The 131,757-nt window shown below is 47.1% G+C and overlaps 1 protein-coding gene across 10 annotated transcripts; it reads left to right on the top strand.

The window, feature by feature from the left end:
* The first annotated feature begins 48,649 nt into the window (after window positions 1-48,649).
* IL1RAP (interleukin 1 receptor accessory protein) lies at window positions 48,650-116,655 on the top strand. Of its 10 annotated transcripts, XR_007358418.2 has the most exons (12): window positions 48,650-48,775; window positions 68,310-68,377; window positions 79,611-79,896; window positions 80,655-80,847; window positions 84,096-84,261; window positions 85,317-85,388; window positions 87,633-87,762; window positions 90,779-90,927; window positions 94,610-94,759; window positions 95,435-95,578; window positions 97,462-97,841; window positions 102,450-102,467. XR_007358418.2 is itself a non-coding variant. In XM_048863902.2 (11 exons), the coding sequence occupies exons 2-11, from the start codon at window positions 68,311-68,313 to the stop codon at window positions 115,831-115,833; spliced, it is 1,386 nt and encodes a 461-aa protein (XP_048719859.1). In that variant the 5' UTR covers window positions 48,650-48,775; window position 68,310; the 3' UTR covers window positions 115,834-116,655. The 10 variants fall into 10 exon arrangements, 9 of the variants coding, with proteins under 9 accessions (XP_048719859.1, XP_048719853.2, XP_048719858.1 ...); XM_048863902.2 differs by lacking the exons at window positions 97,462-97,841; window positions 102,450-102,467 and adding an exon at window positions 115,805-116,655; XM_048863896.2 differs by lacking the exons at window positions 97,462-97,841; window positions 102,450-102,467 and adding an exon at window positions 109,769-111,863.
* The last annotated feature ends 15,102 nt before the right edge of the window (window positions 116,656-131,757 follow it).

The following is a 131,757-nucleotide window of genomic DNA, read 5'->3' as shown; positions in this document are numbered from 1 at the left end:
CTGCTGCAAATACAGGACTAAATCCTGCAGGCCTAAGTCGCAGGAAGAGTCCTTACACAAGTAATGTTGTTGACTTCAATGAGAGAGAGAGAGAGAGTAAGGATGGCTGGCTTACATCAACTTGGGGAAATCATGCTTGCTTGACTCAGGCAGATAGTTCCATCAGCTTCAGTGCATCAGCAGAATAGAGTGAGCAGGGTATGGCACAGAGGGCTTATTTTTGGATACATATTCCTCTTTTGTTTGTATGCTTTGGGCTTTGGAGGTTTTATCCTTGTACCATTATTGTATCGCACATGATCTCAGAAAGAGCATGCATTTATTGGCTGTACTTCAGCTGTGAGAGCTACAAGGAAAGCATTTCCTCTAGGGCTGGATCCAAAGCTCACTGAAGTAAACTGGAAGATGTCCATTGACTTTGAAGAGCTTTGGATTGTGCCATTGATTTTTAATTTCTAACAGTGAAAGAAGCACTGAGAACTATTTCTTGAGCCTCCGGGGTTGTCATCCCCTTTCTCAGGGCAGATTCTGGCATAATTCCAAGTAGGAATAGGTGATCCAATTCAGACAAAAGTATAAACCAACCCAAATCTGTGCCCATCCCTCAAGATGAAACCGAGCCTTGAGAGTCAAAAGTTTGGTTGATTGTTCTTCGTTGTCATGTGACTGGCATCATCCTGATCTGGTTTGAACATGGCAGTGCCAAATTAAATAGCAGGAAAAACGATATTTCCACACTGCCTCCAGGCAGAGCTGAAGTGGGAAACACCACACAGAGATCATGAGAACTGTTTTGTGTGAAATTTCAAACCCTCTTTTCCAGATCATAGAGGTTTGGTGAATTCAGGCAACGTAAGAACTGTATAATTATTATTATTACAATAAACCTCCACCCAGTCAGTGGTGCATTGAGCCGAGTGCTGTACATACAGATAGCTAGAGACAGCACCTGCTTACAACCTAGACAGAGGAGATAGTCAAAGTATGCCCATTTTACTGATAGGGAACTGAGGCAGAGAGAGAGAGAGAGACCAAGTAACTAACAAGTCACAGGGAGTCTGTAGCAAAGCTCAGAATCAAGCCCCCACCAGGTGACTCTCAGGCCAATGCCTTAACCATAAACCCATCCTTTCTCCATACCAGGACAGGACAGGGTGCAGTCTAGTCAGTGTCTGTAGCTTGTCTCTGACAGTGGCCAATGCTAGCTGCTTCAGAGGAAGATGTAAGACCCACTTCAGTGTACCTAATACATATGTAATGTTAAGATGGTTGAGTCTTCTTCAGCCTGTTCCTACCCACTCCAGGTGGCTGCTATCTTCAGATGACGCAGCCCAGTGGCACATTCTTCCTTCTGGTGTAGCAGGATCTATTAGCCATTCTGATGGGGCTGCTGATCTGACCACTGCAGAATGTAAATTCACACCAAAGAACCACAATTTATGCCCAGGGGAAAGTCATAGGACAGTAAATGCTTGGAGTTTGCAAGTCCCGTTAGACCCATGTTCTCAGATGTCCTTCTTTGACCTTCACAAATGCAGTCTTGCCCTGCTGATATCCATTCAGAATGCTGCTGCAAAGACCATTTTACTTGTCTGTTTCTTTGTCCATGTCATCCCTCTCTTTGGATCCCTCCACTTTCTCCCCCTTCTCTGTCACATCAATCATGAGCTGCTTGTCTTCACTTTTGAGGCCGTTCCTGGCCTAGCCCCACCCTACCCATCATCTCTCATTCAGTATCGAGAGGTCAGCTCTCACCTCCAGCCAGCCCATGATCCCAGCCTCCATTACTTTCTGGTTCAATTTTCAAAAAATCAACTTCATGCTTTCTCCCATGCTACCCGTCATGCTTGGGAGGAGCCCCGCATAAACATCCACAAAGCTCCCTCCTTGTTCTCTTTCAAAACCCTCCCTAAAACTCGCTTTTGCCATGATGCCCACAAAAAACTTGACAATAGTTAGACCACTGGTATAGTGAGACCAGAGCTGATCATGCTGAGCAATATTGGTTCATTGTTTCCTTGTGCGCCTCCATCTGCCTGTAGCCATCTGTCGTCTCTTGCCTTATACTCAGACTAGGGCTCCTTGGTGCTATGGTAGAATAATAAAAATAAAATTGAGCACAGTATATTGTGCATGTAAAGCTGTGTGTATGAATGGCACCAATTTTTCAATTAATGTGCAGCACGTAAATTCAAAGAATCCTAGAATCGTAGGACTGGAAGGGACATCGAGAGGTCATCTAGTCCAGTCCCCTGCACTCAAGGAAGGACTAAGCATTATCTAGGCCATCCCTGACAGGTGTTTGTCTAACCTGCTCTTAAAAATCCCCAATGATGGAGATTCCGCAACCTCACGAGGAAATTTATTCCAGTGTTTAACCACCTTGACAGTTAGGAAGTTTTTCCTAATGTCCAACCTAAACCTCCCTTGTTGCAATTTAAGCCCGTTGCTTCTTGTCGTATCCTCAGAGGTGAAGAAAAACAATTTTTCTCCCTCCTCCTTGTAACAACCTTTTTTGTACTTGAAAACTGGTATCATGTCCCCTCTCAGTCGTCTCTTCTCCAGACTAAACAAACCCAATTTTTTCAATTTTCCCTCATAGGTCATGTTTTCTAGACCTTTAATCATTGTTGCTGCTCTTCTCTGGACTTTCTCCAATTTGTACACATCTTTCCTGAAATGTGGCCCACAGAACTGGACACAATACTCCAGTTGAGGCCTAATCAGCACAGAGCAGAGTGGAAGAATTACTTCTCGTGTCTTGCTTACAACACTCCTGCTAATACATCCCAGAATGATGTTTGCTTTTTTTGCAACAGTGTTACACTGTTGACTCATATTTAGCTTGTGGTCCACTATGACCCCCAGATCCCTTTCTGCAATAATGTAACAATAATGTGAGCAAAAGGTATCTGGAAACCAAAGATCCATGTGGCTTTGCTATGGATAGGTAAATTTGCTTAGATACCAAGGATAGATGCATAGAATTGTTATTGCTAAAGCATAGCTGGAAAACTCTTTGCACTTTAGCTTTGTTTGTAACAAAACAGCCAACTCTGGTTTGTTTGACATTCATTACTAGATTGTCACTGAGGCTTACAGCCCATGGCTGAAATGCACCATTAATTTTGGGCCTTGCAGATTTAACACAAAGGGTGTTGCTGGGAATGAGTTTTGCGATAATTTAAAGTTAAACATTATGCAGTGATGCCATCATGTGTGGTAACCATTGACAAAGCTATGGTTATAGTCAGGTATACCTCTCTGGGTTGGTTTTTTTTCAGCTGAAGAGGTGTGCAGTTTCAATAACATTGGGCACACAAAATCAATCCCGTTTTGTTAATTATTATTAAAGCTTCATATGGGCCTGATTCAGATTCAGCTTTCTCAAAGTTTAGGCTATTTGGATCTGCTTTGAGCCCGTCTCTACTTAAGGGCAAGCTTCTGCCCTGGCACTCTCAGGCAGGGATGTAGAGGAGGCAGGTTGTGGATGGAGTCCTGGGAAGGAATTCTAGCTTATTGAGCCAGTGTTACTTCTGGGGGCTCGCGGGGTGGGGATGCGGAGTGGTAGCTCTGCCATCTTCATAGCAATGTGCTCTGAACAGGAGTATCTCTCATACATTGGAGGGGACATTCGTACCATGCCATAGAAAAGGCTGAATAAGCCAGTGCTATTTGCTCAACTTCTTTCTGTTCAGCTTTGTTAACTGACTTAATCGTCATACCCATTCCTGAGCTTTTCTTTAAAAAAATAAATCTAAAATTCTAAATTCTGCATAAAAATGTGTTCTCAGCATTGGTAGGTAAACCTTGTTACCTGTACAATTTCAACCTTCAAAGAAATGGTCCATCACTGAACTGATTTCAGAATTCTTCCTCTTGCAATTATTTCCCTGAAATTCCCTCCCTGCACTTCAGTAAGATATCATTATCAAGAACTCCAGTGCAGAACACAGAATTGCTTCAGTTAAGAGCTGCTCAATGAATCATCCCTGCCGTGTCTCCATGGGCACAGTGAGATCCCTTATTGAAAAGTAAAAGAACTTTTTTCAGGGTTGATCTCCACCAGTGCCCACCTTCCTACAGTCATAGGAAACTGACCATATGGATACATCCATCTAATCCCAAGGGATGATCCCCGCTCACTTCTCTAGATGAAGTTCCCTACCAGGACTTCCTAGTATAGTGGTTCTCAAACTATGGCTCATGTAGTCAGTCTGTGGATCCCTTCCTGGTGCTTCTGCAACAAGGGGCACATCTCAATCCCTAAGCCACCATGGACCGAGAGGTGGGAAGTTGAGGTGGGCCCATGAAAATCTCTCTCTTTTGCTTAAGGAGAGGTCCAGACACTGAAAAGCTAGAGAACTGCTGTTCTACATAAAATTGGTTCCTGACCTCAATTTATTGATCAGTTGAAACCTGTGAATCTAAGCAAGGGTCCCTGTACCAGTAGTAAGGGATCTAGGGCCTGAAACAAAAAATCAGGGCAAGCCTTGTTCCAGAGAGATCACTGGAACATGTGCAGTATGATTTCCAGCATAAAGGCCCCATCCTTCAAATGCTCCTGGTAGAGGTCTTCCTACCATGACCAACCCCACTGCAGTCAGTATTTTGCAGCCTTGAGAGCCTAAAACCCTTGGGTGTCTCGTGTTTTCTCGTCCTAGGGTTTCTCATGGAATCTCTCTCCTCTTTCCCTCCAAAAGTGCAACATGTGCCCAATAAACCTTCACTCCAAGGGCTTCTACTGATGACCAGGGCTCTGGAGGCTGCCTTCGATGGGCTGTGGCCTATTGTTAGAGAGGGCCCTTTTCTGATTGACAACAGTTCACTTCCATCAAAACGACAACCCACTATTTCCTAGGCACCGAAAGTCATTGGTAGGTGACAAGGGCACCACCTACAGAGCAGCAAGAAATACTGCAACACCCAGCAGTCTGCAGCCATCCATTATCCCTTTTCTTAAAGGGCCTGGTCTTCACAATGGGAGGAAGATCTGAAAACTTGGAATTCACTGACAGAGATTCTTGGGAGTGGGGGAGGGAGTTTTTACATAGAATCATAGAATCAGAATCATAGAATATAAGGGTTGGAAGGGACCCCAGAAGGTCATCTAGTCCAACCCCCTGCTCGAAGCAGGACCAAATCCCAGTCAAATCATCCCAGCCAGGGCTTTATCAAGCCTGACCTTAAAAACCTCTAAGGAAGGAGATTCTACCACCTCCCTAGGTAACGCATTCCAGTGTTTCACCACCCTCTTAGTGAAAAAGTTTTTCCTAATATCCAATCTAAACCTCCCCCACTGCAACTTGAGACCATTACTCCTCATTCTGTCATCTGCTACCATTGAGAACAGTCTAGAGCCATCCTCTTTGGAACCCCCTTTCAGGTAGTTGAAAGCAGCTATCAAATCCCCCCTCATTCTTCTCTTCTGCAGGCTAAACAATCCCAGCTCCCTCAGCCTCTCCTCATAACTCATGTGTTCCAGACCCCTAATCATTTTTGTTGCCCTTCGCTGGACTCTCTCCAATTTATCCACATCCTTCTTGAAGTGTGGGGCCCAAAACTGGACACAGTACTCCAGATGAGGCCTCACCAATGTCGAATAGAGGGGAACGATCACGTCCCTCGATCTGCTCGCTATGCCCCTACTTATACATCCCAAAATGCCATTGGCCTTCTTGGCAACAAGGGCACACTGCTGACTCATATCCAGCTTCTCGTCCACTGTCACCCCTAGGTCCTTTTCCGCAGAACTGCTGCCTAGCCATTCGGTCCCTAGTCTGCAGCGGTGCATTGGGTTCTTCCGTCCTAAGTGCAGGACCCTGCACTTATCCTTATTGAACCTCATCAGATTTCTTTTGGCCCAATCCTCCAATTTGTCTAGGTCCTTCTGTATCCTATCCCTCCCCTCCAGCGTATCTACCACTCCTCCCAGTTTAGTATCATCCATCTCTCCTGCCCGGGGCAGACCCTCATGAGGGATGTTTGCCTGACATATAGGACCAGGAAGGGAGGTCTGTGAGATGCGTGAATGGACAGACACATTTAAGGAAGACATTTATTCCTTCAGTTATTTAGCTAGTGTTAGGGAAAAGTCTGCCTTTTCCTTTATTTAATACTATTTTATCTCTAAACAGCGTTCCGGTATTATTCCCTACAGACAGACATGTATTTTCCCTTCTGCCTTAGATTTTGTTATTAGTACATATAATTAAATTAGTTTTCCACAATACCTTCATGAACTTGTTATATGTGACTAAGAGAGAAGTCAGAAAGGAATTGGTAGTCCATTTTTGACTTGCCCTAAAACTTATGAAACATAAGTTGAATAGGGATGGGGGTTCTACTCGCCTCTGAACAACTTCAAGTATCCAAGAGGCTGACTAGAGAAAGGGACTGTCTCTTACGAGGCGTATATACAGAATTTAGCCCTACAGGGTCCTATTACAATAACCCTCAGAGTAAAATCCTAATGACAAATGGATTCTTTTTTGCAGAAGTCCATGGAAGCCTTCTTTCATCTCATACCGTTTATCTCCTCACCAGTGGTGCCTGATGGTTAAGATGGATTCCCCCATTTAAAAAAAAAACGATGTTGCATGACAGCTCATGATCGTTGATTAGAACAGGAGTAAGTGCAATGCAGACTTCAGAACAGGAGAGAAAAGCAAAGGAGCATGCCAGAGAACAACAAGATGGTGGAGCTGTTAAGCTAATGTGAGTTTGCTTGGATAAAGAATCCGGGTCAATCCTGTTGACTCCTTGTGTACAACAGTCAAAATACAACCTATGTCTGTGTCTTGTTTATCCCAGATCTTCTTCTTGAGGGGCTATAGATAACTGTGGGACTCGCACTGTGATCCAGTCCTAGACTTCAGCTCCAAATCAGCCTTCAGCACATCTCTGCATCTAGGCCTGTGCCTCAGACATAGGCAAGTAGCCCTTATCTCTCTCGCGGTTATTGGATGGCAGCTACTTGCCAAGGGGTGTGCCTACTGCTGCAGTTCAGGCCAGGGCTACGCTATGGCCTCCTGCCAGCATAGCTAGGGCAGTCAGTGTGATGAGCTGTGGTTTGTGACCAACATGCTATCGCTGTGTTCACCGAAGGGTGCTTTGACAGTAGAGTACATTGGTGTTCTGGTGAAGTGCTCCTGATGTAGACCTGGCCTCACGTTAAGACAGACCAGAGTCCAGCTAGTTCTCTGAACTTTGGGCATAGCCAGTATCTTCAGGCACCGCCATTTATTGGTCGAGCAAAGCGAGGTCATACATTCAGCTGGATGGCATTTCGCACTCTGGGTGTAATGAATAACTTCTCAGCACCGCATCTGCTCAATCCCGACATTTCTAGGCATAAAAGGTTGTTACAAGGAGGAGGGAGAAAAATTGTTGTCCTTAAATCTGAGGATAGGACAAGAAGCAATGGGCTTAAATTGCAGCAAGGGCAGTTTAAGTTGAACATTAGGAAAAACTTCCTAACTGTCAGGGTAGTTAAGCACTGGAATAAATTGTCCAGGGAGGTTTTTAAGAGCAGGTTAGACAAACAGCTGTCAGGGATGGTCTAGATAATACTTAGTCCTGCCATGAGTGCAGGGGACTGGATTAGATGACCTCTCAAGGTCCCTTCCAGTCCTACACGTCTCTGATTCTATAACCCCCTGATTTTGGTGAAAATTGGAAAAACCAAACGAGGCAAATGGGGGACACACAGAGCCCCAGGTATCTGGATAGCAGACCCAGCAGCTTCAACCACCTCTGTAATTGTCTCGATCAAATAACTGGTTGATGGCAGCCATTAACCTCTTCCAGGGAAACAACAGCCCCACGTGGAAGCTCTGCCCCATCTCCCAAAGCAATTTAAAATTGTGACCCCTTGAAACACTTCTCTCCCAGCTAGAAAGAACAGAACAGAGCAGTGGGGGGAAGTGCAGAATGGGGGCACACGCAGAGCCTCTATGGGGGGGTGGGGAAGAGGGGGACCCTGACAGGGACATTTTCAGAGCAGCGTCCCAATCAGTTTTGCTCCCATCCACATCTCCCTGGAGTTTTCCTCTCCCTCCCTGATTTCACTGTTACTTCTCTTCCAGCCTGAGTGCCACAGTTCCATTCTCAGTGGCTGGGGTAGCCAAGCCGAGAGCCTGCTCCCCAGACACCAGCTCAGATGGCCCCTAAACCATTTGCAGTTACAAAATTGGATAACACAGCTCTGAGCCTACATGAGCAACGAAGTGTGCATGCAGCCTGCTAGCACTACATTTGTTACAGTCCATTCACTTTGCGAAGGATCCTCATCAGTGACTGCCAGTAGGTGACCAGGAAGTCAAAGATACCAGTGCATCACCCACTTAGAGGAGGGTAAACAATTCTTCCATATAGTGAAGAAAGGACTACAGAGGTTCTCATGCAACATCACCATTATGAAGGTTTTGGCAGGTCACATGAGGCCCTATGTTACACTTGGACAATTCCATTGTTCTCCGATTTTGCCCTCCATGTCCCCTGAACAGCCCCATTTGTTTGCTCATGCACTCCACGCCAATGGCAGTAAAACTGGCAGAAAGCAGGGGTGACTCATTCAAGCCTTATGTCTGGTTCAGAGGAAAACCCAAGGAATTCTGTACATCAGGCAACATTAGCCATGTGTAAGGTGGATTTCTCCCTTGTACACTTTTTTTTATACCGCACAAGTGCTTAGAACTAACACGATAGCTGTTTTCAACAAATAGCCAGCTATGGAAAGCTGGAATCTGTAATGGTACACTAACAGGATGTGTAACATTTTAGTATCTCCAAAAGTCTCCCATGGGAGTTTGTAATGAAGTGTCCAAAATACCAGTTTGCAGAGAAGCATCTGGCAAACAGATGCTTCAGTGACTGAGGCCCTAAACATAGATCGATTTGCGTGAGATCCTTCTTACTGAAGAGTTCATAGGGGAATACAGCTTTTAGGAAAGCATCTTTCCAGCAACAGTCTATTGCACGTGTTTGTGAGTTTGGTATAGACTCTGCACTCCACTTTTGCAGGAGAGAGAGACTCTTTGGCTTTACAGTTTTGCACGTGAGCTGGGTTGTGACAGGTTAAGGCTAAAGGAGGGGAAACAACAGGTTTTTTTTTTTGGTCAAGCATCAGGAGGACAGCTCCATCAATGGCTAGTCACTGAGACATGGAACAGAAAGCCTGCAGCTTATTTCTGGCTGGGGTATTGGATGGAGATTCAGGAGATCTGAGTTCAGTTCTCAGCTATGCCACTGACTTCCTATCTGATGTTGGACAAATCAGTTGGTCTCTCTGTGTTGCACCTCCCCAGTGGTAAAGTGGGACTAAGAACCCTTCCTTTCCTTTAAATCATACATTCTCAAGGCAGGGACTGTCTCTCAGTACGCATCTCCACAGGATTTAGACAAATACTGGACCTCTTGGCATTACCGTAATGCAAAGAATTAGACCTAAAGCTCATGGGAATAAAGGCAGATTGAATGAAGGTGAACACTGAGGAGTGGGCCAGAAATACAATCCATTAATCAACTGAGAAAATGTGTCCCTTTGCGGTTTTTAAAATGAAATAGCAGCTAACAGGTGCTAAAGGTCTGAAGCCTAAAACCACCTATTTATGCTCAAACAGGGTCTTTTATTTTTAATCGTTTTATGTTGCACTGGGATTTTTATCTGTTCCCTGATTGCCGTTCTTCTACTGTGTTGCAAAGAGCTGAGATTTCCAGTTAAAAAATGTAATCACTTTTGTATTTTAATCCTATGTAATTCCCATAGCTGCTGGATGGAAAAAAGACAAGAGGAGACTAAATCACTTGCATCCCCCTCCTCTGGTTTTGAGTTACTGATAACGTATTGGACACCACATGGGAGTTTTGGATGGAGGCTCCCTGGCAAACAGCCTGAAATGCATTTTCAAGTCAATTTCTTGGGCGGAATCGTTTCGCAGTGAAGGCTGCAATAGCCCATGTCTGAGGGTCCATTGTCAGCTGACACAGGCACCAGGTATCCAAAGTCCCACAACCGCACTTCAATGGAGCTACCAGTCTTTTGGCGCCCCCCGGAGGAATCAAAACCTAAATCCTGCTGCACCTCCCCTGCGACCTGAAATTAGGAGGAAGCCCTGCTAAGTTAGGCCTAGGCTTTTCAGAGGTTAATTTCCCAGCCAGGATGCAGAGGCAGCTGCATCAGGCAGCTTTTTAGGAGCAGTTGAGACCAACACCTTAAAAGAAAGGGAGCTTTGCTTCTAGAGGCCTGGCTTCTGCTCAAAAAACTGCCCATCGGTGACACAACTTACAGCTTGCTCAGTGCTGAATATGGTGTAACTGGCAGGGCAGCCCAGCACAAGCTGGGATTCGAGCCTCCAAGTTTATGGCTTCTGAAAACACAAATAAACATTTTTTTTTACATGAAAGATTTCCTTGGGTTACAGGTGACAAATCTGGCACAGAGGGGCCCTGGCTCCTCTCCTGCTGCTTTGCAGGCAGGGAAGGAGGGGTGTTGCCTACAGATTTAGGCTGCGGGGAGGGCTGTCACTGCTTCATGCTCTCCCCTGGCTCCCTAACCCACAGAAAGGATCCCGGCGGTGGGAGGTGGGTGGGCGGGGATGGTTAGAAATGGGGTGGGGAGGAATGGCAGACCAGGTTCTGCTGGATTCCACCCCCAACGCCCCCTCAAAGCCTGTGGGGCAAGCCAACCCCAGTCACTGCAGAGCAAGTCTGCAGGAACCACTATCTGATTGACAGAGCCTGGCTCCTTGGTACAGGAGTGGGAAATACTAGCCGCGAAGAAGGGAAGAAGAGCTCCCAGAAGGTGTTTTCCTCTGTCTGTTCTCTGGGGTTTTGGCAGCACGTATGTGTTCATGTGTGAATAGAAAGACAGTGTGGGATTCAAGTGAGGGGGGAGACACAAAGAATACAGGTGAGACTCTGTGGGTGGGAGGTTGGGGCTTTTTGTTGTTGATATATCCAAAAAATCCTCCTTAAGCCTCTCTGTTTTACTTCCTGCATGTTCTAGGGAATAGGGTCGTCTCAGTGCACTAATAGCTTTGCTAATTCTTACAACTGCTGTCAAGAAATCCTTCATCATGCTCAGTCTCATCCTTCTTTTCTTAGTTTTATCCCCTTGGCCTGAGCTATACCCCCATGGAGAACACTAAGCAATGCCTCTCCCTCCTTCAGACTTAGCCCATTCAAATATACCTCCACAATCCTCGTGCACCTCCTTTCCTAGTGAGCATGCTCCAGTTAGCTGCCTTTATAACACTTTCTTTTATTCTTATTTATTATTTGCAGTAGCACCTAAAAGCTAGGCCCTATACAAACTTATAACAGAGACAGTCCCCACCCCTGTCTTAGTGTAAGATTGCAGAGAACAAATGGATGCAAGAGAGGAATGGAGGAAGCACAAAGAAACAATGGGCCAGTTCTGGTCAGGGTGCTATGAGGGGGTCTGTTGGCTATGAGGGGGTCTGTCACACCTGCTGGCTTTTCACCTGGCCCAGCTTCTAAATGAGCATCAGAGGGTGGAGCCTATGAATGGAGGATTGCTCCCTCCAGCTGACCGTGAGAGAACCAGACACAGATCCTCTCCCCAGGTAAGCCAGGCAGTCCTGCTTCCACCTGAGCCTGCAGTCCTTGCTGTTGCAGGACCTGTTAGCATCCGGGGACTCTGCTGAAATTTCCCCCAGGAAGGGAAAGAGTTTGACTGTTCGGGACAGGACAATATCCCCCGCAATGGGCTCTGTAAGTCCCAGTGTTTTCCTCCCCCAGCTGCCTTGTTGGGACCCCCAAGAGAAAAAGGAAATTAACTTTTCCTGCTTTACCCCTGGTTACCATCAACACAAGCTGTGGAGTTCTTTAAACCTGCAACTCCTCCAGCATCTCCTGCAGCAGGGGCCTTTCCAGGCCCCTTAGAACTAGCTGGGAGGGGTTCCTGACTTCTGCTTGGGGGTTCCAAGGGCTCCGACCAGTGGTGAGCTGGAGCCGGTTCGCATGAACCGGTTGTTAAATTTTGAAGCCAGATTAGAACCAGTTGTTAAACGGGTTCGGCAAACTCTGGCCTGCGGCCCACATGAGGCCCGAGGGACCGTCCTGTCCGTCCCGCCTGAGCTGTCGGCTGGGGAGGCTCCCCTGAAAATTTCTACTCACCCGGTGGCCCTGCTGTCCTTCGGCAGCGGGTCCTTCAGTCACTCTGGGTCTTTGGCTGCACACTTCAGTGTCACCGAAGACCCGGAGCAACTGAAGGAACCGGTTCTTCAGCTTCTGGCTGCTCATCACTGGCCCCGACCCCAGCTCTCCAATGACATAAAGCGAGGGCGGAGTCATCGCTGTGAAGACAGGTTTCCATTCCTGGGAAGCGCAGGGGAAGGAGTTCCCTGCTGCCGCACTGGGACATTCCTCCTCCTTGGAAGTCTCAGGTGGACTCTTCTGTTCCTTGCCCCCTCTAGTGCAGCAGATCAATCAGCCAGTGGCCTCAGAGCAGCCTCTGCAATCGCAGAGACTTCGAGACGGACCACTGCTGTGCCTGTGTCTCTTCACACAACACCGGCAATATGAAGAAATCAGATGGGCACCGGGCGGTCCAGGTAACTGTGTCGATGGGACATACACAGCGTATATGTCTAACCCACACACCTCCTGGGTGTGGTGCTCTGTCCCATCAAGTGGCACCAAGACCACTTAGAGTGAGCTTAATGAGTCTGCTCTACAGCCCTATGGCTTTTAGCTCATGCATTTAGCTCCAGAGGTCCCAGGTTCAATTCTGCCCACCGACGACCGGGGTCTGTTGGTGTTACAGATGCATTGCTGCTCTGGTTGGGTACTGGTGGCTTCTAAAATACAGAACACAGTGAGCACCAGTAGAAGGCCCACAAACTATTTAAAAAGAGAGTACCTTTTCCTATACACTACAACCCTGGGGAGAGGCCTGGCATAGATAGAGAGCTAGGGGAAGAGAATGAAAAAAACATATTTTGAAGTCTACTGGAGGGGCATGAAGGGTAAACAGAATCAATGTGAGGGAGCGCACGTAACTCACTAGCCAGGATGTGTTCAACAACTGCTCTGGGCCAGACCCACAAGGAGTTCAAGTCTGTTACCGCCCACATCTGGCTCGCAGACGCGGTAGGAAAAGCTGCTTCCAGAGAAGAACAATTCATTTTTTTAGCCCATTGGAATTTATGAGTAAAGGAACAAATATGGACACCGTGTAAAATCAAGCACGTGGGTTTATTACGTACAGCATGGATGGAGTGTCACCTCGCTTATTAGGCTCAGAGACACTGCCAAACAATTGATTACCATGGATTATATGGATTTTCCATGGGCGGAGGGAAACGATGGGGGTTGGCAGTCCCAAACCCCTGGACAGGTCTAGCAGCAAGACAAGATAAGCACAGTAGACAATGGTCAAAAGGTTACATAATGTCTCCACCCATGGTTTCAGGTTAACACATGACACTTAATTAGTACACAGGTGTTTTCCATTAAACAATATATAAAGTGTGTTAGTATAAAATATATATGTTGAATTCTGATTTGGGATCCATAGATAATGAAGTAGCTCCCTAGATTGTCCAACAGGTACACACCTAGGAGTTAAAGCAAAAGGACAAATGAAAAGTATATAGCAATAAAGGTTGTCTTTTAATTATTCATTTGTGTTTCTAAGGCAGGTACTGGCAATGGCTAGGAGGAGAGGTGCACATCTGTGAGAGGGAGGATATCATATCTCATACTGATATGTCTGAACCTCTTCCATAAACTTAAGGCTGGTGTGTAGGAAGGCACCTCTTCTACAGAAGAAACAGGGCCCCTTTCATTCCCATGGTCTGTTCTCAACTTTGAGATGAAGCCCCCAATTATAATTTCCACCTGGCTTCTTGCTGACCAAGCTTATCTTAGCAAAAAGCAAGGTTGTCCTTTGTTTGTTCTGCTTCTTAGCTAATATTGTTCACTATTTGCTAGGCCTCTGTCTTCTTGACCAAACTCTGGATTTGGGGCCTATAAAAAGAGCTGACACGGTCTATATATCAGGTTGTAACATAAACAGCATATGGATTTTAGCCGTTCAGTGAGCGATGGCTCATCATCACCCCGCCATGTACTCAACTGTGAGGCACACAGGCACCCCCTTGTTCCTGAGACCAGAATGTAACGCTTTCGATCCCACACACGAGTAATTCATTCACCTCCCAAGTCCTAACTCACCTCATTCCTGTGAGACTCTTTTGCTATCTTGTAACACCTTCCCCTGAGGCGCCCAAAGGGTGTTACAGGCACCACTCCTCCCCTCCCCCCCCCCCCCCCCCCCCCGGCCACTGAGTTGGGTAAGTATTAGTGTGGTCATTGTACGAAGTGGGAAACTGAAACACAGAGGTTAAGTGACGTGTCTGAGGTGACTCTGCGTATGTCTACACTGAAGTGAAAAACCCGCAGTAGCGAGTCTCAGAGCCCGGGTCAACTGACTCTGGCTTCTGATACAGGGCTAAATTCAGCAGTGTAAACATCTGCGCTTGGGCTGGAGCCTGGGCTCTGGCACCAGTCAAGGGTGGAGGATCCCAGAGCCCGGGCTCCAGCCCAAACCTGAATGTCCACACTGCTATTTGTAGCCCCGTAGTGTTTGCCAGAAGCTGGGAGTGAGCGACAGGGGACGGATCACTTGATGATTCCCTGTTCTGTTCATTCCCTCTGGGGCACCTGGCACTGGCCACTGTCGGAGGACAGGACACTGGGCTAGGTGCACCTTTGGTCTGACCGAGTCTGGCCATTCTTATGAGTCCAAACCAGTTGACCCCGGTTCTGAAACTCGCTGCTGTGTGTGGTGGCAGAGATGGTATTAAAACCCTGGAGTCCTGAGGCCCAGTCTCTACCCTAACCACTAGCACATGCTGCCTTGTGAAGGAAAACTTCATAGACGAGAATCCCTGGTGCCTGGAAATGACAGAGTCATTCAAAACTGTAACTGCTGGAAAGCTTAGCTCATACACCCACCCACACACACACCACTTGGTATTTCTAAAGGCTCCCATCTGAGTTCTAATTTGTTCCTTATTCAAGTAATCCTTGGTGTCAAACATAGCTACCAGGGGCCCGATCTTGCAATGTTGAGTTCCCATTGAAGACAAAGAGAACAAAGGGCATTTGGTATTTTTCAGAGTCAGGGCCCAATTATTTTGTTCTGGCCTGGACACATACCAGGGCAGGAGGTCAGATCCTGATCTGGCAGCCACTGAAGTCAAAGGGACTTCTGTCACTGGCAACACCAGGTGCAGGCTTGGGCCCCAATCCCCTACTGGAACAGATTGTGAGCATCTTCAAATTTACTATTCTGTCTCAAATGGTAATTAGTTATTTACATAAAACTTGGGAGCATTTTAATTAGTTGTGCTAATTTAGAATTCCCAGAAATTAAGTCATAAAAGTCTATTACATGCTACACTTATTCAAATGAAGGTTGAAATGGCACATGGCAATAGTCACAAATCTTCAGCTAACGCGTGGGGAAATCTGGAGAGCAAACCTAAGCTTTGAATAATGCAGTTAAGTCACGGGCACTTCTGCTACCTCTATGCGAGGTTCAGATGTCTGACCTATGGGATGATGAACCTTTCAGACCCTAGGTCGTCACTTCCTGGCCACCCTGGGTTGCAGTGACCCAAGGTTGGTGCCATCTGACACCTCTCTGGGGCCCCGTGTGAAGTGAGTTAGTGGACACAGGTCATTTCCTAGAAGATGGCTGTCCGTGCTACAAGACCACCCTGGGACCATTAGGATAGCAGGCAAGGGTGAGCCCCAGAGCCTCAAAGGTATTGAGGCTCTTAACTTCCCTTCTTGAGGATCTGGGCCCAAATGATCATGGAGACTGACCTACCCAGAGGCTGGTCCTTTGAGGTCTTGCCTGGGGCACTCTTGCATTGGACTTTGTAGCCGAGCTTGCATAGGTGCAGCCTAAGCTGTGCCCGTTCTTTGGGTAGACAGCGAAAGACAACGCTTCAGTCTCCCAACTTTCCCCTGTCACCGGCACGGCATTTAATTAAAGCGAAGCTGCAGGTGTGTGGCTAGACTGATAACTCAGTAAATCCATCTGTATACGATAGGTAGCTTGTTACAGAGTCTAAATTACACCATCCCTATTAACCCCCAAATAGAGAAAAAGCTGTTCAGGAAGGACAGGCAGGGCAGAAAAGGTGGGGGAGTAGCACTGTATGTAAGGGAGCAGTATGACTGCTCAGAGCTCCGGTACGAAACTGCAGAAAAACCTGAGTGTCTCTGGATTAAGTTTAGAAGTGTGTGCAACAAGAGTGATGTAGTGGTGGGAGTCTGCTATAGACCACCGGACCAGGGGGATGAGGTAGATGAGGCTTTCTTCCGGCAGCTCACGGAAGCTACTGGATCGCATGCCCTGATTCTCATGGGTGACTTTAATTTTCCTGATATCTGCTGGGAGAGCAATACAGCGGTGCATAGACAATCCAGGAAGTTTTTGGAAAGCGTAGGGGACAATTTCCTGGCGCAAGTGCTAGAGGAGCCAACTAGGGGGGGCGCTTTTCTTGACCTGCTGCTCACAAACCGGGTAGAATTAGTGGGGGAAGCAAAAGTGGATGGGAATCTGGGAGGCAGTGACCATGAGTTGGTTGAGTTCAGGATCCTGACACGGGGAAGAAAGGTAAGCAGCACGATACGGACCCTGGACTTCAGGAAAGCAGACTTCGACTCCCTCAGGGAACGGATGGCCAGGATCCCCTGGGGGACTAACTTGAAGGGGAAAGGAGTCCAGGAGAGCTGGCTGTATTTCAAGGAATCCCTGTTGAGGTTACAGGGACAAACCATCCCAATGAGTCGAAAGAATAGTAAATATGGCAGGCGACCAGCTTGGCTTAATGGTGAAATCCTAGCGGATCTTAAACATAAAAAAGAAGCTTACAAGAAGTGGAAGGTTGGACATATGACCGGGGAAGAGTATAAAAATATTGCTCGGGCATGTAGGAATGATATCAGGAGGGCCAAATCGAACCTGGAGCTGCAGCTAGCAAGAGATGTTAAGAGTAACAAGAAGGGTTTCTTCAGGTATGTTGGCAACAAGAAGAAAGCCAAGGAAAGTGTGGGCCCCTTACTGAATGAGGGAGGCAACCTAGTGACAGAGGATGTGGAAAAAGCTAATGTACTCAATGCTTTTTTTGCCTCTGTTTTCACGAACAAGGTCAGCTCCCAGACTGCTACGCTGGGCATCACAAAATGGGGAAGAGATGGACAGCCCTCTGTGGAGATAGAGGTGGTTAGGGACTATTTAGAAAAGCTGGACGTGCACAAGTCCATGGGGCCGGACGAGTTGCATCCGAGAGTGCTGAAGGAACTGGCGGCTGTGATTGCAGAGCCATTGGCCATTATCTTTGAAAACTCATGGCGAACCGGGGAAGTCCCGGATGACTGGAAAAAGGCTAATGTAGTGCCAATCTTTAAAAAAGGGAAGAAGGAGGATCCTGGGAACTACAGGCCAGTCAGCCTCACTTCAGTCCCTGGAAAAATCATGGAGCAGGTCCTCAAAGAATCAATCCTGAAGCACTTGCATGAGAGGAAAGTGATCAGGAACAGCCAGCATGGATTCACCAAGGGAAGGTCATGCCTGACTAATCTAATCGCCTTCTATGATGAGATTACTGGTTCTGTGGATGAAGGGAAAGCAGTGGATGTATTGTTTCTTGACTTTAGCAAAGCTTTTGACACTGTCTCCCACAGTATTCTTGTCAGCAAGTTAAGGAAGTATGGGCTGGATGAATGCACTACAAGGTGGGTAGAAAGCTGGCTAGATTGTCGGGCTCAACGGGTAGTTATCAATGGCTCCATGTCTAGTTGGCAGCCGGTATCAAGTGGAGTGCCCCAAGGGTTGGTCCTGGGGCCGGTTTTGTTCAATATCTTCATAAATGATCTGGAGGATGGTGTGGATTGCACTCTCAGCAAATTTGCGGATGATACTAAACTGGGAGGAGTGGTAGATACGCTGGAGGGCAGGGATAGGATACAGAGGGACCTAGACAAATTGGAGGATTGGGCCAAAAGAAATCTGATGAGGTTCAATAAGGAAAGTGCAGGGTCCTGCACTTAGGACGGAAGAACCCAATGCACAGCTACAGACTAGGGACCAAATGGCTAGGCAGCAGTTCTGTGGAAAAGGACCTAGGGGTGACAGTGGACGAGAAGCTGGATATGAGTCAGCAGTGTGCCCTTGTTGCCAAGAAGGCCAATGGCATTTTGGGATGTATAAGTAGGGGCATAGCGAGCAGATCAAGGGACGTGATCGTTCCCCTCTATTCGACATTGGTGAGGCCTCATCTGGAGTACTGTGTCCAGTTTTGGGCCCCACACTTCAAGAAGGATGTGGATAAATTGGAGAGAGTCCAGCGAAGGGCAACAAAAATGATTAGGGGTCTGGAACACATGAGTTATGAGGAGAGGCTGAGGGAGCTGGGATTGTTTAGCCTGCAGAAGAGAAGAATGAGGGGGGATTTGATAGCTGCTTTCAACTACCTGAAAGGGGGTTCCAAAGAGGATGGCTCTAGACTGTTCTCAATGGTATCAGATGACAGAACGAGGAGTAATGGTCTCAAGCTGCAGTGGGGGAGGTTTAGATTGGATATTAGGAAAAACTTTTTCACTAAGAGGGTGGTGAAACACTGGAATGCGTTACCTAGGGAGGTGGTAGAATCTCCTTCCTTAGAGGTTTTTAAGGTCAGGCTTGACAAAGCCCTGGCTGGGATGATTTAACTGGGAATTGGTCCTGCTTCGAGCAGCGGGTTGGACTAGATGACCTTCTGGGGTCCCTTCCAACCCTTATATTCTATATATTCTAAGCCCAGAAAGCTAGATAATAGAGCAGACATTGCCATAAGAGTTCATCTGCTGGGGAAAATTGCTTTCTGTATAAAATGCAGCATGTGTGCCTCGTGGGGGTAAAAGCCTTGGTTCCACAAATCTGGAAATACCCAAGGCCTGCGTTTGCTTGGAAATGGATTTCTTTGGGAAAGAGGAAGAGAGTATGATACAGCATCATATCAAGCCCTGATAGTGATCTACAGGCATGAGAAGAGCAAGAAGAAAGGGGACCCTAGGATATATATGGTATACTACCAACATAATTCATTGGTGCTGAAATTAACAGGGAGAGAAACCCTACTTAGTCCAGGATGAAAAATCTGTTATATTCAAGGATACAAGGGAGACTCAGGAATATTTCTGCATAATTATCTTAAAATATATAGAACCATCTGATAATAGAAATTATGGGCTAAAAAGTGATTCATCCCATTAAAATCAATGGAAGCATTTGGCTCAGTATATTAATTTGATGCTAAAAGTGTGGCCCTTTTTTCAGACCGGTGGACTAAACCTCCTGAGAGGTAGTCTTTTAAAAGCACAACTAGGGTTTGAGCTGCATAATTCCCAATGGGGTGACATGCAGCTGTTCCCCCCCCCCCAGCTGATTGGGAAATGTTCTTCTCCAGTGATAAGAGCAAGTAGGACCCCAAGAGATTGCAACTAGGAACAAAGGAATGAAAGAGAAATTTAGGATAAATATCAGGAGCAGTTTCCAAACCATGAGGTTTATTAACCTGCGGAATAATCTCCCAGCCTGCTGCTGGCCTCATTGAGAAATGGAATAGACCACACACTAGAAAACATGCTGTAGGTCTCAATCCCACACTAGCTGGGAAAGTGGATGGACTAGCTTAGCTAATAGGTCTCTTCCAGCTCTAACTTCTTTAGCTTCTGGAGATAAGATTTAAGGTCCTGATCCAAAGCCTGTTGAAGTCAATGGGAGCTTTTCCATCAGGCTTTGGATCAGGCCCTATGGCTGTTGTTTCATATCCCTCTCTTTAGCTGGGATGGAAACCATAGAGCGTGTGTCTTTGGAATCCATTACTTGTGTCAAAATGAAGTGCAAAATTCCCCTGTGCAAGCACCTGTTTGATAACAATAGTAGAAAGGTAGGAAATGAAGCCTAAAGCCACTTCCAGCCCTCTGACAGGGTTCATGGGAGTCAAATCCAGTAACCCAGCCATTTAAAGCTCATTGAAAGAAATGCTTTTACATGCAATACACAAATGACCTGTGGAACTCATTGCCACATGATATCATTGAGGCCAAGAAAGGAGCAGGATTCAAAAAAAGGATTGGACATCTGTATGGAGAGTGAGAACATCCTGTACTATATTTAAAACAAACAAGAATTTTGGAAAGGGTATAAACCTGTCTGCTTCAGAGCATTAACTAGACTCTCACTAATGGGGTTAGGAACCTTCTGCAGGTTTTTTTGCCCCTTCCTCTGAAACAACTGCTGTTGGCCACTCTTGGAGACGGGTTACTGGATTACACTCCCATTCTTGGTTATTGCTGTTTATTAAGTAGTCTCCTCATTGACACAGTTGCCTGTCACAACAAATTGAATCAGTGCACGTGTCCAAAGGACTCCGCCTGCAGCATGAAGCAGGCAGAGTGGCACGCAGTGGGTGAGCTGAAGGCTGCACAAGGAGTGGTTTTTTACTGTCAAGCTCACTGTACAGTAGCTAGGAGTCACGGCAGAGCTGTGACAGGGGAAAGGATGTGCCAAAAGGGCTGAGTATTCCAGTGCAGAGCAATGCAGTGTGCAGCCCTGCTAAACACCCCGCATCAGCCACCGTGTGCACTTCTGAGTTACCGTGACTGGTGGGACTCCAACATTTCCAGGATTGCTTATAGCACCCGACATTTCAGACACTTCACTCCGTAATAATAATGTCCTGCACTATCCTACAGCATACCCTCTTGTTTGAGGATTTCCAAGTGCTTTACAAACGTGAGTATCGTATGAAGTAATTATCCTCATTTAACAGCTATCTGGGGCCTGGGGAGAATGACGCACAGAGCAGCTAAGCACTTGGTCCAAGGTGAAAGTAGTAGGGTGGAGATTTATGATTGCCCTTCCCATGGGTCCATGAAGAGGAGCGAACTCTTTGCATTACCTGCCTGATCCCTCATGTCTGCTATACTGGCCACAAGGTAACTTCCTTCTGCATAGCACATTCTTTCCTAATATAGGTCCTAGAGTGTCCACCCTTCCCTAGTCTTAGGTGCTGTACTGCATGGGATGGTTTGGGGGATGGCTTCCAGGAGGCTGGGGACAGGCTGTCTAGCTGCTGTGTTGTTGGGGGAAGGCTTACTCAGATGATGGCAAACAGCAGTGGCTTGGTTCCAAATTGTTATCAGTTTGGTGGCCACAAAATTGGATTGAATTAAGCAGTAGGAGGAAAGGCAAGAGTGGAATCAGAATAATGTGATTTTTTAAAAAAGCCTGATATCTCACAAACCACCAGGGCTGGACCACCAGAGAGCTATGGTTCCTAGCCTCTATTCCTGGTGAGTTCAGAGACATTGTACCTTGGTCCTATGCACCAAGCAATAATCTCTGAGCCAATTACTAGGCTGGTGGTGATGCTTTTAGCTTGCCAAGCGTCACAAGCGTGTCGGGCCAGACTGCTCCTGCAACAGAGCTCTAGCAAATGTGTAAATGTATCATCAACATCTGAGTGGATCTAACATTATAATTCATCAGAAAACAACTTTGTGACTCTGTTTTTTTCAGATGCTGAAAGACGTGTGCCAAGCAGCTAACAATGCAGAGCATATACTGTAAATTCTTCTTAAAAGGGCATCACAAATTAATCTCCCTGCTGGAGTTCTTAATTTTTTAGAGCATCATTTATCAATTTAATTCAACATTAATTTAACTGCTAAACAGCCATGACAGGAAACCTGCATCAAATATGTCTGAACATTAATACCTAAGCATCTAATTGGGAAACATTTGAAATACCAAGCTGAGGTCTCTTTTCCCCCAGATATGTTGCAATCAGAGATGCAGAAATGTTTCCGGCAACACATAATAACAATGCTTTTCAGCGGAGACTTGTAATTGGTGAAGAGAAACACAAAATAACAAAAGGTTTGCTGAAACTGACTGACAAATGAATCTCATTAGGTATGAAATTGAACAGCTCTGTGCTATTGGTGTAGCTGTCTCAAGGATAATATAATTGTCTGCACTTGTACCTCGCCTTTCATATGAGGATCTGAGTGTTTTTCAAAGAGTAATTTATTAAGGCTCTGCCATGCTAGGGAAGGAAGGAAGGAAGGAAGGTGTTTAACTAATGGTGTGCCAAACGATTCACAAAATGTCATGAAAATTTGCAAACTAAATATTACTTATTTCACTTGCTGATCCAGAAATTTTGCTTTGTGCTCATCTTTGGTAAAATGGGTGGAGTCTTTGCAGAATAATCCCCCGCCCCCCGGACAAATTTGTGCATGTTTTTATCTGAAAATATATTTTCCTCTGAATTAAATCCTGACCTATTTTCAAGCAAAAGATCCTGACATTTCTCAGTTTTCTCTCTACCTTGGACACTTAAACAAATTTGCAGCAGGATGCTAAAATCTAAGGTTCTGATTCACCATGGTGTTATTCCAGCTTTACACCTCAAGGGCATAACACTGCATTGAGGAAGTGGTGAATCAAGCATCCAAATGTCAAAGGTTTTGAATTTCATTGTGAAGGTTTCACAGTGTCCTATTGTTAGCCCCATTGTACAGATGTGTAAGTTGAGACACAGAGAAATGATGTGACTTGCCAAAGATCGCATAATAAATCAGTGAGGTAGCAGGGACTAGAACCCAGGAGATAAGTCCTGATCTCTTTTCCCATGCTGTAACCACTATACATGCTCTGCCATCATATTGGAAACCTATTGGCCTTGAAAGGAACAAGATGGAATGGGTATTAATGTTGGTGGGGAGCATTTCGACAAAATGTAAAAGTGTTTTGAAGATGCACCAAGTATCTAAATAGCCAATGATGCAAACTATTATGAAACTTCCTCTCTCTGCCCTCATTCATCCTCCCAAGTCTTGAAAGATCATAGCTGGAGACAGTCCCTGGCATGTCGTTCCCCCAAGGCAAACTTTGCACCCAGCCAGTAGTTCTGCCAATTTGCATGTCACCGCCCTACTCTGCAGCTAAGATCTTGCAATGCAAAAAGGTGTCCGCCCTGTATTCCACTTCTGTCCCAAAATTCCTCACTGCATCCTGAGCCATAAAGGCACAGAACCCCGAGGCAGCTCCAGTACCTAGCAATAGATTGTCAGCACACCCAGATGCAACAGGGCCGAGTCCACCAAACATGCCAAAAGCTGGAAAACAATTAATCTCCAGACCTAGCAAGGGACTAAAGTGGTGTTAGCAACTGATGAAAAGCTGGGCCTCTAGATCTGGGACAATGAGACACAGCCCTGGTCTACGCTAGGAGTTTAGGTAGAATTTAGCAGCGTTAAATAGATGTGAACCTGCACCCGTCCACATGATGAAACCCTTTTTTCGACTTAAAGGGCTCTTAAAATCGATTTCCTTACTCCACCCCTGACAAGTGGATTAGTGCTTAAATCGGCCTTGCTGGGTCGAATTTGGGGTATTGTGGACACAATTAGACGGTATTAGCCTCCGGGAGCTATCCCAGAGTGCTCCATTGTGACAGCTCTGGACAGCACTCTCAACTCAGATGCACTGGCCAGGTAGACAGGAAAAGGCCCGCGAACTTTTGAATTTCAATTTCCTGTTTGGCCAGCATGGCAAGCTGCAGGTGACCATGCAGAGCTCATCAGCAGAGGTGACCATGATGGAGTCCCAGAATTGCAAAAGAGCTCCAGCATGGACTGAACGGGAGGTACGGGATCTGATCGCTGTATGGGGAGAGGAATCCATGCTATCAGAACTCCGTTCCAGTTTTCGAAATGCCAAAACCTTTGTCAAAATCTCCCAGGGCATGAAGGACAGAGGCCATAACAGGGACCCGAAGCAGTGCTGCGTGAAACTTAAGGAGCTGAGACAAGCCTACCAGAAAACCAGAGAGCCAACGGCCACTCCAGGTCAGAGCCCCAAACATGCCGCTTCTATGATGAGCTGCATGCCATTTTAGGGGGTTCAGCCACCACTACCCCAGGCATGTTGTTCAATGGAGATGGAGGCAACACGGAAGCAGGTTTTGGGGACAAGGAAGATGATGATGATGAGGTTGTAGATAGCTCACAGCAACCAAGCAGAGAAACTGGTTTTCCCAACAGCCAGGAACTGTTTCTCACCCTTTACCTGGAGCCAGTACCCCCCTAACCCACCCAATGCTGCCTCCTGGACCCGGCAGGTGGAGAAGGGACCTCGGGTGAGTGTACCTTTTAAAATACTATACATGGTTTAAAAGCAAGCATGTGTAATGATTAATTTGCCCTGGCATTCGCGGCTCTCCTGGATGTACTCCCAAAGCCTTTGCAAAAGGTTTCTGGGGAAGGCAGCCTTATTGCGTACTCCATGGTAGGACACTTTACCACTCCAGGCCAGTAGCACGTACTCGGGAATCATTGTACAACAAAGCATTGCAGTGTATGTTTGCTGGCGTTCAAACAACATCCGTTCTTTATCTCTCTGTGTTATCCTCAGGAGAGTGATATCATTCATGGTCACCTGGTTGAATTAGGGTGCTTTTCTTCAGGGGACACTCAGAGGTGCTCGTTCCTGCTGGGCTGTTTGTCTGTGGCTGAACAGAAATGTTCCCCGCTGTTAGCTACGGGGACGGGGGAGGGTTGAGGGGGTAGCCACGCGGTGGGTGGAGGCAAAATGCGACCTTGTAACGAAAGCACATGTGCTATGTATGTAATGTTAACAGCAAGGTTTACCATGAAAGAGTGTACCCATTGTTCTATAAAATGTGTCTTTTTAAATACCACTGTCCCTTTTTTTTTCTCCACCAGCTGCATGTGTTTCAATGATCACAGGATCTTCTCCTTCCCAGAGGCTAGTGAAGATTAGAAAGAGAAAAAAACGCACTCGTGATGAAATGTTCTCTGAGCTCATGCTGTCCGCCCACACTGACAGAGCACAGACAAATGCGTGGAGGCAGACAATGTCAGAGTGCAGGAAAGCACAAAATGACCGGGAGGAGAGGTGGCGGGCTGAAGAGAGTAAGTGGCAGGCTGAAGAGAGTAAGTGGCGGGCTGAAGACAGGGCTGAAGCTCTAATGTGGCGGCAGCGTGATGAGAGGAGGCAGGATTCAATGCTGAGGCTGCTGGAGGATCAAACCAATATGCTCCAGTGTATGGTTGAGCTGCAGCAAAGGCAGCCGGAGCACAGACTGCCGCTACAGCCCCTGTGTAACCAACAACCCTCCTCCCCAAGTTCCATAGCCTCCACATCCAGACGCCCAAGAACACAGTGCGGGGGGCCTCCGGCCACCCAGCCACTCCACCACAGAGGATTGCCCAAAAAACAGAAGGCTGGCATTCAATAAGTTTTAAAGTTGTAAACTTTTAAAGTGCTGTGTGGCCTTGTCCTTCCCTCCTCCACCACCATCCCCGGTGTTTCTCTCCTCCACCACCCCTCCTGGGCTACCTTGGTAGTCATCCCCCTATTTATGTGATGAATGAATGTGAAGCATGAATGTGAAGCAACAATGACTTTATTGCTTCTGCAAGCGGTGATCGAAGGGAGGAGGGGAGGGTGGTTAGCTTACAGGGAAGTAGAGTGAACCAAGGTGCGGGGGGGTTCATCAAGGAGAAACAAAGAGAACTTTCACACCGTAGCCTGTCCAGTCATGAAACTGGTTTTCAAAGCTTCTCTGATGCACACCGCGCCCTCCTGTGCTCTTCTAACCGCCCTGGTGTCTGGCTGTGTGAAACCAGCAGCCAGGCGATTTGCCTCAACCTCCCACCCTGCCATAAACATCTCCCCCTTACTCTCACAGATATTGTGGAGCGCACAGCAAGCAGTAATAACAGTGGGAATATTGGTTTCCCTGAGGTCTAACCGAGTCAGTAAACTGCGCCAGCGCGCCTTTAAACGTCCAAATGCACATTCTACCACCATTCTGCACTTGCTCAGCCTGTAGTTGAACAGCTCCTGACCACTGTCCAGGCTGCCTGTGTACGGCTTCATGAGCCATGGCATTAAGGGGTAGGCTGGGTCCCCAAGGATAACTATAGGCATTTCAACATCCCCAATGGTTATTTTCTGGTCTGGGAAGAAAGTCCCTTCCTGCAGCTTTTGAAACAGACCAGAGTTCCTGAAGATGCGAGCATCATGTACCTTTCCTGGTCATCCCACGTTGATGTTGGTGAAACGTCCCTTGTGATCCACCAGAGCTTGCAGCACTATTGAAAAGTACGCCTTGAGGTTTATGTACTCGGCGGCTTGGTGCTCCGGTGCCAAGATAGGGATATGGGTTCGTTTATGGCCCCACCACAGTTAGGGAATCCCATTGCAGCAAAGCCATCCACTATGACCTGCACATTTCCCAGGGTCACTACCCTTGATATCAGCAGATCTTTGATTGCGTGGGCTACTTGCATCTCAGCAGCCCCCACAGTAGATTTGCCCACTCCAAATTGATTCCCAGCTGACCGGTAGCTGTCTGGCGTTGCAAGCTTCCACAGGGCTATCACCACTCGCTTCTCAACTGTGAGGGCTGCTCTCATCTTGGTATTCATGCGCTTCAGGGCAGGGGAAAGCAAGTCACAAAGTTCCATGAAAGTGCCCTTACGCATGCGAAAGTTTTGCAGCCACTGGGAATCATCCCAGACCTGCAACACTATGTGGTCCCACCAGTCTGTGCTTGTTTCCCAGGCCCAGAATCGGCGTTCCACCGCACGAACCTGCCCCATTAGCACCATGATGCCCACATTGGCAGGGCCCATGCTTTCAGAGAAGTCTGTGTCCATGTCCTCATCACTCTCGTCACCGTGCTGACGTCGCCTACTCGCCTGGTATTGCTCTGCCAGGTTCTGGTGCTCCATATACTGCTGGATAATGCGTGTGGTGTTTAATGTGCTCCTAATTGCCAAAGTGAGCTAGCGGGCTCCATGCTTGTCGTGGTATGGGGTCCGCACAAAAAAAAGGCTCAGAATGATTGTCTGCCATTGCTCTGATGGAGGGAGGGGCGACTGACGACACGGCTTACAGGGTTGGCTTACAGAGAATTAAAATCAACAAAGGGGGTGGCTTTACATCAAGGAGTATTTCAGGCAGGACTTCACGGAGGGACGGAGGAGCAAATGAGTACAAAGCAAATCTGGTCTATTTCTTGTTTTGATCCACTCCATCTATCTTTTACATCTTTGGCTGGCAGCAGATGGTGCAGAAGGACTGCAAGACATCCACATCTCTTGGCTGCTCGGCAGACGATGGTACAGTAGGACTGCTAGCCATCCTCATCTCCTGTCTGCCTGGCAAAAGATGGTACAAGAGGACTGCTAGCCATCCATATTGCCTGCCTGCCCACCAAAAGATGGTAGAATAGGACTGGCTGCAGGACTAAAGAGGGTGACCTGGTCGAGTCACTTCTAATGTAATCCCTGCACCCATGTCTGCCCAGGCGCTCCTGACCGACGTGGCCAGAAGCGCCTCGGACATGACGATGACGGCTACCAGTCCTATTGTACCGTCTGCTGCTACAAGGCAATGGGTTGCTGCTGCTGTGTAGCAATGCCGTACTGCGTCTGCCAGCACACAGAAGACATACGGTGACCGTGAGCTGAGCGGGCTCCATGCTTGCCGTGGTATGGCGTCTGCATAGGTAACTCATGAAAAAAGGCGCAAAACGATTGTCTGCCGTTGCTTTCACAGAGGGAGGGGAGGGAAGAAGGGCCTGATGACATGTACCCAGAACCACCCACGACAATGTTTTTTGCCCCATCAGGCACTGGGATCTCAACCCAGAATTCCAGTGGGCAGCGGAGACTGAGGGAACTGTGGGATAGCTACCCACAGTGCAGCACTCCGGAAGTCGACGCTAGCCTCGGTACTGTGGAAGCGCTCCGCCGAGTTAATGCACTTAATGCACTTGGAGCATTTTGTGTGGGGACACACACAAATCGACTATTTAAAAACGATTTCTAAAAAAAAGACTTCTATAAATTCGACCTAATTTTGTAGTGTAGACATACCCTCAGTCTCTAATTCTTAAAATGACTTCTTCAATCAGCCTCTACGGGCAGTTTTCTTGGCTTTTTTTGCAGGCATTCACCTAACTTTAGTTCTGGGCTCGAATGCTGCAAATGTAATCCATCATCGCTCCCCCTGGTTCTGGGAACATGAGACAATTCAAAGCACTTGCCTTAGCTCAGTATTATTAGGCAACTGTGATTTAGCAGCTGTGGTTGTACTCCGCATTCACTGCTTATTAAAAAGCAATAAAAGATTACACCCTTACTGCCCAGTAGCAGCCTGCCAGATAAAGCCCTGCATAATGTATAAAAACAGTGTGATTTGAAAAAAGCACAATCTCTCTACATTTCACTTGATTAATCTGAGAGGTTAATGGAAGGAGGATAGCAGGTCTTTTGTGAACTCTTGCTTTGCATGTTACACCTTCTCAACCAGTCTGGATGCAAGGCTAAGGCACGGCTTGTTTCATAGCAGAAATTGGTAAATGTACAATAGTTTATCTGCGCAGAAAATTTTCCCTGCCCCACATGCAGAGAGGCTATTAAAATAAAAAACTCAATAATAATGGGTCATTTCAACTATCCCCATATTGACTGGGTACATGTCACCCCAGGACATGATGCAGAGAAAGTTTCTTGACACCTTAACTGACTGCTTCTTGGAGCAGCTAGTCCTGGAACCCACAAGAGGAGAGGCAATTCTTGATTTAGTCCTAAGTGGAGCACAGGATCTGGTCCAAGAGGTGAATATAGCTGGACCGCTTAGTAATGGTGACCATAATATAACTAAATGTAACATCCCTGTGGCGAGGAAAACCCCACAGCAGTCCACCATGGTAGCATTTAATTTCAGAAAGGGAACTACACTAAAATGAGGAGGTTAATTAAACAGAAATTAAAAGGTACAGCGCAAAAGTGAGATCCCTGCAAGGTGCATGGAAACTTTTTAAAGACACCATAATAGAAGCTCAACTTAAATGTATACTCCAAATTAAAAAACATAGTAAGGGAACCAAAAAAGTGCCACCGTGGCTAAACAACAAAGTAAAAGAAGCAGTGAGAGACAAAAAGGCATCCTTAAAAAAGTGGAAGTTAAATCCTAGTCAGGAAAATAGAAAGGAGCATAAACTCTGGAAAATGAAGTGTAAAAATATAATTCGGAAGTCCAAAAAAGAATTTGAAGAATAGGGTGTGAGGGAGATTCCCAAACCTGAGCCATTCTTTTTAGGTGATAAATCTGAGGAACTGTCCCAGATTGAGGTGTCGTTAGAGGAGGTTTTGGAACAAACTGACAAACTAAACAGTAATAAGTCACCAGGTCCAGATGAGATTCACCCAAGAGTTCTGAAGGAACTCAAATGTGAAATTGAAGAACTACTAACTGTAGTCTGTAACCTATAATTTAAATCAGCTTCTGTACCAAATGACTGGAGGATAGCTAATGTAACACCAGTTTTTAAAAAGGGCTCCAGGAGTGATCCTGGAAGTTACAGGCCAGTAAGCCTAACTTCAGTACTAGGCAAATTGGTTGAAACTAAAGCAAAGAACAAACTTGTCAGACACATAGATGAACATAATTTGTTGGGGAAGCATCAACATGGGTTTTGTAAAGGGAAATCATGCCTCACCAATCTCCTAGAATTCTTTTAGGGGCTCAGCAAGAATGTGGACAAGGGGGATCCAGTGGATATAGTGTACTTAGATTTTCAGAAAGCCTTTGACAAGGTCCCTCATCAAAGGCTCTTAAGCAAAGCAAGCAGTCATGGGATAAGAGGGAAGAAGGTCCTCTCATGGATTAGTAACTGGTTAAAAGATAGGAAACAAAGGGTAGGAATAAATGGTCAGTTTCAGAATAGAGAGAGGTAAATAGTGGTGTCTCCCAGGAATCTGTACTGGGGCCAGTCCTATTCAATATATGCATAAATGATCTGGAAAAAGGGGTAAACCGTGAGGCAGCAAAATTTGCAGATGAAACAAAATTGCTCAAGGTAGTTAAGTCCCAGGCAGACTGTGAAGAGCTACAGAAGAATCTCTCAAAACTGGGTGACTGGGCAACAAAATGGCAGATGAAATTCAATGTGGATAAATGCAAAGTAATGCACACTGGAAAACATAATCCCAACCATACATATAAAATGATGGGGTCTAAATTGGTTGTTACCACACAAGAAAGAGATCTTGGAGTCATTGTGGATAGTTATCTGAAAACATCCACTTAATGTGCAGCTTTCAGAGTAGCAGCCGTGTTAGTCTGTATCCACAAAAAGAAAAGGAGGACTTGTGGCACCTTAGAGACTAACAAATTAATTTGAACATAAGTTTTCATGAGCTACAGCTCACTTCATCGGATGCAACGACAGTCAAAAAGCAAACAGAATGTTGGGAATCATTAAGAAAGGGATAGATGATAAGACAGAAAATATCATGTTGCCTCTAGATAAATCCATGGTACGCCCACACCTTGAATACTGCGTGCAGATATGGTCGCCCCATCTCAAAAAAGGTATATTGGAATTGGAAAAGGGTCAGAAAAAGGGCAACAAAAATTATTAGAGGTATGGAACGGCTGCCATGTGAGGAGAGATTAATAAAACTGAGATTTTTCAGCTTGGAAAAGAGAAGTCTAAGGAGGGAATATGATAGAGGTCTATAAAATCATGACTGGTATGGAGAAAGTAAATACGGAAGTGTTATTTACTCCTTCTGATAACACAAGAACTAGGGGTCACCAAATGAAGTTAATAGGCAGCAGGTTTAAAACAAACAAAAGGGAAGTATTTTTTCACACAACTCACAGTCAACCTGTGGAACTCTTTGCCAGAGGATGTGGTGAAGGCCAAGACTATAACAGGATTCAAGAAAGAACTAGATACGTTCATGGAGGTTCGGTCCATCAATGGCTATTAGCCAGGATGGGCAGGGATGGTGTCCCCAGACTCTGTTTGCCAGAAGCTGGGAATGGGCGACAGGGGACGGATCACTTGATGATTCCCTGTTCTGTTCATTCTCTCTGGGGCACCCGGCATTGGCCACTGTCGGAAGACAGGATACTGAGGTAGATGGACCTTTGGTCTGACCCAGCCTGGATGATCCTATATTCTTTCTGTTTCGGGAAGAGATGGCTGGTGCATCCACTTCATAGTACATATGCCTGTGGAGTCCGATTTGTTGATAAGGCATGACCAGGAGTTTTCTTTCCAATAACCTACCGTGCATTATTTTTCATTCTCCAAAAAAAACCAAGCACACTCAGGGCTCTGGGGTGTGAGAGTTTCTCAACCTGGTGGCCAGAGGGGTCCTGACAAGACGCAGGGTTTGGGGTCATGGTATGGAAAAGGTTAAGAGCCAGTGGTGTAGTTCAACAGACATTCTTGTTGCTAAGTATTGTAACTAGAATTAGCCCTTGGTGATATTTCAAATACTGGTGCAGTTATACCCATTATCCCTCTCACACGTGGACTAATGCAAAATAGCCTGTCCTTGCTCTGAAAACATTCAGGAGCTCTGGCGAATTTGATCTAGGGTGTAATTTCACTACTTCCATCTAATCAGCAGAGAGGCAAGACAGTGCCACATATGCTTTCTGAAGCCCAGCATCCTGCAGACCACATCCCAAAAGTCACTGGATTCCCACAGACGTCAGAGGGAGTCCTGTGTGGGGAAGATTTGCAAACCCTGGTCTATTGTTGTTTGGCAGTGGTGGATTTACAATGAGGAATAAACCTTCGAGGTAGGAAGGACCCGTCATTTAGTCTGTGCCGTCCCTCAGCAGTGCTGGGTTGTTACATTTTCAGTGCTGTCCTCATTCTGCTTGAACAGTTCCCCAGATGTGGGATTTCTACCCCTTTCCTACACAGCCTGGTGTAGAATCATAGACTCATAGACTTTAAGGTCAGGAGGGACCATTATGATCATCTAGTCTGACCTCCTGCACAATGCAAGCCACAGAATCTCACCCACCCACTCCTGTAACAAACCCCTGACCTAAGTCTGAGCTATTGAAGGCCTCAAATCGTGGTTTAAAGACTTCAAGGTGCAGAGAATCCTCCAGCAAGTGACCCGTGCCCCACGCTGCAGAGGAAGATGAAAAACCTCCAGGGCTTCTGCCAATCTGCCCTGGAGAAAAATTCCTTCCCGACTCCAAATATGGGAATCAGCTAAACCCTGTGCATGTGAGCAAGACTCATCTGCCAGACACCCAGGAAAGAATTCTCTGTAGTAACTCAGATCCTACCCCCTCTAACATCTCATCACAGGCCATTGGGCCTATTTACTGCTAATAATCAAAGATCAATTAATTGCCAAAATTAGGCTATCCCATCATATCATCCCCTCCATAAACTTATCAAGCTTAGTCTTGAAGCCAGATATGTCTTTTGCCCCCAGTGCTCCCCTTGGAAGGCTGTTCCAGAACTTCACTCCTCTGATGGTTAGAAACCGTGTGTAAGGACAGCACACTCTGCAAGCGTCTCCTGATCATTCAGCCTACGTTTCCCATTTACTAACTTCATCCCATTCACTGTTAGTTTCACCCCAGCTGTGCCAAACTCAGTCATTCCTCTCCTGTTTACACCTTTCTTGTCCTGCCCCCACCTAAACACACACACAGGGTGTGTCTATACTGCACTCACCGCGGGTGACTGCAGCTCAGCTAGACATACCTGAGCGAGCTTTAAGCTAGCTAGCTCGGGTGCCAGAGCAGGGAAGCCAGGGCAGTGCACGCTTCCCTTGAGACCCTACAAGCCCACCGGGAACCCTGGGTAATTGTTTGGCTGGTTAGCCCACACAGAAGCGCTTGTTATCATGGCTTCACTGCTCCTGAACCTGAGCTGGAGAGATTAAAGCCCCTGATTGCAACCTAGACACACCCCCAGACGCAGACACACATGGGGAGCTCCCTTTGTCCAAGTTCTGCAGAGTAAATTTAGAACCAGATTGTGCCAAGCCTTGAGCAGGTGCACAGTCTTGGGGCAGTTTTCTGCCCTGTGTTACACAGGAGATCAGTCTGTGATCCCTTTTGGCTTAGGAATCTCTGACTCTAGGAGAGCAGTGGGATGCTGAACCTCTGGGCATTGTCACTAGAGCAGACAACCTCCTCCCCAGCACAGGCGCCCTCTTAAAGCCGCCACCCAGCCCCTAATCCTCCTTCATAAATCAATCTCTCCATTGCACACCCTTCCTCCTTAGTCGGTGGGATTGGGCCTGACCGTGAGTGGTGCTCTGGTTAAGCTGCTGCATTTGAAAAGAAGGGGAAATGAGGCTAAGCCGATGGTGGTGGGCCCAGGGCGACGGGATAATGGAAGCTCTCCCTCCTGTTTGCACGAGGGGGCCCTGTTCAGATTTCCAATGTTTAAATAAAAGACCTTGGGCTGGTTTGCCCGGCACCCATGTCCTCAGTTCCTTGGCTGAGTGGAATCCGATAAGTCTGGCTCAGAGGAGTCTTCCAGGTCACCCAACTCTGACAAGGGGGATCGAAGCTATGTGTCTGCCCTCATGTAAGACGCACCAACAGGGATTTTCGGATTTTCTTCACGATCAGGATAAATTAATTTATCTACAAGTATTTTTAAAAGGTTGAATTTCGACCTGTCACCTTCACGAGCAACTTTAAAAAATCGTGCTGTCAGTGACATCTGTGTTCATCTCATTACGAGAGGAACTGGCCAGAATATCTGTTGCAAATAATTTTGCTGATGAATTTAGCCCCTTTTCTAATAGGAAATACTTAGCCCTCCGATCCCCATTTTCTTTGAAAATCCTCACCATTTAGAAGTAGCCACTGAATATTTTGGATGAATCATTTGCAGACTACAGGTTGTTCACTTCAACTGGTGTGCTGTGTTTCGTATCAAAACACATGCTATTATTTCTGCTCCTAAATGGGACAACCGAAACCTCTGAATGAATAATAAATAATAATGAATAATAAGCACCACACAGCTATATATCTCTCTATCAACATTTCTAAAGTGACAAGCACTGTAGACCATAAGCACAGCACATAGGTTACAGAAAACAGCAAGATCTGCCCAGAGTTGTAATTTGGGCTACACTCCAGATGCAAAAATATTTTCATAAATACGTGGGGCTTTACTGAACATTTTTAATTCAGGTAAGTACTTAAATATGTATAAGACCATCCCTATTAAGGAAAGCACTTAAGCATGTGCTTAACTTTAAGTCCTATTGGACTTATGTGCTTTTCAGAATTAAGTGCCCCTCACAGTCTCAGCCCCACAAATTGCAGTCCACCCAGCATGGTACTTTTGATTCATGAAAATATTCTTGAATTAGGCTTTTTGCCTATTCGACCAGCTCTAATCATAAGCTGCACACGTTGTCTGCTGTCTTCATCATTCAGCTGGCCAGGAAAGAAAAGATAATTACAGAACATTTGTTTGGTAATTGTCTAGTTCTATTTTGGAGTTTGTTTCTCCTGCTAGTGAATGTGAATCCACTATGCCATTTACTAGGCTAGGAGTCAGGTTGGGGAACATTTTTAATCAGAGACAATTTTGGTTTGTATGAGAAATAACCCCATTGTGCCATTAATGAAGATGTGCTAGTGGAAAAATCCCACGGCTGAAAATAATGGACTAGGTAGTTTAACAGAGTAAAAAGCTCCAGAAAGAGGCTCTCTTCTTCAGTAGCACAGAGTGTTCTTGTCGTTTATGAGGTGGATATTTGCAGACTTCCCCCACTCCCAGACACAGACGTCTAACTGTTTAAGAACATAAGAATGGCCAGACTGGGTCAGACCAAAGGTCCATCCAGCCCAGCATCCTGTCTACCGACAGTGGCCAATGCCAGGTGCCCCAGAGGGATTGAACCTAACAGGTAATGATCAAGTGATCTCTCTCCTGCCATCCGTCTTCACTTTCTGATGAACAGAGGCTAAGGACACCATTCCTTGCCCATCCTGGCTAATAGCCATTAATGGACTTAACCGCCATGAATTTATCCAGTTCTCTTTTAAACCCTGTTATGGTCCTAGCCTTCACAACCTCCTCAGGCAAGGATTTCCACAGGTTGACTGTGCGCTGAGTGAAGAGAGCTTCCTTTTATTTGTTTTAAACCTGCTACCCATTAATTTCATTTGGTGGCCCCTAATTCTTACATTATGGGAACAAGTAAATAACTTTTCCTTATTCGCTTTCTCCACACCATTCATGATTTTATAGATCTCTATCATATCCTGCCTTAGTCTCCTCTTTTCCAAGCTGAAAAGTCCTAGCCTCTTTAATCTCTCCTCATATGGGACCCGTTCCAAGCCCCTAATCATTTTAGTTGCCCCTTTCTGAACCTTTTCTAATGCCAGTATATCTTTTTTGAGATGAGGGGACCACATCTGTACACAGTATTCAAGATGTGGGTGTACCATGGATTTATATAAGGGCAATAAGATATTCTCTGTCTTATTCTCTATCCCTTTTGAAATGATTCCTAACATCCCATTTGCTAAGACTTAAAGGTTACTAGATGACATTAATTTTATCTCACCCTGATTTACTGTCACTTGCTCAATGCAGAGCAGAACTTGTATATAGACATTTCTGTTGCTAAGTTTAATATTTTTAAACTCACTTAAATGCAAGCAAAATATTTCTGCAGTTCCATCATAGATGTAGCAACCTGCATGGAACCTGGAGGGAGAAAAACAGGTTGCAGGACAGAAGAGTTTGGAAGAGAGCCCAGAAAGGCAATCTGGATGTTCGTGGCTAGAATGCTAGCTGCGGTTGCAGCATCTCTGTAAACAGATGTCAGAATAAAGAGTCAGTTTAGTTTTAGAAACATGGAGTCCTTTCATGCTATTGCCCAGAACACGGGACACAAAACAACAGGGACTAGCACAACCCACTCATCCGCAGGGTCGGGAGCTGATCTGTGGTATTCAGGTATCTGCTGCTCTGTGGACAAAAGTTGTTCTATGAGAATGGAGACTTTGCTGTACTTGGGCTCAGCACAGAGCGAACATGCCAGGTTCATACGGCTACTTGAGCACAATCTTGCAATGTACAGTATATGGTGTTCTCCATCGCAAAATAATGTATTAATTGCTGGTACAAACTACATGTGGTGAAATCTATCTTATGTGGCCATCTGCTGGACCAGCAAAAGTTGGTCACTTGCGGGAAGCGGTCTTCCAAGAAAAGGGGAATAGGCAATGTTTTTTTGGGGTGGTCTCTTAAGACAGGAGGTTGCCTAGGCAGCGTGGGCTTCTGTAAAAAGTTCACTGCACATAAGCACATTAATTTGCTCACCACTGAAATGCAACCACCTCTGAGTGAAACACTGTAACCCGTTCAACAGCACACAGCAATACAGAACTAGAGGTTAGTGCAGGAAGGTAAGGGAAGGTATCCGTCAAAGCCAGTGCTAAAGAAATGACATATAGCCTACAGCTACATATAGCTCAAGGGAGCTGATTGGTCTTCAGCTTGTACCACCAACAGTTCTTATGGACCATGCATCCCACTCTGAAAGCTGAAATGAAAACAGTGTCAGCCCAAGTGTCCACATCACAAAACCCACCATCGCCCCTGGCACTAGCTGGCAGCCTTGCATGCACCCTCAACGTGGAGAGAGACCATGGAGAATGAACACCTACTTATGCCTCTGGGGATGGTTCCTCAAGGTCATGGTTAAAGCCACGTTAGCAGGGTGGTGTTGGGGAATCTTACCCTGATGCCCTCTGTGTTGCATCTGGTCTGTGGATAAGCAGAGGACTTTGACTTTCAGGGCTGTTAATTCAGGATCTTTCAACAGCACCAGATGCAGAGAAATAAAATTAAGTTAACTGAAAAAACTATAAAAGTCCCCATGACCTTTGTTTTCTGAAACAGACTAAAGTATGAGTTTATTGTTTGTCTCATTTTGGCCAATTACTCTTATCAGAAGCTTCTCTGCTACATTGTGAAACCCCCGAGGTCAGCTAACTTACAACCTGTCAGGCACATCTTTAAATCGCTGGGTAACAACTTGGAAACCTCATTGTCAGATGCTGTCACCTCTTTATTCTAGTTGATGGCTCGTTGCCAGAAGCCAAGCAAGGGCACAGGCTAGAGCGAGCCTTGCCCTTGTAAGTTTCAAGGTGCTATTTTTCTGCCCCAGTCGTTTTCTCTCTGCAAATCCCTTTCTTTTGTGCTTTTCTATCCATCACATTTTTCTTGGATTTCCCCCTCTTCAGAGGTCTTTAACACGTACTTAATTACATAGAAAAAGATGCATCCGGACATAGGTACTGGAACTAGGGATGCTGGGGGTGCTGCCCCACACTCAGGCTTGAAATGGTGTCCATCCGATACAGGGTTTACAGTTTGGTTTAATGGCTCTCAGCACCCCCACTATAAAAATTGTTCCAGGTCCCCTGCATCTGGAGATCCATTTCCAAGTACAGGAGAGTTTCCTATAGAGTTTTCTGTGCAGTGGGGCTGCCAGCAATTCCACCCAATTTTCCTTCACTTAATATTGGTCTAGTACATCAAGTTATGCCCCCTTGGGCCACCATCCCGAGCAAACGTTCCTCAAAGGCCCTCCCTTGCAGTACTTGGAGAAAGTGATTGTTTAATCTAACCATGTGTGGAGAGTTCTTTGATTGTTCTTCATATAAATTCAGTACCTCTTCCAGTGACTTGTACTGCTGTTTGCTGCATCCCAGTTCAATTAGTCCAAGTTTTTGCAATTTTCTCCCAAAGTTTCAAAGGCTTTTGTCCCTGAGAGGCTGCTGATGTTCGTGCAGCTTTGCAAATGTTTGTTTCCTCCTTTTTCCTTAACAGGCAAAGCAAATAGTCTTTGGGTTTTTTTGCTCTTCATTATCAGGATGGTAATGATGGGTCAACAAATTTGGGGCTTGATCCAACCACCATTAAAGTCACTGGGAAGCCTGGCTGTTTAGGTTAGGGAATACTGGGGCTAACTTTGCAAGGGTGACTTGTTAGCCCAAAGTCTTCCCTAATGTAAATCCGCTGAGGTCAGTGGTGTTATGGCAGAATGAAACTGGCCTTTGTCTGATGGGCCCTTTTTTGTGGTGATGGACGGCCATTCCTGAGAGAAAAGCTGGTCTTGGGGTTAAAGCCCTAGACTAGGCCTCAAGAGAGCTGGCTTCAGTTTCTGACTCTGCCACAGGCTCCCTGTGTGACCTTGAGAAAATAAAATAAATCTCTTTTTGCTTCAGTTCTCCTTCTGTAGAATGCCAATACTTCCCCTCATCTTCTGCGTGTCTCCTGTGTCTAGGCTGTAAGCTGTGCAGGGCTGGGACTGTCTCTTACTGTGGGCCTGTACACCAAATAAAGAACAATACTCTGTCTGGAAATACACTGCTCTCTGAAATGTATGACAACTGTGCCCGTGGTCAGCCTTTGTGGAGAGAGGAGTTCTGCCCAACCAACCATTTCATGCTAGTGTGAACTACAATGGCGTTACGCCGGTTTACACTAGCAGAAGATCTGGCCCATTGACTTCAGGGGAGCTACTGATTTACACCAGTGATGGATCTAGTTGCTTATTGAAAATGTGCTGACATATAACCACGGGGTTCTAGATTTTCAGTTGTAATAAAACTGGGATATTAATATCAGAGCCCTGCTTACCAAGGTTGCCTTACACAAACAGTGGGTAAGGTTTTCTGCAGCCTGTGAGTTTGTTTCTTTAGCCATGTAACCTTTTAAGGGTTTTCCGAAAGCAATCCTTAACTCACTTACACACAAACTGTGAGTCTAAAGGTTAACAATTCCTTATTACTGCTGAAAGGAAATCAAAGACTTAAAAGTCCATTGTCAAAAGGATTTTTCTTTCATTTTTTTAAGGAAAACAATGAACTGCTGTTGATTACAGTAACCCCCTGGGAGCTGCAAGGAGAAATTTGTTCCTCTATTAAATGTGTAGCTATTTCCTCTGTTGCATGACCACACTCATTTATTGTTTGTTATTGTTACTGTATTGTTATTGTGCAGGATGGTTGCTTCTAAGATCTGGGCCCCCAGAAGTTTTGTTTTTTAGAAAAAAAGAGTATGGAAACACTTATTCTAATTAAAAAAATACACAAAGAAATACATGAGTTTTATAATCAAATAAGAGAAAAAAAGTAGTATGTTATGTCTTGTGTCTACTAGCCATTTTGGTGTCCTTTAAGTGGTGTCATCCTATTTAGGCGGTGCAGAATGTCAGCATTGCTAAGTGCTTTTCCTCCCTATAATGGGCAGCTAAAAACTGTCATCTAGTCACAGTACACCGGAGCAAGATGATTTGTGGAGGCCTTCAAGCAACAATCCCAGGTTGCCACCCTGTGGAATAGAATCTCACAGTAGGAGACCTACCAACATCACTGAGGAGGCTTTTAGATGTTCTAACTTTGGGCAGGTCTACACTCTGGGGCTACATCGGCGCAGCTGACCGGAGTGATGCCAATTTTTATAAAAGGCTCCAGAGGCAATCTCAGCAATTACAGGCTGACAAGCCTAATTTCAGTCCTAGGCAAATTGGTTGAAACTATAGTAAAGAACAGAATTATCAGACACATAGATGAACATGATTTGTTGGGGAAGAGTTCAAATGGTTTTTGTAAAGGGAAATCATGCCTCACCAATCTACTAGAATTCTTTGAGAGGGGTCAACTAACATGTGGACAAGGTGGACCCAGTGGATATAGTGTACTTAGATTTTCAGATAGTCTTTGACAAGGTCCCTCACCAAAGGCTCTTAAGCAAAGTAAGCTGTCATACGATAAAACTGAGGAAGACTGGTCCTCTCATGGATCAGTAACTGGTTAAAAGTGAGGAAACAAACGGTAGAAATAAATGGTCAGTTTTCAGAATGGAGAGCAGTAAATAGTGGTGTCCCCCAGGGATCTGTACTGGGACCAGTGCTGTTCAACATATTTATAAATAATCTGGAAAAAGGGGTAAACAGTGAGGTGGCAAAATTTGCAGATGATACAAAACTACTCCAGATAGTTAAGTCCAAAGCAGACTGCAAAGAGTTACAAAGGGATCTCACAAAACTGGGTGACTGGGCAACAAAATGGCCGATGAAATTAAATGCGGATAAATGCAAAGTAATGCACATTGGAAAACATAATCCCAATTTGATGGGGTCTAAATTAGCTGTTACCATTCAGCAAAGAGATCTTGGAGTCACTGTGGATAGTTCTCTGAAAACATCCACTCAGTGTGCAGTGGCAGTCAAAAAAAGCTAAGAGAATGTTGGGAATCATTAGGAAAGGGATGGATAAGATGGAAAATATCATGTTGCCTCTATATAAATCCATGGTACGCCCATATCTTAAATATTGCGTACAGATCTGGTCGCCCCATCTCAAAAAAGATATATTGGAATTGGAAAAGGTTCAGAAAATGGCATAAAAATGATTAGGGGTATGGAACAGCTTCTGTATGAGGACAAAAAGAAAAGGAGTACTTGTGGCACCTTAGAGACTAACCAATTTATTTGAGCATGAGCTTTCGTGAGCTACAGCTCACTTCATCGGATGCATACCGTGGAAACTGCAGCTGACTTTATATACACACAGAGAATATGAAACAATACCTCCTCCCACCCCACTGTCCAGCTGGTAATAGCTTATCTAAAGTGATCATCAAGTTGGGCCATTTCCAGCACAAACCCAGGTTTTCTCATCCTCTGCCCCCCCACACACAGACTCACTCTCCTGCTGGTAATAGCCCATCCAAAGTGACCACTCTCTTCACAATGTGTATGATAATCAAGGTGGGCCATTTCCTGCACAAATCCAGGTTCTCTCACCCCCTCACCCCCCTCCAAAAACCACACACACAAACTCAATCTCCTGCTGGTAATAGCTTATCCAAAGTGACCACTCTCCCTACAATGTGCATGATAATCAAGGTGGGCCATTTCCAGCATAAATCCAGGTTTTCTCACCCCCCCACCCCCATACACACACAAACTCACTCTCCTGCTAGTAATAGCTCATACAAAGTGACCACTCTCCCTACAATGTGCATGGTAATCAAGGTGGGTCATTTCCAGCACAGATCTAGGCTCTCTCACACCCCTCCCCCCGGGGGGAACACACACACACACACACACACGTAAACTCACTCTCCTGCTGGCAATAGCTCATCCAAACTGACCACTCTCCAAGTTTAAATCCAAGTTTAACCAGAACTTCGGGGGGGGGGGCAGGAAAAAGCAAGGGGAAATAGGCTACCTTGCATAATGACTTAGCCACTCCCAGTCTCTATTTAAGCCTAAATTAATAGTACCCAATTTGCAAATGAATTCCAATTCAGCAGTTTCTCGCTGGAGTCTGGATTTGAAGTTTTTTTGTTTTAAGATAGTGACCTTCATGTCGGTGATTGCGTGACCAGAGAGATTGAAGTGTTCTCCAACTGGTTTATGAATGTTATAATTCTTGACATCTGATTTGTGTCCATTTATTCTTTTACGTAGAGACTGTCCAGTTTGACCAATGTACATGGCAGAGGGGCATTGCTGGCACATGATGGCATCTATCACATTGGTGGATGTGCAGGTGAACGAGCCTCTGATAGTGTGGTTGATGTTATTAGGCCCTGTGATGGTGTCCCCTGAATAGATATGTGGGCACAGTTGGCAACGGGCTTTGTTGCAAGGATAGGTTCCTGGGCTAGTGGTTCTGTTGTGTGGTATGTGGTTGCTGGTGAGTATTTGCTTCAGGTTGCGGGGCTGTCTATAGGCAAGGACTGGCCTGTCTCCCAAGATTTGTGAGAGTGTTGGGTCACCCTTCAGGATAGGTTGTAGATCCTTAATAATGCGTTGGAGGGGTTTTAGTTGGGGGCTGAAGGTGACGGCTAATGGCGACCTACTGACTGCTATTCCTACCTACATGCCTCCAGCTTTCACCCTGACCACACCACACGATCCATCGTCTACAGCCAAGCTCTGCGATACAACCGCATTTGCTCCAACCCCTCAGACAGAGACAAACACCTACAAGATCTCTATCAAGCTTTCTTACAACTACAATACGCACCTGCGGAAGTGAAGAAACAGATTGATAGAGCCAGAAGAGTTCCCAGAAATCACCTACTACAGGATAGGCCTAACAAAGAAAATAACAGAACGCCACTAGCCGTCACCTTCAGCCCCCAACTAAAACTGAACAAAAGGAAGTATTTCTTCCCTCAACGGACAGTCAACCTGTGGAGCTCTTTGCCAGAGGATGTTGTGAGGGCCAAGACTGTAGCAGGGTTTGGGAAAGAACTGGGTAAGTTCCTGGAGGATAGGTCCATCAATGGCTATTAGCCAGGATGGGCAGGGATGGAAAACCATGTTGTGAAGTGTCCCTAGCCTTTGTTTGCCAGAAGCTGGGAATGGGCGATGTTAGGATATAGATATTCAGGCCTGTCTGTAAAGGCCTATACTCTAAGAATTTAGGTGTATTCTTATCACTTAGCTAGTTCTAGAGGTATAAAAGAAAGAATCAAAATCACTGTCTGCTGGTGTAAGGGCCTTCTCTTACTGTGACAGTCTGAGGGAGGGATAGCTCAGTGGTTTGAGGGAGTTGTGTGGGAGGGATAGCTCAGTGGTTTGAGCATTGGCCTGCTAAACCCAGGGTTGTGAGTTCAATCCTTGAGGGGGCCGTTTAGGGATCTGGGGCAACTATGGGGAATTGGTCCTACTTTGAGCAGGGGGTTGGACTAGATGACCTCCTGAGGTCCCTTCCAACCCTGATATTCTATGAATATACAAATCAGATCTTACCCACAAATCACCCTGTTGCCAATTGGGGGGAAGGATAGCTCAGTGGTTTGAGCTTTGGCCTGCTAAACCCAGGGTTGTGAGTTCAATCCTTGAGGGGGCCATTTAGGGATATGAGGCAAAAATTAGGGATTGGTCCTGCTTTGAGTCAGGGGGTTGGACTAGATGACCTCCTGAGGTCCCTTCCAACGCTGATATTCTATGATTCTATGAGGCCCTGTGCTTAGGTTAAGGCCTCTGGCTAAGCAGCAGAGGCAGTCATAAGCTGGGAAGCGACCGGTCACCTCCTCATATTCCAAACTAGTCCCATTGAAATAAGGTGCTATTGGGCTGTTAGGATACACTCCTGTCCTGATAATGCCTGTCGCCTCCAGAGAAAGGCAAGTGCCTAGAAGATGTAAAAGGAAACGTAGTTTAATAGCATCCTGTCTGGCAAGAACTCACTTATCAATAGTTGGGATGTGAAATCCTGACTTCTGTATTGTTTTGCCATTATAGTTCCCACTTTGCCATTGTTTCTCTTTATAATCTCTGTCTGGTTCTGTGACTGTTTCTGTCTGCTGTATAATTAATTTTGCTGGGTGTAAACTAATTAAGGTGATGGGATATAATTGGTTACATAATCATGTTACAATATGTTAGGATTGGTTAGTTAAATTTCAGGAAAATGATTGATTAAGGTATAGCTAAGCAGAACTCAAGTTTTACTATATAGTCTGCAGTCAATCAGGAAGTGGGTGGGTGGGAAATGGGAATCATATTTTGCTAAAGGGGGAAATGGGAACAGGGAATGGGGGTGGGGAAATTGGAATCATGTTTGGCTAAGGGCAGGAATGGGAACAGGGACACAGGTGTAAGGCTCTGTGGTGTCAGAGCTGGGAAGGGGGACACTAAGGAAGGAAACTGGAATCATGCTTGTTGGAAGTTCACCCCAATAAACATCGAATTGTTTGCACCTTTGGACTTCAGGTATTGTTGCTCTCTGTTCATGCGAGAAGGACCAGGGAAGTAAGTGGGTGAAGGAATAAGCCCCCTAACAGGCGACAGAGAAAGGTTCACTTGATGATGACCTGTTCTGTTCATTCCCTCTGGAGCACCTGGCATTGGCTTCTTTCGAAAGACAGGACACTGGGCTAGATGGACCTTGGGTCTGACCCAATATGGTCGTTCTTATGTTCTTAGGATGGGTTTAATTGAAAACTCCAGATTAGACAACATTTATAACATCTGGTACATTTTAATTTCTGGTCTGACTGGCAACAGAGTGGGGATCAGTTTTCTATGCGTTATTTTGGCAGAAAAGTGGAATTAAAATGGCTTATATTGATGGATTTCATTCAAAATGTGAGTATGGGTGGTCAAAATTATTGGTGGGCTGCGAAGATTTGATCCTTTAGATCTCAAATTTAAATGTGATCCAGATTTGTATGAATGGATTTGTATAATATGTGGGCAGTTAGGTGATATAATAGAGCAGTCTGGAGGGTGGAGTCCAATTCCTTCTTGGAAGGTATCCACATAATCAAACCTACCATTCACAATTGGACAGGGAGTGGAGAACCTGTGACTACTTAGACCATGGAGATTTACAGCAACTCTCCTCTTGCTCCTTGAGGACCAATAGAGATGGACCCAAATGGAACCACAAATCTGATCCTTCTCACTCTCAGTTTTCTAGGGTCTCACGTTATGTCTTGGGTTGGTGCCTGAGTTAAACCCAGAAGTGGCCTGATTTCAGATTTGGTTTGGATGTGGCCCATGATGGCAGAAATTGTCCAAAATCAGCTGACTTTGGGGCAAGGGAAAATCTAACAATTCTATGGCACATTGTAACATGAATCTGAGCCCAGAGTCTTCCTATAATCTGAGCCCCAGCATCAGACTGACCCTAACCAGAACATGCCCTCATCCGCCTGCCCCTAGTTACAACACCTTGTGCAATAAAATGGTCTGCCTGGAAAGAACATGTATCTACAAGAACCTTACAAGGGCTCCTCTCTGTAATATGGCATAAATCTAAAATGCTCAGCCGCTGTGCAAACCCGTGTCTGCCTATTTAACTTCTCCATATTAAGCTGGTGGAAGGACCTAGTACTCATGTGTGTAGAAAGATATCTCACCCTTGCCAAGTCTATTCTAATGTCTTGTACTTTAGCTGGAAGTCAGGTTACTGCTCTTCCCAGGGACAGAGTTGCTGTGAAATGTATCCAACACCTTAATTTATAATTCCACAGACTACAATTTCATGTACTCTAGCATTTGCTTCCTGGATCAGGAGGGAGGAATAGTGGTTTAGGTGAGTACGAGGACAGTAACAAGCAAGAACATGTCTTCTGAGGATTATAAAACAGCCTTGGACTCACTGTGTCAGAATCATTGGAAACAAAATGGGGAAACCATGTGCAGGAATCTTAAAGGAGAGCCACAGGAACAGGACAGGAGCCACAAAACCAAGGTCTGGCTCCTTAAAGATTCATGGAACTTCTCCCAGCAGTTGTAGTACTAACCCCAGTGTTTTGGATTAATCCCAGTGCCTTTTTTTCTGTCTATTTTAATTCCCTCTGTGGTTTCATTTGGATACAATACTCTTCACACCATCATTCCTCACTGTTGTACAGTGTTCTTGCTGGTTGCTGCTAAACAGCTGCTGTACTTCAGCCTGAGTGAATAATACAACAACAATAATAATAATTAATAGTAATTAACATCTTTTATACGGTTCCTTTCTTCCCAATCATTTCAAACTATGTATTCAATTAACTGCTCTTCATACTGAAGTGCAGTCACCTTTGGGGTGTAACCCCCACAGGTGTTTAACAGTGCAACACTATCCAACAGCATAGGGCAGGCAGCGAAGAAAACTGGCAATATTAATTAATCCTCACAACATCCGTGAGTCTAGGTGAGCAATATTATTCCCATGTCATTAGTTGCAAGCATTTTTAATCTACAGACAGCAGCTGTATGGAATGTTTGCTGTGAAACCACAACGGACAGGCCTGGTTTGGGATTTCAGTACTGGCTTTATTATTGGCTCATACTCCCTGAAAGGTTTGCTCATGTTCATGAACCTTTCAAGTGAGCCTGATGCTGAATTGCATCAAGATCAGGGGGAAATTCTTCATTTTGCTGCCAAGGCCTAAGTAATTTTGATGAAGTTATAGCTTTAAGATTTTGGAGTTGTTTGAACCTCAGGTGCTGAGTGAAACTGTGTGTGTGTGTGTGTGTGTGTGTGAGAGAGAGAGAGAGAGAGAGAGAGAGAGAGAGAGAGAGAGAGATCAAACATTAGTATTACTGCAGTACCAAAGCTCTTCCCTAAGATTAATTACTAGGCTCTGTACAAACCAAAGTAAAAGACAGTCCCTGCCTAGAGAACCTTGCAATCTAAGCAGACAATGGGAAGATGAGTGGGATACAACATAAAAGCAAAGTGTTCAGGGTGATAATTGGACCTTGGCTTTTTAGTTCCATTTTCCCCCCAGGACCTCAGGACAGATGACATAGAGATGGTGGAGAAGAGAGAGGGATAACCGCAAAATATGTACGTTATTTATATACATTCTTTATATGTGCATGGATCAGATCCCAAAGAAACTGTTCTCATGAATGCCTGTCAAGTGGAACCTTGGAGTTTTTCCTGGCTCGGATTTTAGACACACTTTCTACTGTAGTGTCACTTCACTGCAACAAAAACAAGGAGGAACCCGGTGGCACCTTAAAGACTAAAAGATTTATTTGGGTATAAGCTTTTGTGGGTAAAAAACCCACTTTACCCACGAAAGCTTATACCCAATAAATCTGTTAGTCTTTAAGGTGCCACAGGCCTCCTCATTGGTTTTGTTGATCCTGACTAACACGGCTACCCTCAGATACTTGACTCACTGCAACAGTTAAAGTTAGGGAAGTAAATTCAGACAGTAGAGGGCACCCTGATCCTGATGTCATGTGCAACCCATCATCTTCTCCACAGGGCCCTACAAACCAGAGGGTCCTTTCAATTCAGGAGTAAGAAGGCGGCCTTTCCTTTACGTCTGTCTGTGGCATGTTCCTTTTGAAGAACTGCTTCCTCCCACGGCTGAGAGACCTGCAATGGAGATCTCTGAATCACAGAGTCTCAACAAAGAGGCCATCTACCCCAGCAGGGTCATTGGGACTACTCTGCAGCGTGCATGTCATACTTTGCTGCAAGCGGGTCCCATTTGCTCATAGAAGCCTCTCGCAGAGCATGGTGGGTGAATTCATCCCAGAAGCTGACTCCCACTTCTCCTTTTCTCCTAGGGGGATGCATCCACCTTACCGTAAGGAATGTGAACACACCACCTGAAAGCATGACACCCTTCGACCCCCATTTGGGCGATACTGTAAGATTTCCCTAACTTGTGGTTACTAGTGTTCCCCTTGTGTTTAGTTACATGGGCCCAACAGTTTGCAATGGGAGTCTGCAAAAATCTAGTAATTATAATAAAAGGGTGCATGGCTTCTGAGCGTGCCCGTGAATGATGTGTAAAAGGCCAGGTGTGCTCACACTGCTCAGGCATTTGCATACTTGCCATTTATTAATCCATGGGCTGCTGTGAGTGAAGCTGAAGATGAGATGGAGTGGTTCGGGACAGCTCTGTTTTTATGGGATGGGTGGCACACTGGTGGATGAAGCAGTGACCTCCACTGCCCACATGTTCATGCCCACATGTTCATCTGCTGGGGCTGTTGCTGCAGAAGATAAAATGCACTCTAGAGGAATTATGTCAGGGAAGTTCTCTGGCTGGTGTTCTACAGGAGGTCAGACTAGATGATCACAATGGTCCCTCCTGGCCTTGGAATCCATGAAATGGCAAAAGCAAGTAACTAACTTGCCAGGGTCTTTATTATAATCCTGACCTGTTCTCCAAGCATTAGCTCTGGGAGAAGAGTCACCATGATCCTGGGTTCCCTTCCCCCTCCCTCTCTGTTGCTGCCGCGAGAGACTCCGTCCCCCTAGTATGGCTCTAAAGCCTCCTAGCAGCGTGCCTGTCCTTTGTCCCTTTGAGGTGCTCTTGTGCGTCCAGCAGGCACGTCTGCCCCTCAACCCACCCGGCCCAAGGGCACCAGCTTGAGATGCCTGGCAGATCTGTGAAGCCTTCCCTATTTGCATTCATTTTAAGGCAGCTTAAAAGAATTGTGGGGATGGATTTTTTTGCAGGGTGTTTTCAAGAAGATACTTAAAATCTCCCTCTTACACATAGTTCCAGCCTGACTTCTCCGGCTCTGTCACTCCAGATGGTTGAAGGGGTGTGTATGAGACAGGCAGCGGGCTAGGGATGAAGGGACAGAGAACACAGAAGCCCCTTCCCCACCTCCCCGCCATCCCTGATGCCTCAACAGTAGTCTTCCCATCCTCCAGCTGTGTGAATGCAAGACCACCGGGAAGGGCAGAATCCCCTCCCTGCTGCGGAACAGCTGGAGCATCTGGAAGAGAAAAAGTCTCGCTCTTTTTTTTTCTTTTGAACACCGGGAAAGAAAGAACCCCCCCCCCCCCCCCACTCCCGCCCCAGGCTGGCCCATTCGTAAGGACAGAATCTCCCTTCTTCTGCTGCCCATCTGCCACATCTGGAAGGGCAGAACTTGCCCCTTTGGCGCTGCACGTCTGGAAGGGCATGATCCCCCCCCTTACCACTCTGCCCTTTGCACATCTGGCAGGGCAGCATTTCCCTGCTCGGGCTGGTCCGTCTGGGAGGGAGCCATTTCCCCGCACCCCTGCCCCCCTTTCCCGGCACATCTGGCTCATCTGGAGCGCTCGTGGGGCAATCCAGACTCCCAGCTGCCAGGAAAGCTCCTCCCCCCTCCCCTCCCCAAGCTTCCGCCTCTCCTGCCGCCGGGAAGGAAATCCTCCTTCATTTGCATAATGAGACGTCACTGGGGGAGGCCGGGCCAATCAGCCCCGCGGTGGGCGGGGCGCGGGGCGCTGGGAAGGCGCCGTAAGGACAAGTGAAGAAGCGGCGGCGGCGGCGGCGCTCCGGGTTCGCTGGGTGCGGGACCCGCCGGCTGCGCGGTCCCTGGCGCCCCGGGGAAGGTGAGTGAATCGGGCCGGGGGGGGCCCTGCAGGGCCAGAGGTGGGGGGTCCTGCCGCGCCAGAGGTGGGGGGTCCTGCCGCGCCAGATGTGCAAGCGCAGCAGCAGCAGGTCCGGGACTCCGGATCGACTCCCCTTTGCCCAGCGGGGCGTCGCGGCGGGTGGGGGGCTTGTCTCCCCTCCGGATCCTCTCCGGGGCTGGTGTCGGGGATCCCCGGCCCCGCTGCCGCGGAGGGTCCCTCCCGCCCGTGGCACCCCGGCTGGGTTCCTTCTCGCCCGGTGCTGGGTCTGCCGGTTCCCGGCGTGTAAACGGTCCCTGAGCGCGGCTGCCCTGCGCAGTGGGGCTGCCCGGACGCTTGCGGTCGCTGCGCTGCGCTGCAGGACGGCAGGCCTGTGGCACGCGCGATTTCGCCAACTTTCAGCCCTCTGCAGCAAACACGAAATGTGTGTGTGGGGTGTTTGTTGTTATTAAATCTTAACTGTTTTTTATTTAGAAAAATAATAATCCTGCACAGTCTCCTTTACTTTGTGTTCTAGCTCTGCCACAGAGGTAGCCCTAGGCAAATCACTTAACCCCCCCCACCTCGTGCCTCAGTTTCCCCGTCCATAGAGCGGGGAAATTAATTCGACCTGGTGAAAAAAGGGGCACAGTAAATCACAAACACGAGCAAATTCGCACACACCAAAAGTCCCTTTATCTGAACACTTTCAACCAACTCTAGTAAGTGAGCAGGAGGGAGCAGAAAGGTTAAAAGGCTTAATTCATTTACGTTTGTAATGTGTTTTGAGATCCTTCGAGGAAAGGCATTGTAAGTAATCACTGTTGTTATGAAATGGAGAACCTAAATAATGAGCTTTGTAAAGTAATGTACTTTACTATTTTTGTTTCAATAAATTTAAATACATCAGTTTTCCAGATCCCCAATATCACTTAGAATAGTAGAAATTAGGTGGAAAGGAAAGATGCACTAAACCCAGCAAGATATATTTGATAGAGGACGCACCCAGTATTAAAATGATGGTAGCTAAAAGGGCCACAAAATGCACACCGCAGCTGCTTCAGCAGCTCCACCAGTATTCTCTGCATTATCTGAAATGCAAACTGATTTGCTTTAATTCTCTCCTTTGGATGAGGGTGTGCGCAGGGAAATTGGACATGTTGATTCCTGGCCACGCGTCCAGTGGCACGGGGTGTAACTCTAATTTTCATCTCCATTTCAAGCAGAAGAGCCTTCAACAACTGCACTCTTCTGCTGTACAAGCGGGTGAGGATGGGTCATATTGAAGACACAACACGAAAATAGAATGAAAAGGACATATCCTAGCGTGCAGCGGTCCCTCCTGTTTGGCAATACAGAGAACAATCTGAAACTGATTAGTCGCTGGCAGCAGCCGGACCCTTTTCACCATGTGTGCTTGTGGAGGTCAGCTGCCTGCAAATGCAAAACATTCTGTCGCAGTATTTAGCAAGAAAATGATGAAGTCTGGCTTGTTTTGTTGGAGCAGGGAGAAAGGCAGAGCATGGGGGCCACATCTTGTAAGCCCTGCAGTTCTGTGATCTATGTGGGTTTCATTTTTATCTGTTTTCCACATGGGTTGATTAATAAACACCACCAGGGACTGTCTCTCACAATGTATTTGTACAGTGTGTAGAAGAATGGGTCCCTGATTTTGAGGCCTGTAGGTGCTATTGTAATAGAAAACACACACACACACTTTTGTGGTCTTCCTGCTGGCCACTCTTTCGTGGTTCAGCCAGTGATGATGCACTGGCAAAATGTTTGAAACGTCCTTTACTATTTTAACTAATTGGCTTTATTTTCATTTATTTTGTCATTGCACCAACTGCTTCTTTTATTTCTGAGATCCCAGCATGCACCTGACCAGATGTAATTAAAGCAGTTAGTTTTCCTGACGGTCTGTTTTTAACTCTGCTGCCTTCTTTGTGGTGCCCAGCTGGTCCCTGAGCAGACCTCACTGAATTTAGATTTACTGAGCTGCACTCCTCAGGGTTGACCTTGCGAGGTGCTGAGGGCTTCCTACTAGGAGCCATGCCGTCAATGCCTGCTGAAGTCCATAGTTAGGCCCCAGCACAGTCTTCTGTTCCCATTCATCTCTTACCATCCCCATGAATTTTATTTCAGTCCTTGACAAGCAGAGGACGCTGCCAGCTGTCAAACACTCTCTCCTTTTAACAGGATTCTGGGGTGGCACAGGCAGAATGCTTACTACATTGCAGAATGCTTACTACAGCTGATGACGTGTGAGAAGGAAAGAACCCAGATTGTCTTGTAGAGCCTGAGCTGAGTTTTCAGGGCTGGTAGTTAGAAAAGTAACCTATGTGTGAATGTGTATAAAATATGCCAGCCAACTGCTCCAGCCATGCTGTGCTGTTTTTTCATTGACTCTTACAGTCAAGGTGAATTGAAGTGTTTTAGAAAATAAAAATGTATACACCTAAAAAGACAAATGGCTCCATGTTAACAGTGAGCTGAGACACTTGCAGCATTGAAGATCTGAGTTCAAGACCTCCTTGGGGTGTCTTTCTCCCAGCACAGCTGGTGGTTTTCACCGACACCGAAAGCAGAGCGGAGAACTGCATCCTTGGACAGTCCTGCTTATTTAGCTGAGTTGGTAGCACCCTGTGGCTCACAGCCGGTGTTCCTTCCAGCAGTGCTGTCTCAGCAAGGTAGATCAGATGCAGTGGCAGAAGGAAAGCATCGAGAGTTGTCATGTTTACCATGCGTAAACTGACTTCTCTGTTCTCCAGGCCACCTTGGAATCTGGAAATCACTTGGAGGCAGAGCTCATGTGAATTCTTTTCGAAGTGTGGAGCTGCGTGGCCCGTAACCCCACCCCACTTGGCTACAAGCTGCTATCAGATGAATATATCATCCTGCAATTAGGCTTCTGCTAGATTGACACCAAATAACCTTTTAATTTGGGCCTGAATTTAGGATTTTTTCCCCAAAACATAAGGCTAATTTAATATTTCTCTGAAAAAAGCCTATAACATTGCAGCATTCACAGGAGGGACAAAACTTGAAATTGGAGAGACACGAAATTGAATAGTCAGTTTTTGTTGTGTGACCGAGAAAGGCAGAAGTACAGCAAAAATAATGAAAAAGCAAATTGGCTTTTCAAAGAGTCTTCTGTTTTAGTAATCGAAGGTGTTGTCAGGACTGCAAGGACAGTTTGTTAAAAAGGAAATGTTTTATCTGTTACCGTCTCTTTAATTTAGATGCACAGTGGTTTTTTCAGCTTTCTAGATTCCTTGTATTAGACAAATCAAAAAGCAAGGCAGACAATTTTTGTCATAGGCCTTGATTCTGCCTGCACTTATGTACGTGAATAACTTTATTGCATGTGAATAGTTCAACAGGTCCATTCTTGTTAATAATTTACTCATGTCCATGAGTGATGGCAAGACACTGGCCTTCATGCTTAGAGTTGGATGTCACATTATTATTAATTATTATTATTAGGGCTGTCAAGCAATTAAAAAAATTAATCGTGATTAATCAGGCAGTTAATCACACTCTCAAACAATAATAGAATACCATTTCATTAAACATTTTTGGATGTTTTCTACATTTTCAAATGTATTGATTTCAATTACAACACAGAATACAAAGTGTACAGTGCTCACTTTCTATTTATTTTTGATTACAAATATTTTCACAGTAAAAAAGAAAGAAATAGTATTTGTCAATTTATCCAATACAGGTACTGTAGTGCAATCTCTTTATCATGGAAAGTTGAAAGTACAAATGTAGAATTATGTACAAAAAAAACTGCATTAAAAATATAACAATGTAAAACTTTAGAGCCTACAAGTCCACACAGTCCTCCTTCAGCCAATCACTCAGACAAACAAAGTTTGGTTACAATTTGCAGGAGCTAATGCTGCCCGCTTCTTGTTTACAATGTCACCTGAAAGTGAGGACAGGCATTTGCATGGCACTGTTGTAGCCAGCGTTGCAAGATATTTACGTGCCAGATATACTAAACATTCGTATGCCCCTTCATGCTTCGGCCACCATGCCAGGGGACACGCGTCCATGCTGACGACGGCTTCTGCTTGATAACAATCCAAAGCAGAGCAACCAACGCATCTTCATTTTCATTATCTGAGTCAGATGCCACCAGCAGAAGGTTGATTTTTTTTTAATTTTTTTTTTGGTGGTGGTTTGGGTTCTGTAATTTCCGCATTGGAGTGTTGCTTTTTAAAGACTTCTGAAAGCAAGCTCCACACCTCATCCCTCTCAGATTTTGGAAGGCACTTCAGATTCTTAAACCTGGGGTCGAGTGCTCTATCTATCCTTAGAAATCTCACATTGGTACCTTCTTTACGTTTTGTCAAATCTGCTGTGAAAGTGTTCTTAAAACGAACTGTGCTGGGTCATCATCCGAGACTGGCAGAATGCGGGTAAAACAGAGCAGGGGGCATACAATTCTCCCCCAAGGAGTGCAGTCACAAATTTAATTAACACACTATTTTTTTAACAAAAAAAAAGGAGTACTTGTGGCACCTTAGAGACTAACCAATTTATTTGAGCATGAACTTTCGTGAGCTACAGCTCACTTCATGCTCAAATAAATTGGTTAGTCTCTAAGGTGCCACAAGTACTCCTTTTCTTTTTGCGAATACAGACTAACACGGCTGTTCCTCTGAAACCTATTTTTTTAACGAACATCATTAGCATGGAAGCATGTCCTCTGGAATGGTGGCCGAAGCATGAAGGGGCATACGAATGTTTAGTATATCTGGCACGTAAATACCTTGCAACGCCAGCTACAAAAGTGCCATGCAAATGCCTATTCTCACTTTCAGGTGACATTGTGAACAAGAAGCGGGCAGCATTATCTCCTGCAAATTGTAACCAAACTTTGTTTGTCTTAGCGATCGGCTAAACAAGAAGTGGGACTGAGTGAACCTGTAGGCGCTAAAGTTTTACCTTGTTTTGTTTTTGAGTGCAGTTATGTAACAAAAAAAAATCTACATTTGTAAATTGCACTTTCACCACAAAGAGATTGCACTACAGTATTTGTACGAGGTGAACTGAAAAATACCATTTCTTTTGTTTATCATTTTTACTGTGCAAATATTTGTAATAAAAAATAATAATATGAAGTGAGCACTGTGCACTTTGTATTCTGTGTTGTAATAGAAATCAACATATTTACAAATATAGAAAAACATCCAAACATATTTAATAAATTTCAATTGGTATTCTATTAACAGTGCAATTAATCGTGATTAATTTTTTGAGTTAATCACGTGAATTAACTGCAACTAATCAACAGCCCTAATTATTATTATTATTATTTATTTGTTTTACCGTAGTGCCTAGGGGCCCATTGTATTAGGTGCTGTACAAACACAGGACAAAAAGACACTCTTGCCCAAACAGTTTATTGTCTAAGACAAGAAACAACAGATGGATATAGATTGATGGGAGAGTACCAGGAAATAGTGAGACAATATTGGTCAGCATGATACACAGAACCTTATCTAGCTATATATTTATACCAGGGTTATTAAGAAGCACACTACATTTTTCCTCAGAGGGATTTTACATTTGTTTTGCCTTTTTCTTTTTGTTTACACTTGTAGTTCTTTCTTTCTTCTTGATTGTTTTACCTGTGGTAACTAGAGATAAATAATACTAACTGCTGTTAATTCCACTGTAGGGGAGTCAGATTTTTGAACGGGTAGAAATCATTCCCATCTGTTAGGTTAACACTAGTGGTTTAAGGTGTTACGTTGTGACTTGGGACGAGGCCAGATGTTCTGTTGCTTGATTTAAGATTCTCATGGTGATATTTAATCTGGCTTTTTTAATCATTTAAGAAACCAAGAGGAATGTAGTTAGATTTACAAAATGCATTTGGGCATATGCTTAACATGCTTTTTAATAAAACCCTAGCCGCTCAGTCTTGCTCATGCTGAAGTCAGTCATTGTTTAGCTACTGACTTCTATGAGAACAGGAACAAGCCCTTATTCCGGCAAAGGTTTTACTGAAAGACGTCTATTTTTTCACAGCAATAAATTGCATTTCTATTGCTCCCATCTGCTGGGGCTTCCCATGTGCCCAGCTAACCCGCCAGAAGACAGTTGGTTCTAAGGAGAGTCGCTACATAATTTTTGTTATTTAATCAGGATTTAAACCCATGTTTTCAGTGGCGGGTAACTGGTGCATTCATCCATGACACCACCACGGCCTGCAGAACTAAGGGAATTAATAAAATATTTTGCACCTGCATGGTATTTAATAGCCTCACATCTCTAAGCACTTTAAAAACATTGATTAAGATTCACACTTTCCCTGTGAGGTAGGAAGGTATTATTGTACTCCTTAGGTAGGTGGGGAAACTGTAGCATGGAAAGCTGATGGCCCAAATTCTCGTAAGCATCCACTAATTTAGGGCATCTCAGTTTTCGGGACCCAGATCTTCAAAGGTGCGTAGGCACCTGACTCCTGTTGCCCAGTTTGAGTCCCTAGGTCCTGATTTTCAGAAGGGCTGACTACCGTGAGTGCTCTGTACCTCTGAAAGTCTCACGTTTAAACAGGAGGTACCCTAAATTAGGGTCACTTAGGAAAAGTTTTCCAAAGGGACATAGTCAAGGGCGAAGCAAATCATGTGCAGAGCCGGGAGCAGAATCCTAACTCCTAGTCCCTTGCTGTATTAGTACCACAGTGCAAAAGGTAGGCACAGTGTAAAGCCAAACCAAAAGAATCCCGCCTCAGCCCACTTTGATGTGTCACTGATTGCGGATAAAAAGCCCTGAGCTTTGTAGAAATCCTTTACCCCTAAGTCTAGGGCTTTGCAACCAAATTTTAAATACAGATAAACAATTTATTTTCCTCCAAATGGTCCCGCCCTTATTTACCAATGATTGAGATAAGGCAGGAAAATCTCTACACTGTTGCATAACTCGGTCAGCCTGGCAAAGATGTGGAGGTTGGTGTGCGCACGCTCATCTGAGCTGAATAAGCACACGCTCTTGCCCAAGGAGTGTCTCCTGGCTGTCGAAACGCTTGACTTTAGCCACCCTGGCTTGATAAAGTTCAGCTAGAGGCAGGTGACGGGAGGTGGGGCGGAACAGAGGTCTGGGGAATACCTTGGCGGTCTGTCTGACACGCCGATGCCTTCAGACAAATAACATCCTCCCTCCAGAATGATGGGCTGTGCTGAGCCCGGGAACTTTACCCAGTGTCTGAAGGGGACAGTGGTGGTCTGAGCTGGTCCCTTGCACATTGCTGGCCCTGTTCTCCCCGGCTGGTTCCCAGAAAATGCCCACCTAGCCCTTTCCTGCCCACCGACCTGCATCGTTGGGGGTGCGCTGGCAAAGCAGACTCACGCTCCCCATGCTGTTCCAGGCGGGTGTCTTCAGAGAGGTGTGCAGCCTGCCTCCTCACCCACCCCTCCAGCTGCAGTGGGACCCTGCAGATTCGCTGCTGGAGTCCTCTTCGCTGTGTCTGAGAAGCTGCAGAGCATGCCGGACAGGGGCGAGCACGGCCCTTAGTGAAAGGGGCCAGGGTGGGGGCAGCTAGTCCAGGTGGCTGCAACAGGTAGCCAAGGTGCGGCTGTGGGGAGAACTGCGCCAATGGGCAGCCCCTCGAGATCATGGCTCAGGGTAAGTGGGGACCCCCAGGCCTGTTCTGGGGAGGGTGGGAGCTCAGCTGAGCCCTATCTATCTTTCCCTGTCCCCAGTGAGAACCTCTCCCCCTTCCTGGAGCAATATGTCAGAGGAGCAGCCTGGAGCTCTCCTCCCGGGTCAGCTGGAGCCTGAGGCCCTGTGCAATTCAGTAACCACATGCTACCGACAGGGCCAGGCAGACCTGGGCTGGGAGTGCTGAGTGGGCCAGGCTATGGGACTGTCAGCTGTTTGGGGCAGGGACTGGCTTTTTGTAGGGAGTGTGCAGCACCCAGGACAGAGGTGCCTTGATCCCTGCCTGGGGTGCCGAGGCATCACTGCAGAGCAAATAGTAATCAGTAAAAGTACGGGATGGGAGATTGAATCCACACCGAAGGGCTGGGAATACCTAGCTCACTGAATGCAGCGTTCCTGCCACTTGGCAAACACAGTGCGTCCATCCCTCCTGGACTCTCCACATTACAGAGGGTCCTAAGTTGGCAGAGGGGGTGAGCGTGTCGCTCCAGGGCCATTGTCTTCCTCTCTCGCTTCGTGTTTGGATGGGTATAGCTCAGCACCAGTGATTCACGCTGTGCAACTGGCCATGGTTTTTCATCCCCGCCGCTTAGCTCAGGGCCGTAACAACATACGGCAGTGAAATTCAAGGAGCCCTTTGCATATCCACTGGGTGCACTAAACAGGTATTTGCTGATAAGCAGTGTCAAGGGGCGAAAGGGGAAATTTCGAGTTTATTTATTTTGTGTGCATAGATCTTTCTAAAGGAATGCAGCGACTGAGCAGGAAGGAGGCTGCGGGGTTCGGTTGTGGGCAGTGCAGATTTTACAGTAATGAAGCACCCCCTTCCTGGCATCTGCGACTCGAAAACCCCAGAATTGAGACACTTGGAACTCACAGAGTGGGGGGTTTTTAGCCTGAAGTGGATTGTCTGCCTTGTCCCTGTGCCTCGCAGCCTCTGGAAATGTCAGCAATGCATACATTACTTTTTGTTTGTCCTTCAGCTTGGGGGATAAATTCATTGACCTTCTGAAATCAATTATGTCCTCCCTGAATAATAAATATTGAATGATCATCACAGCATTCCACTGCTACTTTGAGTTCCGTTCCAGCCCTCCCTTCTTGTAAGTGCAACATATCACGAGACACAGGTTCTCGTAGAAGGCTGCTTGCTAGCTAGACGCTTTCCATGGTACTTTAGGGTCCCTTTGTTTCACGTTTAATACTGCCGGTGAAGGGTGCCGAGTTATGTCCTCTGGTCAGGTAAGCGCAGGCACAGCCAGGACCAGTTCCCCACGCTCAGTGGTGTGCTGGGAATATCTTCGGGTCATCTGGAAACCGCCTTGTTAAAATCCTCCCTGCCAATTTAGGGAGCTCACCCCTGACTCCCTCCCGCCAGCGATCATCTGTCTTTAGGGCTCTTAAAAATACTTCTCAAGAGCAGATTTGTTTTGCCATCATAAGCCATCCATCCAGCAGACTTACCTGGCCACCATCACCATGGTATCTGAGACCCTCACAGTCTGTATGGTGTTGGACCTCCCAACACCTGTATAAGGTAGCACAGTGCTATTATCCCCATTCTGCAGGTGGGGAACTGGCGCACCGCGAGGCTAAGTGACTTACTCAAGGTCCCACAGGAAGTCTGTGCTGGAGAGAATCAAACCCAGTTCAGCGTCCTAACCATTCGGCCCTCCTTAGTGCATTAGATTGCACCATGTATCAGGTCTCTCCTTCACTCACCGCTTCCCATTAACACTGCTCAGTGCACTCAGTGTGTTTTTTCAGGAATAAAGTATAAACCTGGTCAGCAAAAATCCCACCCTCCGATGAGTTTGTTTCCCCGCTGGCATCTCCTCTTTCCCTTGTTACGATTATGAGCAAGTGGTTTTGTTTAAATGGGGTTGGGGGGAGGGGAGGGAATGAAAAGATTACACTGTCCCATACTTGGTCCCCTCAGCAATTCACTTGGCCCTGCCCCCTGGCATGGGCTTCAACAGAGGCTAAGTGGGACACTGCTTTGCAGGGACGCGTTGCTAAAATATTAGGAGCATGTCACTGTCCCAATTGCCTCACCAGTGCTCCTCAGCCCCTGACCTAGGCTGGATTTGAATTGGCTGCCTAGAAGTGAATGGGTCTTTTATTATTTATTTATTTATTTATTTATTTATTTTCACTCTCACTGAATTGCAAATGGCTAAAGGAATTTTAAGAAAAATCAATATCTAAATGACATCAAATCTGCCTTCTCGCAGAGACATCGGGCCCAATCCAAAACCCATCTGAGCCAATGGGGATCTTCAGCGGGAGTTGGAACAGACCCCAAGTATGGAAAAGCTCAGTCCTAAAAGGAGGAATGAGTGAAAGAGAGGATTATAACAGACGCAGCTTTAACAATAGCCATTGCTGTCTTGTGTCTGCTATAAAGTATGGAAATTATAGACATGCTCCAAGGAGAAATGGATGCACGGTTTAAAAAAAAAAAAGTCAGTTTTGCTTCTCAGCTCCGGTCTCAAACACTTGGGTTTTGTCTACACGGGGATTTTAGCCAGTCAGGCAGTTCTGCTTCTGCAAATCCCTAGATGGTTTATATCAGTGCAGCTTTCCTCAGAGTGCCCTGGACTAGTGGAAATCAAGCTACATGAGTGTAAACTGTGTCTTTGCTAGGGGTTCCAGAGGAGCAGCCGTGTCAGTCTGTATCCGCAAAAAGAAAAGGAGGACTTGTGGCACCCTAGAGACGAACACATTTATTGGAGCATGAGCTTTCGTGAGCTACAGCATCCAATGAAGTGAGCTGATGCATCCGATGGAGTGAGCTCTAGCTCATGAAAGCTTATGCTCCAATAAATGTGTTAGTCTCTAGGGTGCCCCAAGTCCTCCTGTTCTTTTTACTAGGGGTTGACACTGGTGTAGCTCCAACGATTGGCTCCAGTTCCAGTGGAGAAGACGCCTTAGCTGTTGAAAACTGTCTGTGTAGGCCTGGGTGCGGAGCTGGAGATGTAGCAACGTGCGTGGGGTTTGGTGATGATTGCACAGCAGAGGGTGGGGGGAAAGTGACGTTTCATGGTTCTTGAAATGGGACATTGTGACACTTGGGAACTTTTCTTCGCTGATGTCTGGATGAGTGACTTGCTGGGTCAATGGGCGGGCAGAGAATTAGAGAGATTTGTGAAGTGTCAACGTAGGGGGTAGGCAGGAGACAGGTTTCTGTCCCACCAGAATGTCTGAGATTTTAAAAAAGAATTCCTAGCCCAAATTAGGAAGAAAAAATGAATTATTGATTTTTATGCTACATTTTCATGAACTGACAAACTGAAAAAAATTTCAGTTCAGGTCAATCAAAATGCTTTGTTCTGATAATTTCAAAATGTTTCATTTCAATTTACAAGAACAGCCATACTGGGTCGGATCAATGGTCCATAGAATATCAGGGTTGGAAGGGACCTCAGAAGGTCATCTAGTCCAAACCCCTGCTCAAAGTAGGACCAATCCCCAATTTTTGCCCCAGATCCCTAAATGGCCCCCTCAAGGATTCAGCTCACAACCCTGGGTTTAGCAGGCCAATGCTCAAACCACTGAGCTATCCCTGGTCCCCAAGTCTTGTTGTCCAATAGTGTCTGGTGCCAGATGCTTCCGAAGGAGCGAACCGAACAGGGCAATTATCGAGTGATCCATCCCTTGTCGTCCAGTTCCAGTGTCTGGCAGTCAGAGGCTTAGGGACACTGAGAGCGTGGGGTTCATCCCTGACCACCTTGGCTAATAGCTATTGATGTACCTATCCTCCATGTCCATGGATTTTGATCTTTTTTTTCCCCCTGTTTTTCATCAGAAGCAGAAGGTGGCCGTGATGGCATTACCTGCCCCCAAGGCAGATTTTCTTCTAACTCCCAATAGTTAGAGATTGGCTTAAGAGGAGGGTTTATATCTACTCTGGCTTGTGCCGGTTTCCTACCGGTGTAGCTCCATTGAATCGGTGGAGTTACTCCTCACTCTCGCTGGCGTATGTGGGATCAGAACTTTAATTTCTTGGGTGGGGAAAAGGGAGTCAACTTCTCTGCCTATCTTAAGTACTTATAAGGCCCTATTTCCATAGAATTTGAGTGCCTCACAATCTGTAATGTATTTCTTACATCTGGGCAGGAGCTGGATTTTCCATTTGATGGGAAATAGGATGAGCAAAATATTTTTGCATTCCGAAACAAAAGCAAAAATTTCAAACTTGCCCATGAAATGAAATTCCCCCATGTTCAATACAACCAAAATGTTTCACTCTGATTTTGACATTTAAAATAAAATAGAATGTAAAATGAAAGAATTTTCAAGACAAAAATTCCTGGCCACCTCTAGTATTTATCCTCCCATTGGTCCTGTGTATTTATCCCCATTCTACAGAGGGAAACTGAGGCACATAGGTTAAGTGACTCACCTGGGGTCATGCAGGAAGCAGAGAAATGAACCCAAGTCTTCCAAATCCTACGCTAGTTTCCTGAGTACTGTACCATCCTTTCAGTGGCGATAGGCAATTGATTTGGACCTTCATCAGGGCCTTTTAGTCTTAACGTGTCACTAGATCACTGTCTCGCTGCTTTTTCCGTGTCACTGATGGCACAGGGCCAGATTCTGGGCTTCATTCATGCTGGGTGTAACTCCACTGGCCGTAGTATAGTCACAGCAGGGGTGGATTTGATTTTCAGACGAGATGCATGTGTTTTTCTAAGGGCAAAATTCAGCCTACCTCGTTGGCTGGCATGACTGGCTCTGAGATTAGGGTACTCTGTGTGTACTGGAGTGACCAGTGTATTCAGTATTAGATTGTTGTGGCTATTCCCCCTATTGGATTCTTAAAAGCTTCCTGCAAAGGGAGACTTTAATGAACATCCAGCTTCCCAGAGAGGGAATGTTGGGGTCTGAAAACCCATAGCACCTGCTATTGCTCATGCTCTCAGCACAGTCCGGTGTGACGTTAGGCTGCTCTGAAGAGCTCTCCATGGAACGTGTAAACTCTCCACACTGATGATTTGCTTCCTGGGAGATGTGTGCGGAAACACTGAGAAACTCTAACAAATGGCAGTGTCATTCAATGCCAAAATCACCTCCAGAAGAGTGATCTGGTCAGAAAGAAACTACAGTAAATCCCAGCGAAATGGAGCCCAGATGGTTTATGCTGCAGTTATTCCCTCCATTGTTCGATTTACTCCTGCAGATATTGAAAAGCAAGAATATGTCCTTAAGGGCTGAAGGGCCTTTTCCCAGCTTCCATTAATGCATTTATCTTTTTCTTTGTAGCTGCTTTTGTTGACTGTCCCTTCCCCCCTCTTTGGTTCTCTTAGTTTCTGTGCTTTAATTATATTTTTTCCTGTATCCCTTGAATGACAGGATAAAAAAATCCTAACTTAGCAACCAGCCATAGAATCGTAGGACTGGAAGGGACCTCGAGAGGTCATCTTGTCCAGTCCCTTGCACTCAGGCAGGACTAAGTATTATCTGACCATTCCTGGCAGGTGTTTGTCTAACCTGCTCTTAAAAATCCCCAATGGTGGAGTTTCCACAGCCTCCGTAGGCAAATTATTCCAGTGCTTAACCACCCTGACAGTTAGGAAGTTTTTCCTAATGTCCAACCTGAACCTCCCTTGCTGTAATCTAAACCCACTGCTTCTTGTCAATCTTCAACCCTTCTCCTGTGCAAGGTGTGGGCCTGGTTCTCCAGAGGAGCAGAGCCCTGAGTGGGTGTGTTATCTGTAAAGGGTGAGAGAGACCTCCTCTGACAAAGTGAAAAATGGGACCCTTTCCTCCTCCTGGACAGTGCTGTGCAGAGGCTGTGCCGGCCACTAGAAGTCATCCATTGGGGAAGGCATCTATGAAGTGACGGGTCTCTGGCCAGGCTGCCCCTCCAGCCTGCCCAATTGCAGGGGTCCCCGGCGAGTACATGGTATACATCCCTTTGTGCGCCCCTCCAGATGTCTGGTCCCTCTGCAGAGAGCCAGTTGCTATGGGGCATCTGAGAACCCAAGGGAGAAAGGGTAGTTTTGTCCTCCGGGCAAACAAATGGAGCAGAGCCTTGCTAACTGGAGTGCAGGGGTGGAGCCGGGTGAGCGCCTAGCCTGCATCTATCACCCGTTCAGCGGAATCCTCTAGCCCAGTGCCCGCCTGGAGCCCTCTAGGTACATCCAGGCAGTACAGGACAGCGCAAGCTGTCCTTCTTGTCAGTCTCAGCAGGGAGGCCGGAGACTGAACTTGCCTCTCACCCCAAGAGGTCAGCTCCTTTCTGGCCTGGCTTGAGGTGCACTGGTGGGGAAGGATAGCTCAGGGTAACCTTGGGCGTGGGAGACCCAGGCTTAGTTCCCTGCTCTGCCCTCGCCTCCTGGTTTGACTTGTCTTTCTGTGCCTCATTTGTTCCACCTCCCAGGGGTGCCATGAGGATGAACATATGGGATCCCACGGTGACGGGAGCCCGATAAGTACCATAGCGAGATATGTGCATCCCAGCAGCCTGTGCCGTGCTGCCCATCGTCTTCCTCCAGGGCTGCTTTCCCCAAGGACCAAATGTAAAGGGGAGAAATGAAAGCCAATAAAGGGATGGAAGCAGTTACTCGCCACACTAGGCACACCGGCTCAATCCGTCTTGCTAGCTTTCCCACATCTGCAGCCCTCCTCTGGGGTGGAGAGTATTAACGTCCCATCAAAGGCAGTGGGAGCTGGGAGTGCTCAGAGCTACTCAGCGCCTTGCAGGATTGATCCTGGAGGGAACTACAGGGAGAAAGCAACGTGCCGAACCTGCTTCTGCCATTTGGGGTCTGTTTTCCCCCCTGAAGTGTTCCATTAACTTTAATGGCCCTCTCAGCCGGACCACTTAGTGGGACGTCTGAGGGGAGCTTTCGTTCCGCGTGCAGTCACGTGGCTTCTCCGCGGAAAGTAAAAACCTGTCAGGTCTTTATAGGGGCTCAAGGACAGAAAGGGCAGAGGCAGCGTAGTGGAAAATACAGGCTTGTTCTCCTTTAGAATGGGCACAGGATCTTTGGAAAGAAAATGCTGCAATTACATAGGATGGTATTTTTTGGCCTGGTGTTGGATACGTTGGAAAGCAGAGAGCGATTCTGGGTGGGGAATGAGAACTCCAGGTAACAAGGCGTGTACAGAGAGTGGAGTAGCATCCTCCGGAATTTGCAGAACTCCCGTTACCTTTAGTGGGGCAAGCTCCGGGAGTAAGTGCCGGCTTAGACTGGGCATTACAGGCCTGTGCCATTGTTCCTAGGGATCCGGCTCTTCATTGTGAGTGTGCCCTGCAAAGAACAACTCCTCTCTGTCACCCTGTGCGTCCCATTGCACTTTGTTAAATGGCAGAGCAGCCCAGGCTGTGATCGGATGAGTCCCAGTTCAGAAATGGAGAAGTTGCTGTAATCCGACACGCTCTGTGTCTGTCAGTCTCCAATGATAAGATCTGTGGAGAGCCTGGACTGAACCAAATTGCACTGCTCTGGATAATGCAACTGGGAGGAAGTTGCAGAAACACTGGATTTCATACTAAAAAAACAAACAAACAAAAATTATCAGGGCCAGTTTGTTCAGCCCTTAGGAGACCACCTTGCTCTTGGGAGTAAAGTCCCATTGGCTTTAATGGGATATTTGGGGGGAGCAAGTCCTCATCTGCACAGCTAAAGGATGCAAAAAAGAGTCCATTGAGATTATGGCTGAATTCATGTCACCATGGGCGAGAGTATAGCCGCCCAACTGATGGCCAAACTCAGCCCTGGGGTAAGCAGGAGAAGCTCCCCTAAAGCCACTGATTGCGCCTGCATACACCCAGGCTGACTTTGTCCTGGTTTGCGTAACTGAATCATAGAATCATAGAATATAAGGGTTGGAAGGGACCCCAGAAGGTCATCTAGTCCAACCCCCTGCTCGAAGCAGGACCAATTCCCAGTTAAATCATCCCAGCCAGGGCTTTGTCAAGCCTGACCTTAAAAACCTCTAAGGAAGGAGATTCTACCACCTCCCTAGGTAACGCATTCCAGTGTTTCACCACCCTCTTAGTGAAAAAGTTTTTCCTAATATCCAATCTAAACCTCCCCCACTGGGGAGTGAGTGACTTCAATGAAAAGTAGGGAAGAGCTCTCATTTGTGGATTTATTTTGAAGAGAAAACAGGGAAGACTTTGCTGCTCACAGAGTGGACTCTGCAGACACAAGACAACACACAAGGTGCTGTGACGTCATTGTCAGATCTGACAGCAGCCGTATGGTGCGAGAACTTTGCCCCCAGTTCTGATTAAGTGTATTGCCATTCCCAGCTCCAGTCCTCTGTGCTGTCAGCTCTCTGTTCCCAACTGAGCAGTCGCAACCTCTCTCTTTCCTCCGTCTGACCGGCCTAAAAGAAGACAAATAAAGAGGTGTTTTATTGTCCGTGAGGGAGGCTGGCAGGTAGCAGAGCTGGTGTTTATTTTTTAGCCCTGGAGCTGTTCTGAATGACTCAGGCAGGTATTTACGGGGCAGCAATGCAGGATTAGGCTATCAGATGGCATTTCATTTTGGATGACAGAAATGTCACGAGAAGACCAGGTCTCTTCATTTTTATTGAGGCCTGGTAATTGGCTCCCAGAGGAAGAAAACAACTCATGAAAAACAAACACAAATGCCTGGATTGTCAGTTTTTTACTGATCTCTAGTGCTCAGACTCTGGAGACTATCCTGGTACCTGCCAGCAGGAATTGCCTCCCTGCATGTTTAGAGACAGCCAACGAGAAATGAGAGTAGGACCTCATTTGTCATGAGTCCTTGCAATGCCCCCCAGGACTGGCTAGGGACCATCAGTAGGACCCTAGTGCTCTGTAACTCTAGAGCCAAGCACATTCAACGCAAACCTGCCTTACAGTGAAAGGTTTAAGAAGCTCAGTCTGTTTAATAAGAGAAGTTGAAGAGGTGATTGATCTTAGTGCTACATGGGGAGTCTTCTGAGAGTAGAAGGCTCTCTAGCGGACGAAGGCAGAACAGAATCCAATGGCTGGAAGTTGGAGTTAGATAATTTCAGGCTCGAGATGAGGTGCATGTTTTTTAACAGTGAGGGTAATTAACTCTTGTGACAATGTACCTAGGGATGTGGTGAAGTCTCCATCACTTGGAGTCTTTAACTGCCGATTGAATGTCAAACATGCCGTAGCTCAACCACAAGATATGGGCTAGATGCAGAAATTACTGGGTGAAATTCTTTGGCTTGTGTTATACAGGAGGTCAGCTAGATGATCACAATGGTCCTTTCTGGCCTTACAATCTATGGATCTTTGCTGTTTTTTCTGAGGGGCCGGAGATGGATAACCGTTCTTCCTCATCTCCCTCCTCATCCCTTCTGTAAGCAAAGTGAGCCCGATCCGACCTTCCCAACTCCACTTCCTGAGACCCAGAAGATGGTCCCGCTCCCAGGGGGGAAACAACCTTACACTCCTTGCCCCATCATCCGGCCTGTTCCTTGCTAGCCTGCTTCCTGGTGTGACTGGCACCCACCAACCTCCCTCCACTTAATCCAAAATCAGGCGAGGTTTGGGGAGAAGCAGCAGGCTGGGAAGGCAGGGTGCTTTGGGGAAGCTTGCTGGGGAAAAAGGAGGGAGCGTTCCTGGGGCAGATGAGGGTGCTTGGTGGGAGAAGGGGTGGGCAGGGAGTCATCCCTCCAAGAGCCCTGACCTTAACACACACGAAAGTGGCTGCATAAGGGCTCATTGTTTAGATGAGAGTCCCTGTAGGCTCCTGCAGTTGTTCATTAAGCGCTGTATAGCAGGCAGCGAAGGGCTGTGCTGTTGCATTGCTTTAATCTCCGTTATTAGCCAATGGAGCAGGGCTTTTTGCCAGACCAGCCGTTCAGTACCATCATGGCTAGGTGGCTTTGCATTTGCAGCCCGGCAGCTGCCTGCTGCCCTTTGCTTGGGACTGCAGAGAAGCGCGGGATTCTTGCATGTTTCCCTCTGCTGCTAGGAGAGGCTGGCCCGGCAAGGGGAAGCATCATGACAAATCATATTAAGAGCAGGTGCCTCAAGTTGGAACCTTAAACCCATGGTCCGGTTTGCAGAGTTGTTAAGCGCACACAGCTCCCACTGATGGCTGAACTTTTGCTACCTAGAGCTCCGTGCTCCTAGAGATTGCCCCTACTGACACGCACAGCTAAATCCAGATTCTTTGATCAGCCTTGCCCTAGTCACTTCAGTTGTCTGCCTGCCATCATGATCTCCTGGCACCTGGGAATGTCGAACGAAGCCTTCAGTCCCACTAATTAGAGCATCTACTAAATGTCAGCTTTCATAACCTGCAGCTTCTGTTCAGCATGCTGGGAAGGCCTGGAGCTGCAGGGAACTTTGTTTTGCAATGACCAAGAGGATTTGTGAGAGCAGAATGCCAAATGTCAGATGCATAGGTTGGCTCACATTCCTGTGCCCTGAACCTGCACCAGCCGTTCACACCAAGGGATTGGTCACCTACTGGCAGTCCACAGAGGTCCAGCACTGTGGTTTTGGAGCCAAGGCTCAAGACTTCTCTTACTTCCCATGCTGTATGCATGCAGCTGGCAGATGTCCATGGTATCTGTGTGTAGACGCTACCTCTGAATGGTTTCAGAGTAACAGCCGTGTTAGTCTGTATTCGCAAAAAGAAAAGGAGAACTTGTGGCACCTTAAAGACTAACCAATTTATTTGAGCATGAGCTTTCGTGAGCTACAGCTCACTTCATCGGATGCATACCGTGGAAACTGCAGCAGACTTTATATATACACAGAGAATATGAAACAATACCTCCTCCCACCCCACTGTCCTGCTGGTAATAGCTTATCTAAAGTGATCATCAGGTTGGGCCATTTCCAGCACAAATCCAGGTTTTCTCACCCTCCACCCCCCCACACAAATTCACTCTCCTGCTGGTGATAGCCCATCCAAAGTGACAACTCTTTACACAATGTGCATGATAATCAAGTTGGGCCATTTCCTGCACAAATCCAGGTTTTCTCACATCCCCCCCACCCCCATACACACACAAACTCACTCTCCTGCTGGTAATAGCTCATCCAAACTGACCACTCTCCAAGTTTAAATCCAAGTTAAACCAGAACATCTGGGGGGGGGGGGGGTAGGAAAAAACAAGAGGAAATAGGCTACCTTGCATAATGACTTAGCCACTCCCAGTCTCTATTTAAGCCTAAATTAATAGTACCCAATTTGCAAATGAATTCCAATTCAGCAGTTTCTCGCTGGAGTCTGGATTTGAAGTTTTTTTGTTTTAAGATAGCGACCTTCATGTCTGTGATTGCGTGACCAGAGAGATTGAAGTGTTCTCCGACTGGTTTATGAATGTTATAATTCTTGACATCTGATTTGTGTCCATTTATTCTTTTACGTAGAGACTGTCCAGTTTGACCAATGTACATGGCAGAGGGGCATTGCTGGCACATGATGGCATCTATCACATTGGTGGATGTGCAGGTGAACGAGTCTCTGATAGTGTGGCTGGTGTTATTAGGCCCTGTGATGGTGTCCCCTGAATAGATATGTGGGCACATATATATATATATATATAAGTCTGCTGCAGTTTCCACGGTACGCATCCGATGAAGTGAGCTGTAGCTCACGAAAGCTTATGCTCAAATAAATTGGTTCGTCTCTAAGGTGCCACAAGTCCTCCTTTTCTTTTTGAGCTGAAATGGTTGAACTTGAGATCTGACTTCCACTGTCTAACTATACTTTTGGGCTTAGGTGCCTCATGCTCCCATGGAAACTTTTACAAAAGCCTTAAAATCAAATTCAGAGGTGCTGGAAGGTGCCAGAACAAAACTGCCACGGACAAAACTTCCCTTCAATGGAAGAGTTCAGAAATAACTGGAACTTCTTTGTGTGTGTTTGTATTGCAGGATGAAGGTGTGCTGCCCCCTGCTGGTTACTTTATGGGTGTGCTTGGCCACCCTCAGCAGCAGCTCAGGTAAGAGAGCTGTCAACTTTTGTTTTAGGAAATGCCAGGCAGTGTATTAGGTTCCACTCTTCCAACTCAGGACAGGAAGCACAAACTCATCTCTGGGCCTTTGAACTCAGCAGGGATGGATTTATTGCTTAAAAATAGTTGTTGTTTTTTAATATTCCTGGATGCAGTGGCCATCTGGGCATCTGAGAGAGCTTTGCAAACACAAGCTTCATAACACTCTGGTCATTAACATTATCATTTTACAGCTGGTAAAACAGAGACTCAGTGGGGGTGGGAAATGACTTGCCCAAGATCATGTAATGAGCCAGGCAGGGCCGGGAATTGAACCCGAGAATCTTTCCCTCCTGTTTGGATCCGGAACATAAGATTCTGGCCCTTGAATTATGACTCATGTCTCAGTCATGGCTGCTGAGAATGGAACTTCTTGAATGGGCCAAGTTTGCATGCCAGCTTCATTGAGTCATGTTCCTAGCAGAAAATATGTTGTAATCCTCATGGGCGTCTGGCTCGCATTCAGCTGGGCTGCTCATGAAGAGGGGGATTGTATCTGTATCGGCCCCAGGCTTCCTATCTGGGGCAAAGGAGAGATGTCATGATTTACAGAAGGAAAATGGAAAGGGACTGGGGAGCAAGATCTATTAGGGAAAATGCATTGAAGAATGAACATTCCAGGCGGCCAGTGGAGGCTCAGTACGTCCCTCATCGGCATCGGCCTCGTTGCACCATTTACCGAGCCTGTGCTTGGATAACCCCCCCCCCCCCCGAATCCCTAAATCAGGCCCCCTCCCTTGCCCAGTGGAGCTGTACTGGCTCTGATGGGTCCTGAGAGCTCCATGCCCCCGGTAGGTGGGAAACCGGGTCGGATTCACCCTTCCGTGCCTTTCTCCTGTGGAATCAAAACTGCCCTGTCTACCATGTGGACAATCTCCCCTTCCATTTCAGGTAGGGTGCTGCTCCCTGGCAGTGCTCCAGAAAGCATTGCTGCAGCATTTCACGCCGCCACTCGCTGCGGTGACGAATCTGGGAAGCCCAAGCCAGTGAGCAAAATCCAATTCCCCACGGTGCCATGGTTTGTAGCTCCTGGCCTGTTGCCTCTGCAGGTGTTGCTGGGTTTGTTCGGGCTTTTGCTAAAATGAGGACCTCAGAAGCGGGTGCTACGAGGTGAGGCAGTATGATCTACTGCTTAGAATATGGGACTGGGAGCCAGGGCTGCAGGGTTCTGTGCCCAGCTCTGCCCCTGACTTGTTCTGTACCCTCAGGGAGGACACTTAAGTCCAAATTTTCAAAGAAGTGTCCACTAATTTTAGTGTTTCAGCTGTTGGGTGCCCTCCTTGGGACCCCGGGCCTACTGTGAAAAGGGGTTGAGAATCCATAGCTCCCCGGGCACTGCCTTAAAAGGGAGTTAACCGCTGTCAGGAAGGGACACACTTTGGTGTCTATGGATGGAAGCACGATATACCGTGGGCCAGATTCTGCTGTCAGTTCATTGGTGTCAATCCAGAGTAATTTGTCTGAGGCCAGTGGAGTTACGCAGATTGTCACTAGTTTAGGTGAGATCAGAATCTGACCAGATAATGTCCATCATAACCCATTCTGCACTGTAAAATACTGGCTGTTTTGTGTTTGAGTACCACTTTCCCTTATTCGCTCCTGATCATTGCTTTACAGATTTGACTCTGATTTTACTGCAAGTTCCATTTGTATCTCTTACCTTCCCAGGCTGCCTTCATATTCTTCACAGTCTTTCAATCTTAGTGAAGGGTAGAGGATTGGGAGAAAATCATTGTCAGTTTTACTGTTGTGGGGAACTAGAAAGGACTCGTTAAGAGCCTGTAATGCTGCCAGCAGAGACGGGAAAGCCTTGTCCTGAGCTCTGATCGTTTAAAGTATCTGTCTAGAGTTGAGGAATAAATGCTGTCCAAAAAGTAACCTTCACTGCCATTCGGCATCATGCATATGTAGGAAATCACTTCCCTTTCCTTACCAGTCAAACAGGCCGGGCGCTCGAGGGGAATGAGCACAGCCGTGCAAGCCAGGGATGCTTGGGGCCAAGTTCTGTGCAGATTTACACCCTAAAGGGAGTCGTAAGTTAGTATGGAATCAGTGTAAATTGTTTGGCTTCTCTCTGTGCCAGATTCTGCTCTCAGGACCTGATCCAGCTCCCTCTGAAATCAGTTTCAAAACTCCAGTTGACTTGAATGGTGCAGAATTGAGACCTTCAGTGTACCGGTGTAAATCCACTGTAACTCATCTGCTTTCAGTGGAACAGAGACCAGAAGTAGGCCCCATGGGTCAAATTCATCCCCAGTGTAACCCCCTACCAGGGTTAGGATCAATTTAGCCTAATGGTGGGCAACCTTTGGCCCGTCAGGGTAATCCGCTGGCAGGCCGCCACGCAGTTGGTTTACATTTGCACGGCTGCCTGCAACTCCCAGTGGCCGCGGTTCGCCGTTCCCAGCCAGTGGGAGCTGCGGGAAGTGGTGCAGGCCGCAGGTGCCCACCACTGATTTAGCCTGTCTGTCTCCCACTCTGTAGAATGGGTGCGTAGTTACTTGTGGCCAGGCATAATCTGAGGGTTAATAAATTACTGTCTGTGAAACACTTTGAAGAGGCAAAGCTTTGTATCCATTCTCAGGAAACACTGCTACACAACTGTTACTCGAATGATGGGGTTCCGGTGATCTTATTTCTCCTATGGGTGGTGACAGCCCCAGAAGCCCAGAGCGTGCGTATTTTAGGGTGTAAATAACAAGAAAAATAGATGGAAATGTCTTGTGGTTTTTTTTTAAATGAACAACTGCCCCCCAATGCCCTCTGCCCCCCACTCCCGTCTTCTAATATTTCCTGCCTTGCCCCTCCTCCTCCATTCCCCTGTCTGTTGCAATTGCTGGCCAGCTCAGGTATGTTTTTATGACCTGCTACGCCATTTTTAAGCACAGTTCTGGAGCTGCTTTCATCTCCAAGGTTTATTTATGATGCTTTGAGGTTAGGTTGTTCCCCACCCAACTTTTAAAGTGAAGTTATGCTGGGGAAAGATGCCTGATTCATGCCCCTGGGGGGAACCGGAAGGTTTAGCTGTAGAGCAGTAAGCTACCACCATGTGGTACTTACCAATTTGCATCAACCCCGAGCTGTCAGGATTCCTTCTGCAGACAAGAGAGGAGTTCAGTCTCTATGTCCAATCAGGGGGAGCCAACTGCCGGGGGGGGGGAGGATATTTTTATATTTTTGTGTGCATGATGTGAATGTCTGTCGGCCAGGAGAAGGGAGGAGCCCGTTTCACTTAGGTCACAGATCCGAGGTTAGATGGTTGCTTTCGGTCTCTCCTCACATGAATCAGATTTGAACTGGCGGCCCGTTTGATTCAAGCTCCATAGCATATTATCCAAGTCACCTAATCTTCCCCCATCCCTGGTTTAGTTTTGTATAATAAACCAAAATTATAAGAGACAGAGTGGCCGGGGTGACGCTTTGAGACCAGCCAGCAACCTCCATGTCTCACATCTCTTTTGGGTGTTTTGTTTCTGTTCGGCTCAGCTGTTGACTGAAAACCTGTAAGTCGCAGGCTGAGGTCCCATTGAGATGTAACTGGATTTTGGCGGCCCGGGGTGTAGTTGCAGTAGCCTTGTCAAAATGTATAAGCTAAGCAGGGCTGCACTTGCATGAGGTGTTCAGGGAAACCCCAGCGTGCTGCCAGGAGCGGCCAATGCTCCTGCCTGGTGTCATGGGCATTAGGCTGTGTGAGACAGGAGCTTACAGAGAAGCTGTGGGAAAATGAGGATCCCGAGATCACCAAATACCAGGCATGTTTACAACAAGGAGGTGCGTTACCCCTGCTTTCCTGGCCAAGTCATTATACCTTGACTACCTAGTGCAAGTGCAGTTAGCTACGGTATTCTTCACTTCCTGTCTTCAACTGGTGTGGCTGGGTGCACATAGCTGCTGCGTTCCACTCCAGAGGTGGCTGCATCTCAGCCTTGGAGGAAGGAACGTGAAGCCCTTGGGGGTCCCTCAGGATGATAAACGAGTTATTTCTGAGGCAGGGAAGAACTGCTCTCCATGTTTCATGAAGGAGAAAGTGGGGCACAGAGGTGAAGTAACTTGCCCAAGGTTACACAATGAGTCTGCGGCAGAGCTGGGAACTGACCTCAGATCCCCTAGGTCTCAGTCCGGTTTCTTAGCGCGCTGAAGTGATGTGTCAGTATCAGATTATCTCCATGTACACCGAGGCTGAGCGCTTTGCACTGGTTTTTCAAGCCACCTTCTTTTACGGGTTGTTTTGTTGCGCTCTCCGCCACACCAGGAGCTAACCAACAAGTACTGCTCTGCTCTCGTCCATGTGTCAATTTCCTCACTGAAGTGGGTGGGAAAGTGGGGACTTACTTGTTTTCCTCAGGCTTAAAAGCCTCTCACACCCCATTTTTATTATGTCGGGCTCAGTTTAAAAATGTGGAGCCTGCCAGAAAACACTGAAGGTTTCCTTAGGGCCACTTGCATGCCTTACAATAAACACTGTATTCATGTTTACCTGTTTTACAAATGGGGAAACTGAGGCACTGAGTGGGGAAGCGATTTGCTCAGGGTCACCCAGCCAGCCAGTGGCAGAGCCATGAATAGAACCCAGGTCCCCAGAGTCTCCGTGCAGTGCCCTAGCCACTTACTGTGCGTGTAGCTATCTGATGAGATTTGGGCGCATGTGCGTGCATGGGCACTTCTGTCGGTGTGTTGTGCACGTGTGTGGGGAGGAGATGGGCTCTGTGTCCGTAGGGGGCGTTCCTAATGAGGGTGTGGGGAGTGTTGTGAACAAAGCTGCCAAAGATTTCCAGAATGTTTATTTTCTATTTTCTGGGGGTTGAGCGACACCGTTATTTTCCCTCCTTCCCCAGCACTTTCCTTTGTGCACAGCGGAAACCCCCAGCTTTGCTCAGCTTCTGAGCAGGGTCCCGGCTCCTTGCTAAGCCTCCTCACCCGTTATACAGCCAGGCTGAGCAAGAGGGCAGGTTTTTAAAGCAAGAGATCAAAGATGATAATAAAGAAATCTCCCTGCGTGTGAGGTCGGTGCTGTAACACCTACAACCCGGGCCATTCAAAGTTAACTCCCCTCCCCGATACGAGCTGCTTTTCCTCGTGCATCAGAGAAGTACTGTGGAAGGAGGGAGTCCTCCCGTCTCATCCTTATGTCAAGGAACATTGAATTCTGTGCAGTAGCCTTCGAGTGACCTTTGTCTCTGCTCTCCAGCCTCCTGTGTCAGAGGTGGATCCTTTGCTCCTGACACACCAGGTGGAAGAAGTTTGCCCACCTCCCTGCACCTCGCTTGCTCCGCATCCCTTTCCCATGCAGGAATGTAAACCAGCCTCTCCCCTGGGACCTGCAGCCTCTGAACAGCTAGTTCCACACACTGATGTTTACTGATGCTGGCTTTCCATGCCCTGTCTCCTTCTCTTTGTCTCCCATCCCATTTCTCCTTTCCCCTTCTGCATGCATTGTTCCTCTTGCTGACACATTGAGATAGGTTGGTGGTTTAGGGCATTGGACTGGCGCTCAGAAGATCTGGGTCTAATTCCAGTCTCTCTCATGAATGTGCTGCGTGACCTTTGGCAAGTCACGCAGTCTCTCGGGACTTGGGTTCTGCCAGCTCTATTATGGGTATAACAACAAGTATCTCATCCATCCTTTGTCAATTCAGATATTAGCTCTTCAGGACCTGGACTGTCTCTTCCTGTGTGTTTGTAGAGCACCAGGCTCAGCGGGGCTTCAGTCTTGAGTCTGCAGCAGTACAAATTAATGCTAATAATAGTGATACTTGCATGCATTATTTTAAAATTAAATTGTATTGGCATCTCCAGGGTGAGTATCCATGGACTGAAATAGAGTTTCATCAGCTCTCTCTGTTAGGCATCTTTAATCATATAATCATAGAACTGGAAGGGACCTAGAGAGGTCATCTAGTCCAGACCACTGCACTCGGGCAGGACTAAGTATTATCTAGACCATCCCTGACAGGTGTTTGTCTAACCTGCTCTTAAAAATCCCCAGTGATGGAGATTCCATAACCTCCCTAGGCAATTTATTCCAGTGCTTAACCACCCTGACAGGAAGTTTTTCCTAATGTCCAACCTAAACCGCCCTTGCTGCAATTTAAGCCCATTGCTTCTTGTCCTATCCTCAGAGGTTAAGAACAACAATTTTTCTCCCTCCTCCTTGTAACAACCTTTTATGTACTTGAAAACTGTTACCATGTCCCCTCTCAGCCGTATCTTCTCCAGACTAAACAAAGCCAATTCTTTCAATCTTCCCTCAGAGGTCATGTTTTCTAGACCTTTAATCATTGTTGTTGCTCTTCTCTGGACTTTCTCCAATTTGTCCACATCCTTCCTGAAATGTGGCCCCAGAACTGGACACAATACTCCAGCTGAGGCCTAATCAGCATGGAGTAGCGCAGAAGAATTACTTCTCATGTCTTCCTTACAACACTCCTGCTAATACAAAAAAAGCAAACATCATTCTGGGATGTAACAGTGTTACAGTGTTGACTCATATTTAGCTTGTGATCCACTATCACCCCCAGATCCCTTTCCACAGTACTCCTTCGTAGGCCGTCATTTCCCATTCTGTACGTGTGCAACTGATTGTTCCTTCCGAAGTGGAGTACTTTTTATTTGTCCTTATTGAAGTTCATCCTATTTACTTCAGACCATTTCTCCAGTTTGTCCAGATCATTTTGAATTTTAATCCTGTCTTCCAAAGCACTTGCAACCTCTCCCAGCTTGGTATCATTTGCAAACTTCATACGTGTACTCCCTATGCCATTATCTAAATCACTGATGAAGATATTGAACAGAACCTTACCCAGAACTGATTCCTGTGGGACCCCACTCGTTATGCCCTTCCAGCATGACTGTGAACCACTGATACCTACTTTCTGGGAACGATTTTCCAACCAGTTATGCACCCACCTTATAGTAGCTCCATCTAAGTTGTATTTCCTTAATTTGTTCATGAGAAGGTCATGCGAGGCAGTATCAAAAGCCTTACTAAAGTCGAGATATACCACATCTACCACTTCCCCCCTATCCACAAGGCTTGTTACCCTGTCAAGGAAAACTGTCAGGTAGGTTTGACACGATTTGTTCTTGACAATGAGCCCATTGCTGTGATATCTGAGGATCTGTCTACGCAGCAAATTAAAACCCATGGCTGGCCCGTGCCAGCCCACTTGGCTCATGGGGCTCGGGTTGCTGGGCTGTTTCATTGCTGTGTAGACTCCCAGGCTCGGCCTGGAGCCTGAGCTCTGGGAGCCTCCCACCCTGCAGGATCCTACAGCCTGGCCTCGAGCCCAAGCCCAGAAGTCTACACAGGTCCTTCAGACCACAGCGCGAATGCGGATTCCACCTAGCTTACCCCCGACGGGTCTAATTTGTGCAGGGAACGTTTCAGAGACAGGTAACTGCCTGTGCCAGGACGGTGAAAGCCCGAGCCCAAGGGAGCGTAAGCCCATGTGGCTCCACTGATTTCAGTGGAGCTCTGCCAGCTGAGGTTTGCACCCTGAGTTCTGGCAGGTTCTCGTGCACTGATCCCCGAAGCCCTCCTTGGTGTCATTGTTCTGCTCAGGATATGTGGCACTGTGTAGTATGGATGATTTAGTTGGTGTTGGTCCTGCTTTGAGCAGGGGATTGGACTAGATGACCTCCTGAGGTCCCTTCCAACCCTGATATTCTAGGATTCTATCCCATCAGTATTGAGAATGAAATCCTTTGTGTTGTGGAAGGATATTCACGGGACTTGAAACGTCCAGGGAAGAACAAAATGCCCTTGTCACTGGTTGAGACCGACTTCGCCAACTGAAGTGTTATGCGCTTGCTGGCATCGGCAGCAAATACGTTTCTGAACTTCTAATGCAGCCTAGTGGATTGGGGAGTGGGAGAGGTGCAGCAGGGAGTTGCACACAAAACACTGCTGAATGCAAACACATCAAGATCAGTTTCCAGCACAGATTAAATCTCCCCACATCCTGGGCAAATGATACAACCAGCTCTCTCCAAGCCTGACAAACCCAGCTGGTTCTGAATCATTCTGCGACAGCAGTCACTGCAGCAAAGGGCATTATCAGCATTGGGAATCATAGAATCATAGAATATCAGGGTTGGAAGGGACCTCAGCAGGTCATCTAGTCCCACCCCCTGCTCAAAGCAGGACCGAAAAGAGACACTGAACAGCTGAAGAGGAAGAAATGGCTTTCGTGTGCGTGAGAGATCACTTCACATGTCCTCCGAGACAAAACCCAACCTCTCAGGCACAAGGCACCCACTGTGGTAAATCTAAATGCAGATCAGCCTGTGGGTGATGGCCGCCTGGCTACATCCTTTCACAGCAGCCTGAGCCAGGTAGGAGGGGGTTGAGGGGAGCCCGTCTCATGCCCTGAAAGGTTTATATGTCCGATACAATGCTTGTTTCTGTCGTCCAAGTTGAGATTGACGGTCCTTGGCTTTCCTTCCTGCGCTCTTGGGGTGTTTATCGAGATTTATGGAGCCACGAGGGCTGGGGAGCAGTCAGCCTCTCTATGTTCACAAGTAAGGTAAAGCCAGACCCCTGCTTTGTGGTGTAGGGTGTAGCCGTCCTTTATCAGCATGGCTGTCTGCTGCATTTCGAGTTAGTTCACTGAGGTTTGGAGCCGACCTTCTCCAAATTGGGATTCCTCAGCATGTCTTGACTCCTGAATGTGTGACAGCCTTCCTAACCTGTCAGGAAAATTTACTCAGCCCCACTAACACATCTCCGTGCCCCCCGGTTACCATAGTGACTGACAGTCACGGAAAACCACAATTCTCTTTTACGTGGCCATCCACCAAGACCAACCCCCCACCACACCGTGGGCAGTGCTGACTTGGGAGCTCTTCCAAAGTACAAAGGATTGTTCAGGATTGCGGAGTTCATTGGCCTTGAGCCCAGAACTTCAGTATTGCCATTTTTACGTAGGTTTCTTTTCCCCTCTGGCCCTGCCATGTGAAGAAATAAAGACAACTGACACTTACCCAGCCCAAGGGGACACAGTGAAGTCAGTGGCAGATGGAGCGCAGATGAGAATGAACCCCAGGGAGTCCTCATGTACGGTCCCCTGATCTAATCCCAAAACATCACTCCCTGGTCACAATCCCTCCCCTTAATGGGAAGCAGAGACTGGGATGAGGCTTTAGGCTTTCTTTGTGAAAATAAATGCCCCTAAAGCAAATAGCATAAAGCTTCATCATGCATATAGCAGTCAGTCACTGACCGAGCAGTCTGCTTTGTTAACAACTCTGAAGTCCTGACCTTGTATAAATCAAGTAGCCTGGACCTCATGGTTCTAAGTAGCTTATCAATGTATTGGTCACAGTTGGCCTTGTCCATGATGTATTTGTCCCATTCAGCTTTGACCATGATGCTGGTTAGCCAATGTTTTGGACTTACAGAATGAGGTTTTCAGTAGCACTCAGCATTGGCCTGACTGTTTCCAGGGAAGTCCCATAGAAGTTTTACCATAGATTTCATGAGAAGCAGCATTAGGCCAATGCTGTGTGCTTCTGAAAACACCAGCCAGAGAGTTTAAAGGGAAATAATTTTAAAAAATCTAGTTTCACTTTTCACTCTTTATGCCGTTTGCTATCTGCACTCTGAAGAATGACATGACACCGCTCAGATTGGCTTCCTGTTGACAGTCCATTTTGCTAGGTTTCTCCTGCTGGTTTGGGTTTCTCACATTCCAAGGGAATAAACATTCAGTTTTCATTGACATTTTTAGAATCCCAGGAAAAACATTTCTATTCAGATTGGGTCAGATTCTTCAATTCTTACATTTAAGTAGCACTTAGTTATGCAAGCTACTGTTGCTCAGTGCAAGGGTTGCGAAGTCTGTCCCATTAGGTTGTGTTAGCCCTGCTTTTCTCCTTGTTTTTAAATGTCAGTTTTGGGCCAAAATACTTTCCACTGCCCCTTTGAGGAGGAGGATGTGCCAGAAGAGCCTGATCCCTCGAAGGCAATGGGAGACAGCAGGATTGGCCCAAAGAAAATAGGTCTGACGACTCTGGTTTTCTGTCTAGCAATGCTCCTCTGATCTCTGCACATGTGAGAGGCTCTGTGGTAAATCCCCTCCCATGTGTATTGTCATGGTATCTGACTGCACTGCTGCATCTGACTTGGTTTTCTGTGTGACTCACTGTGGTTTTCTGGGTTAGCATGACTAGGAGGCTTTGCACGACCTGACACCTCCCACCAGACACAGCCCTGTTTTCCGTATGTGTGCAGGGCCTGCCCGCTGAGGCAGGATGTGCTGTCACACCGCTAGCCTCTCTCGGCTCGCAGAGGAGAATTAGGAAAGACGGTGGTTAGCCAGCACGGCGGCTTTGGGGTTCACTTGCATTCCGTGTCCCTTTTATTAAGTAGCTTCCATGCTGAGGCAAACGCGGGAAAAGATGCCTGTTAAAGAACAATTAACCTTTCGCCTGTGCTTTGCCTTTATTTCTTTGTTATTGAGGAAGATGAATGTGGGTTTGCTCTGCAGCTTTCCTCCTCCCAGCCCAGCTTCTGCCTCTGGCAGACCCTATAGTGAGCCCCCCTTGGTCCTGCTTTATGAGGTGTGTGGCCATGGGAATGCAGCTCGGGGCTCTGTTTCTTTTCCCATGCTGCTTCCTAGGTCTGGAGCACCCTCCCCAGAGAAGTATGATGTGCCTTCTCCCATGCCAGGTCCTCCCGCTGTTCCACCGGCAGCCTTGCCCCCCTGTTTCCTTGCCTACACTATAATAGAAACAGGTCGCTGTGTAGATGGCAGCCCAGTGCCACTGAATTCTGCAGCAACAGCCCTTAAGTCCTGTGGCAATGTTAACCGATTCTACCGCCGTGAAATACCCTACGTTCCCGGCCCCTGCCGCCCCACACAAATGCACACACAGCTGTGGCATAGAGTTTATCAGGGCGTCATTTTCAGGTAGGATTTCTCTCCATGCTGTCCGGGAAGCCTGGCTCTACCCACTCGCGTCCTGTGATGTTGCCCTGGCAGGGACGCATATCTTGGGGAATTGTAGGAAGAACAGCAAAAAGAAGCCAGGTTTCCAGGTGCCTAGTACTCTGAAGGCAGCATCCCCAGCTCTGTCTCCAATGACGCCGCTAGACACGTTGATTTCAGTGGGAGCAGGAGTGTGTGCAGCTCTTCTTTTCTGCCCACGTGAAAGCTAAGGTGTCTCTTCCTTCTGGCCCTAGAGCGCTGTGATGACTGGGGAGTGGACACCATGAAACAAATCCAGGTCTACGACGGGGAACCAGCTAGGATCAAATGCCCGCTCTTCGAGGCCTTCTTAAAATACAACTACAGTACAGCCCATTCGGCTGGCTTAACCCTGATCTGGTACTGGATTGGGCAGGACCGGGACCTGGAGGAGCCAATCAACTTCCGTCTCCCGGACAATCGGATCAGTAAGGAAAAAGACACCCTTTGGTTCCGGCCTGCCCTTCTCAACGACACTGGGAATTATACCTGCATGCTCAGGTAAGCAGCGCAGTAGGGCGGAGGGCGTCAGACTGTAGGGCACACAAATGCCTTTTATATAACAAGAAAATTGTGTTGCTCGCTTAATATCTTATATCACATAAGAATTAATGGTGAAAATGTGACAGTTACAAGAATTCTCAGTGCCAAGCCCATTTATATTATAATAATGCTTAGCACCTTGCAGACGTTAATGCACATACCTCTCCATGCTAACTGTGAGTGTCCACGGGGAGAATACTGGCAAAATCCACACGCCCCCTCCAGTAAGGAGCAATCTCTATATAGAAGTGGAGATGGCTTCAGAGGCAGGGTAATATGTCAACTGGATGCTAATTTGCCAAAGTTTCCTGACACCCCAAAAGAGTTCCAGGGAATTAAAAACAGCTCCAGGTGCAGGAGAAAATGAATGTAGCATCCCCAAAGCAACAAAGAGGAGATCTCAGTCTGTCTTCCTCTTTCACGTCTTAGCCCCCGTTGTTTTCATTACGTTGGTAAAGGATGGTGCAGTACGTGAGTTGTCTTTGCATGGGGAAAAGTGTCTTTAGGTTTTTCTAATGCACTGTGCGGCTGCTGTGTCTGTCTCAGTGTGTCTGTCTGGAGTTTTCCTACATGCAAATACGACAATAGAGGCTGGATCTATCTCATCAGAGCCGTCATTTCTGTGACCCAAACTGTGACTTTTAATTTCATTTCATTCATAATGCCACATGAATAAACTAGACCAAGCTAATCGTGTTTCCCTCCTCTGTGCTTAGAAACACAACCTATTGCAGCAAGGTCGCGTTTCCCCTGGAGGTTGTTCAGAAAGACCAAACTTCTTGCGTCAGCCAATCAATAAAACCTACTGAAGAGCTGTTCTATTTGGAGCATACTAACGAGAAGATCATTTGTCCAGATATTGATGGCTTTTATCCTCCCAGCGTAACGCCAACTGTCAACTGGTACAGGGTAAGAAAGGGAGTAGTGGGGCTAAGAACCAGGAAGCCAAATTCTACCCCCAAACTCCCTGATGCAACTCCACTGAAGTTACTGGAGCTGCTGCCTCGATCTTGCTCCCTTTGAAGTCAGCAGTGAAACGTCCCTTGCTGGCACTGACGCAGGAGTGGGGCCTAGATTAATCAGACTGGGACTTTTCAGCTTGGAAAAGAGACGACTAAGGGGGGATATGATTGAGGTCTATAAAAATCATGACTGGTGTGGAGAAAGTAAATAAGGAAGTGTTATTTACTCCTTCACATAACACAGGAACTAGGGGTCACCAAATGAAATTAATAGGCGGCAGGTTTAAAACAAACAAAAGGAAGTATTTCTTCACACAAAGCACAGTCAACCTGTGGAACTCCTTGCCAGAGGATGTTGTGAAGGCCAAGACTATAACACGGTTCAAGAAAGAACTAGATAAATTCATAGAGGATAGGTCCATCAATGGCTATTAGCCAGGGTGAGTAGGGATGGTGTCCCTAGCCTCTGTTTGCCAGAAGCTGGGAATGGGCAACAGTGGTTGGATCACTTGCTGATTACCTGTTCTGTTCATTCCCTCTGGGGCACCTGGCATTGGCCACTGTTGGAAGACAGGACACTGGGCTAGATGGACCTTTGGTCTGACCCAGTATGGCTGTTCTTATGTTCTAATAAGGAAGAGTTTAGTCTCAAGGTGGCCTTCTGGAGAGGGCAATAGACTGAGACTCAGGAAATCTTGGTTCAGTTCCTGGGCTGTTGAATGACCTTGGGCAGGTCACATGCCCGCTCTGGGCCTCAGTTTCCCCATCTATAAAATAGGGCTAGCCATACTGACCTCCTTTGTAAAGCGCCTTGACATCGATGGCTGAATTATTACTATTAGGTGAAGAGGTTGGAAAGTGACGAGTGATTTTTGGGGGGCCCGACCGGAGGTACCACCTGAAAATTAGGCTCCTTTCTGGTGTCTGCAGTTGAGTGCTCCTCACTTTTGAAAATCTTGATGTCTCCTTTGAGGTTTTCGAGATTCTGCTTGCCCTGGCTAGCGACAGACATAGCAGTGTCCAGCTCTGTTCCTGGCAGGGCTAGGTGACACAGTGGTAAGAATGTTAGGGGCTGGGCTACACTTTCCTGCATGCTAAGCCAGTGGTGAGAAAATCCCCTAGGTAGGCTCAGTGGAGATGCAGCCACACAGGGCTGGGAGGCTAAAATCGCTGATGTTTTGTACAGCAGTTTGAGATTCGTAGATGGAAGGTGTCGCAGGTGTGCAGCTGTATCTGGTCTAACTAAAACCCTTCGTTCGGGCCAAGAGGAGTAGCTTCATATTGGTGGTTTAAATGACTAATTGGTATCATCCATCGATGTTCAAATATCGACAATCAATTAGCAGAATGAAACAAAGAGCGCCATTTAAATCATTTTCCAGGCAGCAAGCCAGAATAGCCACTTTGCCTAGTAAAAGCCATTAACAATGGTATATTACCTCTGTCTTCAGCTGTCACATTAAGATAAATCTGAGTTGGAAATGCACCATTCAGAAATAATCACTTGGAAAATGTACAAATCTTTGGCTTTTATGACAGTCAAGTTATCATCAGCCTATTTAGAGGATATAAACCTTTCTGAAAAGGAGCCTGTAACTTGGCACTTGGGACAGGTTTCCTGCTTTTTCTGACAGAGGAAGGCTTATTAAGGTTCCTGTACTGTGGATTTCTTTTGGTCAGTTGCTCATTTTGGGTCAAATCCTCAGCTGACATCAAGTAGCATAGTCCCATTGAGAGCAAAAGTGCTATGCCAGCTGAAGATGTCAGTTTGCAATTTGGTGTCAGTTTGTAAATAGAGTTAAGTTTACTTCTTGTCCTTTTTTTTTTTACTTCCATGTCTTTCTTTCTTCTGGGACCCTCACCCATCGCTAAGAGCTCTTTCTCTTTATAGAACCTGATAAGTTAGAGATGGAATAAACCTACTGGGGTCATCTACTCTTATCGCCTTACCTTTTCAAGATTATTCCTCGCAGTACCTGCACTCACTTTCATAGAGAGAAAGAAGAGGAAAAACCCAACACACGAGGGGGAGCGGTGGAGACAAAATTTTGTTGCAGTTTTGTTGATGCCCAGATACTCCAGTGATTAAAAGCATTGGAAGTGCAAAGATGGTTAAGGTTTTACTTGCCAGCGTTTCCTTGTAAATGTTTCCACAGCCCCATAGCTCTCGTTATGGGACTTTCCCCCTGATCTCCAGCCAGAGGTTTTCCTTTTTAATTTCATCCCATTATACCCTTGGTACTGAGCTAAATAATTCTTCTCCTTCCTTGGTGTTTATACCCTCTAAATAACCTGTAGATAGTTAAGTCTCCCCTTTGTTCACTGCTTAGCTAAGCTGTGTGCATTTATGGGCTGATTTCCAGAGGTGCTGAGCACCTGCAGATCCAGCTGGCTTTAGTGGGTGCTCAGCACCTTTGAAAATCTGAAAGTCACAGCCTAAAAGAGCCTAATGGCCCAAGGAGTTTAAGGGATGTTATGGCAGGAGACACCAGCAGGTGCTGTTACAGTCTTACCTGTTAGCTTTCTTACAGTGTGAGCAGCATACAGTCCGAAGACACGCTGTATGGTTGGTTTTGTGATGTGGAGTCTTTGGGGGAGTGGTTATAAACAGTAAGGGAGTTTGCTGTCTGGCTTAATCTCTCTAATTCTTGAGGCAGAGTTGCTCTCTGGGAACTGGGCATTGGCTGATATTTCTGAAAGAGGGGATTTGCCTGCGGGCTGCATGTGGCATTCTCTGTTTCAGCACAGGTGCCTATAGTGTGAAAAAAGAAGTTAAAGAAAGGCAGTACCATCAGTGATCTCTCCATCAATGGGAAACTGACCTGAAGAGCCCCAACAACTCATACCGCTTGGAAGAGCGGCGAAGAGGAATTAGACATACAGTTCAATGGGAGCTGGGTGCCTGATTCCTTCCAGTTCCTTTCACTATCCCAGCCTTAATCTTTCCTGAACAGTAACTCGCTCCATCTGGGGAAACCGAGGCACGGGGTGGACAAATGTGCCCCTCACCTTATTGGACTCATGAGATTTTGATGCTGTAGAACCTAGACCTTAGCCTGAACTGAATCGAAATCCAAATACTGCCTCCTACGCTTATTCCAACCAGAGCAGAGCTTTAGATTTTTATAGAGGGGTTGAAAACAAGTTTCTGAATTTTAGTTCCAAAAGCGTAAGTGTTTTGCTGTCTGCTTCTAGAACTGCGTGTTGGTGAAAGGCTTCCACGACCGATATCCCGAGGGCCCAGCGCTCATCATTGGCATTGTCCGCAGTGTGTACAAAGGGAACTACACCTGCATTGTGAGCTACACGGACAACGGAAGGACCTACAGCCTCACCAGAACCATTAGGATGAAGGTAGTAGGTAAGGAGGATAAAAAACCATACCGAATTGTAGCAGCAGAGATGAAAAGTTCTGGAGAAGGCTCTTGCGGGCTCGATCAGTGACTGACTATTGGTCCCACCTCTGACTCCTTGGCATAAATGAATTAATTAATCTGCCACCGCCAGGTATTTCAGTTTGCTGGGGTCAGCCTCCCCTGGCATGTGAACGCCCAGGACACATCTCCGGCAGGGTGAGTCGTGTGAGTGAGGATGAGATGATCTGGGCTGGCCTCTGCTGGCATTGCCCCTGTCACGGTTGTGTATTACAGGTTAAAGTCTGTCTGTGGTGATCTCAACTCACTATTAGAAATAGTGTCTCGTTTTTCCAGTGGCTGCTGTGTGTTTCCTGCCTTCTCTCAGGCTGTCTATTTTAAAACTAGCAGGCTCATCTGTTCAGACTATAGGATCTTCAGGGCAGAGGCTGTCTCTTCAGAGCTGCCTACAGTGTGCCTCAGTCTATGTGGCAGCAAACACTATGCAGAGTGTAAAAACCTGGTAAACATGAGAACATGCTTGTGTCACGTGGTAACAGCTGCTCACTGAGGGCATGGTAGGAGGAGAGAATACTGTTGGCAGGAAAAACCAGTTTTTGTTGTTTGTTTTTTTTTTAAAGAGCAGCAATAGAAAAATCTGTGTGATAGGCTGAACTGTAGGTAAAGTCCAAAGGGCCTAGCTGGAGGTGTGATTCCTCGGGACTGCAGCTGGGCCCAGATCATCTATCCAGATAGCCCTATAGGTGGGGGTTTTCAAAATCTGGATTGGGCATCAAGTTGTGTGACTGGGACCACTTTCTACTTAGATCAACTTCTGCCCTTTGGGACATGCACGCAACTCTCAGCACCTGCAGCGGGAGATGGGTACGCACATCTGGGGGCGCAGGGGGTGAATGACCCTGGTGTGCAGTCACAGATGGTAGAGTATATGCAAGTGGCTAGTTACTGTAAGATAGTCTGAAATAATTCCAAATCCTAATGAAGACTGACTGTGTTTTCAACTGGGACCCCGGCGGGGGGGATTCTGTTTTCTGTTCTGCAGGGTCTCCAGCCAAGGCAATGCCACCGCAGTTTAGCTCTCCAAATGAGAAAATAATCTACGAACTCGAAGCAGGTAAATCACAGTGGTAGCTGCCCACGGGAAGCCTACATGCATTGATGGGGAAGATTATCTTAAGCCATGTAATTAACAAGCACAGAGGTTCATCTCGGTTGCCTGCTTTCCCACGGCTTTCCTTCGTGTCTTTACTTGAAGCATATGGGGCGCCGTGATTGCTTTGCAAGCAGCATGGGATTCTCTCTCTTTTCTGTAGCTTCCAAATTGCCGAAGCCCAATTATGGGACATGAGAACACAGCTTAAGAAGGCTCTTTGAGCATACAGACTTACTGAAATAATAAACATGGAAATCAGGCTCCAGCTGGTAGGAGCAGCTTCAGAAGCAGAGAAAGCACCGGAGAGAAGGGGGTAAAATGGGGCACAGCTGGGGTCGTGCCTTCCTCAGAAGCGGCCAAGGCAGGGATCTGCAGACATTCAGAGAACTTTCTGCAGGTTTGACTGGACTTTCTCTGCCCCGTGCTGATTGTCTGGTTGTGCTAATCCTCCCCTCACATAGTCTCCTTAGCTCATCTTCACTCCACACCTGCCCTCTCCCCCACCCCTTTCTTTCCATTTAGTCAGTCTCCTCCTAAAATCGTGCCCACCCTCACATAGTTCACTCTGCTGGTGTGTTTTCCCGCTTCCCCGGCGCTGTGCGTGTCTGGTCTCTATAGATTGCTAGCTCTGCAGGGCAGGGACTGTCTGGTACTCTGGGTTTGCACAGCACCTAGCCCATTCTTCATTGGTCCTTAGGCACCAACAGCTTCTGGAAGCTGCAGTATTGCAAATAATAAACATGATTCATAATAATGAGGAAGATGTTGTCCTGAAGGACTGGATTTGGAGATCTGAGTTCAATCCCTGCTCTGCCACAGACATCCTGTGGGACCTTGGGCAAGTCATTTACTCTCTCTCTGCCTCAGTTCCCCATCTGTAAAATGGAGACAATAGCCCCGTCTGGCCTCCCAGGACTGCTGAGAACAAACCAATTATTGTGTGTGTGGCCATTGTGATGGAGTTCACTCACAGCTAGGGGTGCCTCCTCCTGGCCGCTCTGGAGACCAGCACTGTCCAGGGCCCCCTTCTTCTGCTTGCTGCACATCCTACTTCTGCGCTCTCAGTCTCTGCGACCGGGTGCTCCTTCTTCGTGACTTGGCCCTCAGGCCAGGTCACTATGTGCGCTTCCCCTTTGTGGGATGTCAGTCTCTTCAAAAGAATGGGCTCAGGCCATCTTCCCCTTCACTGCCCAACTGGTGCCACTTCCCCAGTGGCAGGTAGGGGAACCCAGGCCCACCCTCTACTCCGGCTCCCGGCTCAGTGACCCTGCAGTCGGCAGCCCCAATCTGCTCCACCCTGGACCTTGCTGCCTTTTCCCTGAGCCCTTCCTTACCTTCTGGCTCTCCCCACTTCTCTGGGTTTGCCAGCCCCACAGCTCCCTGTTCCCAGGGGGTAACCGCAGGCTACTTGCCTCTGTAGCCCTCAAACGCACCTCCCTTCCCCCTGGCAGTGACTGCAGGCTGCTTCCCTGCAGCCCCCTCTGTTATCAGCTTCCTGCCTTTATGAACCCAGCCCATTCCTCCTCAGGGCTTCCTCATCCAGTCAGGGGGTTACTTCAGCCTCCTGATTGCCCTCAGCTATGGCTTGGCTGGTTGATTGGCCCCTTTCTTAGCCTACATTAACCCCTTCAGGGCCAGTGTGGGGTGAAGACCCCATCACAGGCACGCACAACGTGGTGGTAGGAACCACTTAAGTACCTGGTTAGGGAGAGATTTGTTTGTTTGTTTACTGTTTATTTGTAAAACAAAAGTGAAATATTCCCACTGTTACAGTTATCAGACATTTGAAAATATATTTTGGCCACATTCCTGTTAGCTTTTGTGTCTTTTGCTAGTTTCTCTTCAGAATCTTTTTTTGGCCTGCCTGATTATACTTTTACACTTGACTTGCCAGAGTTCATGCTCCTTTCTATTTCCCTCAGTAGGATTTGCCTTCCAGTTTTTAAAGGATGTCTTTTGATCTCTAACTGCCTCTTTCACTCTGTTGTTTAGCCATGGTGGCATCTTTTTGGTCCTCTTACTGTATTTTTTATTTGCAGTGTACATTTAGTTTGAGCCTCTATTATGGTGTTTTGAAAAAGCTTCCATGCAGCTTGCAGACATTTCACTCTTGTGACTGTTCCTTTTCATTTCCATTTAAACTCGGGCTATAAGAGGCTCTGGAAAGCAGAAGCTGCTGCGTCCACCCTAATCCTCTTCTCCTAGGTGCCGACCTTGTTCTGCCCTGCGAAGTCTACTTCACCTTTCTGAAGGACTCCCAAACGGAGGTCTGGTGGACTGTTGATGGAAAAAATACAGACGATATCACAGACATGAAAATAAAAGTCTCCGAAAGGTAATGTTTCATAAGAAGGACGTTCATTGTATATCTCTTGCAGCCCTCTCCGCTAGCTGCACATGGGATCCCACAGAGAGGCCTGGGGTATTCAGCAGCACTGCCCCTGTTGGCAACACCTAGAGCTCCCAATAGGAAAAGACTGTTCAGGTTATTGGCAAGTCCCAAACGTTAGGAGCCAAGGGTCAAACGTTTCTTAGTGTTAGTCAGATCAAATCACTCCCGGGTGCAATGCAGCACCTGTGCGTAGTTATGATACTTAACCATGATCTGCTCATTGTTTGTCACCAAGTTTTCTTTTAAAAGAGACATCATTAAGATGCTCCATAAGCTAAAGAGGGCTCATCATTGGTAATAGCATCGCAAACTGGCTAGTGTGAGCCACTGCCCTCTAATGGAGCATAAGGGAACTGCATTGCTGTGTGTCAAAGACTCTGTATTGTTAACAACAAAGGGAGGCTCTCTCTTTACGTGAGACAGTTGGTTTTGGAACAGGAGGATGTGAGGCCCTTCCCCACCATCCTCACAATGACCTGTTGAGAGCAATAGATTTGTTACAGTATCTTCCATTCCCTGTTATGTTTTTCATCCTGGAGGGTGCCAAAGTGCTTTATGACATATTTACAGAGATCATGTTGTAATGAACCGTGACTCGTGCATATGCACATGAACTGCAAGTGCAGATTGAACCACTCCCGCCCCGCCAAGACATTAGCACCAAGTACACAAGTCATTACTCCTTGAAATGAAGAACTCCCATAGCTGTGAGATGGCAGCATCCTGGGACCAGCCACTAGAGGGAGACATGGTCACATTCTGTTATTACAGCTTCTCCCGCCACTGGAAAGAAGCCGCCGAGGTGTAGAATATAGCAAGTATGCACAACATTTTAGGACCGGAAGAGAGGAGCAACACCCACTGGAAACTGCCGGGGCGCTGCGGATAGGTTGAAAGTAACGACCCAAACAGAACTTGCAAGGGCTCATAAAAAGTGCTACAAACTGTTTGGAAAACTCTGTTCTGCAGCACAGCACCCCTTAGCACAGTGGTTCTCAACTCTGGTCCACCGCTTGTGCAGGGAAAGCCCCTGGCGGGCCGGGCCGGTTTGTTTACCTGCCGCGTCCGCAGGTTTGGCCGACCGTGTCTCCCACTGACTGCGGTTCACCGCTCCAGGCCAATGGGGGCTGCAGAAAGCGGCGTGGGCCGAGGGACATGCTGGCCACCCTTCAAGCGGTGGACCAGAGTTGAGAATCACTGCCCTAGCACCAGGCTAGGCCCTTCATTCCGTGCTGACTCAGAGGCCAGAATACCATCTTCAGAATCACCCAACAACACCCTGTAGCAGCTGGGATTTCCTTGGAGATGTCTCGTCATGATGTTTAGGTTTAGCATTGCTTGTGTGGGGTCAGGTTAGCATCTACCAGCGGTTTATAAAGAACTGGGTGACTGGTCGTGGGATTTTTGTGTTTGTTTTTTTCCAAACTGTTAGAGGAATTAAAAACCAACTATTAATTTGCCATGCTTTCAAATCCACCTTGGCTTTCGGTTCTAACATTTGGACAGTCATCATTTTGTTCATAAGAATATTAATAAATATGATGGGTAGCAGAATCAGTCCATAATTAGCTTGGGGATGAAGCAGAATTCGTTTGAAGATGAGCATTATTATCATTAGAATGCCATGTACGTAAAAAGGCAGGCCATACTTACAGGATGGGAGACTATCCTGGGAAGCAGAGACTCTGAAAAAGATTTGGGGGTGGGGGTAATCAGCTGAACATGAGTTCCCTGTGCGATGCTGTGGCCAAAAGAGCTAATGTGATCCTGGGATGCAGGGGAGGGGGATATAAAGTAGTAGAGAGGTTATTTTACATCTATTTGTGGCACTAGTGTGCAACCGCTGCTGGAATAGTCTGTCCAGTTCTGGTGTCCACAGTTCAAGAAGGATGGTGATAAATTGCAGCGGGTTCAGAGAAGAGCCACGAGAATGATTAAAGGATTAGAAAACCAGCCTTACAGTGATAGACTCAAAGAGCTCCATCTATTGAGTTTAACAAAGAGAAGGTTAAGGGATGATTTGATCACAGTCTATAAGTACCTATATGGCAGACAAATATTTAACAATGGGCTCTTCAATCTAGCAGAAAAAGGTAGAACACGATCCAATGGCTAGAAGTTGAAGCTAGACAAATTCAGACTGGAAATAAGGCGTAATGTTTTAACAGCAAGAGTAATTAACCATTGGAACAGGATTATGGTGGATTCTCCATCAGTGACCATTTTTAAATCAAGATAGGGTGTTAGTCGAGAAAATCTGCTCTATAAATGATTTGGGGCAAGTTCTCTGGCCTGCACTATACAGGAGGTTAGACTCAGTGACCACAACTCTCCCTCCTAGCTTTGGAATTTGTGCCTCTCTGACTAGGTGTTACAGTAGCACATAGAGGTTTCAACCAAGATTGGGGGTCCAGTGTGCTGGTTGTTGTACAGATACATATTAAAGGACAGACTTGTCTTAAAGAGTTCACAAACTAGACAGACAAAACAAAGTGGAGAAGAAAGGAAATCTTTTTATCCCCATTTTAGAGATGGGTAATTGAGGCACAGAGAGACTAAATGACTTGCCCAGGGTCCCACAGAAAGTTTGTGATGAAGGTGGGTACTAAACCCAGATCTCATGAGTCTTTGTCCAGTGCCTTATGGCAAGCCCACCCTTCCCCTCTAAAATGCCCCAGGACACCAGTTGATCAATCATATTCCTCACACTGGCAATAAGCAAAAGTAATGCCAAGAAATTTAAACAAAACCAGTTCACAGAGGAACCAAAAGGTCAAACTGTTCTGCTGTAAAAGTTTTTGTGAAAAATGAAGCAATTCCTAAATATGGGTGTGATTTGCAAAAAAGGAAAGGCTGAATTCTGTGTGTGTGTGTGTGTGTGTGTGTGTGTGTATTAAAAAAATCACAAACAGTGCAGCCAGTGTTAGCATGTGTAATCCTTTTAACTTTTCTGTTCCAGTGTCTCTACTACCGAACTTGGACACAAGGACATCACAAGGACTCTGACCATTTCCAAGGTCACACCCGAGGACTTGAAGCGCAACTACACCTGTCATGCCAGAAACACCAGAGGAGAGGTTCACCAGACGGCCATGGTGGGAATGAAAGGTAATGGAATTGCACAGCAGCGGCTTAACGGATGCAGCAAAGCAAAAATCATAGACGCATGGTCGAATGTGGAAGAAATTTCTTGGGGCAAGATGGGCCTTGGCTGAATGCGGTCATACAAGGGAATAGGGGGAGTAAATATTTCCTGCTCCCTCTGCTCCTGTGTAGCCTTCTTATTGCTACCCACATTGCACTTCCGGCTCTAGGGAAGAGAGTAGAGACTGCATGCCTGATATTCCCTACTGCGCTCAAGTGGGTATGAAGAAAGATGGGGTGTGGAACCATGGTTCTATTCCCTCCAGGCAGCAAGTGGAGCAGGGCCAAAGAGACTAGTAAGTTGCACCCTGAAAGGAAGGAAAGGACGAACTCTCCCTCAAAGCAAGGGAGAATTCCGTCTGTCACGGTTCCCTGCTCCTGCTACTTCTGGCTGGCGCCGCGACTTGTCACCCTTCTACAGGGCTGAGCCTAAAGGCTCAACCTAGCCCTCAGGGACCAGGGGCTCATGGTGTTCTGCCCCAGGTGTTTTCGAGTTCAGGAGCCGGAACCAGGTTGTTACACTATGTCAGCTGTCAGACCCTTTCGGAGGCGCCATCCAGTTGTTCTTTAGACGTCTGTTATCTCCTTGGTGCATGGACACAGTTCCCATTTATCTCTGTACCACGGGAGGAGAAGATACATCCTGCAGCAGCCAAATTTGATGGCTTTTCTATGTTCATTTCTGCTGACCAAGCTGGGCTGTGTGGGAAGCTGCAGCCTTCTTTGTACTCTGACCCTTCTTTTAAAGCTCAATATCCCAGACACTAAACTACATAAATCATTCTGCCCTAAATGATGGAAGGATATTTTCTTCCAACTCCGTGCCAAGTGGTACATGCAGTGGGTGCTGTCAGCACAGGATGGGGGAGCATTTGCTGAGGCATGGCAGTTCTGGACTGTGCACCAGAAAATCAAAAAAACCATGGGCTGATTAGACTTCCCGGTTGAACTATGCACTGACCTTCCCGTTGGACTCTAGCAATGGTCACTGTCCCAGGCCCTGCTCAGGGTCTTTTCCCCTGCTTTAAACGTGCCACAGCTTTGCAAGAGAGTCAATGGAAACTCGTCATGGGATGAGCACACAAGTTCTTCTAACCAAAGCTATTCATCCCTGTTAAACACGGCATTTTTAGTGTGGGGTGACCCATGCCCTATGCATCAGTAGAACAGGCCCCTGAGTCTGGACTTCACTTAAAGAAACAACTTTAGCCAGTGTCATATAACTGCCCTTCACTAGGAAACCCTAATCTGAACAACCTCTCTAACCCTGGGGCCTCTTTGAAGACAAAAGACGTTGGCAGTCTCTCATTATGGGTTTCCTGGCAGAGTGTCCCTGAGGCAGATCACCACCTTACTGTTTCCCCACCAGTGTGACCGGACAGACAGGAAATGCCTTTTGGAAGTTGCTGTGCTTGAAGCCCTTCAAGGTCACTTTCCTTTGAGATTCCCAGATGGAAACTAGACAGACCTCAGAGCATGAAACACTCCTCACAGCGCTCTGGTTTTGGTCCCTGCCTTGGCTACTGTTGGAGGGTGATCTAGAGAGCCATTGCCAGGACTGTGGGCAAATTCTGGATAAAAAGTATAATTCAGAGAAAAAGCTGACTTTTTTTAGAGCTGTTTCTCGCTTAACCTGAGTGGTATTTTTCCTGTTTCACACACCCATCTCACAGCAGCCAAAACCCTTTCTTCAGGTATGTCCGCACCAGGTTTCCTTAGCTGGGCAGACATTTCTGTTACCTCACTATCCTCCAGTGGGTGACAGCACTGTACACAGAAGGCCTGAGAGACTGCCCGGCTGCACATCAGGAAAGACTGCTGTTTCTAAGACGCTCCACCAGAGAGGAGTCTGCCCTGGTTTAACATATTTCAAATGCAAGATGCCAAAAAATAGCCTTTTCCTGACTTAAGTCGAACAACTCTGTGGCTCCTGCTCTGCCCTACTCTCTGTCAACATGAGGAGTCGTCCTCTGGATTTCAGAGATCTTCATTAGGAAGACACTTGGCTCCTCAAATGTTATACTCTGCTGCCGCCAGGGTTGCTGGGAGAGTAGACATGATGGACCCAAAGGAAGGCTTTCCTCACTAATGACCACTTTGCATCTGTTTTCACCCCTTTTTCTTTGTCTTGGGTGGACAATTCTACAATCTTTGTGTGTCCCTTCAGAAAGGAGCCCCAGACAGAGCATGCAATTAATCAAGGGCAGAGTTTGGTTAGAGCCATTTATCTGCCTACCTTAAGCTTTTCTCTAGCAGTCATCACTGTAGTGTCTATGCGCTTACTTCTTGTATATGGATAGGGAAATTGAGATGCATGGCATGCTGGCCCTTTGTTTAGAAAACAGCCCTCCAGGACCTCACAGAATGCTGTTTCTTGGCTGACTGATGCTTGACTGTCTGCAACTATCTCTCTTTCCCTCCTGTCCACTTTGCCAGACCCCAGGATAGTTGACTGGAAGCTTCTCTTTCTGTAGACAAGTTACTTATGTCTTCTTTTTTCTTTCTGCTCCATTCCACAGCAGAATGCAAGAGCCAGCCTGGATCACTGCAGGCTAAAGTCAACTAGCTGCAGACCATCACATCATGCCACTCGCGGCTCAAGATGGCCAGGACCTAACCTCTCAGTACCATTTGCCTTATAAATGTTAGCAAGTGGGCTTGTATTTCTTTTATGTTGGCTATGAAAAAATTCCCTCCTCTCCCTGCCACTGGTTTATATTCATTTCTGGCTCCTGGTTTTATTCTTCTTGGGATTGTCTCTTTCACTGTTTCCTGTATCTCTTGTACTGTTCGCTACCCATGGAGACTTGCTGGATTCTTTCAGTTTCTGTTTTCTCTTTCTGGTGGTTTGGTTTGTTGGCTAATAAAGCTCAGTTACATCCACGAGTTTTGTGATGCTTCCACTTACTGCTGATGGCTCTCTATTCAAACTGCCACTGTGCATGTCACTTAGTCCAGCTGTGCCCATTAAAAGGTCAGTATTTGCCGAGGGATTCCACACAGTTACCACGTTAATTCGTATTCTAAGGATGAGGAAAAACAGGGGCATCTCAAATACTACTGTTAGCAAACGCTGGCTTCTTGAGAGAGTCTATCTTGTTTAGGACAGGTCATCTTACCTCTTTGCAAACAGTTCAGTCTTTCCAGTGTTTTCTCAGAGCCTTCCTTCTGTCTTGTGACTAGAAACAGTCGGGGGTCAGGCGGCTTTCACAATCGTACCCTCTGAGGCCAGCGTGAGCCTTTGGGCCCAGCCCAGAGTGACGGCCGTCCTGCGGCAGAAAGGAATTGGGACTCGGAGATTCCTCCCTGGCCTTCTGTCTTGCTCCGGGAAGATGTGGGGAGTGATTTACTTCACCCATCTTCAGTGTCTGTATGGGCAGCAGAATTAGCCCTTCAGTCATTTCAGTTCCCCTTCAATTGCCTCCTTCATGTTGCAACCGCCCAACCCCCTAAAACTGCCCACGGCTCGCGCGTGCGTGTGTGTACTTATTTAGGCATTAGCCTTTGATGTCCTACAGGAACCTCCATTTACAGATGGGCTCACATTGTGTTATGCCCTTCGGCTGCCTGTGATCCAGCCATGTGCCCATTAAAATGGAAGCCCAGTGTATTCCATGAAAAAAGATCGATCTGTTTTTAACCCCAGTTCTAGCTCCAAGATACACTGTGGAATTGGCCTGTGGACTGGGAGCCACCGTCTTGCTGGTGGTGATCCTGATCGTCGTCTACCACGTTTATTGGCTCGAAATGGTTCTCTTCTACCGGGCTCACTTTGGAACGGATGAAGCCATTCTTGGTAAGGGTTCCATGGGGTTACAACACCTGCTTCTTGCTGCTAGTCACTTTGGTTCTGGAGATAACTTTTGTGGCAGGCCATTTCTACCCCCTACAGAAGCAGGGTAACACTGACCCTAAATGTCCTTAACTGTTTTCACTTTTCTGGGTGAACTGAATGCTTGCGAGAGGAGCCAGAGGCAGGGTCTAGGAGGGTATCCTTGGAGTAGGTGCGGTGTGGCCATGATAATGTAAGCTCTCCGCACATTGCTCCATTAAGATCCCTCATGGGACCATCTCGAGGGACAGGGCTATGTTGTCCTGTCTTTGGCCTCTCTGCTAAGGGTGTGGAAAGAACAGTCTTCTGTCTTGAGCACAGAATCAGGCTTCTTATGTCACTCTGAGCTCATCCCCCAGGCACGCCACATCGCTGTTTCTTCCTATGGAAAACTGGGATGATAGTAGGTCCCTGGCTGGAATGGCAGGTTTGCTGCTGATCCAGTGAAGGTGTGCCAGGCGCTTTGAGTCCCGCTGAGGCTAGAGAAGCGCAAAGCCTTGTCTGGCGAGATGGCTCATAGGTACAGGTCCGTGGCACCTGTAAGACTCGAGAGCCAGCGGGGGAGGTGGGGACTGAACAATGGGGGAAGGCATGGACCGTAGCCAGTAACAGAAGTGTCTCTCTGCTCCCGACTCTCAGATGGTAAGGAGTATGACATTTATGTGTCCTATGCCCGGAATGCCGAGGAGGAGGAGTTTGTGCTGCTGACCCTGCGTGGAGTCCTGGAGAACGAATTTGGATACAAGCTGTGTATCTTCGACAGAGACAGCCTCCCCGGGGGAAGTAAGTATGTCACGGGGGATGCCCACCATTTATGCCCTTCCCCTTAATTATGTTGGAGGCCGTCGTGATGGAGAGGAGGGTGATAACGAACTGGCCTTTCAAAGCAACGTCCCCCACTCCATTAAACATCCCTCAGAGCAGATTCTGGTGTCTTGCTTCATGTGAAGTTGCACTCAGCTGCAAACACTTCGAGCTAGTGTGTGTGGGGGGGTGCTGCCAGGGTCAAATGACAATGGGTATTTTTCAATGCTCTTTCCAGGAGGTGTGCTGTACAGTGCTCTAAAAGCACCACAAGGCAACCAGCCCCCATCCTTAATTAAAATTTATGAACTGGCCTAAGGAAGGGAGGATAAAGTTATGGGTGTGGACTGAGGAATAGGGGAATTATTACACTAGCCCTGATCAGTAATCCATCCAGTGCATTACCATGTCACTGACAGTGGCTAGCACCCTCTGTGTCAGAGGAAGGTGCAATAAATCCTGTTGTAGCAGTGATGGGATTATCAGTCCCCAGGGAAAGTTTCCTACTAATCCCCATTAGTTAGAGATCAGCTCATACCCTGAAGCACGTCTATCCTTAGTAAATATCAGCATATTAATAACCCTGAATAGCAAATACTACATTTGCATTTATTGGGAGCCCACCCTTTAATGATGGACAGGGCCAAAGGGCTCCACACCCGGGAGTGGCCAAATCCAGGACACTCCTTGGATCAGTTGTACAAACCTAGGGTTGCCGAAGCAAAGATGCAAGAACAGCCTGTGCTCCAAATGCCCCATCTCTTGGGGAATCCCACATGGCTACAGGGCACAGAGGGTGCCAGAACCTCAGTCGGAGGCTAGATAAGGGCCACAGCCATTGAAGTCAACGGAAAGACAGCTCTTGACTTCAGAGGGCTTTGGGTGAGGACCCGGTTATGTCAGAACGTGTGCTGGTAAAAATCACTAGCTAGGTTGTTCCAAAGTAGAGTCTTGTGCACTCAGGTAACCCAAACCAGGAGTGATTCCCCAGTCTGAGCCAGCTGTAAGGGAGATCAGAATCAGACCCTGGGTCCTTTTGCTCTCCTAGTCTCATGCAGAGTCCATTGACAAGGTGTTTGGGTGCCACTCCTTTGACATATAGGAAAGCAAAGATGAATCCCCAAGTGGGTGACGAGGTAAAGCCACTGGGTGGTTGGTCAATGCAAAGCCTGCATGAAGAGGTGAGCCGTACGCCGGCTTGTTTGTTTTTGCCAATGGTCAGGCTCAGGCAGATGCTGGGAAGGAGCAGGCTCCTGCAGCCAGCCCTGGATAGTTCTGTTCAGCAGCTGTTCACTCTACATTGATCCTGTCCGCCTAGCTAAGGCCAGTGGTCAGCAGACTGAGACCTTGCATCCCATAGGGCGTGAATGCTGAGAGAAAGGGGAAGGACCGTGGCTCCTCCTTTCTTCCACCCACTGACAATCCCCGGTGGGAGGAGGCTCAGGAAAACCATTTTTATGTCACCAAACCATGGAGCCAAGTTTAGTAGGGGCCACAGAGCAGTTCTCACCATGTGTTTGCACGGGTGTCGCTTGACAGATCATCTGGCCCTTTACAAAAACTTACAGTTTTATAGCGAAAAGAAAAGGAGTACTTGTGGCACCTTAGAGACTAACCAATTTATTTGAGCATGAGCTTTCGTGAGCTACAGCTCACTTCATCAGATGTTTACCGTGGAAACTGCAGCAGACTTTATATACACACAGAGAATATGAAACAATAGCGGGCTCCAATCCTGACTGGGGGCTTTGGGCACTGACTCAAAGTGAAAATAGCAGGTTAGTTCAGCCCCTGCAAAGTGCCAGACAGCTGAGGGAGGGTTTGCTGAACACTGACAATTTAAGTTTTTTGGTTTTTTCTAGGCTAAATCTTCAGGGTTTATTCTACTTCTTAACACAACGTTGAGGCAGCGGTGGGCTAAAAAGTGCAGTTCTGTGCTGAGAAGAAACTCTGTAAACTTGGCATCTCCTTCCGCAGCAGATCTGCTCCTGGTGCCTGTTAGCAGTCGGCTCAGCAAATTGATATTTTTATTGTTTTCTGCTCCAGTTCACCTTGCAGAGCTGATGTTGCTCTGGGAGAAAGAGGTTCTGTCCCTTCTTGTGCATCAGCAAGATTGATTCATTAAGTTCCAGTCGCGTGTTGGCACAGGTGTCACTGGAAGGCATAATTCAGCCTCCTGTGTCTTTATTGCTGGTGGTGATGTACAAGAAGGAAAGAATCCAGCTTGGCTCTCAGATCCCAGGTAGGGTTTGCAGGGCTGGCAGTTACACAAAAAAATTATTTGCGGACAGGTAAGTTGAAGCTCTTGAGAGGCGATAAACATGGAACCCACAAGGTCATTTTTGCAGTAAGCTCCAGGTAGAGCAGTTCATTAAGGGTGAGATGTGGCTATGTGGCACAAAGCCAGAACCAAGGTCCCGTGGCCCCAGTGTAGGAACAATGATGGCAGGAACAGGGTAGGCCCACATTGTAGGAACATGAATGGGAGGCTCCTCACTCGATGAGGAGGGAAAGACAGTAACAGAAAATGAAAGTACTCCACTTAGGAAGGAATAATCAACTGCATAAATACAAAATGGGAAACAACTGCCTAGGAAAGAGTATTGCAGAAAAGGATCTGGGAGTTATAGAGGATCACTGACTAAATATGAGTTAACAATGTAACACTGTTGCCAAAAAGGTGAACATCATTCTGGGATGTATTAGCAGGAGTGTTGCAAACAAAACACGAGAAGTAATTCTTCTGCTCTATTCGGCGCTGATAAGACCTCAGCTGGAGTACTGCATCCAGTTCTGGGCACCATACTTCAGGAAAGATGTGGACAAATTGGAGAAAGTCCAGAGGACAGCAACAAAGATGACTAAAGCTCTAGAAAACATGACCTGTGAGGGAAGACTGAAAAATTGGGATTGTTTAGCCTGGAGAAGAGACAACTGAGGGGGGACATGATAACAGACTTCAAATACATAAAAGATTGTTAAAAAGAGGAGGGTGATAAATTGTTCTCCTTACCCTCCAAGGATAGGACAAGAAGCAATGGGCTTAAATTGCAGCAAGGGAGGTTTAGGTTAGAAATTAGGAAAAAATATCCTAACTGTCAGGATAGTTAAGCACTGGAACAAATTACCTGGGGAGGTTGTGGAATCTCTGTCATTGGGGGGTTCTTAAGATTAGACAAACACCTGTCATGATGGTCTAGATAATACTTAGTCCTGCCTCAGTGCAGAGAGCGGGACTAGATCAGTGGTTCTCAAAGCCGGTCCGCCGCTTGTTCAGGAAAAGCCCCTGGCGCACCAGGCCGGTTTGTTTACCTGCCGCGTTTGCAGGTGCGGCCGATCGTGGTTCCCACTGCCCGCGGTTCACTGCTCCAGGCCAATGGAGGATGCGGGAAGGGCGGCCAGCACGTCCCTCGGCCCCTGCCACTTCCCCCAGCCCCCATTGGCCTGGAGCGGGGAACCGCAGCCAGTGGGAGCCGCGATCGGCCGAACCTGCGGACGTGGCAGGTAAACAAACCGGCCCAGCCCGCCAGGGGCTTTCCCTGAACAAGCAGCGGACCGGCTTTGAGAACCACTGGACTAGATGACCTATTGAGGTCCTTTCCAGGCCTACATTACTGTAATGAAGCCAAGCACACATGGGGCAGAATGTTTCCAGAGCAGATTGGCCGGTTGCTTTAGGAAATGCTTAACTGTTTCCTTTCCTTCTGGTGTCAGTCCCAGATGCCCATTAACAGACTACTCTCTTCCCTGCCTCGTTATGGTTCACGTCTCAGCTCATTATGTTCCACAGCTATTTTATATCAGCAGGAAGGACAGCTCTGCATCTGACCTACAGCTCCACTGTTCTGTTCGTGCCTTGCTCTCAAACGGTGCGGGCTGCTGTATTCTCTCATAACCCAGCAAATGCACATTCTCCTTGGGAACTAACTATAAATCGTCCTCTGCCTTTCACTCTGGTGTTCTCACCCCCTTTCTCTCCATGTGCGATATCACCCACTCTGCCTCCTCGGGGACTGGTCCAGTTCAAAAGAACAGAGCATCTTTCATCTCAAAGGGTCCCAAAGCGCTTTCCAAACAGCAGGCCCAGGGATTGCTTCATCCGCCTCGGGTCCAGAACCCAGGGGTTGTTTAGCAGCACCACTGTGCGGCAGTTCAGCACAGGACATGAGGAATATCTTATCCATATGAATCGCCTGCAATGAAAAGTGCCATGGGAATTTCAATGACTGCTGGTGGCGAGTGTGTGAAGGTGGCATTTCCAGCAGCATGGTGCCCTCATGCCGCACCAGTACAGCGTGACTCAGTGGGACAGTCATCTCTAGAGCTGGCCAAAAGTTATTCACAAATTTCAATACATGATTCAAATTACTTGGTGAATGTTTTTTACTGTTATTCAGCCAGCTCTAACCAGCATCTGCTGACTGGCCAGCACCACTCCCTGCAGCCCCTAGCCAATCCATGGCACTCTTCCAGCGAAGAGTTGATACAGCCTTTCTCTCCTCGCCTTGTAAGGTCTGGCAGGATCATATCTGAAGGTGGCAGGTCTGCAGGCAGACAGCGTATCCTGCCCTCAGGGCAAGCCTGATCCTCTTCCTAAATTCTCTAGAGAGAGAGAGAGAGAGAGAGAAGCAGCAGGGACCTGTTTAAAAAAATAAGAGCTAAAAAAAATAAATCAGCTAAGTCCAGCACGATAGCTCAGCCGTGCACTGTGCTAGGAACTCCTGGTGGGGCAGAGCTGTCAGTCGAGCTGAGCCGTAATGTGGGTAATTGCAGAGTAGTCGTCTCTTTGTGTCTGATCTGCTGGGCTCTTCACTGTGTGTCCTTGCACAAAAAGAAAAGCTCCTTGTTTAAATCCCCCGTGTGGCATGGTGACGTCTGCCACTGCGCATCTGGCGACACCCATCACCAGGCGACTGGCCACTCCTCTGCCTTGTCTGAAGAAGTGAATCCAGTGCATGGGTCAAACAAGCGTGGCCCCAAGCTGCCTGTGGCTGCTTCCAGCACCAGCCTCTGCGATGTGGCTCCAACCACCTGTGCCGTGCTCCGGAAGCAAAGACCCTGAGCGTGCCACGGGGACGTGTGGAACAAGGAGTGCAGAAAAGGGCTTCCCTCACCCTCATGCTCCCTTGCAAAAGTGTTTTTAAAATGCATCGGCCACCTCCTATGCCAAAACAAGAGAATGTGCCCCAGAAGTTAGTGACGCTCAGTGTGTGAGCACTAGTCCCCACCACACATCTGCCTCTGGCGTGGACAGTGGAGTGGCTGGTATCAGCGCAGCCCGTCTCTTGGGGTGACCAGGGGAGCCAGATTTGCTAAACACGGCTTCCTAGAATGAGAATCCGCTAACTCCTGACAGGCCCCAGCGAATTCCTAAAGAAAGTAGGTCACGGAAATCCACCTGCCAAGCTGTGCCTTCAAGTTTACCTCTCTTTCTCTTGCTCTGCACTCTCATGTCTCTGCTTCTCTCCTGCCTGCCCGCCCATGTCGCTTTGCTGCTTCTCCCTTCCACCCTGACCTAGGGACCCTTCGCCACAAGCCCAACCAGGGGTGCTTCCATACCCATCTGTGTGACGCAGGCTCACAGCAATGGTCAGCAGTTGCCACCTTCTGGTTAGGTCCCCCAAGCGCCAGTCCCTGCCCACCTGGACGGTGAGGAGGTCATTGCTGCTCCCCCATCACACACCACCGGGCTTCAACTCCTCTGCTTCTTAGGGAAGTACCCTGCCCCCAGAGCGTGCGCCTGTGTGATAGGTAGAGGATTATGCTGTCCTTGATGAAGAAGCAGGGGGGAGATGGATTATCCCTCCAGTGCCGCTGGCAGGAGTGAGTCAGGCACCCTTGGCGGCTGAATGCTGTTAAGTTCCAGTGTTACTTTCTTTTCCATGATATTTTCTGCCCGTGAACGATGGAAGCAGCCGCTGGGAGATGCGCTTTCAGAAGGACTTTGCATTAATTTTGTGAAGGTGGCTCAGGCAAATCTGCTCGCTGCTGCTGGAAAGCAAAGGCATCCGCTACCATGTCACTGACTCTCATGGTGTCGCTTTAGAGACCCCACATTAAAAACCTGGGCGGCGGAGGTCACTGCCTCTGGGAACAGTGTGGGGGTGCGGTGATGAGGAATCCAGGAGCAAGAGCTTAATAATGGATCCAGGAGAGTAGTTAGAACTCCAGCAATTCAAAATTATATTAACCCTCAGAACACCCCAGTGGGTGGATAATTACTATCCCCATCTCACAGCGGGGGAAACTGAGGCAGAGGAGTGAAATGATTTATCCAAAGGCCTGTTTGTGTGACAGCAGGATTAAAACGCAGATGTTCCTGGCTTCTCTTAGATCACATCTCCCCCTAGCTGAGGTGATAACATTGCCCGGGGGATGACACCCCGTGACAGTCGTGCTTGGCTCCAGTAGATTGCGGGGTCTCCTTTTCTGTCCCACTTATAACTGGGATAAATCCAGGCCTGCCCAAAGCAGCCTTCCCGCAGTGATCGAGTCTCTCGTGGTAACGTGGCATGATGGCGTTTACATAGCACTGGCTCTGAGCGACCCCAGCCACTCTCTGCTCTTGTGGAGCCTGGCCATTTGTGCTGGAGAGAAGGGCAGCATGGACCGGGGTTGGGAATGGGGAGCAGTTCCTCTGTGGATCAGTAAAGGCCCAGCTGCTGGGAAGGAAGGGGGTGCTGGCTGCTGGAGCAGAGGCCTTCATTGGGTAGAGCTGCCTGAAGTGGTTGCGAAATCCCCATGCAGACACACACAGGGGCTCGGTCTCCCAGGAGGGTCTGCTTCACCACAGTCCCTCAGCGGTGCGTTCTCCGCCGTCGCTAACCAGCTCGGTGTCTTTCTCTCCCAGTTGTCACAGATGAAACTCTGAGCTTCATCCAGAAAAGCCGCCGTCTGCTCGTTGTGCTGAGCCCCAACTACGTCCTCCAGGGCACACAAGCCCTTCTGGAGCTCAAAGCTGGTCTGGAGAACATGGCCTCCCAGGGCAGCATCAGAGTCATCCTGGTCCAGTACAAAGCCATCAAGAAGAGCAAGGTGAAGGAGCTGAAGCGGGCCAAGACTGCGCTCACTGTCATTAAGTGGAAAGGCGAGAAGTCCAAGTACCCACGGGGCAGGTTCTGGAAGCAGCTGCAGGTGGAGATGCCAGTGAAGAAGAAGACCAGGCGCGCTAGCATCAATGAGCAGGAGCTTTCCAATTCCTCCCTGTGAGATGTGTGATAGAGGAGGGATAGCGAGGCTGGGGAGGGGGCAAGAACATACCCGCTGAAGGATTCCATCTTGAGCGTTTCAGAACGGCACCTTCCTATGGCCTTTTAAACTGCCCTGGTCAGAGAAGAGCTCACTGGCCAATGTTTCAAATGTGCCCCCTTTTATTTAGCTGGACAAGACCCAGTCAGCATTACATCCACTCTCAGGGTCTAAATATTTGCCATCCAGGAAGGGTGCAAGCATCCTTTGGGGGAAGGGAGGCGTTTGCACGGGTCAGCGTTCTCACTCTTGGGATCTGACCTGAGCCCTGCCCGGTATTCTGGGACCTCGATCCCCCTTTGTCTCTCCTTAAGACCTTTCATCCCTTCTGGTTAGTGGCTCGTGGCGGTAACGACCCCAGCATGGAAGCACCGGGCCAGTTTGAACAAAGTCCCCAGACGAGCTGTTACGCTCTCAGTAAGGATCCTTGGAGACGGGCGTGGCCACGTTGCTCATTCAGACACTCCTGATTTCTGCTTCAGGATGGGACGTATACTACAACACATGCTCACACCTCGCACTCAGCTGGCTCGTACCATTCTTGGATGTGTTCCCATGGGAACGACTCCCTTCAGGGACTTTACAAATGTGAAGCGATTGTCACAGAAATGTACTTATGTTTTGTTTTGAAGGTACTCCTTGGTGGTATTTGTTTTACAGCCCTTCTGGCAAAAGCTGGCCCAGCTCAGAAACTCTTGGCAGTGTTCCGAGTTTCCAAACCCTTGTGGTGCCCAATCCTCGGAATCGAGGGGAGTTTCATTATTAATACAGTGCCGCAGATCCTTCCTTCACATGCGTGTATGACCCTTATTTGTAGAACAAGCTCAGGGACTGCACAAGGGTTGCAAACGGCTCTGCTTTCCTGCTGAAGAACAGTGTCCCTGTTCAACCTATGCCGCTGGCCATTGGAAAACACTGTGGAAGGAATTAAAGGAGGCATTTTGTTTCAAAACCAAAACCCAAACCACCTCTCTCCAAGTTCTGCCCACATCTTCATGCGCTTGGTATGTGAGTCAACCAGCACATCTGATGCTGCCAGGCATGCTTGGGGTGGCGCTTCAGAGAGGTAACGTCCGCACTTAGGGTGCCCAGGTGTCCCGATTTTATAGGGACAGTCCTGATTTTGCGGGATTTTTCTTATATAGGCACCTCTTACCCCCCCACCCCCTGTCCTGAATTTTCACACTTGCCCTCTGGTCACCCTATCCGCACTTAATGCTCTCCTAGCTCAGAAGTGCAGCAACAACAAAAGGTTAAGTGGGCAACTTTGCTTGTATGTCACCGTGTAGAACAGGCAGACCTCGGCAGGTCCTGTGGTGACACATGGGACTGAGTCTGCACATACTTTCCAGAGTTTCAGGGAAGGCTGAACACCCCTGCACAGATTATTAAGGAGTATCCAGCAATAAAGAGTTTTTATTTATTCTCTTACTTGTCCTGATTTTTGGTTTTGTAGATCTGCACTTTTTAAAACAACAGTTATGGAAGTGTATTTGCCAACCTATACTTTGTTTCTGAATTCCCACTCTCTGAAGTGAGAAGCACCAAGGACACTAGCTGGGCTGGATGTGCAAGAAGCAGTGCGATGCATGAGTGGAGCGGTTCTGGGCCACTAGCCCATGTCTGACGAGTCCTAACAAGCGTCTTTCCTGGTCTTAAGAGTGCCCGTTGGTGCTGGGCCCAAGTGCACCAGTCCTGCCTGCTTTCCAGCTGTTCTTTCAATGCTCTCACTCTGCTCCCTCCTGTTGACATCAGTGGTAAAGCCCCTTCTGTCATCAGTGGCAGCAGGGTTAGGCCGGGTGCTTTTGAAAATTCCACTCTGGGCTGCTTTATCCTGGATTAGACAGGAAGCACCGACACTGGCCGGAATAGGCAAGGACTTGGTGTGCTAAACCGCTGCGCTGGAGTGTAAGCTCGCTGGGGCAGGCGTCTGTCTTATTACAGAGCCCAGCATAATGGGGCCTGGCTCTGGCTGGAGCTTTGAGATTCTTCTGTGATAGAAATGTTTACTAATGATTAATATTAGAGGACAATTAGTTCTCAGGGCAGGTCAGCTCTTCCCTGCTTTCCTAGGGGAGGAGGATTGGTTTTTCCATATGTCTGTAGAATTGTTAATCATTTACTATTGTCCTAAAATTCTCTTTCTCCCTTGGGGCACCTAGATGTCTTGGTACATGGGGGCATTTTTGCTTTATTCTGGAATTGAGTGTTACTCCTGGCAAATGCATGTATATTGTTTGTGGCTAAGATTGTAACTCTTGGTTGACCTGTAACTCGCCCTGTCACTCAAGCAGTGTCAGGCTATCCAGAGCTGCTCACAAGCTTGAGTACCAACCTCAGGGCAAATTGTGAAGAAATGGCACAAACACCAAACTGGTTGTGAGTCCTATACCTAGATTTCACTAACCAAGTATCTAGTGTGAACTCAAGCATTCTGACAGCCTTAACATGGAGTCACAGACGGTCCCCTTGGGCAATCCGATCTATCTTGCCACTTAGGTAAGCTTGTCCTTGTGATAGATGGTCCTTTACCCCCGCAAAATCACAACAATATTCAGGTTACTCCCAGTCCCAAACATCCAGTCACTGACCCCAGGTCAGTTTCACCCTAGTATCTCACCAAAGCCAACACTTGTAGCCAATCCTATAATAAACAAACAAGATTTATTAAGTAAGAAAGAAAATGAAAGCTATTTTCAAGGTTAAAGCAGGTAAGATACACACACAAATGGGTTACAGTCTTAGGTTACAAAGGGGTAATAGAAGGTGCCGTAATATGCAAGCTCTATGTTCTTTAGGACTAACCCAGGCCTGGGGAACTCTGTTAGGCTTAGAAATCTTTGCCTCTAAGAGTTCAAGCAGCACAGAGCTTGAGGTTCTTCTTGCTGGACATTTTTATTCCCTTCCTCCCTGAGTTCAAACTGATGGGATGAATTTACATGCAGGTCTCCTCTTCTGATAGGGTGGGGAAGGGGGCGAATGCAATTAATAACCAATTTATTCTTTGATGTTTCACAATGGCTCATTTGGTTTCAATGGGCCTTCTTGCAGAGCAGGGCAGGGCCTAACCCCTCCTGCAGGAAGCCAGCATTTTACATGAGTTAGTGCTCCTTTCCTGTTTGATGAGTTACACAGCTACAGAGGTCTACAATGCAAACACTTAATGGTACCTTATAACCTGGGCTACAGATGTTAAGCGAGATTAATACATGCAGCATTCTACAAGTATTTCATAAAGTCTAAACACATTTTTATAAATTGAATACCTATTTTAATACTTCTACCCCACAGCTGAGCCAGACGGGTTTCCGGCTCTGCGTTCGTTAGGTTTCAGTGGGGACCTAGGGGCCTTGGCATGAGCTGGCTCCTGGTCTGCCAGCGTCACAGTCCCTGTGATGCCCATTGGTGAGACTGGGACACGCATTGTGGAGCCATTGTTAAAAACAAACAGCTAGAATCTGTGCACTGTCCAACCAACTGGACAGGAATAGTTGTGCTGTCCTGGAGAGACAGCCAAGGAGCCCAGCTGTAAAACGTCCTGGCTTAGGTCCCAATCCGGCAAAGCCTTTACGCACATACTTAGTTTTAAGTAAATGAATAGTCCTGATGACTCCAAGTCCCAAGTGGCTTCCTGGAAGTCAACAGAACTGCTCATTTGCTTAGGATAAAACATGTATTTTGCTGTGCTGGAGCCGTAATCTACCGCTGGCTCTGCAGTGTGGTTTCCTGGCGCCGTAAACTCAGTCTTCATGTTGTCACTTGTGATATAATCAGCACCTCACAGTTTATAAAACTGCGTAAAGCCAGGATTAACCTGTAAAGTGCATTGTTTTGTCCCATTTCTTCCTGCTGGGGCTTTGGAATCTCTTCACGTTAAGCATCTCCTTGCGATAAACGCAGCCAGAGTTACCATCAAGTAGCTGTGACATCTGAATGCAGGATGGAAGGCCCCACATCACACTCCAACCACTTTTTGTTGCATTCTAAATTGACTTAAAAAAACAGCCTGCGTGCATGGAATCTGAATGTCCCCACATCTCCCAGCCATTAGCATCTTGCATCTCACTGCTGGCTCAGGTACCGAGAGACCCTTAGTTACTAGGTTAATAGAGATTTATTTTAGGACAGAAAATCCCTGTGTTTAATTTTACTTGTTTGATTTAATATGTTTTTTAAAAAATAATGGACCAGACCGTCCTCTAGTGTAAGTCAGCATAACTCCAGCAGCATCAATGATTCAAGATGCTTGTGCCCATTCCCCGACAGGATTACCAAGAAGCAGGCCATCTCCATCAATTCAATGAAGGATCAAAGCATGCAAGTTACCACTGACTGCAATGGGAGCTGTTAGGCCAGCGTTCGGCTTTTTGAATGTCCCTTGCATAGGGCAGATGCTGGGGCCCATCCCAAATAAGCCTATCCACTTATTTATGAATGGCATTTGGTTCCCAGTGCAGGATTTTAGCACAGCTTGTACCTTTAATTTGGTGCGTTCATCTGATTCTGTGCTGTAACTTTACATTAGTCAACAGATAGCTAAATGTAAAGTCCTTCATTTTATCTCGCTGTGGAGGAGGACCGGCTTTGCACACATTGGAATGGACTTTGCTTTCCATTTCATTTGCTGTTTTAAGGCCTTTTTCCATTCTACGTTTTCTCACTTTTGTGATGTGTCAGTGTTGTTGGGTTTTATATACATATTTTTACTTTTAAATAAAATGTTTATTTTCACTTTTGCATTTAAGTCCTTGCACGGTTCTCCTGAGTTTAATTTTACTCCATTTCTTCATCAGCAAATACGTGTAGCCAAGGCAAAATGTTCTGTCCCAGCGGCAGCATCTATTGTAAATAGAACCCTAGCAGGTGGAATTCACCCCTGTGCAGAGACCCAGCATCATGAGGCCTAGGTACCACCTTAGTCACATGTATGCCATCCAAATAGCGGTACCTATTCATGTTATAAATAGCACCCAAAGGCTCCAATCAGGACTGGGCCCCCTTGTTGTAGGGGCTGCACACACACATACACACAGAAAGTCTCTGCCCTGAAGAGCTTTCAGTCTAAAAAGACAAAAGGGGGATGGCATGGCTATTACCCCCATTTTACAGATGGGGAAACTGAGGCATGGAGTAAGTGACTTGCCCAAGGGCACGCAGGAAGTCTGTGTTAGAGCTAGGAATTCATCCTTAATCAAAGTCAACCTCTCCCTTAGGCTTATTCTCCCATCACCCATTTGTCCGAGAAGGCTTCTCATTCTGCTCAGGCTTGCCTTTTTCCTGACGACTACATACTAGCAGGTTGTTGATGCACAAACTAGCCTTTCCAGACTGCTAGCCAAATGAATGCTTAGGGCACCAGATGTACTCTAACTTTACAGCCTTTAAAGAGCTAATAGAAATCTGTCGCTTTTAGATTCCTTTTGCACATAACTTTGGGGTGCTCTGCAGTGCGCGTAGATGCTACCTAAATGTGCAGGCACCAGACCAGAGACCTTCACAACAAAATCACTAGCAAGTAGGATTGCAGGAAAAACCTGCAGGAAAAACCAGTCTCCGTCCTCCCCGCAGTCTGGTTCTGTATTGCACAGCTGAGACCAGACAAGCTTGTTAAAACTGCTCAATGATGCAGCAACGTAACCTTCCCGTGTGGCAGCTCCTAGACGTCAGGGATCTGAACAAGGGCAACGGAAGTTGCTGGGTGCGCTCCTGTGCAAAGGCAGCTCTTTATAGGCGATTTTTCTTCTTGTGTTTATTAAAGTTTTCCCTCCAGCACGCTCTGCCCTGGTTAAACACTACCAGCCCCAGCTACCCTGTGCCAGATGCCATCACTCACAGTGCGAGGCCAGCCCTTCTGTGTTCGTTGGGTTTTCATGGTAATAATGTCAATTAGGGAGAGTGAATTTGCTAAGTGGCACAGCCCTAGTAATCTCTAGCCTGTTCACTGGGAAGCCATTAGCCACAACTCTTGCATTTGTCAGCGGCTAATACACTTTGTGTAACCTGCATCATCGGAGCTATAGCCAGGAAGGCTAAGGCTGTGCCTTGCTTCAGTCCCATTTCAATACTGTTAATAGTAAATACACAGGGCTTGTCTTGCACCTTTCCAGCTAAGGAGCTCCCCTTACTGTACAAACTTTAATGAAGCCCTCTGCAAGGCAGTACTTTTATTGTCCCCACTTTAGAGAAGGATGAATTGAGACATGGAGGAGTCAAGGGCCAGCATTTTCCAAGGGCTCTAATTTGGGGTGCTTCAATTTTTGGATGTCCAATGGGAGACAAGAAGAGGTGGCTTTCTGGAGTTGGCGAGAAGCCCCCAGTGATGTCCGTTACAGGTGTAGCCTTCTGAAAAAAAAGCTCTCAGGGCCAGATGAACTGTTTGCTTTCCTAGATTCCAAGGCCAGAAGGAACCATTGTGATCATCTAGTCTGACCTCCTGCAGAGCACAGGCCAGAGACCTGCCCCACAATAATTCAGAGAGTATATCTTCTAAAAAACATTTGCATTGCTCTAGTGATGCAAAACAGCTGTAAGCCCTATAGGCAAGTAATTCCCTACCTATCCCTTGAGGAGACTCTTGCTCCTTCCTGTGAAGTAGGTGCTCCTGGCACAGTTGTGGATAGAATAATGGACCAGATTGAACACTGGTCTGACCTGGTATGGTTTGCTCCTAAATTCACTAGCAGCCTTGTAAAGAAAACTTACCAGGCACAGAGTCTGCCTGCCAACCTGCACCGTGATGGGGATGCTGACTGAAAAATATCAGCTGTTGATATTTGTTGTGTGCCGGGACCATGGGCAAGTAACATTTGGCTGGACTGCATGAACCAATTTCTCTCTTCTCCAGCTGGGAAGGGCCATGCATGTGTCCAGTGAAATAGCCTCATTTGGCTTTGTTCTCCTCTCTCACCCTTGCCTCTCTAGATACCACTGAGGCAGTTTTCGACTTCATTCAGCGAAGCCGGAGGATGATCGTGGTGCTGAGCCCCGATTACCTGACTGAGAAGAGCATCAGCTTGTTGGAGTTCAAGCTGGGCATCGTGTGCCAGAACGCCATCTCCACCAAGCTCATTGTGGTGGAGTACAGGCCGCTGCAGGTCACCCATCCTGGCATTCTCCAGCTGAAGGAGTCTGTCTCCTTTGTGACCTGGGACGGGGATAAATCCAAGCCGTCCGGTTCCAAGTTCTGGAAAACCTTACACCTCGCCCTGCCCCTGAGGAGCCTGAGCTCCAGCTCGGGTTGGAACGAGAGCTGCTCCTCGCAGTCAGACATCAGCCTGGATCACGTCCAGAGGAGGAGGAGCAGGTTGAAAGGCCAGCTGGAACCGCAGAGCTCCAGAATGGGCGCTGCAGCTCAGAGTGGGGTGGCCCCAGCCCCCAGGTCAAAGACCAAGCACCGAGCCAAGCCGTTCATGCCATGTCAGTGCTGTGTGACGTACTGTGACAATGGCGATAAACTCAAGCAGAAGAGCCGAGCCGTACTCAAGTCCAAATGGGAGACTCACCTCTGCAAGCCAGTCTCGGGCGGAAACAGACTAGAGCCCCCAGCTGCACAGCTCTCGGCTCTTGCCCTCTGCCAGTACCCCGATTTGTCCAACAACAACGACTTCTGTGTTCTCTAGCTGAGTTCCCAGACCACAGCAGAGCCGCTGGGGATGCCAAGCGAATGGAGCAATGATGAGGGGTTTGGGGATTTCCCGGACTGGCTTCGCTTCCTTCGACATGTCCTCATTCTTTTCCAGTCAAACAACAGCCATGCAGGAGTGCTGGAGTGATGTTACCAAATGTTCCACTCATTGGCACTTGAGATGGGAGAGACCATGTAGTCCCAAACTGATCTAGGGACCTCTGGGGCCACACAGGGCATGCATGGCTGGGCTGCTAAATAGATATAAAAAGACATTCAGTATTTCCCTTATGTTGGCCCAGGGAGATGGGAGAGGGAAGAGTTCCTGTGAGGTGAATCGGAGGGGAGGTGTTGACTAAACAATCTCCTTATGAAGGGGTACAAAAGTGTGACGTGAACTTAGGCTTGACCCTTCACCTTTGAATCAATTAAAGCTTCATTACTGATTTCATTGTGGGCAGGATCCAGCCCCACCTCCTGCCGAGGCCAGATGGGTCTCTTTCAGTGGATTCTGTGGTGCTTTTTCATATCCTTGTTTAAAGGGACATGGTCACAGCTTTAAAAAATAACCCCCGTCTCTCTGTAGGCCTTTTAGCATGCCTTTGCGCACAGGCCATTTCAGTGGTGGCCCTGTCGGGCCAGTTCCCCCACTGGTTGGCATGGGCCTTTCACACAGCCACTAACATTTAGAGAGAGGGGTGGCCAGCCCCAAAATAGGCAAGATAAGGCCTGAAACACACTTAAAAACCCCACTGTTGAAACGCCCTAGATTTCAAATGGACTGTGTCTCATTAAGTGATTCACGAAAAGGGCCCTTGATCACCTCCCTCGGGTCCGGCAGACCTCGCCGCCAGGAAGTATTTCCTCCTGTGCACCCTGAATTCCATTTTCCCATGCTCGGTGTCATCTCGACACCCATTCCCCCCCAGCCATGGGGTTTGCAAATACTCCCACCTTCTCCCCCTCAGCTGTCCTTTGGTGTCACACATTGAGTTCTGGAGGCCTTTACCTGGGAATTAATCCCTCCCCCAGCTCTTTAATCAGTCTGACTGCTTGTCTCTACGTTAAGTGTGGCTGTTGTTAATTTGTCTTCTCTGTGGGAGGCATGCGTTGGGAATCCACTGTAGGAAGCGTGTGGCTGGTGTGGCTACCAGCCCAGAGGCTCGGTTGGGGTCAATGGGCGCAGCTGCATTGAAGTCATTGAGTCAGTGCTGAGGGTCTGGCCTACATCTGCCTCCAATTAATACTGCCAGAGCACAGTGACCCTCCCGTCACTCTCTGAAAGATGGACAGGTGGCATTCATTCCACAACCTCTCTCCTGTGCCAAATTTTATACCCTTTTTCTGTCATTAGGAGATTGAACATAACCCCAGGGGCTTTCCCATTATGATTCATGAGGAACTAAAAAACGTAGAGAGCAGCTGAGACAAACGGTAGGAGGAAATGGAGAAATAAAAACATGGTTTTGGAGGAATTCCAAATGAAACTTGAGTCTGAAATTAGCAGCCCTGTCTAGCGTGAAAATTAGAATATTCTTAAGGTCTCGCCCATCATTCCACCCACCGCAGAACTGTTTCTGTCAGTCTCTCTCCAGTACTACATGGCACCAAGGTTTACATGACTCAAGCCAGGTTCATATAAAGTCACATCAACCTTAAGTGATTAAGTAGAGGAGGAGGAGTGAGGTTATGTGTGGCAGGAGAGGTAATAAACTGCAGAGAGTTTTGTGAAAAGGAAAGAAAACAGAATAGCCTCCTGAATTAGACAGTCCCCGTCACAGACAGCTGGATGTGTCACCTCACCATGGATGAAAATACAAGCGAAGAAATGCAAATATTTTGTCAATCATTGCCAGGAGCAGGTTGGGTTATTAATTGTAGGCACCGATCAGGTTTTACCAGAGAGCTCTGTCCTTGTATGACCATGTTGTAAAGTGGTAAGTTATGTTAAGGACAGAGCTGCCATTCAAATGTGTTGGAGAAGGTGGTAAAATTGTGAAGGGCTGTAAAAATGGCAAATGCAGCCCTTGCTGGAACAAACTCCCATCCCTCCAGGTAGGGAGGAGGTAAAATACTAAGGGCCAAAACCTCAGATGGTGTGTAGCTCCACTGATTTCAGTAGAGCTGTGCCAGTTTATTCCAGCCAAAGTGCTGGCCTAATCTTTGATTATTTGCTGTTATAACGACTGGGAGGAGAAGCCAAGCTTTGATACGTCACAAGAATGTGGACAGTTATTTGCTGAAAACTGGTAACGCTCTGTGGCAGCTTGTGCTAATATGACTGGGATAGTTTCCTCTACCCAGCATAGCTGCAGAGCTCCTGTGACTGAACCTTAGAATACAGTTAGGTTCATTCCCAATTGTGTGTCCCTCATCTTAATCCTTTTGGGCGGAAATCACTCCAGCACAGAAGGGTCCCAGCTCCTGGAGTCCTGTGATTTCTGTGGGAATCTCGGCTTTCATTTTAAAGAAAATTAGGTCTCTAGCCCTCATATTTGTGTAGAAAAATGCAAAAATGTAATGCCTAGCAGCTCCAAAAGCAGAAGGCAACTAAAGAGCCCCACATTTATTTTATTTTTTTAAATGACATGAATTTTAAGGGTCTGCACCAGGATTATGAATTGCATACGGACTTAGGTGGGCCTTTTGCACAGGGGCGGATTCTACCCCATGAGAATAACAGTTAAACCATGTCACACTGCATCTGCTCTTGGCAAGTGCAGACCTAACAATATAGTCATTGCTCTCCTCTTGCTAAAGCTGCAGAGATATACACAGACCTTTAGCGTGGTGATGGGGGTAGAAAAGGCACTTCCAGATCCATCCTTTTTTTGACACATTTCTGGTATTAACATTAAAACTGACACTTTAGTTTCGGCACAATGTTGTTGTCACCTTGGGCCTAGTGTAGTATGTGATTTCTCACATGTGCGCACGCACACCCACCCACCACGAGAGCTGTCCAGTTATCACGATCAGCCAAAGGGAGTAGCTCTCCCTCCTCAACTTGGCAGCTGTGTACAGAATCTCCTGGTGCAGTAAAACATTCAGACTCTGGCGTTTTCCCCTGCACTGAGATTGCTGGATTGAAATGCTAATAAGTATTTGCTATACTGGAATAGATTGTTAGTTTCATCTAGACCAATATCTCCTGCCTCTGGCAGGGAGCAGCTGCTCATGCTCCAGAGGAAAACTTAAAGTCAATGCACAGAGCCTTTAGCACCATATTTATACAGAGAGCTCCAGCCCCAGCTGCTGGTCAGGTGATGTATTGACGCATGAGGATTCCAAACAGAGCATGATTCAAGGCGGGTCAGAGAAGGTGGAGGCTAGGCCACCTCTGCTTTTTTATTCGCGCCCTCCCTAGAGATCTGCTGAACCATTGAAGTTCTGTGAAGCTCCACTGTCTCCTTTCAGTTTCACTCTGCTCCTCCAACTGCAGAGGGAGAAGAGACGTCTCATGTGAAGCAGGATGCAGAGACCATCGGCGGGCCAGGGCAATGATTTTGGGGCCCTTGCTCCTGTCTGGAACACGTGCTGGGTGTTGTCAGCACCTAAAGTACACTTCAGCCATTTTAATCCTCGAGTTCCCAAATCTCACAATTGTGTCTTATAGTGAAAGCCCCAAGGAGGACACTCCATTTAGGTTATCAAAGAGGAGATTAAGGCTGGATTACACTGGATTACAGGCTATAAGTAGCTGCACGGGGAACAGAAATTTGATAATAGAGGGTTCTTCAATCTAGCAGACAAAGTTATAATAAGAGCTAATGGCTGGAAGCTGAAGTGAGACAAATACAGACTAGAAGTATTGTAAGCAAGACCCGAGAAGTAATTCTTCCACTCTACTCCGCACTGATACGGCCTCAACTGGAGTATTGTGTCCAGTTCTGGGCACCACATTTCAGGAAAGAGGAGGACAAATTGGAGAAAGTCCAGAAAAGAGCAACAAAAACGGTCTAGAAAACATGACCTATGAGGGAAAATTGAAAAAATTGGGTTTGTTTAGTCTGGAAAAGAGAAGACTGAGGGGGACATGATAACAGTTTTCAAGGACATAAAAGCTTGCTACAAGGAGGAGGGAGAAAAATTGTTCTCCTTAACCTCTGAGGATAGGACAAGAAGCAAGGGGCTTAAATTGCAGCAAGGACAGTTGAGGTTTGACATTAGGAAAAACTTCCTAACAGTCAGGGTGATTAAGCACTGGAATAAATTGTCCAGGAAGGTTTTGGAATGTCTATCGTTAAAGAAATTTAAGAGCAGGTTAGAAAAACACCTGTCAGGGATGGTCTAGATAATAGTCCTGCCTTGAGTGCGGGGGACTGGACTAGACGACCTCTCGAGGTCCCTTCCAGTCCTATGATTCTATAAATCAGGTGCACATTCTAAACAGTGAGGCTCATTAGCTATTGGATCAGTTTACCAAGGATTGTGGAGGATTTTCGAAAAGCTCTGCTCTAGAGCAACCACAGCTACTGGACTTGAAGCAGGAATGAATTCAGGGAAGTTCCTCTGGCCTATACTATACTGGAGGTCAGACGAGATGATCTAGCCTTAAAATCGATGAAACCCACCGGGACACGTGTGGTAGGCATTCTCCACTTTTGTGTCTGTGGAGTGAGAGTGTTTGTTACCCAGCAGTCTCTCTGTACTGCCCCTTTCCTGAATTATTGATCCAGGTCTCATTGGCTGTAAACTCTTTGGGGCCAATCCTTTGTACAGTGCTTGGACATTTACGGTGTTTTAGTAACAGCATTTGCCTCTTCTGTAGCACTTTTTATGCAAGGGTCTCAGAACACTTTATAGGGGTTAATGCCTTCAGCCCCACAACACCCTTGTGGTGTAGGAAAGCACGGATATCTCCATCTTACGTGAGGCACAGAGGATGGCAGTGAGTTGTCCAAGGTCACAGCAGAGCCAGGACTAGATCCCACGCCTCCCGATTTCCATTCCTGAGCTTGAACCACAAGGCCATCCTTCCTGTCAGCTTATGACTGGCATGGACAATAAATAATCCTTGGCACCTCTATATGCTTTGTCATCTACAGATCCCCACACGCTTTACAAAGGAAGGCAAATATCATTATCCTCATTTCATGGATGGGGAAACTGAGGCACAAAGAGTCGACGTGACTCATCCAAAGACACACAGTAGGTCAGGGGCAGAGCTGGGATTAACACCTGGAATTTCTGTTTCCTAGAGTAGTTGCCTTAGCTACTCGAACATGCTGCTAATGCAGCCTGCCTTGGTGTCCCATGGATCCAAGTGCTTCTGCATCTAACCTTGCTGGTAATAACTAGTCAGTGATCCCTTTTCATTCTCCTCCTCTCAGGCTGGTGTTTGGGCTTCCTCTTTAAATAGACTCTGACAACGCACTGGTAACAACGCAGCATCTGGGGTTTCAGCTCGTCAAACGTTCCAGAATTTGACCGATATCCTAAGGACGTTTGGAGAGGAAAAATCCTGGCATGCTGACTTGAATACACTGGGCAAGGAGAGCTTTGCGCAGGGAGTGTACTCAAATGACAACAACGTGGGGGCTGCCCCAGCCTTACACCACTAAACCCTGATGTGTGAACTAGCTGCAGCAGGGCTGATGAGCGGTCATTATTTCTGTGAGAGCAATTCAATAGACATGATGATGGAACTTTTAAAGGCCTTGTGGCAATGCATTGCCAAGTCCTGCAGCACAAGCATGGGACACTGCCTTGAAACCAGGCCCATTGACTGCCCCATCTTGGTGGTAGATTTCATATTGCAGCAGCTACGTGCAAATCACTTAGGGTGACCAGACAGCAAATGTTAAAAATCAGGACAGCAGGTGTGTGTCAGGGGGAGGGAGGGGGGCAGAATATATAAGAAAAAGCCCCAAAAAGCAGTACTGTCCCTATAAAATCAGGACATCTGGTCACCCTGAGATCATTCCTGTTGTAGACGGGTACCACGGAAACCTGAGAGCTGTGGTTCGCATTTCTCAACCAGGGGTGCACAGAGCTCTTCCAGGGGGTACATCAACTCATCTAGATATTTGCCTAGTTTTACAAACAGGATACAGAAAAAACTTTAGCAAAGTCAGTATAAACTGAAGTTCCAGACAATGATTTGTTTGTATGGCTCTGTATACTGTACACTGAAATGTAAGTACAATATTGATATTCCAATTGATTTATAATTCTGTGGTAAAAATGAGAAAGTCAGCAATTTGTCAGTAATAGCGTGCTGGGACCCTTTTGTATTTTTATATCTGATTTTGTATGCAAGTGGTTTTTAAGTGAGGTGAACCTTGGGGGCATGCAAGACAAATGAGACTCCTGAAAGGGGTCCAGTTCTCTGGAAAGGCTGAGAACCACTGCTGTAGAGAACAGCAAGGACACACCTTCGAGTAGAAGCAATTTTGTGGAGGCAAACCCATAAAGAACATCCAAACCAATCCCACAGATTGGAATGCCCCTAAACTCAAACAGTGTGTGAGCGTTGGAATCCAAAACGGGATCTGGATTTGGGAATGGCCCCACTTATACGGGGTCCAGCCAACTCCCAGATCAGAGACCTCTGAATGTTGAGGGAATCAGGCATTTCAAGGAGTGGATCAGAGCTTGGATCTTGGATTTTGAAGCTCTTAATAGCTAGCTTTAAAAATAGCATTGGCAGGAATCAGTATTTCCAAATGGAGTTCAATGAACTTTTTTCTTCCTTTCCAGAGATAAACAGTGTCAGAAAGAAAGGATTATGCTCCATTACAAACTATTAGTAAATCAGGCCTCCCCCACGCAGTTCTCCTTTCCCCTGGTCTATCATACGCCTCCCTATATTGTCCTTTCTCAGTTACCCCGCTTTAGGCCCCAGCCTTGTAACCAGACCCACCTCCTGAGAGCCCCACTGACTTTACAGTGAACTATGAGTAAGTGAGACAAGCCCTCGAAGGGGCCTTACTACAAAAATGAAAAGCAAATGCTTGAGGAAACAGTACTAACTCTTCCCTACTTCTAGCCTCACAGCCGCAGGTGAGTTTCTTTATACTCTACCCAATTAGTTAGCTCCTCAGTCAATTTACACTAATCAAGCCAGCTGCAACCCTCCAGTGCAGCCCATCTGAAAAATAAGCAAACACCCGCAAGCCAAACAGGCTCACAAATGATTTAGGGGATTAGGTTCCCATCTACCACAACCCAGGCCTAATGAGCTGGTTACACTACAAAATGCATTCTTCCCTTGGGGAGTGGAAGGAGAAAATAAAGGTAATTGAAGATGGTTTTCCCCTGGGAAGTGGATCAAATGGTAACCACAGAACAGATCCGGAGATAACATCATGGCACACGCAGAGTAATATGTACTTTTACAAGGACATGCAGCAGTTACCCTGCTGGTGGACTCTATTTATCTCAGTTCCACATCACTGTAGTATCTGAGGGCCTCATGATCTTAAATGTATGTACCCTCCCAATACCCCTGTGAGGTAAGGCAGTGCTGGTCTCTCCATTTTACAGATGGCAAACTGAGGCCTGGAGAAACTAAGGGCCACATTTGTAAAGGTATTTAGGCACTTAATTCTCATTGGGAGTTAGGTGCCTAAGTAACTGTAAAAATTTGGCCCTTAGTGACATGCCCAGGGTTACCCAGGAAGTCTGTAGCAAAGCAGAGAATTGACTCATGATCTCCCACCGCCCAAACTGGCACCCTAAGCACAGGACTCTCCTGCTCGTGAGCATGGCTTCACTGTGCATAAGGAAGTTTTCAAAGATCTGGCATCAAGTGTCTTATTAAGAGCTGGCACAAAATTATTCAGTGAATCTATATTATTTGATGAATACCAGTGAAATTTGTCATATAATATTGTCCATTAATACCTTTTTCCTGCTATTCCATCGGCTGTCCCCATTATGTGCCGGCACGGATGTTCATGCTTTCCTTTCCTTTCAGCTGATTTGAACAGTTCTTCCCATCTGTACAAAGAGCCAGATGTTTCTAGTATGTACATTCCTAGATTTATCTGGAGATGGGGCTGATTCACAGAGTTCACATCCACCATCAGCTCTGCAGCAACCCTTCTGCAAAGCACAGAATGGCTCAGGTTGGGTTTTTCTAGGTTAGCCCATTATAGAGAGAGGCCAGAGCTGGGGAGCTCACAGCCAGATCTGAGCTCCAGTGGTGGGTGAGGGAGCCAGGATACAAGTCTCAATTTCAGGCCCACTGGACACCGAGGTTCGAGTTTTGCCCCTGAGATCTGTGACATCTACAACTCAGGACCTTTCTCAGGCTGCTCTTGGTGGTGTTGATTAGACGGCAGGAATTTGTGGGACCAGTTGGCATACCCATCCCCTAGTCCAGGGAGCTGCTGAAGTCATGCCCAGAAGCACAAAGGCCAGGATCATTGTGAGCTCATGATCTGGCAGTAAGTGCTACATCCTTTCTGCCAGATGCAGATGGCAGACAGCGTTTCTGGCAGCTGTAGCTACTCAGGTGTCTTAAGACCAGACTCTAGGACTCCCAGACTTGCTGTTTGGAGTCAGCCCCCCTCAGTGCTGGGTGATGCTAAGACGGTGGCTAGCTCTCCAGAACGGTGTCCTCTTCCCAACAGCCACCCCCTTCGTCTTGCTCAAGTTTGGTTTCCAGCAGCTGCCTTTCATCCACCGTGGCCAGGCTCCGAGATACGTGGGTGATGGTGCTGGGTGTGGTATAAAGCGGGGTGTTATCTGTGTATTGTTAGCATTCCAGTTAGTGATGTCTCATGGTGTCCTCCACTAGCTTTATCCAGATGGGTGATAGACTAGAGCCTTGGGACTCCACAGGTGAGAAGGCTAGTGGCCGAGAAGTTGTATGTCACTGCTTACTCTCAGTGCAGCCAAAAGGAAGGATTTCAGCCAAACCTCTGCTTTCCCATTAACCTTTGCTACATTTAGAAGCTAGACAAATTCAGACTGGAAACAAGGTGTACATTTTTAACTGTGAAGGTAATTAACCATTGGAACAACTTACCCAGGGTGGTGGTGGATTCTCCATCGCGGACAGTTTTAAAATCTTAAAAATACCTTCGATATTTTTTGAAAAGACCTGGTCTAGGAGTTATTTTGCAGAAGGTCTACGGGCCTGCGTTATGCAGGGGGTCAGACAGATGATCACAGTGATCCCTTCTGGCCTTGGAATCGCTGAGTCTTCCAGGTGGGACAATAATTGGCTGTGATCCACAGTATTGAATGCTGCAGATATCTACTAATATGAGGCCTGTTCAACACTACAAAGTTCAGCCAGCACGGTTGTGTCGGGTATAGGTGTGAAAAAATTACACCCCGCCTGTGCGACAAATCCAGCAGAACTCCCAGCCTAGACGCAGCTATGTCCATAGAAGAGGGCTTTCGTTGGCATAGCGAACGTTCAGGGCAGTGGTGTTACCGTGTCGGCTGAAGAACTCCTTCTGTCTGCGCATGCAACGAGGGGGTTATGCTGGGATAGGCTCTGTAGCATAGGCATGGCCTGGGATTAGACAGTGTCCCCATATTAACGGGCAAGAAGAGGTCACCCTCAGTGAAAATGCCACGAGTGGTGTAAGTCTTGTTTCACATCAAACACGTGGGCAGTTTCCCCTGGAGAGGTGTCCATGCCTGGCCAGCAGGAGAGACCTTGGGGCCATTGGCAGAGCTCAGTCGTAAGGGCAGAGACTTTCACAGGTTCCGCTGTGCAATATCTCACTCCAACCATTTCTCCTTGCCCCTCCCGTTCAGCAGCACCAGACTCATGCTCAATTTCTAAAAGAAAACAACACCCCTTGTTGTCCTGCTAAAGCCACACTTCTTAAAGGATCGGTTTGTTTTGGACATGTTTTCTGGGCCGTGGCCCCTTTACGTTACGTTAGCGTTCATGCTGGCAGTCTCGTGATATTCCCTCCACACGTAGGGCAGGCATGCTTTCCAAGCCCCCCTGCCTGTCCCCCGCAAACACACTTCAAACCGACCAGTGTATCTCAAGAGAGTGGAAACTATTTGCTAAATATATTTGCCCAGAAGTTATTTATAGCTTGTGCCTAATGAACTGTAGGGCAGCCACCACTCCACACTGCACAAAGAGGGCCTTGTCTGAAGAAGCAAGCCATGATGCATGATCATACACTTCCTCAGTGACCCTGGTGACCTTTGAACCAAATGACCAGCAATCTGTAGCCTGGACCTTTTGGCCATTACAGACCATCAAGCAGCAGACCATCAAGCAGGAGTGAAAGAGTTAAGGGCTGGGTTCTGTCCCCTCAGAGTGTTGTCAGACAGGCATAGAAAATATTGACCCATAACTCCATGGCATGACATTGTCCCATCATGGAGCCAGGATGTAGGCAAGGCAGGTCTCCCCAGCACAAATTCAGTTCAGGATTCATTTGTCTAATGTCCCTCACATTTATTTTCTAAGTCATGTGTGATAACCTCTGAAAACTCAGGGCAGTCCTACAGTATGGTGGTAACCTCATGGCTTAGTGTGAACACCCACTCTCCTCGCTAGCCGCAGAACTGAGATGGGCTCACAAACACCCTGGTGCCAGGAGGTGTGTAGATCCAAGAGTTCAGTCCAGGGGGGGGGTTCAGCTCATACTAAAACTATGACTATTTCCAAATTCCTTCTCTGTATCTAGGTTTGGATTTCAAGCACCAACCTCCCTCAAAGTTCAGAGCTGTTGAGATCCAGGGTTTTGGGTTAGACCCATCACTACACCACACTAGTCTCTTCCCTTAAAGGGGCTTATCTCCCAAAGAAACCAGATGGCTTCCAGGAATATTGAGCACTGAGGGATTGTATTAAGGTTCAGTCTTCAGCACTGATGAAGGGAGACAGACCAAGGCGTGAGAGGACTTTTATGGCTCTCTGTTAAAGGGAGAAGGGCCTGGGATCTGTTTTTCTGTATTGTGCGTGTCAGAATGTAACAGGCTACCAGGTGCTGAGGTAATATTGTGTGTAGATCTATTACTCAACCCTTTGTCCTGAGTCTCTCAGGTGAGAGCCCTGACCACTGGGCTGGAGAGTGATTCTCACTGTCCCTGGCCCAATTCATAGGCAATGAAAGGAATGGCTTCAACAAGAGAGTGAGGCTTTGTCTACACTGGCCCGGTCAGAAGGGTGTCAGTTGTGAGAGGGCAACTGTTGGTGAGGCTTCCCCGCGACAGGGAGTGTTGCCATAGAGGTGGAGACTGTGGTGGCCCCAAGGCGGGTTTACCCCGTGACCAGAACCCCGCACAGAGGGATATAATTTTTTGCACTGCTTGCAGGGCCTCCAGCATGGACGGCACCAGGAGCTAATGAAGACCTCCGTTGCTAGCCGGGATAGCCGGCGGGGAGTGGGCTGGGCTACACCGTTCGACCTGAGCTGGGGTCCGGGATCCCGAAGGGGGTGAGCAGGTGCCCGAAACAGGGCCTAGGTCTACCCCAGACTTGTCCTTTCCCTTGCAGGAAGCTGGAGACCTTCCTCACCCCGTCTTCCCAGGCTTCTGGGCTGGAGCCACAGGAGACGGGTGCCGGCTTGTCAAATTTCAAGCTAGGTTTGTAGTTTGCCATCTAGTGGCCACTTGAGAAAACAGCTACTTTAATTTTCAGGTTTCAGAGGAACAGCTGTGGCTCACGAAAGCTCATGCTCAAATAAATTGGTTAGTCTCTAAGGTGCCACAAGTCCTCCTTTTCTTTTTTTAATTTTCACTGAAGTATAGACTCAGGGTAACAAGATCACATAGGGTTCAATCTGTCCTGCTGGAACAAGTGCACTGTGACTATCTTGGGAAATCAGGCATCACAGTTAACACAATGTCTATCCCTGCAATTTCAAAACTAAGTCATGGAGATACAGCTTCAAATTTTCTACTGGCCTAAATCCATTGACTTCACTGGAATGACACCTGCAGAGAATATAGTTCACAGTCGTTTGGCAAGGACTGATATCAATCAAAGACCTGGCCTGCAGTGGTATGTAAAAGTGAGTTCTTTATGTCAAAAAAATCTTCCTTAAAAAGCAGAGATGGACAGACATTAAAATACTGAGGTTCTAAAGTGTTCTGACAGCCACCACCAAATGGGACATGAACTCTCTTGCACTATGACAGGTTTCAGAGTAGAAAATTTGTACTAGAAAATCTTTCCATGTTTAACAACCAATGTCAAATATAACTCCCCCGGCCACTGTTCCAAAGCAGTAGACCACTTGATTTGTAGCATGGTATGGCATTTCGTCAAGGCTAGATGCCTAAACACCATGGTGGTGAGTGGAATAAAAACTTAAATAGAATAGTTATCTCCTGTGAAGTCTAGTCACAATTAATTTTATCAACATATGGGACCCCTTTTCTTTTTGCTTGTAAACTGTGTGCAAACAGACACTGATTGTTACAAATTTGTTCATTGTTCCATGAATGGGGTGTGTTAATTTGTTTCAGCATGACATGACGACTTATGCAAATGTAGGTTTGCATGTACATGGGCACATATGTATTCACACACGTATTCAAGAGTAGGGCTGGTCAAAAAAATTCCATTAATACCTATTTTCAACATATAATTAGGTTTTCAACTAAACCAAAATTTGCACTGAAAGTATCAAAAATATTTTGTCAGAAAACCAAAAATTTTCAGACAAAAACCATTTCCCCCTCTGGTTTTAGATAGTTTTTGTCCAAATTTTTTTAGTTTTAAGGTTTCTGGTTTCCTGAGGGGGGCAGGGACCCAGAAATTTTCCATTGAACTTTTCTACAAAAAAAAGTTTTTTCTCCCCATTTTAGTTGATTTTTTCCATGGAGAAAGCCCCCATTTTCTGACCAGCTCCTATTCAAGATACTGTCTACACATAGGAGTGGCCAGACTGGGTCAGACCAAAGGTCCATCTAGCCCAGTATCCTGTCTTCTGACAGTGGACAGTGTCAGGTGTCCCAGAGGGAATGAACAGAACAGGTAATCATCAAGTGATCCATCTCCTACTGCCCATTTCCAGCTTCTGGCAAAAAAGGAATATTTTTATGATTTGTAGGAAGCAAATTAGAGGAGACTAAAGGTACATCTATCCCCACAAAACCCAAAGCAAAACACAAAACCCCAGTGCCCACGAGTCTCAGATCCTGGGTCAATTGACTCGGGCTCAAGCTCCGGGGCTCCAAACAGCAGTGTAGATATTCCCATTTAGACTGCATCCTGGGCTCTGAAACGCCGCGAGTCAGGAGGGTCTGAGAAAATGTGTTTCTACTGAAATTTTCTGTTTTTTCCAATTAAAACCAAAATCTATCAAAACCCAGAAAGTTTTCATGCATGTGTAACAAAAACTGCAATAAATGTGTGCACAATTTAAAAAAAATAAAAACAAAATATCCTTTTCTTTCAAAATGTTTCACCAGTTCTAATGGACTCTAATCCCCCGCCCCTTCTCTGCCACGGCTCTGTTACAGCTGGGGCTCAGCGCTGGTCTTTTTTCCTGCCAAAGGCTCCTCTAATGGCTTCCTACAGACCAGCCATTGAGCTCATATTCTGATGAATTGACAATTGATGCAAGAAGGCTCCAGGGCAACATGTTTTTGGAAAGGAATTTGGTGACGCTATTTTTGCATCCATTTTTCATCCGTTCCTTGCCCTCAAAATAGTCCCTTCACAGTTCCAGCACACGTGCAGGCTAGAAATAGAGCCCCCCAAAGGGAATTTTCCTTTCCAGTGCACCCACAGATTCCTTTCCCCAGAAAGGGGGTCTGTTCTAAACTTTTCAGAATAGCGTCTCTCTCCCCCACTAACTACCACATCCCTCCTGCGCCGAACTAATGACCTATGTGCATAGGGAGATGCTTATCCAGAGATGGGCCAAAAAAAGATCAGAACAGACTGGCTGCTTCAGGATTTTCAGCCTGATACAGCAAATAGCTGATTTATTTTATTATTGACCAGAACAGATTGCTCAGAATTTCCCTGTCTTCTGTTTAATGACCGCTAGAGGGCAAAGCAGGCCCCTGTATGAGGATTGTATAGCCAGGAGGTAGCTCACCCAAGAGGCCTGCAGCCCTTGTATCACAAGGCTCTTACCTGGAGGTTTGTCTGCAGTATCCTGCAGGATGAAGCAGGTCTGGCTGCCGAGTGGGGGTTGCTGGATAATAGCACGGCAGTTGACAGATGCACAATAGCACCCAGAGGATTACCTAGGTTTACTTTTTCTGGAGGAGTTTGAATTTCACCCAGAGGCAGCCATTGTCCAATGTTTCCTGTTTCTGGGGCACAGTGTCACCATGCAGTCTTGGGTCCTGTTTCTCCTCTTACAGTGTAAGCCAGGAGTAGCTCCTCTGAAGCTGACGAGGCCAAGGCAGCGTTAAACTTTACGTGCCCTGGAGGAGTGAATCGCAGACGCACCGTGTCCCTGGGCGTGAAAAGAAAACTCCTTTCTGTATATGCTGTTCCTACAAAATGTCAGTGCCATACAAGAAACCACAGCTAAGCACTGAGAGGCCAGAAAACGGCGCCCGTGCAACCTTAAGTCTGCCCCCTTGTGAATCTGCACCACAATATCATAGACTATAGGGATTAGAAGGGACCTCAGGAGGTCATCTAGTCCAACCCCCTGCTCCAGGACCAATCCCCAATTTTTGCCCCAGATCCCTAAATGGCCCCCTCAAGGATTGAACTCACAACTCTGGGTTTAGCAGGCCAATGCTCAAACCACTGAGCTATCCCTTCCCCTGTTAGAGGATATCAGAATTAAGCTGCTCCTCACTTCAGTGAACACTATAATATGGCCTGGTGTGCAAGCACTGGCTCCCAGAGCTTTCTGGCTCCTGACTCCTCAGCCCCTGGAGCCCCAGATCCCAAGTTCCTGGGCAGCTTGCTAGGTGGGCTGCCGTACAGCCAGGGCTCCCAGGGCGTTCAGGCTCCCAGGGGAACTTGACAGCCCAGGAAGCTTATTTTGGTTTGGAAAGACCGAAATATTCTTGCCGTGGGGGTTTCCAAAACAAAATATTACCGATTTTCAGGTCCACGAAAAATGCTGAATTTGGGGATTTAATTTCAGTGGTGCTGGAACAATTTTTGTAGCGGGGATGCTGAAGGCGGAAACTACGTATTTGGGTTGTTTTTAAGCCAGGGGGTACGGCAACACACCCAGCACCAGCACCTATGCTTAATTTCCCCAAACTCAATATTCTTCAGTGGACTTGGAGGTCTGTCTCGCAGCCAGCTCTCCTACCGGGTATTAAGTACCAGGAGTTGACACTTAGTATTTGCCGTCAGTTCCCAGCACTCCACACTCACCTCCCTTCAGCTTGCAAACACTTGGAGTGGAAATCACCTGGTGTCAGCCAATGGCAGGAGAAGTGCAAACAGAGAGTTGGCTGGGACACCTGGGTGCCAAAGCAGCCGAGCCAGGGAGGAGAGGCGGGCTCGCAGCATCTGCCTTTCAGCTGGTATGCTTCTGCCCGGCAAGGACCCTGCAGACGTAAGGGCTTTCTCCCTGAAACGGACCGTCAGCCCAGAAATGGCACCCTCCGCAGGTCAGTCCCTTGCACAGGTGAGCCGGAGCCAAAGTCAACACTGCCCGTGCGTGGGCCCTGCTCCCAAGGAACTGTAATTGTTACTGAGGTTGTGTAACTGCTCTGTCGTGCAGACATTTGTTATCCTGCTTACGGACACACCGGACCTTGTAACGAGTGTGGTGCAGACATCAGTGGGTGGGATTGAACCTGGGACCTCTGAAGTTTAGTGTAGGAGCCTCTACTACGTGAGCTAAAAGCCAGCTGGCTCTGAGCCGTGGCTGTAACAGTCTCATCAGTCTCTCGCGGGGCGAGGTGCCACTAGGGGAGGGCCGAGTGCCACACCAAGCAGGCCTGGGTTACACTGTGCGGACTGGCACCGGCCAAGGCTTCCCCCCACAGTTACTATCTTACAGGGAGGCAGGGGGCGCCCCGTAGTTCAGACTGCAGCCAGTTTCTCTCCACCTTTGGTATTTATCTGGCCCCCAGCCCCACGGTCTCTGAGCCCCTCACACCCGTTAGCGTATTTACCCCCACGGCCCCCTGTGAGGCGGGGCATTAGACGGAGGGGTGACAGAGGCACATCGCCTCAAATAGGCTAAGGCCCCGATCCTGGCAGGAAATCAATGGCCGTCAGGCACTGAAATGCCTTGAAGGATCGGGGCCTACGTGACTTGTCCCACAGGAACTCTGGGTGGAGAAATGAACTGAAAAATGATAAAACTTTACTGGAGCTTCCCCATCCCTGTGACCTGCAGAAACAGGCCAGCAAATTGCCTGGTGACCGAGAGTGGAAAGGAGTGTGGCTTTGCAAGTCTTCAGGAGAACCAGGCGAATGGTTTGTGACTGGCAGGTCTTTACAAACGGCTGCTCCTCGGCACTGGGAACTCGCGAATGTCTCGGTCTCCCTCCTGCTCCGTCACAGCCCCCGCCTCGTTAAATCGCCTTGGAAACGCACGGCCAGCCTGAGCTGAGGAAAACAAGTGGTCAATAAGCAAAGTTGTGGAGAACTTGGGGGCTGATCCTCTTCTTGTGCATTTCAACGGGAATTATCCTGCCCCCATTAATGGCAGCGGGAGAAGTTACCGCATATGCCTTGGATTTAATTGGGAGCAGGATAAGGAACTCTGGCGGCAATGTTTGAGTTTATTTATTTATTTTTTGCTGATACAGACTAACACGGCTACCACTCTGAAAAGAGGACACTAACTGTCCTCTTTGCTACCAGCCTCATGAGATACACTAAGGACATAACAGCTGAACTTCCAGAACAGAGTTGAAGCACGTTAGCTGCGTGGCATGGGAGAGCCAGCTTGTACCATCCCTGTTCATGCTCCACTTGTTCTGTGCAATCGCTGCAGCATTCTTTCCCCATCATACTGAATCCTTTTCCCAACACTGAGTTCACTGAACCCCTTTGTAGGGAATCAGGAGAATGTTAGAGAGCTTTTTAATGTCCGGAAATTAAGCCCATGGTGGACAGCATGAAATAACTCCACCTGACCCTACACATGTTCCATTGGTCCCAGGAACAAACACTCAGCAGGTCTGAAGGATCAGATAGCATCATACAATGAACTCCCTCTTTTTGAAACATTAAATGATAAATGTTTAAACAGCTGCAATTATAAGGTTCAGGGAGGGAAAGTGAAAGGCATTGTCTTGCATTAGAGCCACAACTGGAACGTGGCCAGAGGTGAGGAGTTTGTGGGTGACCTGTGTACATTTTCATTCATTTTGCTGAATCCCCTGCATGGCGTAACTTTCTCTGTGGGAGATTTAGCCAAGCAGTCAAAAGAAAAGAAAGAAATGTGGACAAACCAGCTTCCATGATTTATTGCCGAGGGAGATTGTTCTCTTTGGGCATGAGCTAAGTATTTCCTACTTCAGCTGAGGGGGAAGGAAGGTGCTGGATGGCACGCTTTGCCAAGACACAGATCTCTATTCTTCACCGTGTCTTGTACACTTAGGAGAAATGCATGGAGGAACTGATTTTACCATCCCCTTAATTACTGGTTTAAAAAAATGTCTTTTCCAAGGTTGAGTGAGATTAGCAAAAGGACCCAGAGTTCCTTCCCCTGATTAAATAGGGGGGCAGTTTCTTAAATAAACTTCTTAAGTGGAGTTAGGGCTGATGAAAGTTGCTGGCTCAACAGCCATTGGGTTGGTCCACACTGCTTTGTAAGCCTAGGGTTACCATTGCAGAACCCAGCTCTTACAGCTGTGCTAATGCATCCATACTCCACTACACAGACCTTCTGACTCGGCTCTGCTTCTTAACCTGCATCCACACTGGGGTCCAAGCCCTGCAAAATGACAGGGCTTGGAGCCAAGTCTCAGTGGGACTTGGGCTCTGACCTACCCCACTAGCAGGGTAGTTGCCTGGTTCCTGAGAGCTTGCAGATCTGAGTGAGACTGATTTATGTGTGGACAGAAGGGGGATTCAGTCTCAAACCTGAGTCAGAGCCTGGGCTTAGTGTGGAGTGTAGACATACCCTCAGATATTGGGATTCTCAGAGACTAGTTACAGTAACAGCAGTGCAAGCTTTATTATCCATATTCTTATTTTGTATTACTGTCATGCCTAGGAGCCCCAGCCATGGCCCCCATTGTGCTGGGTGCTCTACAAGCAGAGCAAAAAGACAGCCCCTGCCCCCAAAGCTGGTCTAGTATGTCTTAATTAACCTTGGCCTGGAGCAACCCCTGGGAAGTCAGTCTTCATGGACCATTCAGTCCTTAGGCTCTCTCCTAGCAATGCCACAAAATGTGTGGATTGTGGTGTTGGTTATGGAGATGTGGATAGTAGCCTATTAGAAACTAGACTGAGATAACCATGCCTGGTTAATTTCAAGTGGCGTGAAGTGTCTGAGAAAGCCCAGAGTTTCTGGACAGTTCAGTTGTAGGCCAGGTGGATCACTGATGGCTGATAAACATTTCAGGTTCTGCAAAATGTCCTTTGCCTTTCAGCATCATGTTTTTGTTGTTCTCCTGAGGGCAGAATTCTATTTAAATATGTAAATACGAAGAATTGCCATACAGTATTCATTACAAATCATAAAGTAATGTGAGAAGGGTGAATTAACTGCTCAAAAGAATGGTGATGGCATAGACCCCTTAAGTTGGAGGTCACTGATTTGACTTTTCTAGTTGGTGATGTGGGAATTGTTCACACCAGCATGGAAATACTTATAAGGTGTTGTTTTTCCTTATTTTGTTATAACATAAATGCAAAAAATTTTTCCTATTTGTGCTATAACAGCAACAAAATGCCATGTTTTTCAGGGGGTGTGATGCGGGGGTTGCTTGAAAATGGATTCGTTTTCCTGATTCTATGACCAACTTTTGAGCAAAGCTAGCTTTGCTGCAGCAGCCTGTTGACATTCATGGCTTTGCAAGCTTTCAAGGAATAAATAGCCATTGCACCTAAAACCAGACATTCAGGGGAAGCAACAGATCCCTTAGATTTGTCCCTCCTCCCCACCTGTTGCCACCAGTTCCTGATATCCAGTCACCCTACCTCCCCCTGGAACCATGCCATTTGCATTGCAATCAAACAAGTCATTTCACTAACAGTAGGATCAAGCTCTAATTGCCCTAGATGACATTATAATAATGCCTAGCTCTTTTCATGAGTTAATCTCAAAATACTTTACAAAGGAGGTCAGTATCATCGGCCCCATTTTACAGATGGGGAAAATTGAGGCACAGAGCAGTGACATGACCTGCCTAAGGTCACCCAGCAGTAGAGTCGGGAATTAAATTGAGGTTTTCTGAGTCATAATCCATTGTACTAGCCCCTAGGCCATGCTATAGCACACTCACATGAAGTCTTTGTGCTAAATACAAGAATCTGTTCCAGCTCTCGGTCATCGGAGGTTTTTGTCCCCGGATTTGGTTGCAGAGCGCCACAAAGACTTTTAAAAGCACAAGGCCTGTTTTCTCTTCTCTGCTGTCAATAAACTGCAGAGTTACCAAACCAGGCCATTGTTGCTGTGTTCCAGCCACGCTGTATTTCTCTTCTTTCCAATGTCACCTTTTTCAGTGGACAATATACCCTCTGAGCCCCTCGCCATGACAGCCCATGGAGCTGGTGACCCAGCCTACCCACGGAGCTGTAATTCAGCACCAGGCATTCCATCACTTCCCACGACAGGGGAGCTTTCGTCTTTGTTTAACCTTTGGCCTGGCAACCGGCGGAACACCACGCGAACGCAGATCCCCATGTCTGTTCAGCGCTGCCTACGGCCCTCACCTCCCACAGCCATGCCAGGTTACTGTAATTAAATCCTCTCCTTCACTTGTCAGATCGGCCTCAGGTACAGTAATTACAGCTTTATGGCGACCCACAAGGTGACTGAGCCTGAAATGTCAAAAGGAGGATTGGTTTCAGAGTAACAGCCGTGTTAGTCTGTATTCGCAAAAAGAAAAGGAGTACTTGTGGCACCTTAGAGACTAACCAATTTATTTGAGCATGAGCTTTCGTGAGCTACAGCTCACTTCATCGGATGCATACTGTGGAAACTGCAGAAGACATTATATACACAGAGATCATGAAACAATACCTCCTCCCACCCCACTCTCCTGCTGGTAATAGCTTATCTAAAGTGATCATCAAGTTGGGCCATTTCCAGCACAAATCCAGGTTCTCTCACCCTCCGTCCCCCCCACCCCCCCACACACACAAACTCACTCTCCTGCTGGTAATAGCCCATCCAAAGTGACCACTCTCTTTAAAACGTGTATGATAATCAAGGTGAGCCATTTCCAGCACAAATCCAGGTTCTCTCACCCCCCCCACCCCCCCTCCAAAAACCACACACACAAACTCACTCTCCTGCTGGTAATAGCTTTAAGTGTTCTTTACCATTACACCGGGGAAGCCAAATCTGTGTGTAGTGACCCCCAACCTTAGCCTAAATTGACATCACTTTGCTTTAAGTTACTAGCACTGGTGACAAATTAATCAAGTAAAATCAACTGAGACTGTTTCCTTAGGGTGGGAAAGAAAAGAAGCCAGTCAGAGGAGACACGGCACAGCTGATCTAGGGGGAACAGTGTCCACATGTGGGATGAGCAAAGCCCTCAGGGGGTGGTAACTGCAATGGGCCATTTAGTTGGAGTACAAGAAAAATAGTCAATGGGAAGAATCTTGTCAATTTGGCTGCAAGGTTCCAGTGATCTTCTCTGCAGGGTTTTTGATTCATGCCATGTCCCGTTATGATCTTTTCTATTGGTGTGGTCACATGGGGGTATTATTTCCCCACAACCTACATAGGGTTGTTGGATCAGACTGTGGCATTTAGGGTCTGATACATACTGCAGCTAATGGAAAGACTTCCAGCTTAGAAAAGAGATGGCTGAGATGGGGGATATGACAGAGGTCTAGAAAATCAGGAATGGGGTTGAGAAAGTGAATGGGGAAGTGTTATTTACCCTTTCACATAACACAAGAACTTGGGGGTCACCCGATGAAATTAACAGGCAGCCAGTTTAAAACAAACATAAGGAAGTACTTCACATAGTGCACAGTCAACCTGTGGAACTCATTGCCAAGGGGTGTTGTGAAGGCCAAGAGTATAAACGGGTTCAAAAAAGAATGAGATAAGTTCATGGAGGGCAAGTCCATCAATGGCTATTAGCCAAGATGGTAGGGGCACAACTCCATGTTCTGGGTGTCCCTAAACCTCTTACTGCCAAAGGCTGGGACTGGCTTACAGGGGGTGGATCACTCAGAAGTGCCCTGTTCTGTTCATATTTCTCTGAAACATCTGGCACCAGCCACTGTTGAAAGACAGAATACTGGGCTACGTGGGTTTTGTAAAGGGAAATC

The sequence above is a fragment of the Caretta caretta genome, chromosome 9, assembly GCF_965140235.1.
Source record: "Caretta caretta isolate rCarCar2 chromosome 9, rCarCar1.hap1, whole genome shotgun sequence".
NCBI classification, from domain to species: Eukaryota; Metazoa; Chordata; order Testudines; family Cheloniidae; genus Caretta; species Caretta caretta.
The sequence above is the reverse complement of the archived record's forward strand: the minus strand, read 5'-3'. Positions and strand labels throughout refer to the sequence as shown.

Coding starts and splice junctions, on each gene's coding strand:
- IL1RAP (XM_048863896.2), top strand. CDS start 68,311: ATGAAGGTGTGCTGCCCCCTGCTGGTTACTTTATGGGTGTGCTTGGCC. Junction 80,848..84,095: donor CAACTGTCAACTGGTACAGG/GTAAGAAAGGGA, acceptor GTCTGCTTCTAG/AACTGCGTGTTGGTGAAAGG. Junction 90,928..94,609: donor GGCCATGGTGGGAATGAAAG/GTAATGGAATTG, acceptor TTTTAACCCCAG/TTCTAGCTCCAAGATACACT.